Source organism: Mus caroli, unplaced genomic scaffold, assembly GCF_978045245.1.
Source record: "Mus caroli unplaced genomic scaffold, Mus_caroli_1 scaffold_9, whole genome shotgun sequence".
NCBI lineage: Eukaryota > Metazoa > Chordata > Mammalia > Rodentia > Muridae > Mus > Mus caroli.
This window is the reverse complement of record NW_028227264.1, coordinates 93,267,584-93,411,762: the sequence shown is the minus strand read 5'-3', so window position 1 is coordinate 93,411,762 and position 144,179 is coordinate 93,267,584. Positions and strand designations below refer to the sequence as shown.

Below are 144,179 nucleotides of genomic sequence, written 5' to 3'. Positions count from 1 at the left end.
AGAGTGTACAAAAACTAGTGTGACTAGAGTGAATCCGAAATGATTAGCAGTCTTGGGCCAGAAGTTTGGGAATCCTAAGTAAAGCCATGAATTCTGTCTTCAAGAACAATGAGCTATCAAAGAATTTTAACAAAAAAATTGAGGAAGTGACGTGATCAAATGGGTAGATATGGGATAAAGTCTACATGGGAGACTTATGAGGTCAGACCTGTTAAGTGATTCAGGAGAGAAGATGATAGCTTGGGCTGGGCTTTAGGGGAAGGAGACATGGGCACAGATCCATGACCTGCCTAGAGCAGTGATTCTCAGCCTTCCTAATGCTGTGACCCTTTAACACAGTCCCTCATGTTGCGGTGCCCCTACCCATAACATTATTCCGTTGCAACTTCATAGCATAGATATGTGTGTTTTCCGGTGGTCTTAGGTGTTCCCTGTGAAAGGGTCATTTGATCCCCACAAAGGGGTTGCAACCCACAGGATGAAAACCCCTGGTCTAGGTCCCAATGAGAAGAAGGCTCAGCAAATAAGCAAATAAAAGAGTTTGTTTTGCAAACCTGATTAAATGAGTTGGATCCCCAGAACCTGCATAAAGGTGGAAAGAGAAAACCATCATCACAAAGCTGCCCTCTGACCTCCACATGTGTGCCACAGCACATCTGTGCACCCCCCCATCATCCACCCACAAAATGCTAAATACAACTGTAAAGTACAGTAATAATAATAATACATACATACATACAAATATCAATATGTGGTCAATGCCCACATCATAACAGGTTTTCTCTCTGGTAAATGCTCAGAACTGCAGCAACCTCTGGATGGGGAGTTTGCAAAATGAAGCAACATTAAAGAATTCACAGGAAGGGCTAGAGAAATGGTCTCAGGTATTCTGTTAAGGAATAGAAAATACATAAAGATAGGTTTGTAAATAGACTTAAGTGTCTGAACTTGGAAAATAGTTACAAATAGTTGATAGATCTGAAGAGGAGGTGGCCAGTCCAGTTTGGATCAGCATAGGATACAGAGTTACAAGTGAGAATATAAAATAAAATCTGGACCAAGCTAGGTAATGGTGGGACATGTATTTGATCCCAGTACTCGGGAGGCAGAAGCAGGTGGATCTCTGAGTTTGAGGCCTGCTTGGTCTACAGAGTAAGTTTTAGGACAGCCAGGGCTATACAGAGAAACATTGTTTCCCAAAATAAACAAACAAACAAAAGCAGGATCCCGGGGGGAGAAGATAACCAATCCTTATACGTTTTCATCATGTACTTAAATGGCAAACCAATAGCTGCCTGCTGGTCCATCTTTTATGCATTCATACATCTTGAGGAAATGGTAAATTACTGATGAAAACAGAACTGAAGGTAAAAAGGCCCAAGGCAGAGAGACACAAAGTAACTAAGTTTCAAATGTTTCTTTTGTAGTTGGTTGGGTAAAGATAAAACTTAAGATTGCACAGGGTCTGGAGAAGTCTGGTCTATTTCTCCATGCTTGAATCCAGATGCCGCCATATGACTTGCGCTATTTAATCGCCAGCTTGAGAAGTACTCATGCAGTAGGGTTCTTCTTTGTTCTTGTTGCTTTGCAACCCAGCCTTCACATGAAGCAGCCTGAGCCGGCCTGCAAGATGCATGGCCAAGTTGCCTCAGGGTTCTGGCAAACAGCCAGATACTTAAGTCACACAGCCGCTGAGTCCAGACTCATAATCTCAGCATCGCCATTATGGTGACTCATTGTTACTCGTCCATGCTCAGCTCTCCCCTTTCCCTCTCTCAGACGATTAAAGGTTGGAAAGTGGGGAAAAGCACTGGGTTACAGGCTAAAAATGGTCAGGCGTGGATTTAGAAAAGACATTCATATTCCATGAGCCTTGATTCCCCTTTGCTGAGAATTATGCTTACATCATAGAGTTCCTGGGAAAAATGAAATAAAATCTAGAGTGCTTTTTCTACTCAAATTCTCTCTCTCTTGTTTTCTGCCTAGTGCCACAAACCCAGAAGCAGGGGCTGGAGAGAGATGGTTCAGCGGTTAAGAGCACTGACTGCTCGTCCCGAGGTCCTGAGTTCAATTCCCAGCAACCACATGGTGGCTCACAACCATCTGTAATGGGATCTGATGCCCTCTGCTGGTGTGTCTGAAGAGAATGACAAGTGTTCTCATATACATAAAAATAAATAAATCTCAAAACAAAAGAAAAACCAAAAAAACCAACCAAACAACCAAAAACAAAACCAAAAAAAATCCTGCCTCTGCCACCACCAAATCTCAAAAATAAAATAAAATAAAATAAATAAAAAAACAAAACAACAACAAAAAAGCACCAAGTGAAATACACTTTCCCTTTGTAGAAGCAATTATTGCTTCTCCATTCTGTCTACAGTGACCTGGAATAAGATGGTCAGTTAAGATGCCAGAACATTGCTCCATACTTCCTAATCTTCCCTTCCCAGCGTTTAAACTCGTCTCGCAGAGAGACGAAATGACCTTCGGAAAGTGCTTTCTCAGCCTTTGAAACGGCTCCAGCTCCTGTCATCTTTATTTCATGTCAACATCAAAGTTGGACAGGCCCCTCCTTCCACGCTTCGGGGCAAGCGTTCCGTGTGACTCAGGCGGCCACTTTGCCTGCTAATCCAGTTCCCTGAGTATTGATGTCTTCAGAACTGAGCTGTTAGTCTTTTATTTCTTGTGGCTTTTTGCTGACCTGTCTTGTCTTCGCTGGCGAGCTGCTGTCTGACATATTTCGACAGGTGCCTTGGCTCTCAGAAAACAGCCAGGGAGGGAAGCCGTGTGGAAGGGGGGCTAGACCAGAAGAGCAGTCAGTGAGCAGGAGGTGCTGAGTGCAGCCAAAGCACAAAGCTCGGGGGAACCCACATTCTCAGACTTGCTGAGGAGGAAAAGGGGTTCCTCCTCCTTACAAAGCTTGATTCTCAACTCCCACCATGCTTTCTAGTCTTTCCTTCCAAACGTTTTGTTTGTTTGTTTTTGTTTCATTTGTGTTTGAGACAGGGTTTCTCTGGGTAGCCCTGGATGTCCTGGAACTCACTCTGTAGACCAGGCAGGCCTCAAACTCAGAAATCCGCCTGCCTCTGCCTCCCGAGTGCTGGGATTTAAGGTGTGCACCACTACCACCACCACCACCACCACCACCCTGCATCCTTCCAAACTTATTAAGAGATGCACCTACCGTCATCTGGAAGCCAGGGAGAGTTCAAAATATAGGAGGTGGGAAGATGCTTGATTGGAGCTTATATAACACGTGGAGTCCGGCAAATGTGGAGCTCAAATCCATCCTCCAGGGTGCCTTGCTTCACCAGGAGGTGGCCTTATGGATCAACTATGATGTTGGCTTCTTCCTAAAACTCTAAGAGCCGGGAAACGTCTCCTAAATCCACACCCAAACTTGTCGTGTTGCTACATTTATTATGTGTGTACCGAACTTTGTTTCCCTGTTTCCATGTAAGGTGCTTTAACTGTGTCAACAACTGAACTCAAGCTGCGTGTGTGGGAAATGGGCAGGTGTGTGGGGAAAATAACACACGCAGAGAAACAAAGCAGCCACACAGAGCGCTGAGCGCTGCCTTCCTCCAGCTCAGAATGAGACCTTATCTGGAAAACACCAGGCCTTTGCAAATGTAATTAGTTAAGACTCTCAGGAGTGTTGCTGGCTCTTTTAGAATTTGTCTAAACCCTTACTCCCAACCCCTGCAAAAAAAAAAAAAAAAAAAAAAAAAACCTCCTGATGAAATCACACTGAGTTTAGTGTGGGTGCTAAAGCTAATGCTAATGTCCTTAGAAAAGGAGGAGAGGGCATAGAAAAAGAGAGAAACAGAAAAGGGGGGAAGTGGAAAACAGAGGCAAAGACTCAGCCAAGGAACCTGTGGGCTGCCACCAGACAGAAAGAACAAGAAACGTGTGTGGGACGGAGTCTCTCCTGGAGCCCGGTACTTTCTGTCTTCCAGCCCCTTCACGGGGAGAGAACACATTCATGTTGCTCTAGGACACCCAGCTCATGGTTACTTTCAAGATAACCTAGGAAATGAACATAGCCAGCATCCACAGGCGGTACCCTGGAGACCTGTAACTCCTGCTGCCTGCTCTTGGCTGATGGCCCTATTTGGACACTTCTCCTGACCCTCCAGCCTGCATCTTACCTTAGCCTGACCCTCATTGACATTTAATGCCGTTGCTTACACTGCTTCCTTTCTGAGCCGTGGAGGTCCAGTGCTGGGGAGGAATTGGGGTTGGGTGAGGCTAGGACACATGACATCATAGCACCAGGATACAGGTTCAAAACCAGGCACGGCAAGAATCAACTTGAGCAAACATCACTCAGTAATATATTTAGAAGCCAAACTCGAACAATCAAGAGAAAAGTTTTGTGACAGAGATGGCTAAAGATTTAGTCTAACTTGGTCTGTTACAAAAAACAGTGATCCCCAAACATGTCCATTTTCCAATCTCAAGAACACATGAGTAAATATGCCTTTACAAGGAAAGGGGACATTGCAGGTGTTGTTCTGGCTAAGGACCTCAAGATGAGGAGACTCTCTAGATGGTCCAACATCTTCACAAGGATACTTAATAAATGATGCAGAAGAGTCAGAATTAGATAAGGAGACACGGTGAGAGAAGTGGGAAGAGGGATTTGAGACCTTATCCTACTGGCTTTGAAAGTAATTGAAGGGGCTGCCCCCAGAAGCCGGGGAAGACAAGAGGACAGATTTCCCCAACAGCTTGCTAAAGAAATGTGACTTTGTCTGTGCCTGGATTTTATTCTAGTGAGACCTGTTTGGGACCTCTAATGCCTACAACTATAGGACTGATATCTCACTACATTTTTGGTAATCTGTCAATACCATCCTCTCCTCCTGGGCTGTTGGCATCTTCCCCACGGGAGAGGACTGCTCATTGTTTCCCAGACTTTATCTGCAGGAAGACTTGAGGAGTGACTCCCAAGAAGAAAAGACAGGTTTCTTGCTCAGCCCATCTAGCGCACCGGACCATCTCCAGATTGTTACAGACATCTTTATGCCTTGGCACCTTTCCTAGAACTGTAAAAAAACTTTTAACACCAGTTCTCATGCTCACTATGAGAGTTTCTCTCAGTCCTGTGACGACCTGTACACTGTCAGGTGTGCACATTCTCAGCCTCGGTGCTTACACTATACATGGGCATCCTCAAGTCTCCCTGTGCTACACAACCCTTGTTACTCAGAATCTGTTCTTTGCAGGCCTTTCAGAGTGCTACCCACCTACACACTCCGCTCCAAACTATCTGTCTGTCTGCTTTCTTTCTTTCTTTCTTTCTTTCTTTCTTTCTTTCTTTCTTTCTTTCTTTATTTCTTTTTCTGTCCTTCTTTCTTTCCTTTTTTCTGTCTACATACCTATCTGTCTATCATCTATCCATTTATCTATCTACCTACCTTTCTTTCTTTCTTTCCTTTCTTTCTTTCTTTCTTTCTTTCTTTCTTTCTTTCTTTCTTTCTTTCTTTCTTTCTCTTTCTGTCTACATACCTACCAATCTTTCTATCATCTATCCATTTACTCTATCTATCTATTCTATCTACCTACCATCTATCTACCTACCTGCCTACCTATCTTTCTATCATCTGTCTGTGTACCTATCAATCTATCTATCTAGTTTATATACCATCTACCTCTCAATTTTTTTTGAGTCAGTGTCTCCATGCATAGCTCAACCTGGCCTTGAACTTGGTGATGATCTCTTGGCTTAGTCTCCTGGAGGATTAAAGTCTGTCCCACCAAACCCAGCTTCTGTCTTTTCTTTCTTTCTTTCTTTTTCAATTGCTTTATTACAATATGACTGGCATTTTTTAAAGGTGCATAATTACTATGTGCAACTTTATGAGCTTAGAGAACACTTCACACCCACGGAACCATCTCCACAGGCTGGGCCCTAGACATACCACCTCCGTGAACTTTTGCTCTCTCCTATCCTCTCTCTGTGTCTGTGTCTGTGTCTGTGTCTGTGTCTGTCTGTGTCTGTGTCTGTGTCTGTGTCTGTGTCTGTGTCTGTGTCTGTGTCTGTGTCTGTGTCTGTGTCTGTCTGTCTCTCTCTCTCTCTCTGTCTCTCTGTCTGTCTCTCTCTCTCTCAAAACACTAAAAGCCTCCATTGTGATTTACCTTATTAAGTCTCAGAATCATATTATTGGGTTGATACAATAGACTGTAAAAACAATACTTAGGTTTTTCTGATTATAAAAATACTAAGGCAGGTCTAGTAAAACAGACCTGTCATTCTCACCTGCTCAGGAAGCTGAGGCAGGGGACTTACATAGTCAAGGTCTGTTTAAGCTACAGGCTGAGCTCAAGGTCAGATTGGGTGGTTTAGTAAGAACCTAACTCAGAAACAAAGAGGAAGAAGAGTGGAGCAAGCAGGAAGGCTCAGGGGTAAAGGGCCTTGCCACCTACACCTGGGAACTGAAATTTGATCCCCAGAACCCATGTAGAGGTGGGAGAGGAGAATAAACTCCACAGAGTGGACCCCCCACACGTGTACCATTGCACATATATACCAACAATGATAAAAATAAAATAAAGAGAGCTTTGAGGACATGGCTCAGCGTTAAGAGTGTTGGCCTAGCATGTTCAAGGTCCTGATTCAATTTCCCAGAAACACAAGGGTGAAAAAAATTCAGCGATGCCTGCAAACTCTTCTACCTGACTGAGAACACTGAGTGTAAAATGTGTCCTTCATTTCAACGCCCACATAAAGGAATGCATTTCATTTCTCTGTTTATACACATATTATCCCAGGAATCCTGTTGCCCACATTTCTGTCATGCTGAGTGGCCATGCTGTGCAGTACAGGGAATGTACTTCTGTGGGGGCTGGGGGGAGCACAAATCCTTAGCTTTTGAGATAGGAAGCCCACTTTACTGTCTACTTGAGAGGTTTGCATTACTGTTGTATAAATCACTTAGGAGGGCTGGCAAGATGGCTCAGCAGGTAAGAGCACTGACTGCTCTTCCAAAGATCCTGAGTTCAAGTCCCAGCAACCACATGGTGGCTCACAACCACCCATAATTAGATCTGATGCCCTCTTCTGGTGTGTCTGAAGACAGCTACAGTGTGCTTATGTATAATAATCAATCTTTGTGCCGGAGCAAGCAGGGAATGAGTGAACGGGGCCAAAATTCAATTCCCAACACGTACATGAATGATCACAACCATCTGTACAGCTACAGTGTACTCATATAAATAATAAATAAATAAATAAAATCACTTATGACCCAGGAGGTCAACAAATAAAACTATCTTCAAAGTTTGAGCTATGAAATAACAAGCTGTGTCAGGAGAAATTTCTCAACTCTAGGGGGATTTCACTGGAGGTGCCAGGGGTAGGGGAGAGAAGTGTGTGGGGCTGGATAGTCCAGAGACATCTGCAGGGAGAAATGCAGGAAGCATTCACTTATCTGAAGGCCTCTATGCTGGCTTCCTATTGCCTAGAATACTCTCTACATCAGTAGTTCTCAACCTTCCTAATGCCGCGATCCTTTAATACAATTCCTTACGTTGTGGCGACCCCCCAACCATAAAATTACTTTTGTTGCTACTTCATAACAGTAATCTTGTTAGTTATGAACCATAATGTGAATATAGAATATGCAGGATATCTGACGTGGGACCGGGAGGGGTCGAGACCTACAGGTTGAGAATCATTGCTCTAAAAGCACTGAAGCCAGCCAATGGCTTCCAGGCATTTACGCTCATACAGCCTCTAAGCAAAGAGACATCTCATATAAAACAGCAAGAGACTTCCATTCCACATCCCCTGGGATTCCGCTTACCCTGACTTACTTTTGTCTATACTTTATCTCCTGATATAACACATATTTCATGGTTTACTCCTCTCCCTCCCTAGAGTGTAGTTGATACACCCAGTTCCTGCACATACCCACACTAGTAGGTGCCCTGGGAAGACTTTTAATTAACACACACAAATACAGGTAACTTTTTCTTTCAAGAGTTCGACTACCTTTCCAGAGGCCTCATGTGCATTTTTATGTATGAAAATCAAGAAAAGGGAACGTTCCATCAGCTATAGGGAAGAAGGTATATTCTTTTATGTTTGGGTGAACTGTTCTGTAGCTGTGCATGATTTGGTTTACGGCATCACTGAGTTCCAGCACTTCTCTGTTTAGTTTTCTCTGGATGACCTGTCTATTGATGAGAGTGGGGCATTGAAGTCTTCCACTGATAGTGTGTGCGGGTCAGTATGTGATTTTTGCTGTCATGGTGTTTCTTTTATAACTTGGATGCCCTTGTGTTCGGTGCATAGATGGTAAGAATTGCGATGTTCTCTTGGTGGATTTTCCTTTGATGAGTGTATAAGTGTCCTTCTTTATCTTTTCAGATTAGTTTTGGTTACAAGTCTACTTTATCAGATATTTAAGTGGCTACACCAGCTTGGTTTGGGGGATCAATTTGATTAGAATATCTTTGATTTTGCTGAAAGGACCCAAATATAGCTGTCTCTTGTGAGACTATGCCGGGGCCTAGCAAAAGTGGATGCTCACAGTCAGCTATTGGATGGATCACAGGGCCCCCAATGGAGGAGCTAGAGAAAGTACCCAAGGAGCTAAAGGGATCTGCAACCCTATAGGTGGAACAACATGATGAACTAACCAGTACCCTGGAGCTCCTGTCTCTAGCTGTATATGTATCAAAAGATGGCCTAGTCGGCCATCACTGGAAAGAGAGGCCCATTGGACTTGCAAACTTTATATGCCCCAATAGGGGAATTCCAGGGCCAAAAGAATGGGAATGGGTGGGTAGGGAAGTGGGGTGGGGGGTATGGGGGACTTTTGGGATAGCATTGGAAATGTAATTGAGGAAAATACATAATAAAAAAAAAAAAAAAGAAGTGAGACAGGGGATATAGCTCAGTGTCCAAATCAGCAAACACAAGTCTTGTTTTCGCTACTGTCAGAAATAAAAAGTAATTATACAAAAAAAAAAAAAAAAAAAAAGAATATCTTTCTTCATCCTTTTACCCTGAGGTGATGTCTATCCTTGATGTTGAGGTGTGTTTCTTGGATGCTGCAGAAGGATGGATACTGTTTTCAGATCTAATCTGTTAGCCTTTGACAGTTTACTGAAGAACTGAGAGAGCTGGTGTTAAGATTTACCAGTGAGCAGGGATTGATGATTTCCATCAAATTGTTGTTATGGTGTGGGGATTTTTCCCCTCTTTTGATTTGCTGGTCTAAGATTTATTCCTTGTGGTTTTGTAGGTGTGTCTAACCTCCCCAGGTTTTGGCACCTTCCATTGAGCTGAATTTGTAGACAGATACTGCTTAAATTTGGTTTTATCATTGAATAATGCCTTTCTTTCCTCCATTTATTGTGACTGAAAGTTTTGCTGGGTATAGTAGTCTAACCTGGTATCTGTGGTCTCTTGGATTTTGTAGAACATCCATCCAGGCCCTTCTGACATTTATGGTCTCTATAAAGAAATCAGGTGTTATTCTAATAGGTATGTTTTTGTATGTTATTTTTTGGCTAGGTTTTTTTTTAAACATTCTTTCTTTGCTCTGCACAGCTGCTGTTTTTAATAATTATGTGTCATGGGGAATTTCTCTTCTGGCCCAGTATATTTGGTATTCTGTATGCTTTTTGTACCTTGATAGGTATGTTGGTTTGAATATGTTTGGCCCACAGGAAATGACACTTTTAGGAGGTGTGGCCTTATTGGAATAGGTGTAAACTCATTGGAGGAAGTGTGTCATTGGGGGATAAGCTGTGGAGGTCTCCTTTTATGTTCAGGCTACAACCAGTACAAGAGAACCAGTCCTGTTCTCTGCCTTTGGATCAAGATGCAGAACTCTCAGCTCCTTCACGAGCACCATGTCTGCCTGAACATTGCCATGCGTCCTGCCATGAAGCATGATAATGGACTGAACCTCTGCAAATGTAATCCATCCCCAATAAAATGTTTGCCCTTATAAGAGTTGCTTTATGGTGTCTCTTCACAGCAATGAGACCCTATTAAGACAATAGGCATCTCCTTCTTTAGGTTAGGAAATTATCATCTATGATTTTGATAGCTTCTCCTCAGTACCTCATGGAACGTTCTCCAAAATTAACAACAAAGCAACTGTTAGCAGATACGAGAAAGTTAAAATAACACCCTACATCTTAACTATATATGAAAGCTGGGGATCATCAACAGAAACTACAGGAAGCTTACAAACTCATGGAAACTGAACAGTTCACTACTGAATGCAAAAAATTGGTCAATACAGAAATGAAGAAAAGAAATTAAGCCGGGTGCTGGTGGCCCATGACTTTAACCCCAGAACTTAGTAGACAGGAGTGGGTGGATCTGTGAGTTTGAAGCCAGCTTGGTTTACAGAGTGAGTTCCAGGAGAGCCAGGGCTACACACAGAAACCCTACCTCCAAAACAAAACCAAAAAAACCTCAAATCCCAAAAGCAGACAACAACAACAAAAGAACAACAAAAAGAAAGAAAGACAGACAGACAGACAAAGAAATTAAAATGAAAACACAATATACCCAAACTTATGGAACACAATAAAGGCAGTTCTAAGAGGTAAGTTCATAGCACTGAATGCCTTCATAAAAAAAAAATTGAAGAGCTTTAATATTAGTAACTTATGGCACACCTGAGAAATAACTCCCTAAAGAGTAGATGGCAAGAAATAATCAAACTCAGGGCCGAAGTCAATAAAATAGAAATAATAACTTCAACAACAAAATAGAAACAATAAAACAAAGAGTTGGTTTCTCGAGAAAATCAGTAAGATTGACAAACCTTTACTCAAATTTCCTAAAAGGTGGAGAGAAAAATAAACCAAATTAAAATTAGAAACAAAAGGGGTAGGGGCATAGCAACAGACACTGTTGATCAATCCAGAGAATCATAGGAATGTACATTTGAAACCAATAACCTATTGGAAAATCTAAAAGAAATGGATACTTTTCTTGATAGATACCGTATTCCAAAGTAAATCAAGATTGGATAAGCAAATAAACAGACCCAAAGCCCCTAGAGAAAGAGAAGTAGCAAGCAAAGATCTCCCAACCCAAAAAAGCTAAGGGCCAGGTGGTTTTAGCACAGAATTCTACCAGGCTTTCAAGGAAGAATTAACACCATTATTCTTCAAATTATTCCTCAAAGTAGAAACAGAGGAACATTGCCCAATTGGTTTTACAAGGACACAGTTGCCCTGATAACTGAACTACATAAAGACCCAACAAAGAAAGAAAATTACAGACCTCATTCTTTTTATGAGCATAGATGCAAACATCCTCAATAAAATACTTGCAAACCAAATCCAAGAACACATCAAAAAGATCATCTCCCACAAGAAAGTAAGCTTCATCTCAGAGATGAAGGAAGAGTTCAACATACACAAGTCGATAAGTGTAATCCACCATATAAACAAACCGAAAGAAAAAAAAACCCACATGATCATCTTATTAGATGCAGAAAAGACCTTGCTAAAAAACACAACGTCCCTTTACAATAAAAGCACTAGAGAGACTAGAAATACAACCGATATCCGTGCTGGCTGGTTTTATGTCAACTTGACACAAGCCAGAGTCACTGGAGAGGAAAGAGCATTTTGAGAAAAATGCCTTAACAAGATCAGGCTAGGATCTTGCCAGGCAGTGGTGGCATGCCTTTAATCCCAACACTTGGGAGGCAGAGGCAGGTGGATTTCTGAGTTCGAGGCCAGCCTGGTCTACAGAGTGAGTTCCAGGACAGCCAAAGCTATACAGAGAAACCTTATCTCAAAAAAAAAAAAAAAAAAAAAAAAAATCAGGCTATAGGCAGGTTTGTAGAGCATTTTCTTTCTTTTTCTTAAGATTAGTTATTTATTTTTATGTATATGAGTACACTATAGCTGTACAGATGGTTGTGAGCCATCATGTGGTTGCTGGGAATTGAATTCAGAACCTCTGATCAATCTGGTCCTGCTCTCTCTGGCCCCGCTTGCTCCTATCCAAAGATTTATTTGTTATTATATGTAAGTACAGTGTAGCTGTCTTCAGACACACCAGAAGAGGAAGTCAGATCTCATTACAGATAGCTGTGAGCCACCATGTGGTTGCTGGGATTTGAACTCAGGACCTTTGGAAGAGCAGTCAGTGCTCTTATCCACTGAGCCATCTCTCCAGCCCCTGTAGGACATTTTCTTAATTGATGGTTAATGGGAGAGAGTCCAGCCCACTGTGGATGGTGCCGTCCCTGGGCTGGTGGTCCTGGGTTCTACAGGAAAGCAGGCTGAGCAAGCCATGATGAGCAAGTCAGCAAGTAGTGCCCCTCTAGGGCCTTCAGTCAGCTCCTGCTCCCAGGCTCCTGCCCTGTGTGAGTTCCTGTCCTGACTTCCTTTGATGACGAACTCTAATGTGGAAGCATAAGCCAAATAAGTCCTTTCCTTCCCAAGTGACAGCAACAGTAACCTGACAAGGACAACATACCTCAGGGTAATAAAGGCACTCTCTCCATACCTGTTCAGTGCAGTTCTGAAGTCTTAACTAGAGCAATAAGTTGAAGGAGATCAAGAGAGTACAAAGAGAAAAGGGAGAAGCCAAAGTCTCCTTATTTGCAGATGATGTGGTATTATACATAAGTGCCCCTAAAAATTCCAGCAGGGAACTCCTACAGATGATAAACACTGTCTGCAAAGTATCAGGGCACAAAATTAGTACACGAAAGTCAGTAGCCTGCCTATATACTAAAGACAAACTGAGGAAGAAATCAGGGAAGCAGCCCCTTTCACAATATCCTCAGGAAACATAAAATATCTTGGGGTACTCTAACCAAGCAACTGAAAGACTTATGTAATAAAAACCTTAAGACACCGAAGACAGAAACTGAAAAGCATATCAGAAGATGGAACTATCTCTCAGACTCCTAGATTGGTAGGATCATATAGTAACATCAGTAAAGGCCGGTGCTACTGAAAGCAACCTACAGATTCAATACAAACTCCATCAAAATCCCAATGCAGTTCTTCACAGAACTCGAAAGGGCAATTCTCAGCTTCGTGTGGGAAATACAAAAGACTCAAGATAGCTAAGACAATCCTGCATAATAAAGAACCGATGCAGGTATCACCATCTCCAGCTTTAAATTGTACTATAGACCTATGGTAATAAACACAGCATGGAACTGACATGAAAAGAGATCCATGGATCAATGGAATCAAGTCAAAGACCCAGACTCAAGTCCATTCACCTAATGCACACTTTTGATAGAGAAGCCAGAAAAACACACTAGACAAAAGAGAGTCTTCAACAAATGGTGCTGGTCAAACTGGATGTCTGCATGTAGAAGAATCCAAATAGATCCATGTTTGTCACCCTGCACAAATCTAAATGGATGAAAGACCTCCACCTAAGGCAGATACACTGAACCTGACAGAGGAAAAGCTGTGGAATGGCTCTGAACACGTTGGCAAGGAGACAGCTTCCTGAACACAACTAAGGCGCTAAAAGCAACAATCAATAAATGGGAACTTAGGAAACTGAAAGGTTCCTGTAAGGAAAAGGACACTGTCATTCAGACAAAGAGGCGGGCTACAGAATGAAAAATTATTTCTACCGGCTACACACCTGATGGGAGGGTGGCTAATGTGTAAAATATATAAATAATTCAAAGAACTGGACATCGAGAAAGCAAATAACCCAGCTTAGAAGAAGGTGCAGATCTAAGCACAGAATCCTCAAGAGAGGATGGATGAGAAACACCTAGAGACAAGCTCAGCATCCTTAGCAATCAGGAAAACGCAAAGCTATTACTTTGAGATTTCACCTGTCAGAGTGACAGCTCATGCTGGTGAGGGTGGGGAAGGGGAACTCTCATTGCTCATGGGAGTGCAAGCTTGTACATCCACTATGGAGATCAGTGTGGCTGTTCCTCGGGAAGCTGGGAACAGATCGACCTGAAGACACGGCTATACCACTTCTGGTCATATACCCGACAGACTACCACAGGGACACTTGCCCAACCACACTCTTTGCTGCTCTACTCATAAAAGCCAGAAATTGAAAACAAACAGATGTCTGTCAATGGATGAATGGGTAAAGAAAACATGGTACATTTACACAATGGCTTATTACTCCGCTGATTTTGTTCATGTATTCACTTTACAGCCTGATTGCAGCCCCCTTCTTCCTCTCCTCCCAGTCCCACCCTTACATCCCTCCCGTGCCCCTCCCCTACTTTTCAGAGAAAGAGGAGGCCTGCCCATGTAATCCACCCACCCCGGTATACATCAAGTCATAGTAGGACTATGAGATCATGAAATCCAAGGGTGAATGAATAGAACTAGAAAAAAATTATCCAGAGTGAGTATAACCCAGACCCCAAACACAGTGGTATGTGTTTACTTACGTGTGAATGTTAGCTGTTAAGCCTTCCATAAGCAGGCTAACGTGTACTGACACCACAGAGGGAAGTTAGAGAGCGAGGGACTGGGGAGGGTTGATTCACTCTAGGAAGGGAAAATAGAATTAATAGTTATGGATGGATTCAGATGGGGGAGAGTCTGGGATAGACAGATCAGATGGGGAATGGAATGGAAAGATGGGGTGAGGGAGGGAATACAGGAGGGACAAATAAAACCAAAGGTTTGTATGGGAACCTAACACAGTAGAAGCCTCATAAAATATATACGTACATGAAGGTGATATAAATAGAATTGTCAAATAACAGGAGAGATGGAGCCCCAACTGGAGGTCTCTTATCACCAACAAAGCTTCTGATTCCAGGAATGGATTACATCTAGTCGAGCTGTTGGCCAAAAAGTCACCATGAGGACACCCAAACAACCTAGGCTGTTGCCAAGGCAATCGGTTGCTCTCCACAAGCTGAAGGTAAGACTCTATTGCTGATAACAATGCCTATGTAATTCAATGAACATGAGGAAGGCAAGCTAAAGCCTACTTAGATCCTTCATACCTACTGGGTAGGGAGGTCAGGGGAAGAGAACCTAACCAAACTATATTGTGTAAAAAACAAACAAACAAACCTATTTTTAATAAAATCAAGAAAATCAAGAAAAGAAACAGCTCTAGGTATGTGCCATGAGAGTTTAATCCCAGCGTTCAGGAGGTAGAGTCAGGAGGATTTCTGTTCTAGACTAGCCTGGTCTACAGAGTGGCTTCCGGGACAGCTAGAACTAGGTAGAGAGACCCCTATCTCAAAGAAACGAAGAAAGAAGCAAAAGAAGAAACAAGAGATAAAGAAAGGAAAGGAAAAGAAAGGAAAGTGGAGGGGAGGGGAGGGGAGAAGGGGAAGGGAGGGAAAAGAAAAGAAAAGAAGAGAAGAGAAGAGAAGAGAAGAGAAGAGAAGAGAAGAGAAGAGAAGAGAAGAGAAGAGAAAAGAGAAAAGAAACAAGCAAGCAAACCCCTTATTTGACTCAAACTAAGAACTTTTAGAGACAGAAGAGAGAACAAGACTCCAAGATAGCAGCTGACAGAGCCAGAGGACAGACAGCCTAGAATGGGACCCCTAAGAACTCAGAGAGGTTGAGGGAGATGTGAGACTTTCTGCAGCTGGAGGATGGAGCTCTCACCGTGTTATCTAGTTCCTAAGGGGCAAGGAGGCCCAGATGATACAGGAATCACTTACAACCTCCTGCTTCAGTCTCCAGCCTGTTCCATCCTGAAACCTCACCTCATAGAGGCCCCTCTGGAGAGCCACAGCATCCCCACATGGTGACCCCCAACCATGAAATTATTTTTGTTGCTGTACTTCATAACTGTAATTTTGCTGTTACAAATTATAATGCAAATATCTGATATGCAGGATATTTGATATGCTACCTCTGTGAAAGGGTTGTTTGATCCCCAAAGGGGTTACTACTCATGGTTTTAAACAGGACCACTGTCTTAAACCAATCTGTGGATTCTATCAGGGAGTTTGATCAGACTGGTCCTAGTCGTGCCAGTGTCTCTGGATACTGAAGTGGCTGGGTATTACCTAGCACCACCCGATGACAATAGCGTTGTCCTGGCAAAGAGAAATGAGGTCGGGTCTCCCATCAACATCTATGGACAGATGCAGGCCAGGTGGGGCTGAGGACTAACAATAGGTCTGGGAATGATGTTGCAAAACTAGTCTGTATTAACCTCTACAAGATGGACTATGGTGATCTCTCCAAGCCTTTTCTCATTTTGAGTTTTTTAGGAATGGATTCCAAGTTCCTCTTCTCTTGAAGCCATGTTCCCTATTAGCCGAGTCTCTAGGTGGTTCCCTCTCCATCAGAAAGCAGACTTTCTGAACCCACACAAGTCCTTGGGTGCTCGGCAAAAAGATCAGAGGTTTTCTGAACAAGAAGGAAGGTTCAGAAATCAGGGGTTCGCTTCCACTGCTCGGGGCTCCTTTTCCTGGCAGGATGTGACAGGATGTGAACACTTGAGGGAAAGGAATTGAAGAAACACAAGGCTCTTTGCCCAATGTTTCCTGGACTGATTTTTCTGCTGGGTGGAAATCCCCAGCTGTCAGCATCAACTGCCAAGCAGTGCTTCCTCGCCCTCCTTTCCTCCCGGGAATGTCATGAGGATATTAGATTGGAGATGAGCCGTCTACCAGGGCATAATGGAACCTCTTTATCGCTGGGTTGCTCTCTTCCATAGATGACATTTGAACTAGCAGTTCCAGCACAAAAACCAGAGGTTCGGGGCAGAGGGCAGGGGGCAGGGTTGGCACCATGGTCTCCTCCTCTTCCTCCTGGTGGAGGTAATGGTGCAAAATCGGCTGTTTGTTGAATCCCTCTCTTTTTTATCTAGCTCCTCCTGCTTTTCAGTGCAAAAGGAAAGAACTCAAAATATATCTCTCTTCTTGGTCTTGTCTAGCTAATGACTGAGAGCTCCCTGGGCTCTCGTCCTGAGCATCTAAAATAATCCATCAAATTTAAATCAGAAGAACAGGATTTTGAAGTAGATTCAGCCCAGTCCTTAGGCAAGCCTTCCCTGAGTGCTTTCTATTTTTAGACAGTTACTAAGTAGCTCCTGTGGGTGGGCGCTGTGCCAGAGGCTGTAAGAAAAGGACCAGGCAACCAAATAGATCCTGACCTCACAGGGGCAGAGGAAACCAGGAGATGAGATTAAAGTCTCAGTCCTAATTCTTCCAAGTGACACTGAATTCGTGAGGCAAAACACTAACAGTCTCTATGCCTTATGGTCTTGATCTATAAAATGGGGCTAAAAAGATCTCACAGGAATGTAAGGATTTTCTTTTTAATGCACACACATGTGCATACACACACATACACACAGAGTTCAGGGTTTAGCTTGTTCTCCATAAACACTGGTTATGTTTATTGAAATTCAGTAAGGGACATGAAATTGTCATTGATCATGTGGTGACAAAGGAAAAGGGATGTGAATAGAAAACCAGCTGGTTTCTAGGTTTCAAACGAAGACAGGAAGGCAGGCTCTTAGAACACTGATCAATCTTGCACAAGCATTCACTAGGCACCTTCTAACAGGCAAAACCAACACTCTTATAAGGAAAGTACTGATCATCACCAGTCTAAAGACATTGCCTGTGATGGTTTGAGTAAGTCTGACCCCCATAGACTCATGTGTTTAAATGCTTGGCCTGTGGGGAGTGGCACTATTAGGAGGCATGGTCTTATTGGAGAAGGTGTGGTCTTGTTAGAGGAAGTTTGCCACTGTGGAGGTGGGGCTTTGAGATAATATCTATGCTCAAGCTCTGTCCAGTGTGAAACACAGTACTCTTCTCCTGGCTGCCTTTAGATCAAGATGTAGAACGCTTAACTCCTCTGGCACTAAGTCTGCCTGCACGCTGCCATACTTCACGATACGATGATAATGGACTGAACCTCTGAAACTGGAAACCAGTCCCAATTAAATGCTTGCCTTTCTAAGAGTCGCCTTGGCCACGGTGTCTCTTCACAGCAATAAAACCCCAACCAAGACTGTGCCCAAGTTACATAGCTACATGTAAAACCAGGGCTTAAGACTACACATTCAAGATCCACCAAATCAGCCAATGAGAACTGGCCTTCTCATTCAGCCCAGCTTTTTGCCCTCAACACATGCAAATACACTGCTGCATGAAGACCCACTTACGTCTGCATGCCCAAGTGTGTCAACTTAAGCTGCTTGACAACACAGCATTAAGAGAAGGCAGGAGGCAGGCGTGTGAGGATGCGCTCACACACTAGACAGACCTCTGTGGCTCTCTTGCAGATCACCATTCACACATGTTTGGACAAAATGAAGAGATGGAATTGGGCAGATCCCAGTACCTGAGAAGAATGGGAAGTACCCGAACTCTGGCTCAGAGCGGGAAGGCCTCTTGGGACGAATTAGCATGTTAAAGTGGGTCTATAGAGAGGCTAAGAACAAGAGAATCTCAGAGAAGCATGAAGAGAAACATGTCTAAAACTGTCCCTTCAGATCAGCACATCCGATCAGATAGCCTGGTGTTTTCATTGAGGTGCATTGAAATTTCCTAAAGTGAAGCAGGCGGATGTCAACAAGGCTCCTTGGGTGTTTGATTGAGAATCAGGTTCTGTGTGTGTGCATCAGGGGTGAGTGGGTACAGCATCAGTGAATGCACACACATTAATTGTGCAGTTAGAGACGGGCAGTGGTGGCGCACGCCTTTAATCCCAGCACTTGGGAGGCAGAGGCAGGCGGATTTCTGAGTTCGAGGCCAGCCTGGTCTACAGGGTGAGTTCCAGGATAGCCAGGGCTACAAGAAGAAACCCTGTCTAGAAAAACCTAGATAAATAAATAAATAAATATGCAGTTAGGGTTTGGAGTGTGTAAGAGCTATACTGAAAAGGAAAGTGTAAAAAGGATTTGGAGTGGGCTGTAGGGATGGCTCAGTGATTAAGAGCACTGGCTGCTCCTCCAGAGGACCCTGGTTTAATTCCCAGTACCCAGGTTGCTGCTAACAAAGCTCTCTAACTCCAGTTCCAGGTTATTTATCGCCCTCTTCTGGCCTCTGCAGGCACGGTATGCATGCAGTAACCTCTGGAAAGATGGTTCAGTGGTTAAGAGTTAAGTTGCTCTTCCAGAGGTCCTGAGTTCAATTCCCAGCAACCACATGGTGGCTCACAACCATCTGTAATGTAGACATACAGAAAGACAGAGAACTTATATACTTAAATAAAGCAATCAAACAAACCAAACCAAACCAATTTGTTTTAAAGGTCTAAGTAAATAATTGAAGATATGGAGTTGATCAACAAAAGGACGGGGTGGATAATAAATAGTCACGCCACCATTGAAGAAACCAGAGTCAGGCGCATGGGGGCCAGGTAATTGATTACCTGATGGCTAGAAAATAAAAATGCTGGATTACAACAATTGAGCACTCTCTGTCTCTCCTTTTTCTGTGTCTTCTCTTGCAATGCTATATTACAATTGCTCTCTCTTGCTCTCATTCTCTCTCTCTCTCCCTCCTCTCTTCCTTTTCTGTGTCTTCTCTAACAATACTGGATTACAATTGTTCTCTCTTCTCTCCCCCTCCCCCCTCTCCTCCCTCCCTCTCCCCCTCCCCCTGCCCGTCCCCCTCCCTCTCCTTCCCTCTCCCTCCCTCTCCCTCCCTCTCCCTTTTCTGGCTTTGAGAGCACAGGGGTCTGCCCCTTGAGGTACAGTCCCCTTCCACAGCACAGGAGATGCAGCTGAGCTTCAAGTCTGCAACTGCACAGCTCCATGATTCTCGGAGTCCCACCGACATCGGCTGAGGAGACAAACCACACAGGAAACAAAGAAAACAAAACCAACCAACCAAAACCCAAAAAAACGAGTGGGTAGACTTTCTGAACACTTTAAAAGGCGAGGCACTTAGAGACTGCCTCCCTAGAACATGTGCACACCCCTCCATTTATAAGCACAGAGGGCTGGCAGAATGGCAGCTTAACACACATTTAGAAACCCACCCAGAAACCTGACCCTAACTACCGTTTCCCGAGCCCAGACCCAGCACTTGCCTAGACGTGAGTCTACTTTTCTTTGATTTTCTACAAATGGACCTTTTGGGTTGTTCTAAAGGAAAGGAAAGCTCACCTCTAAAGTGTAAAGCCCCTTAATCCCTGGAAGAAAGCGTTCTTTCCCTCCTTGCTAACAGGGCCAAAAATTTAGATACAAAAGCTCCTGTGTAAAACTCTACAAGGTGGAAGGGACTTTTGTTTGGTATAAATGCCATGTTAGTCAAATGCTGAGTGGGTGGTAGCACTCAGCAAAGCTCCCAATTAGCTTTTGAAAGCATTGCTTTCTCTTCCAAAGCCCATTAAGGACTCATAGACACAGCATCGTTTTATGTAAAGACCAACAGCCCCTGTGTGAGCAAAGATGATGGTCTCTGCTGCTTTTCTCAAGGCATTGGCAGTGATGTTTGTCATCTCTAGTCTGAGGGACAGAGGTTAACTCCCCCGGCATCTCCCGCAGGTAAGAAGTACCTCTAAGTTCCCACGAAACCAGCCCCGGAATCTCGTAACAAGCTAAAGCCAGTCTAGGGTGGCGGTGGGCAGTCGCTGAAGGCACTGAGGATGGGTAACCCACCCAACGGACAGAGAGTCAGAGTACAGCAAGAACAGCTAATCAGTACAGTTGGTGGGGCCGGGAAGCCGACTCCATCGGCAAACAGCTGGGCGCCTGATTCCATCCGAAAAGGACTAGGGGGCGGGCTCCGTCAGCAAGGAGCTTGCTTTCCAAGCACAAGGGACCCGAGTTGGAGTTCCAGAGCTCATGTTTTTAAAAACTCAGATGCATGAATACACACTAGTAGTCCTGCCTCCAGGGAGGCAAAGGCAACAGATCCACGAGGCTTGCCAGCCAAATAGCCTAGCTTATTTGACAAGCTTTAGGCTAACGAGAGAGACGCTGTCACAAAATATTCAGGCAAACGGCACCTGAGGAATGACACTGTGGGCTGTGGTCGGGCCGCCATACACCTGAACACTCTCCACACATATATAGAGCTACATACACATATACATACACATGATAATGTTTGCATGTGGTTTATATCTATACATATGTATGGGAATGTCTATATACGTATATGAATGAGTATGTGGGAGCCAGAGTTTGACAGCACGTGTCTTCTTCAATTGAGTCAGAATCTCTCACGAGCCAGAAGCTGCTTCAGCGAGTCTGGCTGGCCAGGGAGCGCCAACATCTACATCCTCCATCTCTGTGTCATTTAGTCGAGTGATCTCACTTCCTGCTTTTCGAAGCTCAGTGACATAGACCCTTTAAGAGTCCTAATTTTACATGAGGAGATTAAGGCCTTGAGAAATTAAGTGCCTCCAGTCCCATGTCCGGGAGCTTAAGAGTCAGGCAAATGTCAGGGTCTAAAGTCTAAACTGTTACATTACAGTGACATTTGAATTCCTGGTCATGGAGTTGGGTTAGGGTTAAAAGCAAGACAGTGATAACCAGTCTAGTACTTGACCACCACACTCTAGAGGAAAATATGAGAGAAGCAGAAGCAAAAATGAGCAGAGAATTCAAGCTTCCCCACATACACACACAGCCAGAGCTGTCTGGTCCCCATGAGGACCCTGTTGGGAACTGCGTATGTTTTAGGACTTGCCTCAGAATCTGGTCTGTGATCAAATCCACAGAGTCCATCCCACCAGGGCCCAAGACTGGAGTTAGAAAAGATTCCTTTGTTGTCTCAGCTCTTCATAAAATTTCTATAGTGTTCTGTGTGAATATACAGTGTGGTAAGAGGTCCAAAGTTCCGGTTTGTCTAAAATTGCATTCCTTCTAGCGAGCATTCCTTTCCTCCGCGTGAATTCTCCAGTGTCAGTGAGCAGAGATGGTTCTGTAGCTGCACTTCTCACAGAACTCTCTTTGTAATACATATACTGTGTACAACTTCCTAAAACCACGGACTCTGTATCTGGCAGGTCCCTTGGTAACTAATTCAGTCGGCCTCAGCAATTCTCCTTGTTAAAGCCACTCTTCTTGACAAGACTCCATTGCGGAGTTTGTTGCTGGTCTCTCATTCCTATCCTGGCTGCTTTGAGCAGCCAGATTCTCCTCCTCTTCCTCTTCCTCTTCCTCTTCCTCTTCCTCTTCCTCTTCCTCTTCCTCTTCCTCTTCCTTTCTTGTGGTTCTACCTCCTCTTCTTTTTCTTGACAAGCCACCTCTGCCTCTTCTAAACCACTAGTTTCAAAAAACCTCTCCTCTGATGGCAGATGTTTGAAGTCTTTAATAAGCTTCGTGCTGTGCTTTAGTTCCCACAAGGCATGCCATTATCCCAATGGATAATCTGCTGTTACAAGCATTTCATCAGCATCTGCAGGAGATAATGCTATTGTTACACAACATGCAACAATCGGGTTCAGAGAGTCCAAATGACTGATGCTAGATCCCACAGCTAATCACTAACGAATGTACGACTTGTGTAAGATTTCTTACAATAGCCGCACCTGCTGTTGTACCCATTTTACAGATGAGAAAAGTGAGGCACAGGGGAAACAAGTGAATTTCTCAAGGTCATAAAAATGGGATTTATGCCCCATTGGTTAGGTACCTTGACTATGTCTCTCACATTTGCATAGTCTGGATAATGAAAGCACGTTGACTCTTGATTCTGTAAGGATGATACGAATGAAACTGAGATTTAAATCATCAAGGGATGCGAAGTGCATTTAATAAATGGTTCCAGGGAGACAGTGGGGTATTGTGGTTCAATGCACAGGTTTAGGGGATCAGACAGCCCTAAGCTAAGTTCACCCACTCCCTAAGACTCTATGGCATACAAATAGCAGGCAGCTTGGTGGGAGAGAGCTTTCCTAGTGTGGGGGAGGTATTGCATTCAATTCTCAGCACTATGGGAAAGCAAAGATCAAACAAAAGAAAACAAAACACCACCTCTCATGGAACTCTGCCAGTGTTTCACAGTGCCTTACACAAAGTGGGCATTTTTGTAAACTTTGTTATCATTGGCACTCAGGTATCCTTACCGTTGACAAGGAAGGAATAAAGCTATAATCTCACTAGTGATGTTACACCATATATACAAGAGAATAAAAATGGAGCTGGAGTGACGGCCAGTCAGTAAAGAGCTTGCTGTACAAGAATGAAGGTGCTACTTCCGCCCCTAGCACCCATCCAAAAGCTGGGCATGGCGGAGCACACCCAGGACCACAGCTGGAACCTCGGCACTGGGGGGTTGGGGGGAAGCATAGAGACAGAAGAAACCCTAGGGCTTGCCAGCCACCCAGTCCAGTAAAATTGATGAGCAGCAGGTCCCATGAGAGACCTTGTCTCAAAAAGAAGGCGGTGGGTCTGATGTGGTGGTACACGCCTTTGATTCCAGCCCTTTGGAGGCAGAGGCAGACAGAACTTGGTGAGTTTGAAGCCAACGTGATCTACAAAGAAAGTTCTGGGTTGGTCAGAGCCATGCGGTTGGTCAGGACCCTGTCTCAAAAATAATAATAGAATAAGGTGGAAAGCAATTTAGCAAGATACTATTCATTGACCTCTGACCCTCTCATTCACCTGCACATACATGTGTGCATACACTCACACATGAGAACGTGTATGCACACACAAAGAGAATAATGAGTGGAGTGGGTGTGTCCAAGAATGAAGATGGATTGCTCATAGACATGATGGAAGACTCTTAAAACACTGGTAACTGTACAGGAGTAAGTATAGTAGATAGCAAATTTGCCACAAATGCTATCTTAAATATGGGTAAAACACCAGAACCCAGGGGTGGGGAGGAACACACCGATAAGAAATACCTAGTACACAGCAGAAAAATGTAAAAGATAAGGAAGTGCTTTTTAAAAGTTAAAATTTCTCTAAATAGCAACATCATCAACAACAAGTTAAATTTCTCTAAGCTAGGCAGTAGTGGTACACACCTTTGGTCCAAGCAAAAGAGGCAGGCAGAACAGGTAGATCTCTGAGTTTGAGGCCAGTCTGATCTACAGAGCAAGTTCCAGGACAGCCAGAAAACCCCTGTCTCGAAAAAAGAAAAGAAAAAGAAAAGTAAAATGTCTCTAATTATCTAGGAGAACTAATTTTTGCCTATCTATTTAGCAAAGATTGAATAAGCATGATTTTATTTAGTGCTAAGACTAATGAGAGGTGGGACTTACACTGCTGTGGAGGGTTACTAAAAAATGTATTGCTTTCCGGAAAGCAATACATTTCTAGAACTTTAAAAATGTTTGTATCTTCTAATGAGTTCTGTTTCTAGCAGCCTTACTTCAAGAAGAATACACACACACACACACACACACACACACACACACACACACACACCCCTACGTTCAGGATGGTTGTAGAAACGTAACTGATTTTAAAACCTTCATGAGGTAATCATGCTTTGGAACCTGAGCAGCCAGTCATCATTTTGCTTCTGAAAAATGTAAAATCATGTGGGAAATCCTCACGGTCAAATGAAGAGGAAGAAAGTAAAGCAAGAACAGTTTGCTGTTTAAAAGACGTCTTTAGGGCTGGAGAAAGAGCTTAGGTGTTAAGGTGACTCACACCTGTCGGTACTCAAGTGCCAAAGATCCAATGCCCTCTTCTGCTCCACGGGATCCCTCGTGCAGGTAAAAAAATGTTAACTCACGGGGCTAGAGAGATGGCTCAGTGGTTAAGACCACCAACTGATCTTCCGAAGGTCCTGAGTTCAAATCCCAGCAACCACATGGTGGCTCACAACCATCCATAATGAGATCTGACGCCCTCTTCTGGTGTATCTGAAGATAGCTACAGTGTACTTAGATATAATAATAATCTTTAAAAAAATGTTAACTCACACTACCATACATATATACACGTAAAATATATTTTTATATTCTAAAAAGATATTGTATGCTGTTATTTGGTTGGTTGGTTGGTTTTTTGGGGTTTTCTTTTTCTTTTTTGGGGGGTTCTCATTCAAGTATTTTATTATATATTAAAATTTCAAAAAGGAACATTGGCTCTATAATGATTATTAGAAACAAATTCAGCACACATCTTGGCATTATAGTCCCATCCATCACAAATGTTCCAATTAGCTCACTTTTGAGATGTAATACAATATTTACATCCAAAGAGACTTTTCCTACAAGTGATACTGTTTCCTTAAAGCAGGGGGTTATTCTGTGACATCCCTTAAAATATACCATAATCATGTAAACTGGGTCCTACTACCAGGACACAAAGAACCAACCTATAATAGGAGGTAAGGCATCCCAATTAAAACATTTTTCATATTCAGCATTAATGTGATGTTTGAATTGATACAATGAAAGGGTCTTCATTTCACCTAGCAGTAACAATGAATGTGCCTACATCTTCCTCAAATCACCGGAGAGATGGCCTTTTTCTCTCCTTAAGTCTAATTTCTGTAGTTCTTGTATGTTGATCACATTTAACACTGGTTTTCATGTTCCTTATTATTATTATTTATTATTATTATTATTATATAGTTTCTTTATTTACATTTCAAATGTTATCACCAGTTTTTTGGTTTTTCAAGAGACAGGGTTTCTCTGTATAACCCTGGCTGGTCTGGAACTCACTCTGTAGACCAGGCCAGCCTAGAACTCAAAGATCCACCTCCTTCTACCTCCTGAGTCTTGGGATTCAGGTGTGTGCCAGCACTGCTCAGTTATATTTTATGTATTATAAGGATATACAAAATACATGTTACTTACAACATACATGTGGGGAACAGTGGATAGGGGACCTGTGTGCCTGCATATTTGGGGAAAAGGCTTGAGGAAATAAGCCAAAATGTAAAAACAGCATTATTTTGATTGAAAGAATAGGTTTTTAATTTCTGTCTTATACTTTTAACTTAAAACAAAACCAAACCAAACACTAAGTGTGTATTTCATCTGCAATCTACCCCAAGTCATTCTCATAACAGAGACCAGGCAAGGCACACACACAAAAGCAGTGGGAGTGGCCGGTCAGTGCGCCAGCTTTTATGTCTGGCTCTGATTAGTCATGACATAGACTGTGAACAGCTTGCCATGCTGTAGAGCAGTGGTCCTCAGCCCTCCTAACACTGTGACCCTTTAATACAGTTCCTCATGTTATGGTTGCCCCAACCATAACATTCTTGTCATTGCTACTTCATAACTGTAATTTTGCTACTGTTATGTAAGGATCTGTGTTTCCAGTGATCTTAGACAACCACTGTGAAAGGGTCATATGACCCCCCAATGGGGTCATGACCCACAAATTGAGAACTGCTGCTTTAGGGTATGTGAATTTTCTCATCATTAAGAGAGAGAGAGAATTATAAACCTCTCTCTTGGGGCTTCTGGGAGTAGCGTGGGTGGGGTATTCAAGCATGAGGCCTGCTTTCCAACACAGATGAAGAAAGAAAGTGTCCACCACACCTGCCTTGTCTCAGCCTCCTAATGGTCACATTTGTCCTCTATTGATTGTTAATGTCCTGAAGTGTTCCAATAGCGCTATTCTTACATTAAAAAAAAAAAAAAAAAACCATTAAATAATGTCCTTGGCTGCCTTTTATTTCCTTGACTTCCTCTTTTTCTCCCGTCTTTCTCTGCTCCACATTTTAGTGCACGATCCTGTGTTAGTCACCAGACAAGAGCTGATAAACTGACTTCCTCATCCTGAATTTCATAGGAGTTACCAGGAAGAGAAGAGATGTGGAAAACAGAGGAGTGGAGAAGCCGAGGCAAGGAGAGGGAAGGGGAGGGGAGGGGAGAGTAGCAGGCTGTGTGATTCAGTGACCAGGTGACCTATATAGAGTGCCACAGACCCGGCACCTTTTCTTGCTCACACAAGCACATTCCACTAAGGATGGAAAGAGGCTCCCTATGTTTGAAGTGCGGCTTCTTGCAGTCTCATCACAGCTGTGCTGAGGTCTCCCTTCCATTTCAGAATTTCCAATTTTAAGCAAGGAGCCCAACCTTTAAAAAGACAACTTACATATTAAATACAAAAGAGGTCGTTCGAAACATATAACCTACCAGTGTCGGCTGGGCAAACCCTATACCACAAGGCTACCAAAGTGTATTTGGAAAGGAAGCCACACCTCATTTGTGGTAAACTATGCATAACCGCCCCCTTAAAATAACCTCTCCTCAAGGGCATTTGCATGGAAATTGGATGAAAACTTCCACCCAGAGCTGTTCAATCCCTACAATATCCTGAATCTTTGCTGAATCCCTGTATTCTAAGCAGAGACAGTGTAGACCAGAGTCTTTCTAGCCCTTGTCCCCAGACTGAGGACACAGAGCAGAGTCCCATGAGCTGGAAATAAGGCTTGCACCAGAAGTCAACAGATGGGCTTCAGGGCTAGCGAACTTGTGGAATAAAGTCAACAGCCATGATCTTTGTTTCTCTCGTGTATAGAACAAGAGGTTCAAGCGCAATGATTTCTAAGACCGCTTGCAGTACTAATGTTCTCTAATAAAAATTTTATCCTTGTAGTGAAAAGCTGAGAAAGCCCATGGGCAGCTTTGGGGAATTTAGAGGAGGAATCTGTCATTTCCTTTTTTTGGGGGGGGGGGGTTGGATTTTCGAGACAAGGTTTCTCTGTATAGCCCTAGCTAGCCTCAAACTCAGAAATCCGCCTGCCTCTGCCTCCCGAGTACAGGGATTAAAGGCAAGCACCACCACGCCCGGCTTTCCATTTCCCTTTTTCATCCCAAACCCAACCACAGTTAGCCTCAGGTTCATCTTCATGGCATCATAACATCCCAGCCTCACCTTAGAGAGGAAGACTGAATGGGCTGTGCCCTGGTTTTCTGTAGGGCTGAATTATATGCTTGCCCATCCCATTCTCCAAACCCGGGAATAAGTCCTGTCCTTCACCAACCAAGGTCTGGCTCTTTCTCACATACCATAGAAGCAGCTGTCATTGGGTCACTGGCTTGTCGTTTGGGGGTGGGGAGCGTTTCCCTCATTGTCTATAAGTCTCCTCCAGTCATTGGAGCACTTTACTGACTTCCCAGGGTTTTTGAGTTCTTACATGCTTTTTTCCTGACTGGTTGCTTGTCCTATGTACTGTGCGTGTACACACCTCAACACCGGGCTCACACCCATGAACAGCCCTAACTTCTGATCCCTGAATGTATACTATTCCTGGATAGGAGGGGGAGCAGGGAGACACACCCTACACGTAAGTACTTCCCTCCCCAAGTCCAGATCTCTTAACATTCCTTTAGGTCATTAGGTTTAAGCTAAAAGGTCATAAGGTCCCACAAGGCCCCGGGAAATCAACTTACTTCCTGCACATTCTCTGACTGCACAGCCACCAGCTATATCATGCCTGAACACCAAGTCTGAGTCTCCTATGTCACCCGAGTTGTAAGCTTATTTGAGAATTTGCAGCATCCTTTCAGGTTCTGAGACCGTATTCTTTCCTTGGGAAGTTTCTCCTTTGCAACATTTAAGAACAAAACTTTGCCTTTGGGCACACAAACCTTTGTTGGTTCTGAGTAATTTGATTACAAGAGAAGGGTCCTGGGCCTCTCTTCCAAAAATATGAGTATTATCACCATAAAACCTGGCTCCTCGGAATCATGAGGTTTTCTAGGGTAAAAAAGTCAGAGGTCGCTAAATCAAAGGGGATTTGCCTTGGAACAGGTGAATGTCAGTGTCTCACTGTGATAAAGGACTCTATAAAAGGATAGCTCCCGGGGGGGCGGGGGGGATCCAGAACTTGGGAAAATGAAGTGACCCCACTCGGATTCCACATCAGAATTGACCCTGAGGAGTACGGGGTCTTAGCATTTTCAAAACAGATCTTCGATGTTAGTGAGACATGAATGACGGTGGGTATGCTGCTCTCCTGGGTGACCTGGGATCCTGGATATGACTGAGTAAAGCTGGAACGGGGGAAATGGAGAGATGTTAGGAGGAGGTGAGGAGAAGGAGAAGATAAAGAGCCTGCACTAGAACATCATCAACAGAAAACCAAATGACCGGTATTTGGCATTCTTACCCAGGATTTCAATAAACACCAATAATAGCCTGATATGGTAAGACACACCTTTAATCCCAGCAACTTGAGAGGCTGAGGCAGGCAGAACTCTGTGATTTCAAGGCCTGCCTCATCTATATAGTGAGACCCTGTTTCAAAAGTCCAAACAAATAAACCTCACTAACAATCCCTGAAATGCTCCCGCCATTTGCATTTCCAATGACTCAGCTTTCAGAGCTGGAAGTACTTCTACAGACTCCGATTCATTATGAGACTGTGAGATTATAGGTGGGCACCGTGCTTGGCTTCTTCTGGAGTCTCTAGCTCGAAAGGCTGTTACTTTCCATAAAAATTAAAGCTCTAACCTACGTGAAATGTTTTGCACACCCTCATCCCCCTGATACTCAGGACTGTCAAGTTCACTGTAGTCGAGACAAACTGACCACTGCAGAAGGGCTGGTCAGGTATCTTGTTGATGGGCAGGTTTCTTGGACATCCCTGGGTGGAGTCAGGGTCTCAGGCAAATTGAGTGCTAAGGCAGAATGAGACGTATATTAGAAACATATTCAGAGAAATGCTTGAGAGAACAAGAAGGTTGGGAAGTGGAGGAGGCTGGGGAGCCAGCTCTCAGTGGCATGAGTCCGATTCCCAGAGAACTAAGAGGGAGGAAAGAAAGTTGGTTAGGGCCTCTTATAGTGCAGTGCAGCCTAAGGGCATTCAACAAAACCACTGGCGAGACTCTAGAAGAGAGCTAACTGTGAGTGTCCCACTTCCACCAGGAATGAGCAATGAGGAGTTTCTGAGCCCTCAGGCTCATCAAACAATTACATTTCCTGAGGTAGAAGAGTGGAAAGGGACATTTTCATGGCAGCGTCCTTCCTTAAGGCTGTCATAACATGCCGGGCGTGGTGGCGCGCACGCCTTTAATCCCAGCACTCGGGAGGCAGAGGCAGGTGGATTTCTGAGTTCGAGGCCAGCCTGGTCTACAAAGTGAATTCCAGGACAGCCAGGGCTATACAGAGAAACCCTGTCTCGAAAAATAAAAACAAAAACAAAAAAACCAAAACAAAATAAAAAAGGCTGTCATAACTTTCTTTGAGGTCCCTACATGCTTTTCAATGAAAAAAAAAAGTTAAATAAATAATAAAAACAAAAAACATGATTTTCATCTTCCATAATGTCCCATACAAAAGAAAAGAGAAAAGGCCTAAGGAGGGGGAAAAGGCCAGGTGTGGTGGTACACACTTTTAATCACAGCAACTTGGAAGGCAGAGTCAGGTAAACTGCTGTGAGTTCAAGGCCAACCTGGTCTACAAAGTGAGTTCCAAGACAGACATGGCTATGTAAGAAAGCATACCTCAAAAAAAAAAGAGAAAAAGAAAAGAAAAAGAAAAAAGAAAGGAAGGAAGGAAGGAAAAAAGAAAGAAAGAAAGAAAGAAAGAAAGAAAGAAAGAAAGAAAGAAAGAAAGAAAGAAAGAAAGAAAGAAAACCAAAACCCAACAAAACACAAACTGTCCCTGTGTCCATCCATTTGTTCCCATTCATAGGGTGCTATTGTGTAACAGTTTTCTATAGATTGAAATATCCTGCAGGGAAGCTCCTTAATCGAGCAGGTAAACAACTCAAAGAAGGTTCAGGAAGTCCCTGAAACCAACCAGATTCTCTAGGTCCCTCTCTGCCAGAGGAAGCAATAAAAGCTGGGAGTCCATCTCAGAGAAACAGTTGCCAGGAAGACTCTGAGAGCAGACCACCTGCCTGGAAGGGGTTTAGACGAGAGTCACCTGGAAAGGTAACTCTCCAAGCTGCCGAGCTGCCTGCAGGCTATGCAGTGTGCTCTAGTTCCCAGCTTTGTGAGCTGTCACCCATGATGGGGTGCGCTTTGGTGATGCAGCTGTCTTTGGGAGGTTGTGGGGCATTGGGCTATGCAAAGACAGTCTGGTCTCCAGTTGAGCTGAGGTGGAACTCTGGGACCGGTGGTGATAATTCATCTATATAGGACGGAAAGGAGTTCTCCATGTCTCCTGGACCCTGGCTCCTGTTGAAGTTACCGCCCCCTCAGTCCTCACAGGAGAAGCATGGTTAGTAGTCACGTAGACAATATCCCAAGCTTCTGACGTTCAGGCTAGACTCCTCCCAGTTACCTAGCAACAGTAAAGATAACAGTACACCATAAGAGGGGCTGCTTGGCCCCACCTTGCTCTTACACCCCTTTACTCTCCTCTCTCCTCTCCTTTTACTCTCTAACTCTAGCCTTTCTTCTCTTCTCTCCTCTTGGCCATGGCTGGTCTCTCTCTCTCTTTTACCTTTTCTCTTTCCCCCTGCCTTTCTATAATAAAGCTCTAAAACCATAGACTGTCTCTGTTCATCAAGACCCACCGCTCTTACTCTCGCCTGCATGGGAACCTCTCACCTCAGCCCTCTCTCCCATAACTACGGGGCTATAGGGTGTCACTCCAGGGCCAAGTCGGGGGGCTGCCCCTTGTCCATCCCCTGTCGAGTGGAGTCAGTGGCTTAGATGCCCACCTGAGGCCAAGTGGAAAGCATCTGGCAGCCCTCCCACGTCCTCCTGCCCAGAGCATAGGAAGAACTCTGGCCGGACGTGGGCTATCCTCTCTTCCCCCAATATCCCTACACCCTGTTAGTTCCCACAGGGGTTGGCCTGTTAGTATGTATACAAATGCTAGAATAAATAATTCATTTACAACTGACCCAAAGCATTTAACAACCCAAGAAGAGATTCTTAAAAACAGAGCTCCTGAGATATCTGTGGTCATTCATGGCCAGCCATCAGCTGGTGTGCATTGATGGAGTGTCTGTTGTTTGTTTGCAGTACAGCAGTAGACACAGTTTTCTGGCTCGAAATGCCTCTGGAGGGAATTGCAAGGCATGCCTCCTGAACCTGACGTGCATCGGAATGACCTGGGAGGCCTGCTGGTCCCGGATCTGCGGAAAAACTCTGCTAATTAAGATTTACCATTGACTGCATAGACTTCTGGGGCTTGACCCAATATGGAGGACTCCTTCACGGGCATGGCTTCTCCTTCTCTGACCTTGTCTGGGGAATTCAAACCCCAACACACACACACACACACACACACACACACACACACACACACACGACACACACCTCTACCTGAAGAGTTACAGGTTCAAATTCCTTTCCCCCAGTAAGAACCTGTTCAGCCAGCACCTGTGAGTCCTGAAGTGCTTCCCCATGCTAAGGAAGCATTTTTCGGACCCTAAGCCTTTAGCTAATGATGACCTTTGCCCATCCTGGATGTTTCTACACCTCCCTGTCTCCCGAAATTATACATGCCTTGGATCAGTCCATGTAAAATCTATCTGCCTCCCTGCAGCTGGTCCCTGTGTGTCTTATGCACCAAAAGGGCTGGCAGGGCTTTAACACACCCGGTCTCTGCTCCCATTGGCCTCCGCTATTGGTCCACAAGGGCAGCGAGAGCCCTCTGCTTTCTGAATTCAGAGGACTGGAATTACACTGGGAAATTGGATGCTCTAATAAATATAATGAATGGGTGTTGGGGAGGGTTAATGTGAACAAAATGCAATGATCTACATGTATTGGAGTTACAGGTGGTTGTGGTCCATCCAACACGGGTGCTGGGAACCAAACTTGAGTCCTATGTAAAAGCAGCAAGCTCCATTAACCACAGAGCTACCTCTTTAGCCCCTGTATATGGGTTATTAAATGATAAGGATCTTGCTGAGCCCCGACGGTCACTGGATGCATGAAATGATTCTTGTGGATTTCTTGGTACTTCTCATGAAACCCTTGCTTTCTCACACGAGGGTTGCTGGATACCTTCTCCTGCCTCTTGCTGCTCCTGGGCTGCGATGTCACTCACTTGTAACCAACACTGCTTTGAAACGGAGTATGGCACAGCAGAGAACTGAACCAATACCAGAACTGTGCCCTCTGTGCTCCAAAAATGTGAACTAACTAATCCTCTTTTACTTATAAAAGTTAGTGATTCCGGACTGGTTAATACAGAAATGTTGGAAGGGTTGAGGGTGTGGCTTTTAAAATAACACTCAGCTGAGATGGTCAAGGTTCTGGACTAGACGCCCAACACGGGAAAACTACAGACGGATCAGAGTGATTTTATTTCCATCTTACAAATGAAGTGCAGTGTCTAAGGGTGAAAAGGTGAAATGCCTAGTCCATTATTTCATCCATCTCTCTGAGACTGATACATTCCATGGCTGTCAATCACAAGTCTTTAGGAAGTCCATTCATTCTATGCTCCAAGTGCAATGTAATGACTGGGGATAGAAAAGCAAGTAAACATACAACCAAAGGCCACTAAAGACCTAATACTCTCTTGAAAAGGAAGAAGATAATAAGGGATGCGATATGCACATCTCTGACCCCAGAACTTGAGAGGCAGAGGGCAGGCAGATATCTGTGGGTCAGAGGCCAGCCTGATCCACAGATATCATTTGCAATACAGAATGCAACCAAAAAATTAAGGTAGGAAGGGTGATATGAAATGCTAAAGTAGCAAGAGAATAGAAATCTAAATCAAAGCAAGCCTCACGTTGTGGATTTGGTTTATTGCTTATACTATGTTAATTAGGTTCCCAAATTACACGGGGAATTTGCACATCTGCACGTAAGAAATACTGGTATCCAGCATTGTGAAACAAACCCTCCCAAATGTAACATAAGAACAAAAACTGAAGAGCAATTCCAAATGTGTGTTACTCATCTGTCACCTTGGAGAACAAGAATTGGTCTTTCCGGGTTTCCTTTTTCCATTTTCTTATTTTAGGTCTTATTTGAAACAAAAGAAAAGTTTGTGATTATGATGTGGAGGAAGATGTTGGTTAAAGGTGAAAAAAATTTTAAAAGGGCTGGTGGGGGGTGGGGCGGTGTCACCAGATTGGTAAAGTGTGTCTCATGCAAACATGAAGAGCTGAGTTCAAATCTCAGAGACCATGTATGCACAGTGGCCTGCTCCAGTAATTCCAGAACTATGGAGGTTGGGACAGGAGGATCCTTGGGGCTCAGTCGCCAGCCAGTCTAGCCTACTGTCCCTGGCTCAAAAAGCCAGGTGGGGCTGGAGAGATGGCCCAGCGATGAAGAGCACTGACTGCTGTTCCAAAAGACCTGAGTTCAGTTCCTAGCACCCACATAGTGGCTCACAACCATCTTAACTTCAGTCTCTGTGAGAACCAGGCATATGTGTAACACATAGACACACATCCAGGTGAAACACCCATACCCATAAAATAAACAGTTTTTTAAAAGGTGGACAATGTTTGAGAATTGACACTTCTACCCACCCCTTCCCCTGAGTGCATGCATGTACATTCAAAACTGCATAATATTTGCACTCGTACACACATGAACACACACACACACACACACCACACACACACACACACACACACATTATACGTTGTTGGGGCTGGAGAGATGGCTCAATAGTTACAAGCACTGGCTGCTTTTCCAGAAGATCTAGGTTCAGTTCCCAGCTCCCACATGGCAACTTACAACTGTCAGTAACTCCAGTTCTAGGGCATCCCATACCCTCATATAAACATACGTGCAGGTGAAACATCAATGCACCAAAATTAAAAATAATATATAGAATAATATCATTATAAAATCATTAAAAAGTGAATTTAAAAAAAAATCCATACTTTGTTGAAATGGAGCAATGGTGTTACCTGATTGAAAAAAAATACCTGGGCCTGGAGAAAAAGGGTGTGGAGCCGATAAATCCCTCTATTCTGCCACGCATGAGACCTAAGAAGGGGACATTTGCAATCTGAAAAGGAGTTATCATGGTAATAATCCAAAGTGCCCGATGGTTTTAAAGTTCAGATGTCTTATTTTCAGTGACGTATAAACAGTTCTGGAGTGGAGGCCATTGTTCTTCTATCTCCATCTTCATTTCCTGGTAGGGCTCCAGATGTGCTGCTGATGCAACGGAGATAAAAGCCAAGCAGGGAGACAAAGCAACGCTCTAATGCCAATACAGTCGCTCAAAGATTCAACACTACCAACACCTTGGACCAAATCATTCTTTACAGCAAGGAGCTGACTTCTGCTCTATGGGATTTCCGGCCAGACTAGCACTGTGGCTCACGTCTCTGAGCTCAGCACTTGTGAGGCAGAGGTAGGCAAATCTCTAAGTTTCTGAGAAAGATTTGACAGAGTGAGTCAGAGATAGGATTCATCCAATTCTCGCAAGAACAGACAAGAAAGAGTTGTTATTATCATCGGTAAAAATTAAGAGACCTTTCTGAGCCTCACTGAAGACCACTGGGGCTGGAGAAATGATTCAGCCGTTAAGAGCTCCTGTTGCTCTTGCAGATGACTTGGGTCCAATTCCCAGCATCCATGGTAGCTCATGACCATTTGTAACTTAGTTCCAGGGGATCTGATGCCCTCTTCTGACCTCTGAGGGTACCAGGCATGCACATGGCATGAGATACCAAACCTACTTGGGACGGCCTCCATCAAACAAAACAAAACAAAACAAGCCTGAGAACTTGACCTACAGGAGAACCCAAGCTGTACCCACATACCATGAAGGACCTCACAGCTTGTCCTTGGCCAGAGTTACTCCCTAGCTACTTCCTAGCAACAGTTAATGATTAATCTGATTGTTTCAGATGTACTTTCGGACCATTTGAGATAGTATACAATTGCTTCTCGGCCTTTTGGCTAAGATCAAGTGTAGATAGTATACAGTCTTGCTTCAGAGCATCCACCTGTTGTCTTATAGTCATTCTATTAGATGCTTGCCAGGCTAGACATCCCCTCACTTGCTCCTAATTTCCTATAAAACCTTGTCCCACTGAGGGTTCGAGGCTGCTTCGCCTTCCCTTCCTGTCCTGCTGTGTCGGGGTTGGGTTGGAGGAGAGCCCTAGCCTGAGCTTGTAATAAAGAGACCCTAACATCCGAGATGGCTCTTTGGTGGTCTTTGAGGTTCATAAATGCTTCCTGGCACAACAGCACATATAAATGCACACATGCAAACACTCATGCACATAACATTGTAAGAAAATAAAAAGATAAACCCTTTATTAAAGAGGAATTTTTAGGGCAGGGCATGGTGGCTCATTAGTTTAATCCCAACATTCTAGAAACAGAGGCAGGTGACCCTCTATGTTTGAGGCCACCTCGGTCTAAATATTGAGTTCTGGGCCCACCAGGAATACATAGTGAGACCCTTAAGGAAGACAGAAGGAGAGGGAGGGGGAGGAGGGAGAGAGAGAGAGAGAAAAGAAGAGGGGAGGAGGGGAAGGGAAGCGAGAGGAGAGAAGAGAAATCTGTGTTAGATTGTGTAGAACACAAGAGGCAAACGTTAATTGGTACACCAGGAGGGACTTGGATATCCCAGGCAGGCAATTATGACAAGATGCTGCTACCAAGGATAATTTTTAAGAAGTATCAGAACAGAAGTTGTGATTGTTCATCATGTCAGTGATCCTAGCACTCAGGAGGGCAATGCTGAAGGGACTGTTCAAGGGTACCCTGAGCTACACAGCAGGCCCTGTGTCACCAGAGTGGATGAAATACCCTGTCTCAAAATCAAACAAACAAACAAACAACCCAAACAACAGTAAAAACAAAAACAAACAAACAAACAACAACAACAACAACAAAGAAAAGGTCAGGATAGAAACCAATGCTTTTTGGTGTTGAGAAGCTGATTGGAAGATAGCAAGATGACTCAGCAGCTTGTAACCGGGCCTGATGACCTGAGTTCCATCCCTGGGACCCACGTGGGAACTGACTCCTGAAAGTTCTCCTCTGACTTCTTCCACACATCACGCACTGGACACGCATGCACACACTCTACTACATATATGTAATAAAATGCTTTAATGAAAACTATGGAGCCAGGCAGGGTGGCGTACGCCTTTAATCCCAGCACTTGGGAGGCAGAGACAGGCGAATTTCTGAGTTCGAGGCCAGCCTGGTCTACAAAGTGAGTTCCAGGACAGCCAGGGCTATACAGAGAAACCCTGTCTCAGACAAAAAAAAAAAAAAAAAAAAAAAGAAGAAAGAAAGAAAACTATGATAGGTGAATTATATATATATACATATGTATATATATTTGGCCTATTATAGTTTTCATATCAAAGTGGCTATATATGTGTACATATATATGTATATATTTATTTATTTATTTTAAAGATTGTATTTATTATAAGAGTACACTGTAGCTGTCTTCAGACACGCCAGAGGAAGGCATCAAATCCCTTCCAGTACAGATGGTTGTGAGCCACTATGTGGTTGCTGGGATTATAAACTCAGAACCTCTGGAAGAACAGTCAGTGCTCTTAACCGCTAAGCCATCTCTCCAGCCCTGTGAATTATATTTTTAAGAGGAACTCAACCGGTTCCATCTTCAATCCTTGCCAGCCTAGAGATGCCAACAGCTGGAAGCCAAGTCATCGAAAATGTCTGCACACCTTTAAAAGTACTTATGGGGAAGCCAGAGAGGTGGTTCCATGGTTAGGAGTGAATACTGTTCTATTCAGAGGACTAGTTCCAAGCCCCCATATCATATCGTGAGGCTCACAATTGTCTGTAACTACAGCTGTATGCAATCTGATGTCCTCTGCTGGTGTCTAAAGGCACTGGTGCTCAAGTGCACAATGTGCAGGCTACATATAATTAAAAATAGGTCTTTGTAAAAGAAAATGCCTGTGTGCACTGAGGAGTGTGGCTCAGTGACAGAGCACTCTCTTGGCACTCACAGGGTAGGCGTGAAATGAATTCTCAACATTATACACACAGAGAGATAGATCAAGAGAGACAGAGACAGAGAGAGACCCCATAAATAAATAAAGTACCTACCTTCTGCCTCATCAGCTTCCAGTTCTGAGAGATCTATTGGTTCTGACTCAGAACACCTGTGTACCAGAGCTCAATTTAGAACTCTCAGCCCAGGACCTTTGTCTAGATCCTCTGTGGTCCCTTGGGATTTCGGGATGTAGACATTAACAAGCTCCTGGAACCTCAGGAAAAATAACAGCAGCAGGGGACTGGTGAGATGGCTCAGCAGGTAAGAGCGCTGACTGCTCTTCTGAAGGTCCTGAGTTCAAATCCCAGCAACCACATGGTGGCTCACAACCATCCGTAATGGGATCTGATGCCCTCTTGTGGTGTGGCTGAGGACAGCTACAGTGTACTTATCTACAATAATAAATAATTCTTTGGGCTGGAGCGAGTAGAGACTGAGTGAGGGGGGTTGACTAGAGTGAGCGGGATTGGCTTGAGTGGGGGTTGACCAGAGCGAGCAGAGGTCCTAAATTAAATTCCTAGCAACCACATGAGGGCTCACAACCATCTGTCCAGCCACAGTGTACTCATATACATAAAATAAATAAATAAAATCATTAAAAAGAAAAAAAATAACAGCAGCAAAGAAATGAAAACAGCAGTCTATGACACTCAGAATGGGAACAAAGGCTTTGGGGACTGTGAGCTATAAGGCTTTTTCCTATCCAGAAGTCAGAAAAGCATGCACTAGGGGTGTGTATGTGTGGAGTAGGGAGGGAGGTTGGGACATAGAATAGAAGAGACAAGGCCGAGTGTTGGGCAGAAATAACTGTTGTGGAAGAGAGACCTGATTCAACCTGTAAAATCTGCCAGGAGAACACAGGACCATCAGAGACTAAATCTGCCAGAGAGTAGAGTGTGGAGCCTAGAATGAGAGGGTTAAGTGAAAGTCTATATTAAGAACCTTAGCCTGGCAGTGGTGGTGCGCGCCTTTAATCCTAGCACTTTGGAAGCAGAGGCAGGAACATCTCTGTGAGTTCCAGGACAGCCAGGGCTATACAGAGAAACCATGTCTTGAAAAATCAAGCAGCCAACCAACCAACCAAACAAACAAACAAAAAAACCCAAAAGTAAGGTGTCTTATCTAGGTGTTTTACCATCTGCCAGGGGGAAAAAGCAAGTAAAACAGTAGAGATTTCTCAAAGAGAATCAATAATGGATCGAAGTGGAATTTTAGAAAGTTGGTTGGATGGTGTTTTGCTGGGTAAGCACATGAAGGAACATTTTGCTGAAGCAGACACAGGGGAGAGGATGTTCTGCTAAAGCAAAATCATGAAAGGACGTGTGATGAAGGATTATTTGCTAATGGCACACTTGTATTGGTCTGACTTACACTGCAGTGTTGAGCTGCATTTGTCGGGACTCCATAGAGAGAAACACACCAAAAAAAAAAAAAAAAAAAAAAAACAACAACAACAAAAAAAACCCTTCTGGTGGTGTGCTATGGCTTCTTGTTATTTCTCGGACTCGGGCTGATTGTCAGAAAGGGAGGTTAGAGATATTAAAAGATATTTAAGAATGATCATTAAAAGTAGGCTTTGATCAGGACAGCCAGTACTATACAGAGAAACCCTGTCTCAAAAAACAAAAACAAAAACAAAAACAAAAACAAAAAAGTAGGCTTTGAAAAAATAAAGCTACAAAAGAACCTTCTTTAAAGATGCTCATCGAATGATCTAGAAACATTTCTTTCTTTTTTTTTTTTTAAAAAAGATTTATTTATTTAATGCATAACACCACCGTTGCTCTCTTTAGACACACCAGAAGAGGACATCAGACCCCATTACAGATGGTTGTGAGCCACCATGTGGTTGCTGGGAATTGAACTCAGGACCTCTGGAAGAGCAGTCAGTGCTCCTAACCTCTGAGCTATCTCTCCAGCCCTAGAAACATTTCTAAAAACAGAAAGTTAAGCCCTGAGCACTGAGTGCTGCAGTGGTTCTCAGCCTTCTCAATGCAGCACCTCCTTTTGTAGTAACCCTAACCATAAAGTTATTTCTGTTGCTACTTAATTTTGCTAGTGTTAGGAATCATAATGTAAATACCTGTACTTCCGAAGGTCTTAGGCGACCCCAGGTTGAGAACCACTGTGTTAGAGTGTCGACCTGTTGAGAGAACTTACCTTCGTATTTAATGATGCAGAGATGCACTATATTGCACGTTTGCAGGTAGACTCTGGGATTCCTCAAGCTGGCGGCTGATGGAGTCATTAGATCAGGCTCTCAACTTCATTGCTTCTTTCTGTGCTGTGTTCTGCATATTTTATCTCAGACTAAGAAATCAGAAGATCTGAGCATGATAGTGCCTGTGAGAGCCGAGCATGATATAGTCCATGCCTGTGAGAGCCAGCGTGATATAGTCCATGCCTGTGAGAGCTGAGTATGATATAGTCCATGCCTGTGAGAGCCAGCATGATATAGTAGATGCCTGTGAGAGCCAGCATGATATAGTCCATGCCTGTGAGAGCCAGCATGATATAGTCCATGCCTGTGAGAGCCAGCATGATATAGTAAATACCTGTGAGAGCCAGCATGATATAGTCCATGCCTGTGAGAGCTGAGCATGATATAGTCCATGCTTGTGAGAGCCAACATGATGTAGAACATGCCTGTGAGAGATGAGCAATCCTGGGACTCAAGGCAGAGGCAGAGCAAAGATGTCTAGGCCAGCCTGGGCTACAAAGAAAAATCCTGCCTCATAGGAAATGAAAACTAACACTCACAGTCTCTTTTCCTCTCCCTCCCTCTGCCCTTCCCCTCCCCCTATCTCTGTAAGAGATAATACTTTGGCTATCATTTTTGGGGGGGGGGGTGGTTCGAGACAGGGTTTCTCTGTGTAGCCCTGGCTGTCCTGGAACTCACTTTGTAGATCAGGCTGGCCTCGAATTCAGAAATCCGCCTGCCTCTGCCTCCCGAGTGCTGGGATTAAAGGCATGCACCACCACGCCCGACTTTGGTTATCATTTTTTTTAAGGTTTAGAAAAACTTTCCAGAAGGTTTAAATAGTTTTCCTTCATTTCTTATTGAATAACATTGCCACACATGCCGTTGCCGTTGTCTAAGTGATTAAAATTGAGCATCAGCTCAGTCTGCAGTTTCCTTTTCGTAATGGAGAGGCTCACCTGGCTTGCAAAGAAATGTGGACATGCCAAGCACGGCAGGATACACCTGTAGACCCAGGACTCAGAAAGGTGAAACTAGAAGGGTTATGCTTAGACATGAAAAACGAAAAATGAATTCTGTATATGATCAACTTTCTTATCCACTGACATTGGAGCAAAATCTGCCCATTGACAGAGCTGTGTCCACAAACAGTACACAGCCAGTGTTCAGAAAGGGCCATCTGAAAGCAGGAAATAGCTACAAGAGCTTATAGGCTCTCATCGTGACTCTGAGGGGTAGCAGCACCCATGTAGTACACACACGTACCTACAGGCAAAGCACTGATACACATTAAATTAAGAAGGAAGGAAGGGAGGGAGGAAGAGAGGGAGGGAGGGAAGGAGGGAGAGAGGGAAGAAGGAAGGAAGGAAGGAAGGAAGGAAGGAAGGAAGGAAGGAAGGAAAAAAGCGAACCAGGTGTGTGCCTTTAATCCCAGCACTTAGGAGGCAGAGGCAGGCAGATCTCAGAATTTAGGCCAGCCTGGTCTACAGAGAGAAATCCTGTCTTGAGGGGAGGGGAACTGGGGGGCTGCAACATGGACGTGAAAGATCTGCCTAAGGGCTTCAACTTTCAACCACGAGGTAGAAACTGATTGTCTGCAAACCTCGGATACAGCGGCTAACTGGACAAAAGAAAGGAAATAACTGCTTTATACATTGGCCCAGAGGAGACAGCATTTTGATTCCCAGTAGAAAAACAAAACAAAACAAAAACAAATGAAATAAAATGCTTGGTCACCATGGCTGTTTGACTGAAAGGCATTTTTCCAGGAAAGGCCAAATCCAGTGAGGTGGCCTCACTGGGTCAGAGCTGGTATAAGGGAAAGAAAGTATTAGGCAGAGTATTTTATCCTGCTTTCTTCCATGAACTCTCTCTCTCTCTTTTTTTTAGATTTATTTATTTATTTTATGTATATGAGTACACTACAGCTGTCTTCAGACACACCAGAAGAGGGCGTCGAATCCCATTACAGAAGGTTGTGAGCCACCATGTGGTTGCTAAGAATTGAACTCAGGACCTCTGGAAGAGCAGTCAGTGCTCCTAACCACTGAGCCATCTCTCCTGCCCCTTCCATGAACTCTTGATACTGAGTCCTAGGTAGCTCTTAACTAATCCCTTAAACTCCTGTAAGGGCAATATTATTCCTGATAGTTTAGCCACAGGAAGAATTCTTAGGTATACTCATGCTTTCCCTAAAGTCCAGTTTCAACACATAGAAGGCTAGTTTGCTTTCCATTGCTGTGGTTAAAACATCATGACCCAAAACAGCTTGGGAAGGTAAGGGTTTGTTTGGCTCACAGGTCAGAGTCCATCATCAAAGGATGTCAAAGGCAAGCACTCAGAGGCAGGAGCTAAAGCAGAAACCCTGCAAGAGCATTGCTTATTGGCTTGCTGTTCGTGCCTTATGTCTTGTATGTCTTTACTGCTGTGAACAGACACCATGACCAAGGCAACTCTTATAAGGACAACATTTAACTGGGGCTGGCTTACAGGTTCAGAGGTTCAGTCCACTTTCATCAAGGAGGGAACATGGCAACAGTCAGGCAGGCATGGTGCGGAAGACCTGAGAGTTCTACATCTTTATCTGAAGGCTGCTAGCAGAATACAGGCAGATAGAATGAGGGCCTTAAAGCCCACGCCCATTCAAGGCCAGCCTGGTCTACAGAGTGAGTGCCAGGACAGCCAGGGCTACACAGAGAAACCCTGTCTTGAAAAAACCAAAAAAAAAAAAAAAAAAAAAAAAAGAAAAGAAAAGAAAAGAAAAGAAAGCCCACACTCACAGACATACCTACTCCAACAAGGCCACCCACACCTAATTGTGCCACTCCCTGGGCCAAGTGTACACAAACCATCACACCTTACCCAGCTTTCTTTCTTTCTTTTCTTTTTTTTTTTTCCCAGCTTGCTTTCTTATACCACCAACCAGAACCACCTGGTTAAGGGATAGCATTGCCTACAGTGGGCTGGGCACTTCCACATTAATCATTTAATCAAGACAATGTCCCTGTAGACTTCCCTACAGGCCAATCTGATGGATGCATGCTCTCAGTTAAGTTTCCTCTTCCTAGATGTCTCTAGCTCGTGTCTAGTTTGTAGTCTCTAGACTACAAACTATGAGACTATGAGGAAGGCAAAGAATTCCACTACTAAGTGTATGCTTTTACAGGAACAACTTTGTTACAAGATAAAAAGAAAGTCTATTAAGACAAAATCTGAGGGGACTATCCTGAGTTAGAAGAATTTTTTTTTTTTTTTTTGGTTTTTCGAGACAGGGTTTCTCTGTGTAGCCCTGGCCGTCCTGGCACTCACTTTGTAGACCAGGCTGGCCTCGAACTCAGAAATCCGCCTGCCTCTGCCTCCCGAGTGCTGGGATTAAAGGCGTGCGCCACCACGCCCGGCGAGTTAGAAGAATTTTACTACTCTTGCAGTTGCAAAGAGAAGCTAATAACACATTGTAAAATAAAAGCTAATTTGAGATGTCATTAGATATAGTAAAGATAAAGAAAATAGTTGTTGTTGGTGGTGCTTGCCTTTAATCCCAACACCTGGGAGGCAGAGGCAGGCAGATATTTGAGTTCTAGGACAGCCAGGGCTGTCTTGGAACAATCTGTCTTGAAACACTTCCACTGTCTCCTCCCACCCCAAAAAAGATAGGAAAAATATTATAGAGGGCAAGGAAAATATGTTTAATTTCAAGAAAAATCCTCTCCAGAACGCTAAGGAGAAGATTACAGTTCCTTAGTGGAATGGGTTTGAGATTCTTGATCCTCAAAGCATGGTAGTGCACTCCAGTTTCTTTTTAATATCTTTCGTTAGTATCTCCTAACAAAATTGTTCTATTAAAGCATCAGTGGCTTCCTAAGATCAGAAACCAACAGCATCTTTTGAGACTGGGCCGTCTCCCCTTTCTATAGTAGTTTTTTTTGTTTTTTTGTTTTTTTTTTTAAGATTTATTTATTTATTATATGTAAGTACAGTGTAGCTATTTTCAGACACACCAGAAGAGGGCATCAGATCTCATTATGGATGGTTGTAAGCTATGTGGTTGCTGGGATTTTTTTTTTTTTTTTTTTGGTTTTTCGAGACAGGGTTTTTCTGTGTAGCCCTGGCTGTCCTGGAACTCACTTTGTAGACCAGGCTGGCCTCGAACTCAGAAATCCGCCTGCCTCTGCCTCCCGAGTGCTGGGATTAAAGGCGTGCGCCACCACGCCCGGCTGGTTGCTGGGATTTGAACTCAGGACCTTCAGAAGAGCAGTCAGTGCTCCTTGACAGAATCTCCAATACCCACCCCCAAATCAAACCCCCAAACTTGCAAACACCAGTGTCCTCTTGGTTTTGTTTGTACTTTGGTCACTGAACTTTCAAGCCTTCTGCCACACTCAGGCCCAATGCTGCTAGCATCCCTATCTCTAGCAAACATTTCTCAGGATGACTGGGTATCTTTGTCTGCATGCCCTGCAGGTATCTCAAACTTTGGATGTAGGCAGTTTATCTTTGACTCCACCTCATCCACAGCCTCCTCTGCCTAGTTTATTCCTTATCTCTGCGAGTGGTACTCCTCTCCACCTGGAAACCCTGGGCCAGAAACCTGGGTGCCATTCTTACCTTCTCCCCCGCCTCCAAGATCAAGGACTGTTATATTCTCTTAATTATACTTCAGAAATATTTCTGTCTTCAAGCCTCTTGTCCCTGGTCCCCAGTTATAGCCTTTGCTTACAGTTTCATCGGTATTGATACCAGCAGTAGCTTACCACTTCTCTATGACCTCTAGCTTCTCCCATCTTCGTTCTACCTTTAGAACAGAGACCATCAGACCTAAAGATCCTTTTTTTTTCAGTAAAGGTGTGCACCACCACTAGGCTTTGCTTCTGTTTTTATAGTGCTGGGGATTAATGTAGGGTCTTTAGCATTAGAACAAGTGCTCAACCACTGAGCTACACACTCCCAGGCCCCATTTTATGTAGCTGTGGTCAGGCCTGTATAAAGTGAAACCGCTAACAAAGAGAACCTTCGAGCTATTCTGACATCAATGAAATTAAATTTGGCACCTAGTTTAAAACTAATGAAAACACCAGAACTCTCTAGCTGGGCAAAGATCCTTACTGATGAGAACTCCTTGGTTTATCCAGATAGCCACTCACCATCTACTTAGGCAATGGTCTAAATAAAAGGAAAATTGCAATCTGAATATGGGACTCTGATGAAGCACTAAGGGAAAAGACATGGGCAGAATTCAAGCATACTTTGTTGAAGCATCTAAAAGTCAAGAACTGACTGAAAACTAAGAAGAGTGTGTGTTTTGGCGTTATTGAGGAAGGCCTGTTCCCATTGGTCAGAACCTGTACTTGTCTCAAAATAAGAGACGCGTGAGAACGTCGTATCCTTTTATTTTGAGACGGGGTCTCTATATAATCCTGGAAACTCACTCTGTAGACCATATTGGCCTCGCATTTACAGAGATTCTCCCGCTTCTCTGACGAGTTCTGGGATTAAATGGATTAACCGCCTCCAAGAGATGATCCTATCTTGAACCATCGGAGGTTTGGAGTGCAGCATACGAAACGCGGAATTCCGGCTTCCAAAATTATCCCACGCTTCTCGACAGCTTCCCCGCGAGCTGTGACAGTGAATTTAACGCGGTCTTTGAGTCATCAAGAATGTGTGTGATAAATACATTATTTTAACCCTCTCTCATCACTGCCTGTAGGATTTTTTTTTTAAATAGGGAACACTAAATTCCTCCTGTTAGTGGCATCTCCTGCGCACTCTGGAGCGAACTCCCCCCCGCCCCCCCTTTTTCCCAGGCTGGGAAGATGCGCACAGGGGGTGCAGACGCTTAGGGTCAGAGTAAGCTCTGAGCCAGGCGAGGGGGCGGGCACTCAGACCGCGTGCTGCAGAGTCCTCCGCCGTCCCAGCATTCCCTGCGTCCGGACCATCGAGCGCGGCTTCCGGCGTCGCTGGTGGAGGTGGGTGAAGAAGGAGCGGGCCCTCGCCGCTCGTTCTCGCTCCCTCTCTCTCTCTCTCTCCCTCTCCCTCTCTTTTTCTCGGGCAACATGGCGGGCGTGGAGCAGGCAGCGTCCTTCGGGGGCCACCTGAATGGCGACCTGGATCCAGACGACAGGGAAGAGGGAACCTCCAGCACGGCCGAGGAAGCCGCCAAGAAGAAAAGACGGAAGAAGAAGAAGGGCAAAGGGGCTGTGTCAGGTAAAGAAGTCATGCTTTCGCCGTCCCTGCCCGGCATGGCCGAATGACTTGGCTCAAGCCCGCCAGGGGTGCCCGGGGGATGGGAACGGGGAGGGAGCCCTGGCCCTCGTTCAATCCCCAGGCCTGGCGGAGTGGCTGGCATGGCCAGCTTTCCGTGCCGCGGCTCCTCGGTAATGGTGGGAGGGTGTGGGGCATGAGAGCGCCTCCGCTTCCCGAATGGTAGCGCTAGCGAGGGTCTCCGGGGCGCGATCTCAACTCCCACGCAGACAGTTGCACACGGACCTGAAACATGCACAGGATTCAGCTCCACCATCTTCGGCGCGGATTTTGGACACCGCCTCGGAATCCCTTCCGACCCTAGTTGCGGCCTGGTTGCTGGACCTACCTATTTTGGTCCAGGGTTGGGGGTGGGGTATTGGAGCAGATTGCTGGGACCGTACGCCCTCCCCTTGTGTCATCCGCATGCATACTAGGGCTTTAGCTTTGGATTGCAGATTGGGGGGGGGGGTGCCTCTGAGTCTCTGTCCTTACAGACAGCTCCTGTCACTGACCATTGGATGGTGGTGCAAAAATCTCACAGCATGCTCAACCTTGAGGGTTTGCAGGCCTGAATTTTGATGCCACTTGGCATGCAGTGCAGCCAGAGTTGTCTGCGATTATGAATGGATTTTCCCCAACTAGTAATAACCTAGTTCCGTGGGTAAGGCGAGGACACAGCCGCATGTTTACAGTTGGACCACGTTAACCAGGAACGTGTCTTATCTTGAGACGTTTTTGTTTCACAGCCACCTGTTTTTTTTTTTTTTTTTAACTTTTTCATATTTAAGGGTCATCAGATAAAGGATGAGAGAAAAATGGAGTTGGAATTAAGAGAAAGTGGAGTGGACTTTTCTACCTACTTAAGAATTTTGGCGGTTAGATGGGAGTGAAAAGCAAGAGTTGGCATGTCTTTGTAGGCCTTCCCTAGAGCAGAATTTAATCTAGGGGCATTCTGTTGTGACTCGGTGGGCTTGCAGTCATTCTGAACTCTGCAGTTTGCCCTTGAAGGTGAGCAACAGATAGTTGGTTTATAGGTTTGTTTGTTTGTTTGTTTGTTTTTGAAACAGGGCTTCCTCTGTGTAGTGGTGGTTGGGACTCTCAGTAGACCATGCTAGCCTTATGAAATAACTCAGAGATTCTCCTGTCTCTGTCTCCAGAGTATGGAGTCAAAGTTGTGCAGCACTGTATCTGGCAGTTTTAGTTATTTGGAACAGGGTTTCACTATGCCTCCTTGGCTGTGGGGCCGGGGGGGGGGGGGGGGGGGGACTTCCAATTCACAGAGATCCACTGGCCTATTCTTAATATTTTTAAGTTGTCTCTCAGTGGGAATCTTCCTTTAGTAGCCAGCATGTGCTGGAGTATATTTAATATATTTATCTTTGTGGGCATACTGCTCCTACAGATGGATGTAGTCACTTCCAGGTGGTTTAGATATTTACAAAGTTGCATTTTAGTAATTAAGGATTATCTTTCCCTATCTAGATTTGTTGTTGTTGTTCAGCTGGTGTGTAATCTCTTCTTCCTATGGCCTTCAGCTTGTAGTATATGTATAGTAATCACAGTACATATTTTGTTGTCACTGGGCAGTGGTGGCGCACGCCTTTAATCCCAGCACTTGGGAGGCGGAGGCAGAGGCAGGGAGGCGGAGGCAGAGGCAGGTGAATTTCTGAGTTCAAGGCCAGCCTCAACTACAGAGTGAGTTCCAGGACAGCCAGGACTGCACAGAGAAACCCTGTTTTGAAAAACCAAAAATAAGTAAATAAGTAAATAAAATACTTGTTGTCATCTAATTCTTAAAACTTAGTTAAGGTTAAGTTGCTTAGGGCAGGGATCAACTTATATTTCTGTTTATCCTGTAGGGGCTTTCATATATAACGGAGAGTTCCCTAGAATGACCCGAGTAGACAGGGCTACTTGGGTCTGGAAGTTTCTCTCTGTGGTTTAACAAGTAATGATACTGCTTCTGTTTAGTTTCTCATGCTGCTTATTATGAAAAGATTCGTGAACTGTACAGGATCATTAGAAAATATTCAGGTGTGGGAATCATTTGATTTGTCCTGTTTTGTTTGAACAGCAGTGCAACAAGAACTTGATAAGGAATCCGGAGCCTTGGTGGATGAAGTAGCAAAACAGCTGGAGAGACAAGCTCTGGAGGAGAAGGAGAGAGATGACGACGATGAAGGTAAGCACTGGTTCCCACCCTTGTTACAGAAGACAGAAAGGCAACTTTTTTTTTTCAAGATTATTTTCTTTTAATGTGTCTGTGCAAGTGCTGGCATGTAGTGCACAGTGTTCATGCTAGAACCTTCAGAGACCACAGAAGGGTGTCGGATGCTTGGATCTGCAGTGACAGGCAGTTCAGAGCCGCCTGATGTGGGTGCTAAGAACCAAACCTGGGTCCCCTGTAGCAGGATCAAGTGCTCTTAGCCAGCTCTCCAGCCCTGAAAGGAAGACGTTAATTAAGGAAATGGTTTTGGTTTTTTTTTTTTTAATAGATTTATGAGGGCTTTGGATCCCATTACAGATGGTTGTGAGCCACCATGTGGTTGCTGGGAATTGAACTCAGGACCTCTGGAAGAGCAGTCAGTGCTCTTAACCGCTGAGCCATCTCTCCAGCCCTAAGGAAAATGTTTACTGTCCATCTTGTAATTACCTACCGTTTGACTGGTTGAAATTTAATTAATGTCACAGGTAAAAAGGAACAAGTATTTATTAGCAACCCCTTGGCTGTGTTGAATACTTGCTTAAATAGCAAGATTTCAACTTTTAGATACATACTTGGCAGAAGGCCAAGTGCTGGATGAGTATGATATGAATTAGAAGCTGTTTATTTTAATATTTACTAAGCTGCTACTGTGTGCTATCTGTCTATGGTACATTCATGTGACTTCTCTTTTTAATCTCACCAAACCAGATGAAGTTGATACTGTCATTGTGTATGTACGTGTCTGTGTATCATATAAGTTATTTTAATATACATTAGCTGCACCACTTTAGGCATAACCACTATATATATTACGTTTGTATCACACACAGACACACAGTGGTTATGGGATGTGCCTAAAGTGGTGTGGCTAATGTGTCTGAAGTGGTACCAGACTTTGAAAGCACCGGATCCAGCGTCTGCCGCGCCCCCCCAACCCCCCCAACCCCCCCCCCCCCCCCCCCCCCCGTATGTATCAGTTGGCTTCCTCGTGCCCAGCTGCACCCTTGAGCATTTTTAACCTAAGTGGATAAGTGGATCTGGGTATTATAGGAATGCCTTTACAGAAACTTAAAATTCTAGTACTCGGTGCTGTCAGGAAAGCAGTGGAGGGAGAGAAGATTAGGAAAACCTATGTTTTAGCGCAGGAGTAAGTGGGGCTTTCCTGTTCTTTGAGTTTGGGGTTGTCTGCTGCCAGCACTAGCTGTTCCTACCTTAAGGACACCAATGTGCAGGTTATGCTTTTCAGCTGCTACCTGGGTAAGGTTATTTGAATAGTTCTTTTTCTTTAGGAAGTGGGGCTCACTGCCTTCAAGGAGCCTTAAGCAGGCCTCAGTTTCTCTGTCTTGCTTCAGGTTATTGCTTTAAAAAGAAAGGGATTTTCAGATTGTAGGCAATCTGATAGGCTGCTGTGGGTCTCACTGTGTGGAACCTCACAGTGCATGCCTTGAAGTGTGCCTTGTTATAAACTTGCCTGAATCTCATTAACATTGAAAAGGAGACTTGTATGTTAGATTGATAGTTTACTCCCAGTTTGAGTTAAATACTTTGCTAATTCATTTTGACAACCAGAGTCAACATTATGTAAAGGTTTTTTTTTTTTTTAAATTCATTTATTTTATTTATTTATTTTTTTGTATGTATGCATGATTGCTGGTGATGCCTGTGTGGAGCTACAAGCACAGCTTGAGGGAGTTGTCTGTCTTCACCATGTGAAACCCTAGGTTCAAACTCAGGCTGTCAGGCTTGACAGTAAATGCCTTTACCCAGTGAGGATTAGGGGGACGCCTCCTGCCTCTGCTTTCCCAAGAGTTAGTAAAGCAGGCCCAGATGATCATGGCCTCTCTTTTGAATAAACCTGGGGGAGCCAGGGGTGGTGGTGAGAAAACAGACATTTTCTTTTAAAGAAAACTGGTTGGTGTGGTTGAGAGACAAAAAGGCACTCTTTTGGGGGAGGGGGGTTCAAGACTGTGTAGCCCTGGCTGTCCTGGAACTCTCTTTGTAAACTAGGCTGACCTCAAACTCAGAAATCTGCCTGCCTCTGCCAAGTGTAGGGGTTAAAGGCGTGCGCCACCACTGCCCGGCTGAAAAGGCATTCTTGGTGTGCTTTTTACCATTCAATGCAAATTAACTCTTCTTGGAAGCATTGGGGCTTAAATAAATCCAACATGGAGCTTGGCATTGCTGGTACATGGAAGGCAGAGGCAGGCAGATCTCTTGATGTCAGCCTAGTCTACATAGTGAGAACCTATCTGAAGAAGAGGAAAGAAAAGAAAACCAATCAAATAATTCCAATGGAAAAGACCATTGTTTGAGTAGGGATTATTCTGAGGAAGTTTTGAATCGTGCTGAATAGTGAAAGTGAGGATTCTTAGAGAGAGCCTGAGGAGAAACAGGAAAGGCAAGATTTTTTTTTTTTTTTTTTTTGAGGCCACTTAGCAATTGGCTCTGCATGTGGTAATGAATATTTAAACTGGCTGTTGTAGATAGGGATCTAAGGGAGGGTTTAATGGAGTAGTGATAGGGACTTTCAGTCTAAGAGATAATGAAGTCAGAGAGTTTAAAGACTGAGGAAGGATGACTGCAGACAGGAAGGTGTTGGATCTGACGTCAGATGCATTGAACTTGAAATTGTTGAGGACCAGTGTGAAAAGTTGGTCCTGTGGTCATGTGGCAGTGTCTTATATTTGAGGCAGATCTATTGTAGGCTAGGCTGGCTTTGACCTCAGGATCTTCCTGCCCCAGCCTTCTGTGTGTTAGTATAAAGGGTGTGCACTGTCACACCTGGCTTCCATTCTGTATTTATTTGCCTTTCATCCAGAGCATGTTTATTGGGAGGGCTCCCACTCCTCTTGAATTAAGAGCTTTCAATGCTGTTTCCATACGCAGGCTGACAAGGCAGCAGAGCACACAAGGCTACCATTTGTGCATGCATGACTAAAGACTATGGGTAATCACACCCATGAAGTAGGAATTGCGACTCTGCAGCCGTTCTTTCTCTTGTGTTCTCTCTTCTTCCCCTCTAGAAAGGAGAACTTTTTGAGAGACATGTTCTCATAGGGAGGTCATTACTGCCAAAACCATTAAACAAGTTGTTCAAAATAGTATTTACTTTTAAAGTATATAGATTGGTGGGTTTAGAAACTAATGTGCAGTTGTGTAACCTTACAACAGCACAGACTTAAGTATGGAGACAGAAGAGGCCAGTGCATGTCTTGCTCTCTCTGCCTCATTCATTCCCTTGAGTTAGGGACTCTCACTGAACCTTTAGCCCGGCTTGCTGGAGCACCCGTGATCTGCCTGTTGGTTCCACAGTGCTGAGGTATAGGCATATGTAGCTATGCCTGACTTTTACATGGGTGCTGGACATTTAAACTCCAGGCCTGTCTCAGGCTTATGTAGCAAGCTGTCTTACCTAATGGGATGGGACATAGCCTAGCACCTACTTCATAGTTTTGACAGTCATTTAGTTGTTACGTTCCTTTTTAGAAATTATTAATGCATTTCTTTTTACTGCTGAGTGGTATTCCAGATGCCTGTTTACTGGTTACAGCTGCTGTGGTTTTGATCATGGTGCATGCTAATGCAGTCAGTCATTTATATACACATCTTGGTGCAGAGTTTTCATTTCTCTGGGTAAATACCTAGGAGTAGAAAGGCCCTTTGATGCTCTGTCAGCCTTTACAAGCCATCCCTTTCTCACATACCATAGTGCTATGCCTCATAAAAAACTGTCAAGTCAGGAGTTGACACACACCTTTAATCCCAGCACTAAGCAGGCAGAGGCAGGCAGATTTTTGTGAGTTTCAAGGCAGTCTGCTTTCCATGCTGAATTCTAGGACAGTCAGAACAATGGAGAGAAAAACTGTCCTACCTAAGCATTCAGTCAGCAGAGTACTCTCCATCGTTAGTGCCCTCGTTAGACACTGATAATGTCAGCCGTGAGTGACAGCCTCTGTGGTGAGTGTGCAGTTTTAGTCCCTGTAGTTCAGTTGATGAGAGAGGAGCCTGTTCTGTCCTTACGGCTTCACCCAGTACTGAAGTAAGTGCCTGTGGTTCTCTTCTATTTGATTGATTGCCACTGAGCTGGGTTTTTTGGTTGTTGTTTTTTTTTTTTGGTATGTTCTAGATGTATGTTTTATACATATTTTCTCGTTTGTAATGGCTACTTTGCTGATAGCTTTGCTTGCAGTACAAAGTTTAATTTCTATGACATTTAATTTATATCCTAGTATAGGTGGCACTTTTTGTGTCCTCTCCATAAAATCAACCTGCCTTTAAGGTCTTTCTTTTTAAGAGGTCTTGTACATTTTTAGCTGCTATATCTAAGTATATTCCTTAATAATTTTTAAATAAAGTGAGGATTGAATTAATTTTTTATAGACAGCATCTCCTGTAGTCCAGGCTGGCCTCAGACTTGCTATGTAGCTAAGGATTACCTAGACCTTCTCATCCCGTGGGCACCTTCTTGGTGCTGACCAAGTGTACTCTGGTCACTGAGGCGCAGTCCCTCTCTAGGTCCTAGAGCTTTGTTTAACGTGGACTTCTGTAGTCAGTTCAGCAAATAACCACTGAGTTGGGTATAGTATTAATGATGGAATAGTCTTTGTTAGGGGTGTCTTGGGATGCTAAGGAGGACAAATGACATGCAAAAGTGTAAATTTTGGTCTATTAAAATGGTTAGAACCAGAAGCATATATCAATATTCAGATCCTGGCTCTGGTGGCTTCCTGTTACCAGCTAAAGAGTGGCTGTTACTTTGTAATGAGTCACACCTGGAGCATTGAGTTAAGGCACTTCCAAAGGATGCTAGAAGATCAAAGGAAGCTTTTTATTAGAGGATGGTTTAACTATCCCATTTAAAGTTAAAGAAGTCCCTCTAGAAAGAAGCTAATAACACTCAAGTTCATGCAGCATGGAAGATTTTTAGTTATCTGTAAAATGGCTTATATATCTTTTTTTTTTAAAGATTTATTTATTATACATAAGCACACTGTAGCTGACTTCAGACTCTCATTACGGGTGGTTGTGAGCCACCATGTGGTTGCTGGGAATTGAACTCAGAACCTTTGGAAGAGGAGTCAGTGCTCTTACCCACTGAGCCATCTCACAGCCGCATGGCTTATATATCTTGAAGTCTTTGCTTTAGCTTAATGTTTGAAGCTGTATACTAGATATTGAGTGATTACCTTGCTTTATTCTCCTGTGCCTATTGCTTGGTACCTAACAAACACCAGAGGCTATATGAATCCAGTTATATAATTATATGACATCAAAAGTTGTGTATTGTAAAATATTTTTATGTTGGACATTTTAACCAGTATTAGTGTTTTTATCATACTCTGCAGTGGACCTACAAATGTCCTGTAATTAAATGTAACAAACTAAAAACATCTCCTTCCAAACTGCTTCTTTTAAGTAAAGAAAGGAAAAGGATAAACTAAAAGAACATTTTTTAGTAGAGTGCAATTACTGCATACTTGTTACTGTGTGTAGTTTATTAACAACAGATGTCTAATTGGTCTTTTTAAGAAGCGCACAGATAAAAAGGCATCATTATAAACCAATGATAACAATTTTTGTGTGATTAATTAGAAGATTGAAGTGTTTGCTAAGAAAACCTTTTTAATAATGACTCTCTTATGAATCCAGGATTTAAAGGAGTATGCTTCAAAAAAGAAAACTGGTCGTTTGACTTTAAACGAAATGATTTCTGTTTACCATGTTTGCCTGGTGCCTGTGGAGTCTAGAAGAGGGCATCAGGCTACAGATGCTCTAGAACTAAAGTTACAGTTGTGAGTTGCCATGGGTGCTGGGAATTGAACCCAGTTCCTCAGAAACGGCAGCCAGTGAGTGTTCTTAACCACTGAGCTGTCCCTGGCCACTTGACATTGTTTCTTAGGTATAGATTGCTAAAATTACTGTTCAGGTCATATCACTGAGGGACATTTAATACATAACTTGCTGAGCATATGGTTAGATCATCAACTTGTACTTGTCCTGGAAGATAGCTTGTTTATATCTCTATTTCATAGCACCGGTTTGTGGACAGAGTTGGGTGTTTCGTAACAGTTCTTAAGTCTCATTTCTGAGCACTGTTGGTTTGTTTTGTTGTTTGTTTCTTTGAAGCACTAACCTAGCTTGAAATTCAGCCTTCCAAGTGCTGAGATTTCTGGCATGACCATATCTAGCCCTTTAGAGATTGATTGAAACCCGTGAACCTAGAGAATATGTATATGCATATTAATTTTTGCATACAATTTGACCCAGAACTCTTTTTCTCCAATAACTATAAAAACAAACAGTAAGCCAGCAGTGGTAGCACACGCCTTCAATCCCAGCATTTGGAAGACAGGTAGGTGATCTCTGAGACCAGGCCATCCTGCTCTACAGAGTGAGCTCCTGGACAGGTAGAGCTGCACAGAGGAGCCCTGTCTGGAAAAACAAACAAACAAAATGAAAAAGAAAAAAATTAAAATATGCATTTTACTCAGCACTTATTAGAGTAATTCAGAGTAAAAACTGCTAATGTTTTTAATGTCATACCTTAATCTTAACTCTAGAAACATTAAGAAGAAACCCTCCTCAGAGTGTTGAGTGAGCACCGTCAGTGCTGAAGGGAGGAGGCACTGTGAGTGTCTGTGGATGCACATACTTTGTCTAAATGAGTGTGTTTGAATTGTTTCCTCAGATGGAGATGGTGATGCTGATGGCACAACTGGGAAGAAGAAGAAAAAGAAGAAGAAGAAGAGAGGACGTTAGTGTCTTACGAGTCTTATTAGATTGACCGTGACTAGTAACCCCGGGTCTGAGGAAGACTCTAGAACTTGCTCTGGACCATAATCATGTCAGAGAAACAAACGAGCTGGAGTTAGCAGTCTGTGGGCATTGTCTTTAGCTGTTAGCCTCAGGATTGTTAGTATGATTGGTTGCCTTTGCATACTTGGTATTTCTACAGAGGACAGTAGAAGCAATTCTTCTATTAGAGCAGCAGGAAGAACATAATTTCTGACTGTCTACTAGCTCTGAAATGACTAGATTTTGGGTAAATCCTTAATGAGAGGTCCCATAATTTAAAGTGTGAATATGGTAAGGTTTTATTAATAACTTGTATATTGTACTGTTCAAATATGGTTGTTTTATTGTTTTTGTAGATAGTATAACTGAATATTTGTATCTCACAGCAAAAGTTCAAACAGACCCTCCCTCAGTTCCAATATGTGACCTGTATCCTAATGGTGTATTTCCCAAAGGACAAGAGTGTGAATACCCACCCACACAAGATGGGTAAGAATCATACCACAGCTTCCCGTTTGACTTTGACTACTGTAGCCCAGTGCTAAAGCCACTTTAACTTCTTGCAGAAATTTCAATTTTACTAAAAGTTTTCGACTTGTTGCAAAGAAAATACAGTAGAAGACTTCTTACCCAAAATAATTGGGACCAGTAGCAGGTTGGTTAATCAGAACAGTAGGTTAGGGTGGGTATTAAAAAAAAAAAAAAAAGGAAGTCTTACAAAGTTAGCTTGCTTGTTCATCTTAGTCTTTTAGCATGGATTTGCAGGAGATCACACTTGTTCTTCTTCATAAAGTGTTCATAATGCTTTTATCTGTTCATTTCATCTTGGGTTTTTGGGAAGATGAGCAAAGTGATGAGTGACCGTGTACTTGGTGTGACATTTCCCCTGAAAACATGTATAGTTGGTGAGCATGTGTGGGGGTGGGCTAGGTATCTGTCTGTCTCCCTGAACCTAGAGCTTGCTGTTTTGGTGGGTGACCAGTGATCCTCTGGGCCTGCCTGTCTGACAGCACCCTGCAGCACTGGGCTTCAGCGGCACACCACCACACACACCGCTTTCTTACTTGGGTGTTGGGGATCTGAACTTTCTTCTCACACCTGACTCAGCATTTTAGCTACTGCGCCATCTCCATAGCTCCCACTGTTATTCCTTTTTTAAATTAAAAACCTATGTGTTTGTGTGCATGTATGCACACGCCCCTATGGAGTCAGCCCCCTTCCACCTTTATGTGGAATTACCTTTGTTACTATCCTGCTTGCTTCCCACAGGTCTCCCCTGTACTTAATTTGATAAGAAAACATTATCTTTTCTAAGATATATTTATTTTATTATATGTGCATGAGTGTCTTGCTGCATGTATATGCACCACATGCATGCTGGTGTCCGTGGAAGTCACAAGAGCGCTTTGGGTCCCCTGAAGTGGGAATTACAAATGGTGGTGAGCCTCCTGTGGGTTCTGGGAACTGAACCTCCTCTGCAAACAGCAGCAGCAGTGCTCTACCTGCTGAGCCAGCTCTCCAGTCCCGCACAGAATGTTTTTAAGTGATTCATCTTGGATTGAAGCTTTCCACGGTAGTTGGTTGAGTTTTCACAGAAGCAGCTCCTTTATGTACCATAGTGAGTTGGCGAGCGACTAAGTAACACAGATGACTCAGCAGCTTTGGGAGCAGGCTCACCAGCACTAGAAGTGGTCTTTAAGGGTGTTTCAGATGGTCAGCAGATGATCATAGAGAATTCATTTTATGGTTGCTGGACATGGAACTGCATTTGAATCTCATGTCTAACACTTGAGTTGGCTTTGTGACACGGGCAGGTAACATCCCCATTCATAAAGTGGACCCTCCCTAGACTGCTGTGCAGCAGTGATAGGTGTAAAGCTCCTAGACCAGGAACAGATGTAAGCACTGGGTAAGTTAGTGCTGTCGCCAGAACAGGCGCCTGCTGGCTTTATAGAGAATACCATGGTGTGCCTTAAAGATGGAATCAGGAGCATTGCGTGGAGTACAGTGCGTGGAGTAATTGGTTAAGAAAGCTTCTACTGTAGCATGGTTTCATTGGCTTATAAACATTGAAATCAGTAAATGTTGTTAAAAATTCACCTCCCTCATCCCCAGATATGAGTATTGTTAGGAAATTTATAAAGTTCTAAAATTTTATGACATGGACATCTTTTCTTTGAATTCATCTATTATGGTCCCAGCCTTAAAATGTCTTAAGTACATGTAATTTACATTAATTACATAAACTCTCATAGTACATGTGATATGATCACATTTATTTTCAAATATAATCTTTTAATTGTTTTTTTTTTTATTTTGCTTGTTCCCTCTTCTTTCCCTTCCTTCCAGACCCATGTTAACCATCTAGCAGGTAGCCTTCCGTATTTTTCTATGCTCATATATGTGTACTTTTGTGTCTGTTTATATGAGGGGAGTGTTCGATCATTTATTTTATATTTTTATATAATTTTTATATCTAAAACATAAGCATTTTTCCACCTTTTCTAATATAGTACTACCTCTTGGAAGTCCCTCCAAGTTAGAAGAATAGCTCTTGTTATTCTTTTGAATGATTTTAGTATTCTGTGGTATAAGTGACTCAGTTCTTTTGAATGGCTTTAGGATTCTGTGATGTAAATAAGTGTATCAGATTTTTCCTCTCATTCTTCTAATTGATGAGCATTACTTTGTCTCCTATGTTTTTTGGTTTTGGTTTTTTTTTTGCCACTGTTATTTTTTATAATAAACATTTTAGATAAATAGGTAGTGTATTATGTATGGATAATTTTACTATGATGGAATAATTTTCCAGAAGTGGGATTGTAGAATTGAATAGCAGTTTACAATAATTACACTGTTAATGATTTTGAACATCTTTTAGTTGTTGGCTTTTTGTTTTGCATTTGTGTGGGGAGGGGAAAGGCAGCCACTTGTGTACTGGATGTGGGGGACAGAGGACAGTGTCTGAGAATTGGTTCTCTCCTTCCACTGTGTAGGTTCTGGTGATTGACCTCAGATCAGGAAGCATGGTGGCAAGCATGTCTACCCACTGAGCCACCTAGCTGGCCCTATTAGGGAGACAGTGTCTCACTGTAACTCTTGACTAGCTGAGTGTTCATTATGTAACCCCTGTGTTGGCCCACCTGCTTCTGCATCCTGTGTGCTGGGATTAGAGCACCCAGGCCTGCTAACTTCCTTAAGTCTACCACTGGCCTATCTTTGGGTTTGTTTTTTTTTAAAACTGGTTTTTGTTTTTTTACATGCATGAGTATTTTGCAAGTATGGAACTGGAGTTAAAAATTAGATAAGATTTTCTATGGTTTTGATTTCTGAAGTTTGATAAGCCTATTTCTAAATTTCATAAGTAGTCTTGAGTGGCAGCTATTAATTTTACAGGTGATATATATTGCTTAGGAAATGATAAAATGAAGAAAATACTTTTTTGATTTGTCAACAATTTAAAAACCATCCTGGATGTTTCTACACCTCCCTGTCTCCCGAAATTATACATGCCTTGGATCAGTCCATGTAAAATTGATCTGCCTCCCTGCAGCTGGTCCCTGTGTGTCTTATGCACCAAAAGGGCTGGCAGGGCTTTAACACACCCGGTCTCTGCTCCCATTGGCCTCCGCTATTGGTCCACAAGGGCAGCGAGAGCCCTCTGCTTTCTGAATTCAGAGGACTGGAATTACACTGGGAAATTGGATGCTCTAATAAATATAATGAATGGGTGTTGGGGAGGGTTAATGTGAACAAAATGCAATGATCTACATGTATTGGAGTTACAGGTGGTTGTGGTCCATCCAACACGGGTGCTGGGACACTGCACTTCATTTGTAAGATGGAAATAAAATCACTCTGATCCGTCTGTAGTTTTCCCGTGTTGGGCGTCTAGTCCAGAACCTTGACCATCTCAGCTGAGTGTTATTTTAAAAGCCACACCCTCAACCCTTCCAACATGTCTGTATTAACCAGTCCGGAATCACTAACTTTTATAAGTAAAAGAGGATTAGTTAGTTCACATTTTTGGAGCACAGAGGGCACAGTTCTGGTATTGGTTCAGTTCTCTGCTGTGCCATACTCCGTTTCAAAGCAGTGTTGGTTACAAGTGAGTGACATCGCAGCCCAGGAGCAGCAAGAGGCAGGAGAAGGTATCCAGCAACCCTCGTGTGAGAAAGCAAGGGTTTCATGAGAAGTACCAAGAAATCCACAAGAATCATTTCATGCATCCAGTGACCGTCGGGGCTCAGCAAGATTCTTATCATTTAATAACCCATATACAGGGGCTAAAGAGGTAGCTCTGTGGTTAATGGAGCTTGCTGCTTTTACATAGGACTCAAGTTTGGTTCCCAGCACCCGTGTTGGATGGACCACAACCACCTGTAACTCCAATACATGTAGATCATTGCATTTTGTTCACATTAACCCTCCCCAACACCCATTCATTATATTTATTAGAGCATCCAATTTCCCAGTGTAATTCCAGTCTGGTCTACAAAGTGAGTGCCAGGACAGCCAGGGCTACACAGAGAAACCCTGTCTCGAAAACCAAAAAAAAAAAAAAAAGTTTCCGTGTACTGGATTCAAAAATCCCACCACTTGGGAGGCAGAGGCAGGTGGATCTCTGAGTTTGAGGCCAGCCTGGTCTACAGAGCAAGTTTCAAAGGACAATAACAACAAAATATTGTTTGATATGTATATACTTTTGTTCATTTGGGTCTTACTGTGGAGCTCACTGTTCAGGTCGGCCTTAAACTCACAGAGATCCTCCTGCCTCTGCAGGGATTACAGGACTGTGCAGCTACTCCTGAGTTTGTTTGTTGTTGGGGTTGTTTTTTGTTTGATTTGATTTTTACTTTTATTTTCCTGCCCAGTATGTCCACTGTTAAGATGGCAAGACATTAAAAGGAATCTTAGGAATGTAGCCCAGTTGGTAGAATGCCTGGTTTACATGTGTAAATCCCTGGTCTTTTTCCCAGCATGCTTATAACTGCACATGGTGGTACACAGCTGTACTTGAGAGGTAAGAGATGAGGATAAGAATTGGAGGAAATATCAAAGATGAAGTTACCTACTATAATCATTTATAATAAGGTTTGAAAGGTATTTTTATGCTACTCTAATAAATTAAGCCTGACATTCGTGTACTGTTTTATTTGGTCATACCAGTAGCTAGATAGCATATATTTCCTAACAGAAAGATAAGCCTAAGAAGTTTCTGTTGAATGCCAGGATGAAGTGGGCCATTTCCTTTGGGCCTTTGCAGGAAGTTTGAGGTGCTCGGTGTGGATTTACAAGCAGCAGCAGCAGTCAGAAGTAAAAAGCTTGACAGTGAGTCAAGGCAGTTTGAGGTGTTTGCTGATTTAAAAGTCCAAGGTTTAGAGCAGTCATAACCTGTGATGGGTCATCCCGGATTCGGCCTTAGGTGTTAGCGTATTTGTATTATGAAAGACTCTGTGGCGGACTGGCAATGTTGCTCAGGAAGAGCTTTTTCCAAATACATGCAAGGCCTTTTGAGTCAGACCCACATAGCCATGGGGACCTGAGTGTGGATCCCTAGAACTATGTAAGAAGTCAGATGTGGCATATGCCTATAATTCCAGTGCGTGGGGCCAGCAGCAAGATCCCTGAGGCTAGTGGTTGTTCTCAGTTCCTAAGCTTCAGGTCTAGTGAGAGACCTAAGAGAGCCATAGACAGAGGATGTTGACCTCCGACCTCACATATGCACATACTCAAATACACAGATAAAACTATAGTCTACATGTAAACAAATACGCATAGCTATGTTGCAATACAATGTTATTTACAAAGCGGGCACCAGGGTGGATTTATCTGCAGACTATAGTCTGCTCAATCACTGGTTGTAGAGACAGAAACAAGTAAGTCCTTGAAGGAGTAACTTTTGTAACTTAAGTGAGCTAGTGCCACTAAATTGTACTCTGTTCTGCAGCAGTGTAAGAATGTCTAGAACTAGAAGGAAGCGATGGCTTGGTGCTCAAGAGCACTCTGGCTGTTCTTCCATGGGACCCAGGTTTAGTTCACAGCACCCACATGGCAGCTTACAGCTGTCTATAACTCCAGTTTCAGAGGATCTGACACCGTCTTTTGGCCTCTGGGCACCAGGCACACAGGGGGTACAGAAATGTACACGCTACCAAACACTGATGCACATAAAGTTAAAAAGAAAAGTAAGCTAGGCATGGTAGTAAATGGTTTAATCTCAGCGCTCGAGAGGCAAAGGGAGGTAAAAATCTGAGTTCAAGGCCAGCTCGGTCCACATAGTGAGTTTCAGAATAGCCAGGGCTAGCTACATAGTGATCTCCTGTCATAAAAAAAACAAAAGAATATGTAAAAATTATAACACATTTCTAAAGCTAATTCATTCTAAAAGAGTTATGTTTTTGAAAACATGCTGCTTGGTCGTCATTGGCTTTCATTACTAGATACTATGCTGCATGTTGGAGGTGGGGCATATAGATTGTTAGGTACTAGATACAAGAATCTGCCAGACTCGGTGTCCTTGTGAACCAGGGCTCAGCCTTGTATAGGGCATGCATACAAACCCATAGAGCACTGGGGGTGTGGGAGGGCCGGAGAAACAAGAGGTCAGTTGTCAGGGTGGATCGCAGGGGAGGAGAACCTTTGACTGGAGCCGCAAAGGCTCTGAAAAAGTGCCCCGACCCCAAAGATGAATCTCACCTAGAAGATGCAGACTTAGGCGAGGTTTTTTTGTGTGTTTAGGTGTGTGTGTGTGTGTGTGTGTGTGTGTGTGTGTGTGTGTGTGTGGTTTTGTTTTCATTTTTGTGGGGTTTTTTTGTTTGTTTTTGAGATGGAATCTTGCCATGTACCTCAGGCTAAGCCTGGGACTCACTGTGTATTCCTGGCTGGTCTCAGGTTCATGGCAATCTTCCTGCCTCAGCCTAAGGGCTGGGATTATAGGTATAAGTATGCGTCCTATACTTAACTTATGCAGACAAGTAAATATAAATAACTGTTTTTAAAGCAACACAACTTCAGACTGAGTTTTAAAGAGTCTGCGGAGGATTTGCACATGGACTCTGCATCCGTATAAAAGCATTTGATACCGGGGATTTGCAGTCTTGTTGTCTACAGCGTGGAGGGATTAGGGGATTTCTGGGACCCAGATGATATGGAAGGCACTGTGTCGCTATTAGCTGCTGTACGCCTTTGATGGCTTGTATAAGCAAGTATGACCTCACCTTCAAACAGTACCCGCTTCAGTTCTGAATTCTCATACTTCTGTTCTCTTGGCCATTTCCTGTGAGTAGAAAATGATTAGTCCTCCTGGTTATGATGAAGTCTGAACGTGAGGGATTTGTTTCCTGTAATACTCTTTTAGACGGGCTTCATGTAAGTTGGATTAATTGTAAGCATGTGGCTTTGAATATTAAACATTTTTTGTTTAATATATAAAAACTGAGACTATATTTGCAATGTTTTACATTGCTTGGTATATTTTTTAATCTCTCAGCTTTTAATATTCTTGTGCGGTTTTGTAAATGACTCATACTGTGCTGTGCCTATTCCAAAGGCGGACAGCTGCTTGGAGAACCACAAGTGAGGAAAAAAAGGCCCTAGACCAGGCCAGTGAGGAGATCTGGAACGACTTCCGAGAAGCTGCGGAGGCACATCGGCAAGTTAGGAAATATGTCATGAGCTGGATCAAGCCTGGGATGACGATGATAGAAATCTGGTAGGTGGAACATGGTTCTATAAAACATGGGCATGGTGGTTCACACCTTACTCCTATGGAAGGGGGTAGGTAGATTTCTGAGTGCCAGGTCATTCTGGTCCACATGGTGAATTCCAACCAGCTATTTAGTGAACCCTGTCTTTTTAAGGAGTCAGGGGAGGTGGTCATTTTAGTCCTGACTAGCTTCTTAGTTAAAATTGGCTGTTACTAGTCTTTTGTTAGTAACATTCTTTATCTTAGGTAGAGATTCTTTATCTTAGGTAGAGATTCTGTGTCTCCTCAGTCACTGTTCTTGTACAAGCAGAGAACTATGCAGCTTGCATACATTTGCACATCAGCATGTTCTTTTGTGTACAGTTTTATTTGGGTGTACTTGTATACAGTAGTGACTAATTTTCTCTCTGGAAATTGTTTATTTACTACCAGTAATCCATCTATCTATCTATCTTATCTATCTATCTATCTTTCTTTCTTTCTTTCTTTCTTTCTTTCTTTCTTTCTTTCTTTCACTATTTTATTTAGTACACCACTGCTCTCTTCAGACACACCAGAATGACTGCATCAGATCCCATTACAGATGGTTGTGAGCCACCATGTGGTTGCTGGGAAATTAAACTCAGGACCTCTGGAAGAGCAGTCAGTGCTCTTAACCACTGAGCCATATCTCCAGCTCAGAAATAGGAATTCTTACATTTCTATACACAAATGTAGTGAGGGAACTAGTAAAATTATTCTTCTTACCTTGTGAAATGATTAGCAGAGAAGAGAATTCTCTTACTTAAAATAATTTTTAAAATACACACTATGAGACTGGAGAGATGGTTCAGTGGTTGAGAGAACACTGGCTGCTCTTCAAGCTGTCCTGGGTGGAATTCCCAGCACCCACATGGCAGCGCAGTGGCAGCTCACAGTTGTTTGTAACTCCATGGAGGGCTTCTGCTGCTTTTTTTCTGGCCTCTTTCGGCACCAGGCATGCAGGTGGTACATACATGCAGGCAGAGCACCCAGGTACATAACATTAAACCGTATATGTGTGTGTACACATGTGCACATGACGTGCAGCTTGTAGCAGCAACTTAAATTTGGTGTAAGTTGAAACTTATAAATTGGCTGGTAACTGAAGTTCAGAGTAGAGTGTTCTCTTGAGTTTGGGATGGCAGAGATTTATTTCCGTGTCTCTTGTGATGAGCTCCACATTCAGAAAGTACTCATATCATTCCCAGAAAGTAACCAGGTTTTTAAGGTATGAAACTGAAAACAAATCCTTTGTCTTTCAGTGAGAAGTTGGAAGACTGTTCCCGAAAGCTAATAAAGGAAAATGGGTTAAATGCAGGCCTGGCGTTCCCCACTGGGTGTTCTCTCAACAACTGTGCTGCCCATTACACTCCCAATGCTGGTGACACGACAGTCTTGCAGTATGATGACATCTGTAAGATAGACTTTGGAACACATATAAGTGGTGAGTATGGGGTAATCCCGTCCCATCTTCCACTCAGCCATGCCTCCTGGGCTGGCAGGATGCCTTTTGTAAGCAGTAGATGGAGCTGTGAATACTAAACACCAAGCTTTGTTCTTGGCTCCCTTTCTCTAAAGCTGTACTGGGGCAGAGTTTTGTTTGCTTTAGGTTTAAAGCATCCTACTTAAACTGGAAATTATTTGAATATTGACATTCATTTTGTTTTCATATGATTGTACATTTTTTTCCCCATTCAGGTCATTGTTTTATATACAATATGCTCAAATACAAAATATTGGACCAGGGCTGGGTATATAGCTCAATAGTCTGACATTCAGCCCCCAATATCAGTTGGTGGTGGGAGCTGGAAACCAGGCATGGTGGCTTGGCCCCTTTAATTCCAGCACTTAAGAGGAAGAGGCAGGTGGATGTCTGTGAGCGCAAAGCATGTCTGAGTTCTAGAATTGCCACGGCCACACAGTGGAACCCCCACCACCACCACCACCAAATAATAAAGGGTACAGGTTTGGCGGTGTCCACTGTGAGGTCAAGGCCTGTCTGATCTCCATAGCAAAGTCAGCCAGAACTACATAGTAAAGCTGTCTTTTAAAAAAGAAAATGCGCATGAGTTCAGGGTCATCCTAGGCTACCTAGAGAGTTGATGGAATAAATGAGACTTTAAAGGACAAACACTTGTATTTGTAGAGCTTTGTGTGGTCAGTATATATGTTTACTTTTCCAATTTCCCTAAACTAATGTCTAAAGTCCTTGTGAATATTACTTAACAGGCAAGAAAGTGAATTTAGGTTGAGTATTTACTTGAGATTTTAAGCTTTTGCTAAAATGCGTAAGTGACACTGTTGAGGGCTTTGAGACGATGGGTTTTCTCTGCTCACACTGCTGGTTTTTTTTTTTTTTTTTTTTTGGTTTTTCGAGACAGGGTTTCTCTGTATAGCCCTGGCTGTCCTGGAACTCACTTTGTAGACCAGGCTGGTCTCGAACTCAGAAATCCGCCTGCGTCTGCCTCCCGAGTGCTGGGATTAAAGGCGTGCGCCACCACGCCCGGCTACACTGCTGGTTTTTATTTCTGTTTATTGGTTTGTCTGAGAGGGAGCAATGTATAGTAACTCAGTACAACTTTTATTGAGTCACTAAGGAGCTGCTGCTTTTGGCCTTTTTGATTCTAAATAATCTCTGGGGACTTGGAATACTGCCTTCCTGTGAGCCCACAGTTCTCTCTCTTTTTTTTTTTTTTTTTTTGGTTTTTCGAGACTGGGTTTCTCTGTGTAGCCCTGGCTGTCCTGGCACTCACTTTGTAGACCAGGCTGGTCTCGAACTCAGAAATCCGCCTGCCTCTGCCTCCCGAGTGCTGGGATTAAAGGCGTGCATCACCACGCCCGGCTCACAGTTCTCTTTTTAACTATGGTTAATAGAGGAAGTTCTGTAAGCAAATATATCATTTAACAGTTAAGTAAACTTAAAGGTGAATTTTTTTTCTCTTTCAGGTAGAATAATTGATTGTGCTTTTACTGTTACTTTTAATCCCAAATATGACATACTATTAAAAGCTGTAAAGGATGCCACTAATACTGGAATAAAGGTATGTGTGCTATAAGCACTATTATTTAACAACATAATTTAGAGTACTCATAGATTGTTTTAAGGTCTGTATAGGAGTTTAAGTGATTTATATTGCCTGTAAAATTGGCCGTTTTTATTGTTAATTGTTGTTGCTATTTTGTTTTAGACCGGTTTTATGTTTGTAGCAGAACTGAGCAGAAGATAGGGAAACCCCCTACAAACATGTTCACGGCTGGTGTTTCCGACAAAGTGCACTTTTCTTTCATTTGATCAGCATTGACGCATCACAGCATTAAAGGCCCCCGTTTGCATTAGGGTTCACTCTAGTTTATACATTTTGTGGGCTTGGCGAAATTTTCACTGCACCCCAAAGTGTCTGCAGTGCCCTGAAGCACTCACCTTTCCCTCACAGTTTGTCTTAGGGCACATACTCCATAGATGTGACCCTCTTGCATTGCATTGTGTATTCAGAGAGTGTATTCACACATTCACACTGGCTATCCTGCTCTACATTTCCACCAGCAGTGTGCAGGGCAGTTTTAGCACTTGCTCTGTCTTTACCACTCACTCATTTTCTAATGTCTGTATTTTCTTTGGTTTGTAGTCATCCTAGTAGATGTGAGGTAGTGTCTCTGTAATTGTGACTTGCAGTCCCCTGTTGTGAGGACTATCTTTTCATGTCCTAATTCATTGAGGGTTTGCCCTATTACCTATTCAGTACCTTTGGTTTTGTTGGTTTTATTGTTATTTTAAGTTGCAAATAAAAGTCTTTACACGGGCTGGTGAGATGGCTCAGTGGGTAAGAGCATCCGACTGCTCTTCTGAAGGTCCAGAGTTCAAATCCCAGCAACCACATGGTGGCTCACAACCATCCGTAATGAGATCTGGTGCCCTCTTCTGGAGTGTCTGAAGACAGCTGCAGTGTACTTACATATAATAAATAAATCTTAATAAAAAAAAAGTCATTACACTATAATTAAGCAGACCCAAGACTGTGCAGTTTAAGTTCTGTCCAGTTTGACTACGCAGAAAGGATGCCATGGGGCTTCTCATTGAAGCTTATCCTTTAGCTACTTTTGAGCATTTATCCACCACCAAAAATGAAAAAGCCACCATGAGTTAGAAAATTTGTGTGTAAAGATAATTTTTGGATGCTTACTGCCTCTGTCTGCTAACCTAGGCCTAGTCCTGGAAGCTTCTAGCCTCTGTACAATCTAATCTAGGCTTGGAATTGTTTTCAGTCTCTGAGACTTAGTGCTAAGTAAGCTTACGTCTTCTAACTCTTTCTGAACTCCGGCTGGCTGGTTCAACTCAGCTGTTCTGGTCCAAATTTCTTTCCAAGCTGAGTGATTCAGTCTGGCTTCTTTCACCTTCTCTGAATTGCTCTGCTTGGCCTCACACTAACTTGATCTTCTAACTTCTCATTACCTGGCTCATTGTGTCTTCATCTGTGACTAGCTTAGTCTCTCTTCAACTTTGTACAACTGTCCCAGTGAAACTACCACATACAAACACATCCCCTTTAAGTAGCTTCCCTTTCCTCTCATGAGTTGGGCATATCTTATTCTGCTAATCTTTACTTCAACACTTTGCCACTAAATTGGATATCACTTTGAAGCATGGGTGCTTCCTTTTACAAACAAACTTTACCTTCATTGTTTGGGAATAAGGGAATGTCTGCATTCCAGCTGGACCACATAGACCTAGGTCTTTGGATGTGATCCCTTGCCAGAGCAGCCATGTTTCTACATTAAAATTCCTATACAGCAGTTGCGCGTGTGTGTTCTCTCTGAAAGGACAGTAACCTGCTCATTGGTTGTATTCCGTTTCAGTCTTTTCCTTTCTTATCCCCTAGTATGCAGCTTTTGTTCTCTTTTCTGTGTTACAGTTTACCCATGTACATTTGTTTACATGTATCTATCAACTCCTTTGTTGTTTTATTGCTGAGTTTCCAGCGTTCTCTGTCTATAATGAGGTCTCAGTCCTATATCGAGCACATGAGTTGCCAGTGTTTTTAATCTAAAGTTGCCTTTTTCTTGTGATGATATTGTTCTTTTGTTGCCTGTGCCTTTGATATATAAGTAATCACTGTCAGGTCCAGTTTCACGAGGCTTTTGCCTGTAGCTGTGAGAGTTTTATAGTTGTGGGTCTCACTTTAGGTTTGGGGTTGGGGTATGGGTGGGTATTTTGCCCGAATGTATGTCTGTGTCTCGTGTATGTACAGTGCCCTCAGAGGCCAACAAGAGGTTGGATCCCGTGGAACTGGAGTAACATGGTTATAAGCTGCCGATGAGTGCTGGGAGCCAAACCTGTGCTTAGCTCAGGGTTCTGAACTGCTGGGTGTCATTGTAGCCCAGTGGGTCTGAGCCTGTGACTTTCAACACCTCTGTGGGTTAAATGACACTTTGACAGGGTCACATATGAGATTTATGTTATGCTTCATAACAGCAGAATTAAAAATCATGTTAGGCTGGGGATCCGCGCACTGAGGTGGAGTCAAGTGTCTCAGCATTGGGAAGGCTGAGAGCCACTGCTCCAACACCCCTGTTGTGTCATCTTCAGAGATCACCGGCAACTGTCACCTGATTGAGAGGGGGGTTTTCTTACTTCTCAGTCTGTTTGCAATTTGTTTTCTGTTTTCTTGCTTAATTGTTCTGGATAGAACATTCAGTCATGTGTTGAGCAAAACTGGCAATCCTCTTTTACTTTGTTTCTGACCTTAGAAGAAATGTTTCAACAGTTGTATTTGGTGTAGGCTTTTTCTTTGACTTTTCTTTTGAGGGTAGTTTTTCTATTCCTATTTTATTAATCTTTATATTAAAAATTCTATTCTAAATGTATATCCAATTGAAATTATATGTGCCTTTCCCTCATAATGTATGTTTATATTGATGTTATATTTGCTGAACTGCCTTTGTATTCCAGGAATAAATCATTGTGTGTGTGTGTGTGTGTGTGTGTGTGTGTGTGTGTGTCTTTGAGAGTGTGAGCTTATGCTGCCTTGGCTGCCTCTGACTTGGGCTCGGGCTTCCTGTCTCCCTCCATCTGTGGCATATACAGAACTCCACGCATATTATACCACTCTGTCTGCCTTATATTTTTTTTATCCCTCTGGTGATTGTGCACTGCGACTGAGAATCATCCTAATCATTACATAAGGTTAGGATTGATTTCCCTAGAGGTTTTAAGATGGCATACTCCAAGATTCCCAGTTCTACTAGTGCATTTTTGTCTAGGTAGCGATTCCTGGCATTGCTGATGTTTTTTCCTGCATTAAGTACACCCGAGGTGCCCGGTGCCCTTGGAAGCCAGATGAGGGTATCAAATCCCCTGGAACTGGAGTTAAGAGTTATTAGCTGTCATGTGGGTTCTGCTTATAAAACAAGGTTTCCTCTGCAATAGGAGAAAGTATTCTTAGCCTGCTGAGCCATCTTTCCAGCCATCTCTATCCCATTATCATTTATTGTATTCCTTACATTCTTTAAAATACACCACATTGATGACTTCTTACAGGCAAAGGAAATTTGAGTCTAATCTTGTTATGTGCTTAACACCCTTTGCATGGCATTTTATTTTTAGTATGTACAAACTAGCTGTTCTGATTGTCCTTTATTGAAAAATATTAAACCATTATAAAAGTTTGCACCTTAAAAAACATTTTTTTTTTTTAGTGTGCTGGGATTGATGTTCGTCTCTGCGATGTTGGTGAGGCCATTCAAGAAGTTATGGAATCCTATGAAGTAGAAATAGATGGGAAGACATATCAAGGTATTTAACTAGGACTTTAACTAGGACTCTGGGTCAGCTGCAGAGTGTATGGAGACAGCACTGTGGAAGCTGTCTGGGAACCTTGTGTCAGCTGCAGAGTGTATGGAGACAGCACTGTGGAAGCTGTCTGGGAACCTTGTCTGAGGTACTTAGGAGCTAAGAAGACATCTGGGAAATGTATCCTGTGGCATCTAAAGTTGAACTGAGCTCTGTGGGACATTAAGGATGAGAGAGAGGCCAGAGTCTCATTTATTGGTGATTCTCCTACTTGTTTCTTTTGAATCAAGTTGAGAATCTGGAGGCCAGTAATTTCCTAGTCTGCCCTTTAGTCTCTTTGAGCTGCTGCTTTAGGGTTTCCCTAGGGTCACTTGTGCCTTCCGGTGCTCGGCATTCATGCTGCCGGTGTAGTCCTCAGTCCCAGGTCTTTCTGACCGTCTGCTGGCCACAGTCCTCCTTTCTCTAATGCTGTTCTAAACATGGTGAAGTCGGGGGAAGACTGAGGGTAAACTGAAAAGGATAGTGTATGCATAGCAGGACGGAGAAGTCAACTGAACCTTCTCAAGTCCAAGGAAATAAAATGGCTACAAAGAACCTTTCATGTTTGAGAGACTGGGTCTCACTTTCCCACGGTGGCCTTGAAACCTAATGCTGAGGGTGACTTCAGTTGACGCGCCTGCCTCCACCTCCTGAGTGCTTGCGTGTTTGCCCCTAGCCTGCTGCGTGTGGTACTGAGGTCAAGCCTGGGGCTTGCACTCCATCTACCACCTAACCCACCTACCTAGACAGAGGCAAAAACAGTTTTCAGTTGGCTTTGGGGATACTTGGCTAAGACTTAGAGTAATGCTGTATAAACTTTAAAATGCGTTTAGCTGATTATAAGTAGTTTTATTTTTAAAATTTAATTTTTTTCTTAGGTTATTCCACTAAACTCGTAATGTCATTATTTCATTGTTAATTTTTTGGCTTTTCAAAATCTTTTTTTAAAGATTTATTATTATATCTAAGTACACTGTAGCTGTCTTCAGACATACCAGAAGAGGGCGTCAGATCTCATTATGGATGGTTGTGAGCCACTATGCGGTTGCTGGGATTTGAACTCGGGACCTTCGGAACAGCAGTCAGTGCTCTTTCCCACCAAGCCATCTCTCCAGCCTGCTTTTCAAAATCCTGATATGGAATTCTGTTCTTGAAAGGTGGCTTCTTATTAATACTCTGTAGTATCAAATACTATGGAGCTCGATCTTCTAAAGCCTTTTAATATCGTGGAACGAGAGAGGTCTTGGGAGCTTCCCAGCCCTGGTGCTATTGTGGTGCTTTTTTACGCTCCATGATGGCTTCTGTCAGTGAGAACCACTGTTGTACCTCCCAACTCCTGCTCCCTTCCAGTCACAGCAGCGATCTCTAGTGCGCCAGAGTCACGAGCACTCAAGTGTTGGCATTTGCTTCTCTGTCCTTACTGATGACATATTCCTAAGGAGCAGTTATGTGCTGCGTTTGAGACACACACAAAGCTTGAAGCCTGTAGTATGTGTGTCTCTAAGTCTTAATCCTTCAGTACTGCTTACTCCACTTGTTAAATTATTTCTTGCTTTCTGTTTCAAATTTTGAGTAATATTCTATTGTCTAACTTTATTCATTGGTTGTAGGAGATTGAGTTTAGATTTTGTTTTTTGTAGCATTTGAACTTAAGATTCCTTTTTTTTTTTTTTTTTTCGTTTTATTGAGACAGGGTTTCTCTGTAGCCCTCGCTGTCCTGGAACTCTGTAGACCAGGCTGGCCTCGAACTCAGAAATCCGCCTTTCTCTGCCTCCCAAGTGCTGAGATTAAAGGTGTGCACCACCACCACCCGGCTTAAGATTCATTTGACAGTGCCCTTAACCTTTACATTATCTTTAATTTTATATCTATTCTTATATTTATCTTTTGTTTTATAGGCATATTTTTGTCCTTAAGGTTCTTATTTCTATATTGCATCCATCACTTATAATTTATTTTTCCTTTCATTCCTCAACACTCTCTTGGGTAATTGTAAGATGCTGTGTGTGGCTGTACGTGTGTACAGATGAGCACAGGAGCACATGGAGGCTAGCAGGGCTGGTTGTGAGCCACCTGTGTGCGTGCTGCTCTCCCACAGTTGGCTTCTCGCCAGCCTTATTTCACACTTAATGAAGCAAACTTCTCTTTACTTTGTCTCTTTCTTTCTCTTGCTATGGAGAGCCTTGTCTTCTTTTTCTCTTTCTTTCTCTTTCCCCTCCCTCCACTCTATTCCCCCTTTCTTTCTAGAATAGGGACTCACGGTGTAGCCATGGCTAGCCTAGAACTCACTAAGTTTAGACTAGGCTATCTTTGAACTCAGATATTCACCTGCCTCTGCCTCCCAAGTACTGGGGATTTAAAAGTGTGTGCCACCACTCTGACTTTGTATCTTCTTTTGGTATAATCACTTAAAAGTCTGTACCTTCTGAGATTCTGAACAATAATTACATCTTTATTATGACAGTGAAACCCATACGTAACTTAAATGGACATTCAATTGGGCCATATAGAATTCACGCTGGAAAAACAGTGCCCATTGTGAAAGGAGGGGAAGCTACAAGAATGGAGGTATGTGAGTAGCCCTTGCTAACAGGGCATTGTGCATGCTAGGAAGGTGCACTATTGCTGTCAGCCTCAGCCCCAGCCCATCTCTTAGACTTCTGTGAAAAGCCATGACACTTGGTTCTAAACTAACTCTGATCTAAATAAATACTGAACAAAATAAGCTTACAATTCATATTTTGCTGCGCTTATAAAATCTGGGGCTGTCAGTGTACAATTTACCAAGCATAAATATTTATTAAAATAAATATAAATATAATAATAATAATATTTATTTAGTGCTGGTGTCTTTAGGAAGCATTGGGATACAGCAATGAACTAATCTCCTCCTATGTGAAACCTGTATTTTGATAAGGGCTGTCCAGTAGTCAGAGGTGCCGAGGAGACAGGCGCCAGACTGAGGGACTGTGGGAAGGAAGGAAGGAGGTTTCTTTCGTGTTACTGCTTTATTTCATGGAGGTTGGTTAGTTCTCGGTTGATTTTCCCCTTTGTGTTTTTGAAGGAAGGAGAGGTGTATGCCATTGAGACCTTTGGGAGCACAGGGAAGGGCGTGGTTCATGACGACATGGAATGTTCACACTACATGAAAAATTTTGATGTGGGGCATGTGCCAATAAGGTGAGACTTGATAACTCGTGAGCATTTCTTCTGAGGCAAGACTATAGCAAGCCTATCAGGTGGCGCATTTGTAAATGTCAGGGTCTTCAGTCTTACCAGTGAGTTATTTGGTTTCTGTAGTGCAAAAAAAAAAAAAAAAAAAATTATTACCCTGTTAACTTTACCCTGTCTTGAAAATGATGGAGAGATAGGTGTTCAAATCCAGTTTTCTAACGATGATGTAATTATTTCCTGGCATTCCTAGGTTTGAGATTATAATGCTTTTCCTGTTGTTAATAAAGGTCCTATCCCAGTTGACGTGTTTTACTCATTACAGAGGTAGATTATAGGTAGGATTCATGATTTTGCAGGTTGTCACCTGTGAACTTGTATGAAAAGGGACTTCTGTGACACTCGGTCTAGGAACTTAGCACCTATAAGGTGGTCTTCAGCACGTATCATAGTCAGCCATGTCTTTGGACCATTACATCTCTCTCACTATTAGTGAAAGGACAATAAATGTTCTTAAACTCAGACTCCAGGTGCAGACACAGCTTAGATTTGACTTTTTTTTTTTTTGTTTTTTCTCGAGACAGGGTTTCTCTGTGTAGCCCAGGCTGGCCACGAACTCAGAAATCTGCCTGCCTCTGCCTCCCAAGTGCTGGGATTAAAGGCATGCACCACCTCTGCCCGGCTAGATTTGACTTTTATAATGGGTAAATTGGTTAGTTAACTCTTTTGCCAATTGTCTTCACTTTTCTCCCCTTAGGCTTCCAAGAACAAAACACTTGTTAAATGTCATCAACGAAAACTTCGGTACCCTTGCCTTCTGCCGAAGGTGGCTGGATCGCTTGGGAGAAAGTAAATACTTAATGGCTCTGAAGAATCTGTGTGACTTGGGCATTGTAGATCCATACCCACCACTGTGTGACATTAAAGGGTCATACACAGCACAGTTTGAACACACTATACTGTTGCGTCCAACCTGTAAAGAAGTTGTCAGCAGAGGAGATGACTATTAAACTTAGTCCAAAGCCAACTCAACGTCTTTATTTTCTAAGCTTTGTTGGAACACATTATACCACAAGTAATTTGCAACATGTTGTCTGTTTTAGCAGTGGACCTGTGTAATACCGTTATCCATGTTTAAAGGAGTTTGATCAAAGGCAAACTGTCTACATGTAATTAACCAAGGAAAAGGCTTTCAGGACTTTAATGTTAACTGTTTCTCCGTCTAGGAAATGCTGTACTGCTCACTAGTTAGGAATTACTCACACGTTTTGTTTTGAAGACCTAAGAGATGCTTTTTGGATATTTATATTGCCATATTCTTACTTGGATGCTTTGAATGACTTCATTCAGTTCTGCACCTATGCCCTCTGGTATTGCTTTTTAACCTCCCTGGAATCCATTTTCTAAAAAATAAAGACATTTTCAGATCTGAGAGATACATTTTAATGTCTATGGTTGTAATTCTAAGCAGAACGAGGCAAAAGTATGGATGATGTTCTTTTATGGACTGTAGATACGACGGATACTGCAGATTCTCTTCAGGCATGGTGGCTACAAGCTCTTCATGTGTGTGAAGCAGGCAGAAAGGAGTATAGTTGAGGAAGGTTTTTTGTTTTGTTTTTAGAAGCATATTTAAAATGATTTAAGCATCATGGAAAAACCTTGTGCCAACTGGAAAAACCTTACTGTAGTAAATGTCCCTCAAGGGTTCATATTTACAGGATATGTGTTCCACATTAGAAAACCAAATCAACATTAAAGCCAAAAGCAAAAGAAGTTTCAATCTTGTCCTTATCTTTGGATTGGGCTTTTCCTTCCTGAGCCAAGTACTGAACATCACGGCCTCCAGTAAGTTAGAGATCCCAGCATCAGGTTACTCAAGGAGATGAGGTTCGAGGCCTTTCATAAATTGTGTGTTAATTTGAACGTAAAGACACATTCAACTTTAGACTGGGCCCAATAATTATTTAGCTGCTTAAAATCTTTGTATGATTTGCTAGAAATGTTCCATCATAGTTCCAAATTTGTCACTTGCCCAGGTAAAGCCTTAATTTGTGTGTACCTTGACACAATAATGCTGTATTGCTTCTGGAATGCTAAATCAAATTTTATTTTGCTTGACATTGTCTCTGAAGAAAAGGTAGACTTAGGGCCCTGGACCACATGCTGCTTGAGAAGTTTTCCGGGAAAGCTACTTTTGACTGTGTGAGCTGTGTCTTCCTGGTGCTGAGGGGCTCCACTTGAACACACACACTCACAGGCTCTCCAGCTGGCTCCTGGGGTTCAGCATTCATGGTCGTGGCTTTTGAGCAGCTTGACATCTAAGCCCAGGATATTGAAAACTGACCCCTAAATAAACTTGAAGGTTTTCTAAGACCTTTCCTGCAGTCTCCCTCTTTGTAAGGTCCAAACTTCTCTCAGAGTACTGTTAGGAGCAGACATCCTTGTGTCCTGAGTGGCCGGAAGGAGTATGGCCCTATAAAGGAAAGCCAAAACACAAAGCCAAAACCAACACTTGTTGTTTGCTTACTAGTTATGTATCTCTTAAGTCATTGTTACATTTAGTGATGTGTCTTCCTGTGATGGTTAACAATAGTGCCTTTAGTAAATTATTTTACAGCCTAAACTGTTGGTTTTTGTAGGAACGACTTAAGAGTGCGGGTGTGCACTTGCAGATCTGAGGCATTTAATAGGAAACTGAAGTTTCTTTGCATCACTTGGGTTTTGTTCTTGTTTTTGTTTTCAGTATAATCTTAGATTCACAACAAAATCTAGTGGGAAGTACAACAGCCTGCTGTGTGCTAGTTTAATGTTTTGTTTCTCTTAAATACTAGTAAAAAAAAAAAGGTGCTACAATGTGTTGATTCAAAAAAAAAAGGTTCTTGAAATTAAAGGCTCAATTCGGTAACTTTGTCACATGAATCTTTAATGAGGTATATTTAACAGCTGATGCAACAATTTATAGACGCTTTGGGTAAGTGAGCATTTCCAGAGCTAATATTACTCCAACTATTACTCCAGCTGTATTTTTGGCACATATGATTCTGTCTTCGGTTGATATGTTTTTGTTGCAGCTGCCCCAGGTGACACTCCTTTCAGAAGTCTGTGCTAAAGATAACTCTTCCTGGTTTAGATGTCAGCTGTAAATTAAGTCACTTTCTTTAGGAAGAAGGGGGGGAAAAAAAAAAACCCTCTCCCAGTGCCTGACAGGTTCCTTGGGATCTGTAGGTTGGTGGAGGCCCATTTCTGAGCAGGTTGGGTGGCGGTGGCCATGGCTATGGCAGCAGCAGAGCTCCAATCATAAGACCTGGAAAGCTATCTTTAGAACACAGCGAAAGGAATCTCTCTTGCTTTTAGTTAATTCAAGTTTAGATCACTTCTAGTGTTTTTAAAGAGGGGCCAGGGCCCTGAGAGATTCCCAGTGGTCACATAATCCTAGCAAGAGTCAGGCTTAGGGTACTTCAAGAAAAACAAGATCTTAGATGTAATAGCCCAGGTGCCATGCTCGAACTGCTGTGTTCTCTCTGCCTTATATATACATACATCTGCCCCTATGCATCTGTCTTACTCCTTTGAACTAAAAATAAAAAATAAATCTCAAGTACTTAAGACATCTAAAATTAAACGTAAAAACTCATTCTCAAGATAAACTACATTTGTGTATCATAATATATTATTGGTTTGCTAAATTCAAAAATTTGTGACTGCCTTATTAGAACTATTTTTTCATTGCCCATAGTTCCAAAGTTCATTGAAGTATACCATGTGTAAATCTGCTATTTTCATTTTGAATTTGTGCTCAATAAAGGACAGTTATGGAAGCAATAAATTTTGTAGTGAAAGACCAGTATCTGCATTAAATCTATTCCGAGCCCTGTAGAAGCATGAAGCCTCAGGAATAACTGGAGCTAAGTGATACTTCAGTATTTCACTTCCACTCTGTTTACCTCCAAGGGGGCAGGAGCTGGAGTCAGTAAGACAATCTGTGACGAGCGTCTCCTTCCCCGTGGAGTTAGAATCTGTATAGAAAACAGCTACAGCTATATAAATATATATTTATATGTATATAATGATGCCACCTGAATTTCTTTAGTAGATTGCACAAATTCATGATCTGAGGCAATTAAGACATCAGAATATAAGAGTCTGAGGTTAAACACTAAACGTTTAAAACTCAAAATATTTGAAGAAAGTTTAGTTGGCCTATAGTTGATATACATATATTTATAGTTTGTCTCTGTAAAAAAAGAAAAGAAAAACTTCGTAGTTAAATACACAATGTCTAAACATAGCAGGCACTGATCATAATTCCAGAATAAAAACAATGAAGCACAGCAGCGTACGTCAGCCCATTTAAAAAGGATATATACAGATAACGAGAGCCCACTGTCTGGATCAGCTAAGGACTTCATTAGAAGAGGCATCAGTCTCCTTACTGGGGTGCTGGCTATTGGACAGGAGCTCGGGAGGCAAGAGTTTCGAATGTCCATTCTCAGTCACTCGCTGAGTATAAAATAAGATATAAGCTTGGGCCTTGCGTACTTCTTCCATCGTGCACATGCTCAGCTTGGAATCGTTGCAGTGGACCCAGAACCCTAAGAGCGAAGCACAGAGAGCAGGAGTTGGAAAAGAATCTCAAGTTTCCACTACAAAAGCCTCCTTGACTGCAAATGGAGGGTTTCCTGCAGGAAAGCAACGGCAGGCTGTTTCTTTGCAGTGGAAGTGTTCCTCTAGGAAAACGTATCTGTTCTTAGTAGTTTGCAGTTACGGAATCTGACACATGTACTTGTCACCCTCCATTCCCAAAGGGAGAGAATTGTGGCTCCAGCTACCTACTATGAAGCACAGTACAGTCCTGGTAGGTTTTCAGAGTCTTTTTCAGAATAGCAAGGCTTTTTGCTGAGGAAAGCAGAAAGGTGACTGTAGAAGGGACAAGGAGGACACAATGAGGGTGATTCTGTATGTTAAATCTGAACAAGTATCTGCCATCTCCGGGTCATTAAATACCCTGTTCTCTAACAAACCAGTGACCACAGTGTGACTTTAAGAAAATCTGGCCAGTGCTGGGGCCTGGTGGCACATTTGGGAGGCAGAGGCTGATTCTTGGTCATGATGTTTGTGCAGGAATAGAAACCCTAAGACAGTATTTAGTATTTTAGTATTGTAAACTTGTATTTTCTGTACCCTCAACCCACCAAAAATCCAGCAGAAGGCCCTTTTTCTAGAAAGAAGGCGGGTGGCTGATCAGGTGACTTAGTAGCCAACTTAGAAATTGCTAAAAGTCTTAAGCAGGGCTGGTGAGATGGCTCAATGGGTAAGAGCACCCGACTGCTCTTCTGAAGGTCCAGAGTTCAGTTCCCAGCAACCACATGGTGGCTCACAACCATCTGTAACGAGATCTGGCGCCCTCTTCTGGAGTGTCTGAAGACAGCTACAGTGTACTTACATATAATAAATAAATAAATCTTAAATAAAATAAAATAAAATAAAAGTTTAAAAAAAAAAGTCTTAAGCAGACGCTTGCAAATCTAACCCAAGATAAACTTGGTTTTCTCAGCTCTACCTCCTTCAGAATTGTAGCAGTAGGCAGTATAGTGTCCTGAGCCAAATCCTTTTCCATGGTGAATTACGACAGCAGATAAATTATAGATAAAGCACTCTGGTCTGAGAGCGTTCAGGGTCTCCCCGCAGCAATAAGGCTCCATGTTTAAGGTTTCCTCAAAGACAACATGAACACCAATCTTCTCTCGGTTATTACGTCCTGACCATCTAGGAACAAAAGCAAGCGACACTTCAGAATCAAGGGAAGAAAGCTCGCCATATACTAAGTCTAGGTTGTTTTAATAGTCAATTCTGGAGAGAGCAAAATCTAAAGAAGCGTTTATATGGAACAGGTGTTCTCAGGGCCAAGTTGGCTGTGGAGGGATGTGTGTTTCTTTGGTAACAAGGCCCAGTGAAGTCTGCTTTCTTAGTTTAACAATGCATGAATGTATAGTTGGGAGCATTAGACTTGGTAGGCAGGCATTTCACCACTGTACTATATAGTTGAAGCTCTTCTGTCATTTTTGACACTTGTTAACACCCTTCCTCAAATCCCACGGCACTAACATAGTTCTTTACCAAATAACTTCTGTGTATGCATACCTGTATTCTTGTAGAAGGAGCCCAGTATCTCTCAAAAAGCATTCATGTGGCTGCTGAAAGCATCTAACAGCTACGAGTCAGTCAAAGGCCAAGGTTAACAGTGCATATTGGGGAAGGGACATTTTTACTTCTGTAATGCTGTGCTTGAACTTAAGAAATTACTCTTGTTGGCACGGTGGTCTGTACCTTTAATCTCAGGCAGAGGCAGGAGGATCTCAAGTCTGGTCTACATAAGAGTTCAGGGTATCCAGGGGGGTACATGGACCCTGTTTCAAGAAATTAGTAAATAAGAAAACTGCTTTAGGAGCTGGCAAAACAAGATGGCTTAAGTAGGTAAGGGTGGCTGCCACCAATCCTGACAGACTGACCTCAGTCCGTGGCAGAATGAGAGAACCAACTCCAAGAAGCTGTCCTCTGACCACTACATGTGCTTTGTGGTATTCCTGCGGGTGAATGCACATGCATGTATACAAATAAATAGACAATTGCACTTAAATGCTTTTGATTGAACTCTTGGGATGTTTGCTTCTGAGGCTCGTCTCTCTGTGTAGCCCTGGCTATCTTGGAACTCACTATGTAAACGAGTCTTGTCTTGAACTCAGAGATCCACCTGTGTCTGCCCAGTCCTGAGTGCTGGGGTTAAAGGTGTGTGGCACAACGGCTGGCTTTCTTATGGTTTTATGTTACATTTTATCTTGTGTGTCCCATTCTGGAAGATGTTCATGCTACAGCGTCAGTGAGGGTCAGAAGCCAAGGCGTGGACTGAACTCGGTGGTAGGAGCTTTAACTCCTCACTAGTCCCCAAACTGCTATGTCTTTGATCAATATATTCTAAGCACAAAGCAACTGGGTAAAATATATACACATTACAAAATTACATCTTTAAAAAAGTATACCTGAATATTAAACAATAAATATAATTAAATCCACATGGAGCAGGTCAGAGTCGCTGCTGGGATAAGTGGTATGCTCTGGAATCTTGGTACTGAGGAAGCCAAGGCAGGAGGATTCTCAATTTGACACCAGGCTAGGGTACCTGACACAGCAAGTTCTAGGCTAGCCTGGCTCGGGCTCAGAAAAACAGTTATCAAAACAACTCAGTTACTGAATATAGATGTCTGCCATTCAAAGCAAAGATAATAACTGCTACACTTTTTAAAAAGAATAGCATACATTAGCCAAGTATTCGGTGTTCAAATGGAATCCACTGTATGTCTACTCTAAGTCTTGAAGCATCCTAACCAGAAGAAGTGACCCAGTTACCGCTACCCCCCCGCCCCCCTGTAAGTGGTAGACAGCTGGAACACTACTGACCTGAACCGTTTGAGGTGCAGTCTGAGAACCTGAGGTAGATGGCATATCATAAGCTGCTTCTGGGCTTCTGTGAATACAACTGATTTTGACGAAAACTTTCTACGCTTTGCTAAAATACAATAAAATGAAATAAAAACAGTTTCAAAGATTACAAGGAAAAACGCTGGAGTAAACTCTTTCATGTTCTCATCCACACTGGCACCAGGTCTAGCACTATGTTGCAGGTGAGCCCAGGCTTTGACCTCGGGAAGTGGAGAGCACTTTGTAAAATGAGAAATGGAGGCGGAGTCAGGGTAGACATGGGATTTAATAACAATCCTTCAAGGGGCTGGACACGAGGCTCAGCAGTTAAGAGCGAGTGCTGCCTGGCAGGGAATCCAGATATCCAGATTCAGTTCCCAGGACCCACATGGAGGCTCACAACTGTCTGCGACTTACAGGTCCAGGGAGTGCCACACCCTCTTCTGGCTTCAGCAGGCACAACACATGCAGTGTGTTTTTATACATGCAGGCAAAACACTCACGCAAGAATAAGACAGAACGCCGCTATATATTTAAGAGTAGGTTTGCCTAGGCCAGCTAAGCAGGAGAAAGTTAACAGTTTCTTCCATGCATACTTTAATAACACACTTCCTGGACTCTTAAAAAACGATGGTCAATTCATTTAGCCTTCGCCAAACTGGCCCCAGGCATGTGAGTGTGTACAGCACACAGCATCCTGCATCCTTAGCTTTACCTGGTGAGGCTTCCCAGGTCTCCTCACTCTACCAATGCCATGCTCTTTTAACAAGGAGAACTCGGGGTTCTTGTCTCCCCGCTTCTCTCGTGTCCACCTAGGGACTGTGCTCTGTAGTCTCTGCTGGACCATCCACTCCCAGAGCTTGCTGGTTAGCAGCTGCCTCTCATGCCAGCTTGGGGTGACTTCCACTGGCTGCTAGAAGCTTTTCCTCCAGGAACCCATAGGCTGCTAAATGCCCTTTTCCTGCTTTTGGACTCTATGTGTATGGCTACCCAGTGTGCGGGGCCTCTGGCTTCTATCTGCAAATCTTGCCCTTTCTGTATTAAAGCAGCTCTTCCAGGCCTGGATTTGTTGGCCTCATTGCATATTCAAATCACTATAAGACTGTTTTCTACATGTATAATATTATCCCAAAATTTTGGTGATGAAGATATTTGAGACACTTTAAATTCATCCTAACAAATCTGACAAAGGCCCATTGCTCTCTCAAGTCCTGTAGACAGATCTTAGGCTACGTCATAACCTAATAACATGAAAATAAGGCAGCACTCAGAACAAAATGTGACTTTAAGTGGTTCTAGAAAATAATCAATATGACATCTCTTCAGCTGCCTAGCATGCAGGAAATATGCCATAACACTGTTTTATAAAAAAGAGTATCTCAAGCCCTCGCATCATTTTTTTTTCTGAGACATGGAAAATTTTCAAATAAATTATTATTGAGCCAGGCATTCGCCTTTAATCCCAGCACTCGGGAGGCAGAGGCAGGCAGATCTCTCTGAGTTTGAGGCCAGCATGGTCTATAGAGTTAGTTACATGATAGTTACAAAGAGAAACCCTGTCTGGGAAAACCTAAATCAATCACTCAGTCAATCACTTAGAAGTATACAGTAAATGTTTTGCCTTCCTGTATGTCTGTATACCACACATGTGCGCGCCTAAGATGGCAAGAAGCCATCAGACTCCTTGAGACTCGAGTTAAAGACAGATTTGAGCTGCCACGTGGGTGCTGGGAATGGAACCCTGGCTCTCTATCAGAACTGCCAGTGCCCCTAACTACTGAGCCATCTCTCCAGCACTACAAGAAGAAATTTAATATCACCAATGATGATTATCAAGTAGAAATGTCTGATTTCTTTTGCAGAACTAAAAAAAAAAAAGAGAGAGAGAGAAAAAGTCATTTTCATAGCTACTACTGAAGCACGCACACACTTTCTTCCAGGTTCCCTGGTCTCCACCTAATATTAATCTTACAAAAGCACAGAGAGCTGGACCACACTCACAGTTACAGTGGTCACACGCGTAGATTTTCCCTTCTAAAGCTTCTGTTTCTGTAAATTTGTCCAACATCTCAGTCACCAGGCACGGCTGGGAGGCAGCATCTTTCCCACTGCACTGGTATCTCTCTGGAAACTCCAGGGACAAGTCCCAGAAGGATTCTATGGTGTCTGATTTGTTGTCACAAGCAAGACATGTAACCTGCAAGGGAACGTGTTACTCCGCGTTACAATCTTTCTGCCAAAGCATTCCCCTTCGCTGGAGCTCACGGCGGCCCAAGGAGCGTCTTGTTTTCTGTGAAATGAACTATTAGCACGCTGACAAGCGGGTTTTACAATCTGTCAGGACAGTCGAGTGGAACTTTTTTAAGAAGCTACTAGGCGGGGCTGGTGAGATGACTCCAGAGGAAGGCACTGGCTGCTAAGCCTCATGATGGTCCAACTGAGGAGGATTCCTTGGCCCCAAAAGGGAGAGAGAGAGAGAGAACCCAGTTCTAGAGATGTCCTCTAACACCCAAACCCACATGAGTGCACACACCACAAAACAAAGGAGTTCTAATAACTAGAAACAATTTAGTGATTGGGTTATTTAATGCCACCAACCCAGCCCAGAACCAGTTGGAGACATTATAAGCTGAATCTAAACACAACATGCAAAACAGAGCTAGAGAGGTGACCTGGCTCTCGAGTGCCAGCCAGCTGCTCTGTTCTTCCAGAGGTCCTGAGTTCAATTCCCAGCACCTACATGGTGGCTCACAATCGTCTAGAATAGGATTTGATGCCGTCTTCTGGTGTGCAGGCATACAGGGAACAAAACAAGGCAAAGTCAATGCAGACTTTGGTGTAACAAGCCAACAGGAAGAACCCCGCTAGAGATAAGTCTAGGAATTCAACATGGAAGTCGGGCTTTGAGAAGTTTCCTGGAGTGCCCCAGAAGCCTATCACATGACTTGTAGGGAGAAAGACTCTAGGAAAGAGAGATGAGGTGTAATGGCTCAACGGGAGGATGCAAGGCCCCAAGGAGAAGCAAAATGTTTATAGAACAAATTGTATTCATTTCAGGGCTGGAGAGATGGCTCAGGGGTTAAGAGCATTGACTGCTCTTCCAGAGGTCTTGGGTTCAATTCCCAGCAACCACATGGTGGCTCACAACCATCTGTAATGAGATTTGATGCCCTCTTCTGGTGTGTCTGAAGACAGCTACAGTACACTTATATACATAAAATAAACAGTACACTTATATACATAAAATAAATTTTTTTTTACTCATTTCAAGATTCATTTATTTATAAAGTGAAAAAAAAATGACAGCCATTCTCACACTATAAAAATCTAAAATGAGAAAATAACTTTTTTGAATATTAAGTTATCATTACCCAAACTACTCTGTTTTTTAGAAAAGTCTATGTACTTCTGTGTGGGCGTGTGCGTGTGTGGGGATGGCGCGCTCTTGGAGGCCAAAGGCACGGGCGCCTCCGGGAGCACGAGTTACAGACATTGTGAGCAGCCTGCCACGGTGCTAGGAACTGAACCTGGGTCCTCTGCAAGAACAGTAGCTGCTCTGAACCACTGAGCCACCTGCCCAGCTCCCAAGCTACTCCATTTGGATAAAGGATTTCTAAGACTGTGTCACAGGGAAAACTACTAATTTATCATGATATAACGCAACACTGGAAATAGTCCCAAATCTACAACAGAGATATGATTAAATACATTATGGTAGAAATAAAACAGGTACAGAAATGTTTGGAAAAGAAGGATTAAAAACATTTTTTTAAAGATTTATTTTTTTTTTAAGTGTGTGCATTTGTGTGGTGGATGGAGCATGTTAAGTGCAAGCGCCTGTAAAGGGCAGTGGTGTCAGATACCCCTGTGGCTGGAGTAGAGGCAGTAGTGAGCCACCGGTGTGGGTGCTGGGACCCAAACTCCAGTCCTCTGCAAGAGCAGTAACCACTTAACCATCTCTCTAGCCCAGTGGAGCTCAACGTTTGGGTCAAGGCCCTTTGAGGGTCGAACAGCTCTTCTTTCACGGGGTCCCCTAAGACCACGGGAAAACACAGATATTTACACTAAGACTCATAACAGTAGCAAAATTAATGGTACGAAGTAAGCCCTTCTGCCGCAGCTAAAATACAAAGGAAAGCTGTGTGTTAAGGGAAAATGGGCTTTCGACGGTAGGCAGTTTACCAAGTCCACTGGTCAGAGGACCACTGTGTAGATGGAATCTGGCTTGCAGCCTGTTCTTCCACAACTAGGAAAACTTACAGAAGTGACCGAAACAAAGGAAAACCATTTAGGATGGTTAATCTAAAAACAAAACAAAACAAAAAAACACATTTCTTTACCCTACTTGTTCAAGATTTTTAATAAACTGCTCATGTACCGTAACAATTCTCTCAGTATAGCAACAATGTCCTCCAGGTAACACACACACACACACACACACACACACACACACACACGTGTTATTTTAAATGAGAGTATGGAGTTTTTCTCTTAACCTAGCTATCTCCCAAATAATTGAAACTGGACTATTATACTTATTTAACAGCTTTAAGGGCACAGCAATAGGGCAGTATTAACTCTCTCTTAATCCTCTAAACTAATCTGGCTACTTCCCAACTAAAGGCTCCCTCTGCTCCAGGTCATGGTACCCCCCCCCCCCAGCAAACTGCCCCCACCCAGCAAATCCCTACCTCCTCTCTCACTCTCTCCCCAGCCCTCCTGTCTCCCCTTTTCAGTCATTGATCAGCGAGCTTTATTGACCAATCAAGGAATAATTGGGGAGCAATGCTTACACAACACTGAGATTCTTAAAATAAGGATTTCAACCAGATATGGGGGCACAGAAATCAGCATTTGAATAATTTAAGGATACTCTTTATGCAGGACACAGTGACATTATGACTACCCTCAGAGAATGGCTGTACTCTAACCTAGAAGATGCAGTTCTCCTTACTCTCTCCCCCCATAAAGTCTCTGCTTCCACAAATACACAGCTATTTCCAATGATTCAGAGATCCGAGACTTCTTCACACACTCGTGAAAGAAAGAAATCTATTCTGACCTAAAAATGCCACCAACTTTCCCACGCTCGATCCATACAGAATACCGCGTTGTAGGCCGCCCTGTAGGAATTGCCGAAGATGATAAAATGTGGCAAGACATCCATACCTGACTAAGAAGTTGTCCGTGAAAAATGTTATTCACCACATTCAGAACTTGCTCTATAAGCCTCCTTTGGGAAGTGGGGATGAGGGCTGGTAACTTGGTTCCGGTTGTCTCTAGTTCACGTTGTATCTTATCCAGAAGTTCACAAAGAAATTCCTGAGCATCCTGCTGGGCGTAACCGCGGAAAGCAGGGATCAGCTTCCACACGGAGTGAAGCATGGCAAACGGCGAGACCAAGGCCCACTCTCCAGACCACATGACTTGGAACAGGATATGCAATTCATGGCAGAGAGAACTGTACGGGGAACTGGGCTCCCTTGGCTGAATAAGCTCCATGTTCCGACCTTTTGAGGCCCCTCCGCTCAGGCCTGAGGATAAACCCGAATGTCTGGAGCATGCGAAGCCTTTCTCTTTCTCTTGCCCTTCGTTCATTTGCTGTGCCGCCGCCTCCGTGACGGCTGAGTGCTTATAGGATCGGGCCTTATCGCTGGCAGCCACAGCCAGCCACTGGTTCAGGTCAAGCTTTAAAAAACACTGTCGAAAAATGAGTAAATGACTCAACACTTGAAGAACAGAATTCATATAGCAAGTATTTCCTAAATTTCTCAGTCCGGTTACACCAGGAGTTACCACGGGCCTTCGTTTGATTAAGGAGTCACTTACTTTTTTAAAAGTCCTGTCTTCCGAAGTAGGCAGCGCGGCTTTGTCCTTTGCTGGGGATGCGGGAGGTGGGGGCGGCGCCTGCACTGGCACGATTTCGATTGTGGCCGCCTCCTCCGAGGAGCCTTGTAAGCGTAAACTCTTCCGCGGAGGTGTGCTTTCCAGCTCGGCTTTCATCTGCTGCTCCAACTCCTGCTGCTGCCTTCTCTTCGCCTCTCGTTTTGCTACCATTCTCTCCTGAGTTGGCTCTTGCCCTTTCCTTCCAATTGCTGACTGTTCGAACCAAATTCGAAAGGTTTTCCCCATGAGCGCCCGTCTCCTGTGCCAGAGGGCGGCGCACATTGGATCCTCGTTTCCAGGCAGAGATTGGGTGCCGTCGAGTAAGGAGTAAACATGGTCCTGTGCATCCACAGAATGTAAAACCGAGTCACTCTGAACCACACAGGGGTCCTTTTTACTTTTGATTGCACTTAGTGTACTCCGTAGTGACTTCAGGTCTCCGGCTGCGTTATCGTTTAGGACATAATCATTACAAAGATAACAAAAAGCGTACATGTCGTTCACCTCGAAGGCAACGGGATGGCTGCTTTCTTGAAAGTGCTTCAGTGCGTGCTCTTGGATGTATTTCCCACAGGCAACGTGGGAACAGCTGAGGCAAGCCCAAATGGACTCGGTTGTGCTGCAGACCATACAGTACCATTTCTGAGGGTCCAGGATGGAATGGCCTTGAGCAAGCTGCAACTGCTCAACGTGCTTGCACCTATCCATTGTTAGCAGGTAGCTAGTCTGTCTGGGAGACACATAATCCAGACGGGCCTCTCTTCACAACCCCGGGAGCATCTGAAAACTAAGCCGAACAAGATCAAGTTCTTCCTAAGATCTAAGCGAAGATTCCTGGTTTATCATTTCCCAAGGTATTAATTATAATATTACTTACAAATTTACTGCCTCTCAATCTTATTTCACTGTTCTCCCTGTCCTTGCTTTGATCTCTCTCTCTCTCTCTCTCCATACACACACACACTTCTCTTTACTGTCTCCATTGGGTCCACTTTAAAACCTTTGTTTTTGATTTTCTGTCACCATCTAGTGAAAAATTAGTGACCAGTTTCGAGTCCATTAGAATAATATGTATCCAACACTTATAGCTGTTTCCAAAAGCATATCACACACTCACACACACACATTTATACGTGTGTATGCTAGCAGTATGAGCGGTTTAAACAAACTAGAGTAACACTGGGAGTATTCAGAGGCCTGTAACGACATAGGCTTATATATAGGCATATATATGCTCACATATATATACACACACATATATGTATGTATAAATATATGTATATGTACATATATTTTTAACATAGGCTTATAAATAGGTATAGCCTATTATATACAGTTGCTAGTAAGACACTGATTATCAATATATGCCAATGCCCTACATCTTTTTATGTGTTGATGGGAAACTCTTATTTTTTTGTTTTTGTTTTTTGTTTTTTTTTTGAGACAGGGTTTCTCTATATGGCTGTCCTGGAACTCACTTTGTGGACCAGGCTGGCCTCGAACTCAGAAATCCGCCTGCCTCTGCCTCCCGAGTGCTGGGATTAAAGGTGTACGCCACCACGCCCGGCTGATGGGAAACTCTAAAGATCACTTGATCTCCATTCGGTGTATATGGGTGCTTTGCCTGGACACATGGAGATGTACCATGGGCATGCCTGGTGCCCTTGGAGGTCAAAGAGGGTATTAGATTCCCCTGGAACTAGAGCTGTAAGCTGTCATTCACGTGGACACCATGAACAGAAGCCAGACCCTCTCTCTGCAAGCTTCTGCTCTTCCCTCAGCCATCTCTCCAGCCCTTGGGGTCGCTCCAGATCAGAGAGGGATCGCTCAGAGGAAACGGTTGGCTTTATTTCCCTAATACCTCTAGAGTCCAGCTACCCATTGCCTGTTGTTCTCCCACCAGCATTGATCCAAACCACGGTGACATCTCACCTGGATCATTACAATGAGGCTTCTAAATGGCTTCCCTATTTCTACACTCATTGCTATCAAAAGTTCACTTCACACACAGGGGCTGAGCGGGTGGCACAACTGTTAAGAGCACTGGCTCCTCTTCTACAAGACGTGGGTTCAGTTCCCAGCACTGACATGGCAGCTGACAACCTGTCACTTGAGTTCCAGGGGATTCAACACCCACTTCTGGTCTCCACGGACACTGCACACAAATGGTGCACAGACATTTACCCATACACATAACACATAAGTATCATACATATAAAATTAAATCTTTTTTAAAAATTCAAAGTTTACTTCACACAGCAGTATTTTGCCTCTAGACTCAAATAACCAGAGCGTAGACCCGACACCAGATCTTTATTCTGCCCCTTCTCCTTTCCGGGTTGAATCAGCAGAGATGTATAAACACACACACACACACACACACCACCCGTTACCTGGGTCTTGGAGGATTTTCGGTCTGCATCACTCCTCAACTTGTCTATGGGCAATATAAAGTCAGCAAAGAATTCTGTGGGGGAGAATGGAGGAGAATCAGTTCTGTAGGTGACAGAGCAAACTGATGGCAAAGAGGCTGGAGAATTCGGAAAGTGCGGCTGCCACAGTGGAGCAGGTTTGAAGAAGGGAGCAGAGACAGAGCTACCCACTTACAGGAGACAAAAGCCTGCTACCCACTCCTGGGAGTTGTCCCTGACCTCCACACGCACACGGAAGCAGATACAAACAAAAAAATGTAACTGTAAAAAAAAAAAAAAAATGCGGACATGCACACTGGCTGCTCTTCCAGAAGACCCGAGTTGGATTCCCTACACCAACACAGTGTCTCACAGTTACCTGGATCCGGGGATCCAACGCCCTCTTCTGGTCTCCAAGGGCACCAGGCACGCACATGGTACACACTTATACATGCAGGCAAAGCATACAAGTCATAACATTTTAAACATTAAATGTAGTGAAGGGCTGGCAAGGTGGCTCAGTGGGTAAAGGTGCTTGCCGCCAAGTCTGAAGAAGTTCCATCTGGAGGGACCCACACGGTGGAAGGACAGACTCCACTCTCACACACTGGCCTCTTGATCTCTCCATGAGAACCAGAGCACACCCATGTCTACACACTAAAGAAATGTAAATTTAAAATGCAGAGAAAACAGCTACAAATTAGCTCTCTGGGAAATCAAATCAGAACCAGAATTAGATAACTATTCATTTAAATCCTTGAAGGACAGAGAGAGAGAGTTCGATAATCAAGAAAATTTACTTCAGCTTTAGAATTCTCTTGTCTTTTGATTTTCTGAGACAGGACCTCATTATTAAGCTCAGGTTGGCCTTGAACTCTCAATTCTTCGGACTCCACGGCCTTCTAAGAGACGGGGTTGCAGGTGCATCCCAGGGCCACAACTATGAGCTCATTGTGGAAAACAACAACAAACTGTTTAGAGGCGGGGCTTCGTGCCTCCCAGGGTGAGCCCAGTTTCACTATCCTCCCCAAGTGACCTTCAGTTTCCGATTCTCCTGCCTCCACCTTCTGAGCGCTGGGCTTACAGGTGTGTGCACCACACCAGGTTTTTGATGTGCTGCGGATGACCGTGGGGCTTTGTGGGCAAAAGGCAAGCATTCTAACAGCTGGACTACATCCCTAGGCCCATTGTTTAAAAAAAAAATAAGGCCGGGCGTGGTGGCACACGCCTTTGATCCCAGCACTCGGAAGGCAGAGGCAGACTGATTTCTGAGTTCGAGGCCAGCCTGGTCTACAAAGTGAGTTCCAGGACAGCCATGGCTATACAGAGAAACCCTGTCTTGAAAAACAGAAAACAAAAAAAAAACGTTTAGAGCGTTAGGACAAGTTAATACCAGTAAGACTAACCACTACAGTCGCTACATTTTCTTACTCCAAAAATTAGTATTTCAGGGGTCTGGGGAGATGGCTCAGCAGTTAGGACAACTGCAGCTATTCCAGAGGACCTGGGTTTAGTCCTCAGCACCCACGTCTGGTGGCTCACAACTGCCTGTAGCTCCAGTTCCTGAGAATCCAATGCTTCTGGTTTCCATGTGCATTTGCTCTCACATGCACATATACAGACATGTAATTAAAAATTTTAATTACAAGTAGTGGTGGTGGCACACACCTTTCTTTAATCCCAGCGCTTGGGAGGCAGAGGTAGGCTGATCTCTGAGTTCGAGGCCAGTCTGGACTACAGAGTGAGTTCCAGGACAGCTAGGGATACACAGAGAAACCATGTCTCAAAAAATAAACAACACCACAAACCCTAATATTTCACTGGGGCTAGAATGATGACTCAGCAAGTTAAGAGCACTTCCTGCTCTTTGTATAAGACCCAGGTTTGGTTTCCAGCAAATCCACAACTCAGAACCAGCTGTAACCCCAGGTCCCCAGGATCCAATGTTCTCTTCTGGCCTCTGTGGGTACCAGATACAGACAGGCAACACACAAATAAAAATGCATCCTTTAAACAAAATAAGAACTCGATTTCATTTTAAATTCTAGTTTTCTGGGGGCTGGGGTTAAGAGCGCCCTTAATTACTTTTGCAGAGGACCAGGTAAAATTGCCTACACCCCACATGGCCCTCATCACCATTCACAACTGTAGTCACAGGGAATACCGTCACTCTGACGTCCAAGGGCAGCAGGCATACACATGTCGCATGCATACGTGCAGGCAATCCACTCATTCACAAAAATAAAATCAATCAGTCTAAAAACAATGTTACTATTCTAGTTATCTTCAACAGGACCTTTTTAGCTGACCACTCCTTATATTAATTTTTTTTTATGACACTTGGGTGTGATCACAAACTTGGGAAGCGTCTACCAGGGCAGAGAATAAATAAAGGTCAATACTATGAATAATACAACCTGAATCTTCTAATCAGTGCAACTATTGGCCCAAATGAAAGTCAGGAAAGCCAGAACACAAAATAGGCAACTAAATTACAAGTCAATAAAGTAGCAGAATGAGGGAAACGGCTAGTGTATATTTCTAAAAAGAATTAACCTATCGGAATTAAAATGTCAATAGTCCCTAAATTACACTGCATTAATTCCTCCTTAGCTCAAATAACTACATAGAACTTATGTTTTATATAATTATGTTATAGGCACCATTTTTATAATTACAAAAATTAAAGTCTTGGAAGGCCAAAAAAATACATTTAAAAGTCCTTTACAAGATATATTATTCAAATTACAACACAGCGTTTACTTTTCTACTCTCATAGATCTAGATATTCCCCATATATCTTTTGCTAAAATGTTTTATAGATAAACCGTCTGTAAGTCTTTATAACCGGAATGTGAACTAGTGTCTTAAAAGAAGCAGGCACACAAGCTTTATATGAACATACACTTCTTTAACAAGAAGAAGAAGACGAAGAAGACGACGACACAAAGGGATATACCATAGAAGTAAAGTGCTTGCCTAGGACACAGAAGACTCTGGCTTCAAATCCCACTACTAGAATAAGAAAACCATACAACCACTGAAAAACCTTCAGGTACTGTACATTTAACAGATTAAAATTCTGTTCTGGTAATCCTGGAAGTCAGGCATAGAGCATAGTGATCCAAACCTACGTCTTCCCAGCACCCACTGAGGCAGAAATCAGAAAACAGCCTGGGGGCTGGTGAGATGGCTCAGTGGGTAAGAGCACCCGACTGCTCTTCCAAAGGTCCAGAGATCAAATCCCAGCAACCACATGGTGGCTCACAACCATCCGTAACGAGATCTGACTCCCTCTTCTGGTGTGTCTGAAGACAGCTACAGTGTACTTACATATAATCAATAAATAAATCTTTAAAAAAAAAAAAAAAAAAAAAAACAGCCTGGGCTGCCTGAGAGACCCTGACTCAAGAAAAAGGAACGTGTGGAGACCTCCCTCAGGCAGATATGGTAAAGCAGACAAGTGCTGAATCTCTCTTTGATAAAGATAATTTTAATTTTCATTCGGGTTTTTTTTTTGGAGGGTGCAGGGGGGAGCTTGTAAGACAGTTCCCTGTGTATCCCTGGCTGGCCTCGACCTCAAGAGATCTGTCTGCCTCTGCCTCCTGAGTGCTGGGAATAAAGGCCTGCGCCACCACCACCTGACTACAAAAGTATTTTTATATAAGTAAATTTACACTATTGTAAAAATTTTGTGTGTGTGTTCACATGCACACGTGTGAACACACACATCACAGCACATGTGAACATGCTTAACATGGCACACGCCAGAGTCCATGTGAAGGTCAGAAGTCTTCCCACTCCCACTTGGTCAGTCTATCCTTCCATCCTGTGAATGACACTGAACTCCTATCCTGGTTGGCTATGCGGTGCTGTGGGGCTGCGGGCCTGTGATTCTTTTTACTAAGTAACAACTTAAACAGATCTTTTAAAGATGGTTACAAGTGGGAAGGCTTCCCATTTTTGTGCTGCGCCTCCCCCCCTTACCCCCCCCATACAAACTAGGAGGAATTGGCCATTTCTGCAGCTGGGTAGGCTTTAGGAATTATGAACCGTCATAGTTATTCTTATTCTCTCATAGCATTTGCATACGGATGAAAATAACATCATCCACAGTTTATAGTTAGTTAGGAAAACTGTACCTACTTGTAAATAGTTTTCTGTTTTCTATTTACTTCATGCAACTACTGCAGAAGCCTGTCTTCTTAAGAGATCTTTGTAGAATGGGGTCAAAGCATAGTGCTTGGTGGACAGAAGAGGGCTCAATATTTTTGAAGGGACAAATTATTGACTGAAATGAACACAATAGCCTCCCTGAGGCTCCCTGGCCCCCCCTATTATTCCTATTATGTGCTTCGACACCTCTCTATGCCAATCATGATGTAGCTCCTTCCCTTCCCTCCAAAAGGCCCTGGTTATTCTTTCTTCCCATAGAAATCTAGAATCCATAATTACCCTGACACTCCTCATTAAGCAATAAAGAATTAACCTTTCCCTGGCCTTCCTTATAACTAGCTGCAGGGTTTTTGTTGTTGTTGTTGTTTTGTGTTTTAGATAAAGCTTGAGCAAAGCAAATTCTGCTCCTTGGTTACTTGAATCCTTTACTCCCATTCTCACTTATAAGTAATTAATTTGGGGCAATGTTATCAGTGTCACACAAATACATTTATACACCAACTTCCTAAGGCAAACTTCATTCACAATAGTGAAAACGTTGAGAAAAAACCCTGGCATTCAACCATGGGTCTAATGAATTGAGATGAAATCCTTTTTACAAACACCAGTATTCTAGTCTTTTTAGTACCTTCATGATGTGATCTAACAGATACAACCTTAGAATAACAACAAAAAAATTCAATCTTTTGATTGACAAAAATCACATTAAGAATGAATTCTTGCCGGGCGTGGTGGCGCACGCCTTTAATCCCAGCACTCGGGAGGCAGAGGCAGGCGGATTTCTGAGTTCGAGGCCAGCCTGGGCTACAGAGTGAGTTCCAGGACAGCCACGACTACACAGAGAAACCCTGTCTCGAAAAACCAAAAAAAAAGAATGAATTCTTACATTTTTATAGTGAAAGTGCTGTCAAGTGTTGCGCTTTTAAATGGCTGTTTAAGCCAGTATTTTTATACAATCGTCCTATTTTCTGGTTTATTAGTCACTAATTTAGTTTGGCTTCATGGCAAGACTGATCCTTATCACTCAGAACAAATTGGACACGTGATTCATTTCCTATCTTGATTAGTCTGAGCCCATACAGTAGCATCTTCTCCCATCTTCCTCACATACACATTAGAATCTGGCACCCATATTTGTTCTGCCTAAACTTAAGAACGTGAGAGAAACCTCAAACCACTTTTCTGCTACCAAGAAGGCAAAAGAGTGCCCTCCCCCTTGCCTCTGTCACTTAAAAACTAAGTTCAGCAATTGGAAATAGGGGCTCCCCCCCCCCAAGTTAGTAGGTAACCTGGACTGTGATAGAAGTACAAAATGGATGGATGGATGGATGGATGGATGGATGGATGGATAGATGATAGTTAGATTGATTCTGCCCTCAAATGACCCAATCAACAAGTATCATGTATAATCAAAACACCATCATATTCTGTGAGACTGAAGTGTGTGGAGGAAAAATCTGTTAGCGTATACAGAACTGACTTTCAGGTAAAAAAGAAAAGCCTATCAAGGGGAAGAGGCAGTTTTACGTGTGGATATTTAGATCCTCCCTGGTTTGTTTTCTTTTTTGAGACAAGGTTCCTCCGTAGCCCTGGCTGTCCTGGAATTCACTATGTAGACCAGGCTGGCCTCAAATCCATAGAGAACCAATTGCCTCTGACTCTCAAGTGCTGGGACTAAAGGTATGTTCCTTCAGGAGCCTACAATTTTTTTTTAAGATTTATTTTATTTATATGTAAGTACACTGTAGCTGTCTTCAGACACCCCAGAAGTAGGCATCAGATCCCATTACAGATGGCTGTGAGCCACCATGTGGTTGCTGGGAATTGAACTCAGGATCTCTGGAAGAGCAGATAGTACTTTTAACTGCTGAGCCATCTCCCCAGACCCCTAATTTTTTTTTTTTAAAGACAGAATTTCACCTGTAGCTCAGATACAATTTTTTTTTCAAGACAGAATTTCACTGGTGGCTCAGGTGACTTTTAAAGTCATGATGTGCCTGCCTCATTATGCTGATGCTAGAATTACAAGCATGCCCAGAAAAGCCACACTAGATCCCCGCCCTTGATTTAAGAGATTCTCTAAAACATGGATTATTGTATATTATTGTATGTTAATGCTGATTCATGATCTCTTTAAATGTTTTTTTTAAAAGTACACTATTGCTGTCTTCAGACACACCAGAAGAGGGCATCAGATCTCATTATGGGTGGTTGTGAGCCACCATGTGGTTGCTGGGATTTGAACTCAGCACCTTCAGAAGAACAGTTAGTGCTCTTACCCGCTGAGCCATCTCACCAGCCCTCTCTAAACTTTTTTATTTAGAAAAAAAGCCAAACAACCAAACAATAGCAAAAAAGCAAACAGACTAGATTTTTTTTTTAAAGAAACCAAGACTGTGTCCACCTTGCCTTTACTCCCAGCACTAAGGAGGCAGAAGTAGGTGGATCTCTGAGTTTGAGACCAGCCTGGTGGAGATTCAAGATAGCTAGGGCTACGCAGAGAAACCCTTTCACAAAAACGGAGGGGCGGGGGAAGGGGTTTATAATAAAAGAAAGAAAGAAAAAAATCAGGAGTCATACACAAAGTAACCAAAACATTCCAACTTTCTGTACTGTACCCACTGAACTATTTGTTCAATATCAGAATATCTCAAATTTAGTTTGGGATAGTAATAAGCACTAGACTGAAAAATCTAACACACTGTATATGTATGTATATGCATATATCACTCACACACACACACACACACACACACACACACACACACACACACACACGGCTGGGAGTGCCAAGAAATCTCTGAGTTCCAGGCCAACCAAGGCTACTACATCAAAATAACAAGCAAAACTCCGGGCATGGTGGCGCATGTCTTTAATCCCAGCATTTAGGAGGCAGAGGCAGGCGGATTTCTGAGTTCGAGGCTAGCCTGGTCCACAGAGTTCTAGGACAGCCAGGACTACACAGAGAAACATTGTCTCGAAAAAAAACAAAAAACCACCACCAACAACAAAACAATTTACGGGAATCTGAATCAGGAATAGAAACCCCAAATGTACCAAATGTTTAAAATCTCTTTCAAATTATCCGAGATGATAAATTAAAGACAAAACATTATGCATTCCAAAAAATCCAGTTTCATCTCTTTTAGGGCAAATAGGTATGGAATCTCATTGAGATTATGAAATCAAAGATGAAGTTAACTCCTGTTTGGACATGAATTACAAACACACAGTCTATTTTTCTTTTGTTTACACCAAACACTGGTTTTCAAGAAATCTTCCACTGAAATTGTCGGCTCAAAGCGTTATCCATCCCTACTCTGGTCCCACAAGCACCTCCCAACAGATTCTAGAAAAAAGAAATCAAGCGTATGGAAGATCGTATTTCCATGCTAATTTCACAGCTCCGTGGTTTGCTAAGTGTTATAAATTAAGGTTTAAAAGGGTGGAGAAACGAGGAAGTGAACTTTCCAAGTTACTAATGTTATCCTGAAGGAAATTATCCAGCTACCGGTAGAATTTACAACAGCTTAATATTCCACTTGAAACAATAACTATCTTTCGCTTTTTTCTTAAGGCGACGGAGAGACGAGTCCTAACTTTGAGCAGCCGTTTCCGAAACCTCTTCACAGTGACCTACTCTTTCCAATCACCCCCACAACGTTCCTTCTCAAAGACAGCGCGGATGATTTTAGAAAGCTGGTTTTCCAAACTCAATACAACAATACAATACAACCGGGATCGGCGGGTGGCAGCAGGTGCCGGGCAGCACTGCGACCCGACCGCCGTAGGGAAGGCAAGTGCCACCTCCCGGCGATCAGAGAGCCAGCGGCGGGATGTTCTGGGATGTCCCCGGCGCTCGCATCCTCAGCGCCCCGCCCGCATCCGCCCCGCGCCCTCCTCCGGCCGCACTCCGGTCCACCTGAAGCATCTCCGGGACCCGGGAGGTGGCCAGCGGACTCCGGGCTGCAGGACCGCAAGACGCACCGAGACTTTCCAGAGGCGCCAATTCCAAGTTCGCCGGCGCCTCTCCACCGCGCGCCCCTTGGCTCGCTCCCTCCGTCCGTCCACAGCCCCCTCTCCTCTCGCAGGACCCCCCGGCTGCCTGCGGGCGGGAAAACTCCGTCAGGTGCCTCCCGCCCCCCGGCTCCCGTCGGACGTCCGCTCCTACAGGGGAGCCTCGCTCAGTCAACCGCCGCAGCCGCGCGCCCCTCTCCACTCACCGGCACGAGCCCGAGCAGCCATCTTAGCGCTCACAGCGCGCCCCGGGCCCCCTAGTTCGGCCGCATCTGGGCGCCAGGGTCCCGAGCTACGTCAGCGGAGAAGCCAGACCACGCCCTAGCCACGCCCGCGCGAGAGGCCACGCCCCTTGGTTGTCCAGCGTGAGCGGAGCTGGGATGAAGGAGCGAGCGCGGGCCATCCGGCGTCCCGCTCGGGCACACGGCTCTGCTTGGACCACAAAAACTTCCTCTCAGGGCGGGCTTTCCACTTGCCGCAGCCTTCGAGGCCGGGAAGAATAAGGCCACTATTAACCACAGGCTAGCGAGATGCTAAATATTCCACGGGTGTGTATTCACGCAGAGCTCCCAGATTCCCCGCTACTCACACATCTTCGAATCATCGTCAGGCAACGACCGGGCCAATTTTTTATGTTAAAAAAAATCTGCTCAAATTCTCAACTGTAGAAGCTTCCCTCACAGGCATAGCTGCAACGGGGAATGATTTAACACGAAAATATTCCTCCGTTTGGCACAAGGTACCTCAAAATGATCAGTGTAAGACCGTGAAGTTTATGTGTGAAAGAAAAGGAGAAAAGAGATGAGAGGAATCTGCATTAGAAAGTCGGGCCTATGGGTACAAAATAATAATAATAATCTTGTCAATCATCTGGAGCTATAACTGGTAAAGAACATAGGTTGCTCTTCTAGAGAACCCAGGTTCGATTCCCAGCACCCACAAGGCTGCATACTTACAACGCTCTTTTAATTTGAGTTCCAGGGGATCTGACGCCCTTGGAACGCTTTACCTTGGGAACAGGCGCACATACATACGTTCAAGCAAAACATCCTTACACCTAAAATAATAGTAAAGCACTTTAAAACAAAATAAAAACCAGAAAACCAATGTTTGCTGAGCTCCTAAAGCCATTTCTGTCCCAGCTAATCCGTAGAACACTAAAAACGAAGACACCCTTTCCAAAGCAGCCAGATAAACTTATGAAGTTAATATCAGTGGGATGCTAAATCTGGCACCACTAAGGTCAAACTAAAATTGTTCGTTTTTTAAACCAACAAGTATACTCTAGGGAGTTTCACTAGTGGGGGGTGGGGGGTTGGGGAAATGAACACACAAATATTTGAATGGATAAAATGTCTAACCAAAGGGAAATGGCAAATTAACATCTAGCAGAAATGTTAACTTACTAACCCCTTGGGAGTTCTTATGTTGGTAACAAAATAACGACAGAAATTCATATGATTCCTATTTGTATACATGATAATTACAAACACGGGAAATATAGCTATGTAAATAAAAATGAAAGACTTCAAGGAATAAATCTGCAAAGCAAAACAGTAATTCAATCCCCCCCCCCCCCCACACACACACAGCATTTTCCCTCACACACAATGGTAATATTTATTTTGTGTGAGTCTGGGAGGGGGCACCCCAGTGCTGCAGTATGGGTTTATTATCTCTGTCAGGCATTTTCTCTGCGCCCTCACACTCTCCCACTATGTGGGTACCACGGATGGAATTCAGGTCAACACGCTTGGTGGGGCAAGTGTCTTCATCCAACGTGTCACTGATACCCATCTTGGGGGAACTAGAGCTCTGAGGGAGAGCCCTGGGTTTGATCTCCAGTACTGCTGAACACAACAAAATCTGTCTCAAAGGCAAAGTGAAATAGAACGAAGCAATACAGCAATACAGAATTCCAGTCAGAAAACAAGGTCAAATGGACTCACAGGAGAGTTTAGAAACAAGAGTTTTCTGAGATCATAATGGCTTCCAAAAAAGGAAAAAAGTCCCACATAGCCTGTTGCGAACCAAAACCGTGTGAATAAATGAGGAAGAAAGTGAAACACAAAGCAACTGCAAGCTCTGTTAGGCAGAGGTGTGAGGGTCTGGAGTAGGATGCTCTTAATCAAATATCTGAGTACACGTTTGCATGCTGCCAAGTGAGAAGGGAAGCCAGAGAAAGGCGTTAGAAGTGCTAATTACAGAGAATGTTTGTATCACTTTTATATTTATTGTTACAAATTCCCTCAGCTACCGTCTGTTTCTGCTCCTCCCACCGATTGCAGCAGGCTCGCGCTTGCTTCCTGAGCTCAGGACCTCTCTAGTGCACTCCTGTTTGCACGTTTTCAGGATCATCTCTTAATTTCTCTTTTGCTTTTAACCACTCTCATCAGATCTAAGCTTTTCATTATCGTATTTGCAAAGATGCCTCCTTCCCACCCTCATCAGCGGATTCCCCCACACTTACCAATTATGTCCTTAAAATCAGTCCCCGAATTGGCCTTTAGACTAATAGGTCGGTCCTTTTATCGTCTAGGACGATACGGTCTGCTAGGCTTTCGGTGCTTCCGGCCTTCGAATCCAGGGCAAATGATGTTTATTTCCTAAGTAGAAACTCCTCCGGTAGCAACTCTTCTAGACCGTTACAATCAAGCTCTTTCAGGGCTGGCCTAAACTCTCACCTCCTGAAAACCACTTTCCTAGGAAAAGGGGGTGGGGTGGGGGTTCCCGGGTTCCCATCCCCCATCCCAGCAGCACATTATTATGCAGTCCTTGCTTTTGTTCAGCTTTCTGAGCCCAGTTCTTTCCATTTGCATTGCAACCTCTTTGGGGGCAAGTACTTTGCCCTGTTTATTTACCCCTCCACATTCCATAATGTAGTGCCAACCCCAAATACCCTTAAAATTCCTATCCAGAGGGGATGGGGGACCCAAAAGCTGCCACGCAAAAGATGGGGTTTTGAGAGTGATGTGGAGGGAGTTTCCTTTGCTCTTAACAGCCCATCTTGGGAGAAATGATGAAGACAATTTACCCTTTTCCCAAAGTAAGCCGTTTCTTAAGAAATCATTTTAAGCATCCTGACTCCTAATTAGTATGTAACGAGTCATTCCTGAAGTACAATACTAACTGATTTTGTCTCTAGTACCCTACATCAGAGTATGAACAAATATGGGGTAAACACAGGGGTTAACTTAATAACCCCTTGGGAGTTCTTATGTTGGTAACAAAATAACAACAGAAATTCATATGATTCCTATTTGTATACATGACTATTACAAACACGGGAAACATAGCTATGTAAATAAAAATGAAACTTTAGAGCTTGCTTTTTATGCTTTGTTTTGGTTTTTCTTTTAACCTAGTCTTTGGAGACTAAGAAAATTGCCTTTGTAATAAATTTTCAAATGAAGAAGAATTAATGAGTTTCTTAAATTTTTGGACGTAAGTCCCAGCCTTTCACAATGTTCTCCTCCGCTAATATTAAGATTTACAGAGCTGTGTGCCAGGCCTTATGCCAGGAATTGAAATAGCAGCAGCCTTCCTTCATCTCGATAAAAGGATTGGATGGAGGGAAGTAGATTAAGAAAGACTACAGTGGGGGGCTGGGCATGTAACTCTGTGGTTGAGAGCTCACCCGGGGTTCAATCCCCCAGCCCTGCCGCAAAACAAAGCACCCCAAAGAACTGAGCTGAACAGTTGGATTGAAGTGGTAGTTTCACACTATAGTTGAGTTTAAAGGACTGGGACCCAAGGGTCCTTAAACTTTAAGAAAAAAAAAAAAAAAGGCTTTAGAATTTTCTTAAGTCTAAGGAATAACAAGTGTTAGCTGCTGGTAGAGGTGATGCAAGCCAAATAAAGTGAACTTGTTAAAAAAGGACATTTTTCCCTTTCTCTTTTATTTTTGGTGCCTTGGGTTGAGGGCATCTAGGACCTTGGGGCACATCAAGCCCTTTGTTGAGCAATGCCCCAAACCGCTGAAGAACTTTTCTGGTGTGTGTGTTTTGTGGTCTGTGAGGGAAGTTTGCATTCTTTGGGGGCAAGTTTTCAATATATGCATACCAGAAACTGAAACCAAACCCTGGTTTAGGTATGAATGGATGCAAAATCGCTAGCCTGTTCAGCTCCTCCTAACATCCACCCACCCCTAGTGTCCCATCTCCACCCCTCCAGTCTTTCAGGATCCTTCAACCTCTTGCCTCCAGGCTTGTACTGTTGTCTAGGTTTTTCTCATGCCTTTCTCTTCCAGATTTTCCCACTTTGTTGTGGGACAGGTGCCCCAACCTTCTATTTTTGAAGATGTTCTATTCTCATGCAATAGATTTACCTACTTTGTAAATCGCATTCCTTTCTTTCTTTCTTTCTTTCTTTCTTTCTTTCTTTCTTTCTTTCTTTCTTTCTTTCTTTCTTTTTCTTTCTTTATTATTTATTTATTGCATTCTCTAGGTATGGGGCTGAAGAGAGAGCTCAGTGGTTTAGAGCACTCACCACTCTTGCAGAGGACCTAGGTTCGATTCCCAGTACCCACCGGTTGGCTCAAAAACCATCTGTAACTCCAGTTTCAGAGGATCCAATGCCTTCTTCTGTCCTTTACTGGAACCAGGCACACATGTGGTGCACACATGTATCAGGCCAGCTAAACATACATATAAAATAAAATAAACATGGGGCTGGAGAGATGGCTCAGCGGTTAAGAGCACTGACTGCTCTTCCAGAGATTCTGAGTTCAATTCCCAGCAACCACATGGTGACTCACAAGCCATCTGTAAAGAGGAAATCTGATGTCCTCTTCTGGTGTGTCTGAAAACAGCTACAGTGTACTCATATAAATAAACTAAATAAATCTTTAAAAAAAAAAAAGAAATCTTCATTAAAGAAAGCTCTCAGTAGAGCCAGTAGACACCTGCAGAATGACATTTCTTTCCTTTTTCTTTTTCTTTCTTTCCTTCTCTCTTTTTCAGTCTGTCTGTCTGTCTGTCTGTCTGTCTGTCTTTCTTTCTTTGCTTGTTTTATTTTGTTTGAGACAGAGTTTCTCTGTGTAGCCCTGGCTGTCCTGGAACTCACTCTGTAGACCAGGCTGGCCTCGAACTCAGAGAACTACCTGCCTCTGGAGAATGGCATTTCTAAAATGAAATTTTAAATCTTGTCTTATGTCTGTACTAGAATACAAATAAAATTTTGGGATAAATAGTATAAAGGTTAAATTAACAATAGAACAATGATAGCCACCAACAGCAAAGTCTCAGCATCTCTTTCTCTTTCTTTTTTCTTTTTCTTTCTTTTTTTTTTTTTTTTTTTTTTTTTTTTGGTTTTTCGAGACAGAGTTTTTCTGTATAGCCCTGGCTATCCTGGAACTCACTTTGTAGACCACGCTGGCCTCGAACTCAGAAATCCACCTGCCTCTGCCTCCTGAGTGCTGGGATTAAAGGTGTGCACCACCATGCCTGCCCAGCATCTCTTTCTTATACAAGGCCAAGACTTCAAGCAAAAGGAAAGACAGGAAGTGGTCCTAGGGATTAAGATGTTAACCCCTTCTGTATGAGGGGTTTGAGTCTTGGCTATTCAAGGCTTAAGATTACATGTACATGTATGTATACGAACATGATTTAAACTCACTTTTTTTAAAAAATGAAAAGGAGGAGCCAGAGACTCGGCTTGGTGGTTAAGAGCATTTGGTTCGGCTCTTTTAGAAGACTTGGTTGGGTTCAAATCTCAGCACCCACACGGTGGCTCACAGCCATCTGTAACTTCAGATCCACAGGATCTGATGCCCTCTTTTAGCTTCTGAGGACAAAGCACAGACATGCATGCAAGCAAAATACCCCACACATAAAATCATAAAATAATTTAAAGTGAATAGGAGAATAAAGAAAATGTAGGTTTCTTTTTAATTATTATATTTTGAGACCAAAATTTTATTGAGTAGCCTGGTAAAGTTAATGCATAATTGTGAGACAATCTCTTGGAAACCAAATTAGTATTAAAGAATAACTTAAATATTTACTTTTTTTTTTTTTTTTTTTTTTTTTTTGCTTATTCCCATAACATTTCATTGAATTAAGACAAAGTCTGGTCTTAATATTATCATTAGTCTGTCATCCTACCGTAGTAGCTTCCTGAGTGCTAAGATCCCACAAGATTGGGCTTATTCCAGGAGATATAGATAGTCATAAGCCAGAAAGCTGAAACTATAGGTGTGCTGAACTCGTCATGGCTACTGTAGAATTAAATTTGCCAATTTTAGCCGGGCCTGGTGGTGCACGCCTTTAATCCCAGCACTTGGGAGGCAGAGGCAGGTGAATTTCTGAGTTCGAGGCCAGCCTGGTCTACCTAGTGAGTTCCAGGACAGCCAGGACTACACAGAGAAACCGTGTCTCAAAAAAAAAAAAAAAAAAAAAAAAAAAAAGCCAATTTTGCACAAACATTTGAAATTGCTATCTTGGCAGTATTGCTAATGGTTATTTTTTTTAAAAAAAAGCTGTAAAGTCATCAATCAATAATAATAGAAGTAATAATAGAAGGCTGCTCCATCATCTAAAGGAAGTCATAAATTGAATAACGTGTTCAGTTCACATGCAGGCATGAAAAAGAGGTCTAATGGCTTTTCCATGTATAAAGGCTGTGGTGGTCACTCTGGCTTTCTCTGTCATCTTATGTTTCCTTCCGTTCTGGTCAAGGCCCTCTCAGGAGCAATCAGTAGTCAATCACTAATTCTACAGTTGCAAAGCCGTGTTTGGGACTGGCATGTGGCTCAGATTATAGTGCACTTACCTGCTAAGCGCCAGGTCCTGTGGAGGTACTATGTTCAATCCTGTTTAAAACTGGATACAGCAGCGCATGCCCTTGATCCTAGCACTTAAGAAGTGAAGGCCGAAAATCAGAAATCCAGTCAGCCCTTTCCACTCTCACCTACTACATATTGACTTCAGGACTAGCCTGGTGTGTGTGTGTGGCTTTGTCTCACAACAAAACAATCTAAACACAAAACAAAATAACTATGTCCACAGGGAAAGAAGGTATGTTTGTTAGATATTCACTGTTTAGTATTAAGCTCATTTTATCTTTGGTTCTGAAACTAGTGTTCACACAATAAGCAGGACCTCCAGATGTGAATATCCAGATCAGTGGATGGAGCCGATGCACAGTGTGCACTTCAACAAAACAATGAATATATATATATTTTGAGTCAGGGTCTCTGTGTGAAGCTCAGGCTGTCCTTCAAGTGGTATTCTGCAGCACCAGCCTCCTGAAAGCTATGATTACAAGTGTGTACCACCATATCTGATTTTACTGTTTTATCTGCAAACCTCTTTTTGGAGGGGGAGGGTGTACAGACACAGATGACCTACTTAGATTGAAAGATAGTGACAACAGTTTGTATACCAACATCCTATGAGTCACACTGTACTACTCCTTAGCAATTATCTTAGTCTAGCTGTGTAACAAAGAAGGCTGGCGAGAGTTCTCTGCTAAAGGAAGTGTCTTCTCCTCCTCCTCCTCCTCTTCCCCCTCTTCCTCCTCCTCCTCCTCTTCCTCCTCCTCCTCCTCTTCCACCTCTTCTTCTCCCTCCCCTTTCCTCCTCTTTTCTCTTCTTTTATTTATTTTATTCCTTTGAGACAGGGTTTCTCTGTGTAACCCTGGCTGAACTCAGAGATCCTCCTGCCTCTGCATCCCAGTGCTGCCATTAAAGGTGTGTGCTACCACCTCTGGACTTTCCTCATCAATATTTCATAAATTATTACTGCTATGAAAAGTAGCTGTCTCTTTTTGTAGTTGTCTGAGGCAGGGTCTTACTATGGTAGCCCTGGCTGGCCTGGCACTCACTATATAGCTCGGATAGCTTCAGGTTGTGACCGTTTTCCTAACTTGGCTTCCTGGGTTCTGGGGTTCTAGGCATGTCCCATTTAGCTTGTCTTGTGTGAACACTAATTCACTTAAAATGTTCTCAAGCCTATGCTTAGATTGATGTGACCAGTTTCCCTCCCTTTCTAAGAGTACGAGGATAACTTGGCACGTTGCTAACCTATATTTCTCAGAATTGGAATGATTCGGCAGCCATTCATCTAGCTAAGTGTGTGGATGTGCTACAGTCTGAGGGGCAGGTCTCTGTGCGTTTACATTTACTTGTGTGAATACCCTGACTCATCAAAGCATCTTTCTGCATCTGTCTCCTCTTTCAGAAGCACTAGTTCAAGCTGGGAAGATTAGAAGTGACCTTTGAAGGAACTGTTGAAGGGAGGGGAAAGGCTGAGAGGCCATTTCAGAAGACTGGGTTTGCAGAATGGCTCCTGTACAGTCTCTTCAATATGTTTACATACCTTTACACCTCTCGGTTACTTCAACCCAAAAAGAGGTTGATAATATTGAGCCAGCAGATTCACAGTGTTGCTCTGGGGATTCTCTGCAATTTTTTGTTTTGTTGTTTTGTTTTGTTTTGTTTTGTTTTTGAGACAGGACCTGCCTGGCCGCTCAGGCTGGCTTCCAACTCCTGAGCCTCTTGACACAACCTTCCTAATGCTGGCATTAAGTGTATACCACCATACTGGCTTCTGTGAAAGTTCTTGAAAGCTACAATATATATAAGTCATTTTATATGTAGCCAAAACACTACTAGTGCAACATTGTTTTCTTTCTTTCTTGCGACCTAAAACCGTAGCAAGAAGACATCCTGGACAGGGGTGGCATCACATGCCCCTAAGTCCCAATGCTTGGGAGGCAGAAGCAAATGAATCTCTGAGTTCCAGGCCAGCCTGGTGTACAGAGAAAGTTCCAGGACAGCCAGGGCTACACAGAGGAACCCTGTATGGAAACGAACTTCTCCTAACATTCCCCAACACACACACACACACACACACACACACACACACACACACACACTCTTTGAAGAAGCTATCTACAATGTTCTCTGAGTTTTAAAACCATGCCTGTATGGTAGAGATTCTGTGTCTAGGATAGTGGTGACCTATGGAAAACCTCTGTCTTCTAACTCTGTCTCTCTGTTTCCTTAACAGTTTTGTTGGTGGTGGTGCTGGTGTTTTGTTTTGTTTTGTTTTTTGGCTACCTGATTGATGCTAGGCTTCTCACCTTATGTCTTTGAAAGTATTTTCTTGAAACAAGGTCACAAACCCTGAGTTCCTTTCTTGACAAGCTCCAAAGCCACAGACTGTTTGCTAGTTGATCCCCTATCCTTCTCAAAACACTTAGCATTTGTCTTTCAATTTATATTGACACCAGTTGAATTCCAGAGAATTGAGTGATAATGTTACCATATATGAAGACAGCTACATAGTATTTTAATCGTAGTAGGCAGTGATACTATGCTACATGCAGGGCTACTGAACCCCACCCTCACACACACTGGGGAGTTCTGGCTGTCCTGGAACTCCATCTATACATCAGATGGGCCTTTGACCAGAATTCTGCTTGCCTTTGCTTCCCAAATGCTGGGATTAAAGGTGTGCTCCACTGCTGTTGGCTGGTACTACTACTGAACTTTGTCCTGTCCCCAGTACAAAATTTATTTAGTTGCTTAAGCTATTACCAGTTCTTTTTTTTTTTTTCCCCCCACTTAGGACCAGGCATCACAGTTGCTGCACTATGACAGAATTTGATCATCTTGTTCATATTTGCATAGCAGAGCAGACTCTTGCTTTTGGGAGGTTTATCTTAGCAAGGGAGAAGGACACATTTCCCTACCCACATCACAAGCTCTGCCTCTCTCTCTTGCCCCCCAACCCCCTTGTCTTTCTCTGTTTAAATTATGTAGTTACTTAGTTTATCTGTAATCTGACAGATCTGTAATTTTGTTCATTTGGGATGACATTCACAGTTGGCGGATTGGCTATCCACATTCAGTTTCTCTGGTTGCCTTTAACTCGGTTAACCCCACCCCCACAACCCTCAAGTCATTTGGCTCCCACAGGAATGGGAACACAACCCCGGGTTCATTTACGCAGTGCTATAGACCACATAGAAGAAATCAAAAAAGTATAGTTACCAGAACTTAGCAGGTGACGGCATCGGTTTAAAATTGAGCTGAGTGGATCATGTTGAAGCCACTGTCGTGTATGTAGATAATAGTAAGATTTAGTTACATACACATTTCATTTTATGAGGGAAGTACGTAACAACAACGAAGTATTTCTACAAAAGGTTTCCTTCAGGCTTTTGTTGGCACATCAGAGTTAACAAGTGGGATTGGGAGTTTTAGATTTCATGTGAAATCAGGGCAACAAATACAATAATACATGGGCGTACTGGTTGTCGACTTAGATTAGCGTAACACTAGCCCCAAGGTATATAGATCATTACTTTGTCTCTTAACGGGCAACCTGAAGATAATGAAGACATAGGAGCTGTCTTAGAATCATCAATAATTAGCCCTTGTTTTGTTTTTTTTTTTTTTGTTTTAATGTTCTCATACTGCTTTTCACGAGCATTTGGTCTTGTTCCTTTAGCAGAGTTTTATCCCTAAATCTTTTACCTAACTATCAAAAAGTCTTCAGTCATTTCATTGGTAAATCTGATGAAGAGAGAAGAACTATGCACTATCCCAAGGACATAGAAAAGACACTGTTTCAGTATTAAGTACAAGGATATAAAAAATTGTGTTTGTAATAATGCCTTTAACTTAGAGAAAGCACCCAAGGAGTTGAAGGGGTCTGCAACCCTATAGGAGGAACAACAATATGAACTAACCAGTATCCCTAGAGCTCGTATCTCTAGCTGCATATGTATCAGAAGATGGCTTAGTCGGCCATCACTGGGAAGAGAGGCCCCTTGGTATTGCAAACTTTATATGCCCCAGTACAGGGGAATGCCAGGGCCAAGAAGCGGGAGTGGGTGGGTAGGGGAGCAGGGCGGAAGGAGGGTATAAGGAACTTTCGGGATAGCATTTGAAATGTATATAAAGAAAATATCTAATAAAAATAATGCCTTTAACTACAGAATAGTTTATACATCTAAGGAGTTTTCATATGTATTTCCTATTTTATATTAATATTATATATATATATATATATATATATATATATGGAACTAGAAACCAGATGACTTAGCATTATTTTTTACAGTACACCTTACAAATAACATAGAAATTATTTTTGTTTTTTTTTGTAACAATAGTTACAAAACAAACAAACAAACAAAAACCCTTCCTTTTATAGGCTGAGAGTGTGCCCTGTCCCTATAGTGTTTGCCTAGCATATTTGTAAGATTCTGGCTCAATCCCCAGCAATATGAAATAGACAACCACCCACCCGAGTCTGTCTAATCATACAAATGTGTATAGAAACCAGACTGCCTGTATCAAAAAAAATAATAATAATAATGTGCTGGAATTACTAAGTAGAACTTGTGTGGTGGTTTGAATGAGAATGCCCCCTTAAGCTCATAGATTTGGACAGTTTTTACCTGAACCATTTAGGAAGGATGAGGAGGTGTGGCCTTGTTGGAGAAGGTGTGTCACTGGGGTGGACTCTGACGTTTCAAAAGTCACCCCCCCCCACCTCTCTTACTCCCTCTTTCCTTCCCTCCCTTCTCTCCTTCCCTCCTTCCCTTCCTTTCCGCCTTCTGCCTATAGGTTTGATGTGAGTTTTCAGCTAATTTAAAATAAAAGAGAGTGCTGGGTGGTGGTGGCACACGCCTTTAATCCCAGCACTTGAGAGGCAGAGGCAGGCGGATTTCTGAGTTCGAGGCCAGCCTGGTCTACAAAGTGAGTTTCAGGACAGCCAGAGCTACAGAGAAACCCAGCCTCGAAAAACCAAAATAAATGAATAAAAATAAATAAATAAATAGATAGATAGATAGATAAATAAATAAATAAACAAATACATAAATAAATAAAAAGAGAGCATGCGCTGAGGATGCAGCTTGGTTGGAGAGCACTGGCCTAGCATGGATGAACGTTGTGGATAGCCTGGGGCTAATTATATTTGACGTTAATTCTGTTCTCCTGTGAGGAGCTGTGAACAAGGAATGAGTCAGCACGCAGGTGATTTCCTATAAACCTGCTTCCCACCATAATTTGTAAAATAAAGGAGAGCTGATGATTGGGCAGATAAAGGGAGGGTGGAGCTGAAGGTGGAGAGAGAAGGGGAAAATGGAAAAGGGAGATGAGGAGGAGGAGGAGGAGGAGGAGGAGGAAGAGGAAGAAGAAGAAGAAGAAGAAGAAGAAGAAGAAGAAGAAGAAGAAGAAGAAGAAGAAGAAGAAGAAGAAGAAGAAGAAGAAGAAGAAGAAGAAGAAAAGTGGAGCAGAAGCACATGGCCTGGAGAATTCACAAGTTCTAAGGGGTCTCATAGATGTGGAAGGAAGTTGGTAGTGTAGCAGTAGATCTGCCCAATGTAGGCGCACAGCATGCCTTCATATTAACTGAATCATGTTTTCATTTGGGTTGAAGATTTACTGCAACAGATGAAGCCCTGACTTCAGTCCCTAGCACCACATACACTGGGCCTGGTGATATGGCTGTCATGCCAACCCCTCGAGGTGCTGGAGTTTGAAGCTTAGCCTTCATTTGTATTAGGCAAGCTCAGTTGAGCTGCATCTCCCTGCTTCCTTATTTCCCTTGCACCCTTTCCAAGTCAGTTGGCTCCCAAGGTTTCTTACAAAAAGTAATATACTCCTAACAGAAAACCAGTCACAGTCAGCTTTTTTTCCTCCCTGCTTCTCTCCCCCCCCCACCCCCCCACTGGATTTTCCCTGGCTAGCCTGAAACCCATAACCCTCCCTGTCTGCGAACCTTCCTCCTTGAGAGAAGCACATGCTACTTACTATACTTGTCAAAAAACTCACAACTAGGCATGGAGCCATGGATGGTAGGAGAATTACGTGGCCAAATAATACCAAAACAAAATATGAACCTAGGAATCACCAAGCCTGTGTCCTTTTCTATATAGAAAGTAAGTTCTTAGAGACCAAGGAAGATAAAGAATGCTGTGTTTGTTAGGGTTTTTTTTTTTTTTGTTGTTGTTGTTTGTTTTTTGTAGCTGACTTCAGATGCACCAGAAGAGGGTGGCAGATCTCATTACAGGTGGTTGTGAGCCACCATGTGGTTGCTGGGATTTGAACTCAGGACCTTTGGAAGAGCAGTCAGTGCTCTTAACCACTGAGTTATCTCTCCAGCCCCTCTTCCTTCCTTTTTCTTTCTCTTTCTTTCTTTCTTTCTTTCTTTCTTTCTTTCTTTCTTTCTTTCTTTCTTTCTTTCTTTCTTTCTTTCTCTTCCTCTCCCCCTTCCTTCCTTCCTTTCTTTTTTCTTTCTCTTTCTCTCTCTCTCTTTCTTTCTTTCTTATTTACATGCCATGTACTGGATCCTATCAGCTTGAAAATACCAGCTGAGTTCTCTTTCCTTTCTGAAGGCCTCGAAGTCCGTGGTGCCTTCTGCTCTTTCAGAGACAGAGTCTTGCTGCACACCCAGGATGATCTCGGAACTTGCCCAGGCTAGCCCCAAAGGAAATCCTGCCTTGGTCTCCTAAATCCTGTGATTACAAGTGAGCATCACTCATCCTTTGACTTAAAAACCCGTCAGTTACTTCCGTGATCATGTGGATGGTAAACTTCTCGATAGGCTGGATGATGCTGCCAGCTCCCTTAAAATACTTTCTCTGTAAGAATTCCAGGTTGCTTTTTGGGTGGTTTAAAACAGTGTTCATTCATGCGTGTCTGCCTCTTGTGTGCAGGATATTTGGGGGAGTGGAGAGAGTGGGTTAGATCTTTTGGAGCAGGAAGTGTAAGCTGCCCAATGTGGGTGCAATGAAATGCAGTAAACTCAGTTGCTGAACCCTCTCTCCAGCCCCTCCAGTTTGCTTTTTCAAACTCAGTGTAAAATGGAATTCTTCCCTCATGCCGGCCGATTGCAACTGAACCTAAGGTGAGAGGATGTAGCCATTGCCCGTCTTGTACACAAACACCAAGCACCTTGTTCATGTGGATGGGACTCTCGGTATGGTTTTTGTTTGTTTGTTTGTTTTCATTTTTGTTGTTGTTTTGTTTTTGTTTTCGAGACAGGCTTTCTCTGTGTAGCTCTGACTGTCCTGGAACTCACTCTGTAGACCAGGGTGGCCTAGACCTCAAAAATTCGCTTGCCTCTGCCTCCCAAGTGCTGGGATTAAAGGCGTGCACCTCCACTGCCCGGCTCGCTATGTATTTTTAAATGAGTTATTTTTGATGGATTCAGGAAAGACCAGGAATTACTGTATGCCAGACACAAAGGCCCTTGTTTTCTTTTTAAAAATATCTTAAATTTCAAACTTAAAAAAAAAAAAAAAAGACCGAAGTGCATATTGAGACCTAACTCTTCCATCCTGACCGGCACAGAAACAGACTCTCTTTTCTTCCCGGCTTACCTGTCCTCATACCAGCCTTTCTGAGTCCTCAGACTTCTCACCAGGGCAGGCTCCCTTCATCCAAAGCTTTCCATTTTCGTCTGTTAGAGGCCCTATGAAGCTGCGGTCACCAGGAGGGTGAGTATTGTGAGCTCACACAGAGCTGTGGGGGAGGGGAAGGGATACTCCCCTCTTCAGGGTCTGCTCACCCAACTGGAAACATCTGCATCACAGGGGTTTCCACCCCCTTTCCTCTTGTTAGTCCCGCATTGGTCCGACAGTGCGCGCGGGGTTTCGGGCCAACCTCCTTTGCCTTCCTTCTGTTTTTGGCCTGCGTTCTACCTTGACTACTGACAATTATCATTTATTTGGTTCCGTTTAGCTTGGTAGTGAACGCTGGGGCTTTGGTAGCTTTCAGTCTTGCCATTCAGTTCTCTCTGAAAACAGGGGCTTATTCTTAGCCACCAGTTCTTGGCTTGGCCTCCAGCTGACTGAGATGCACCCCTCAGTGAAGGGTTTGGAGGCACTTCTGCATCAGATTTCTTCAGGAGTTTGTCTTTGATGTCAGGAAAAAGTTAAAACAAACAAACAAACAAAAAATTCCTCCAATAGTTCGGAATCTCTCCTCATCTCTTAAACACCCTTGGTCTTTCTGTCTTAGCACAAACCAAAAATACTTTTAGAAGCTCATAGATCCTCCAATATCCATTAGGATCTGTAAATTAGGGACACCATCAGTTCTGTCATCCTGGAATCCAGTGCTTTCTGGTCCAGGATACACGAGATTTTGTTTGTTTGTTTGGTTTTGGTTTTTCGAGACAGAGTTTCTCTGTATAGCCCTGGCTGTCCTGGAACTCACTCTGTAGACCAGGGTGGCCTGGATCTCAGAAATCTGCCTGCCTCTGCCTCCCAAGTGCTGGGGTTAAAGGCGTGCGCCACCACTGACTGGTTTGAATTCTTTTCTCACGCCTGCCAAGTCCAACTGAACCTGAAGTGAGAGGGTGTAGCCATTGCTTCCTGTGTTCTGTACACAAATACCTAACACCTTCATGGCATTAGTAATGAGTGTGGTTTCCCAAAAGGAAATAAACTGATTTCCTGTCAGTTGCCCATAATTTTCTCAAGCGCTGCTGACTATATTGGAAGTTCCAAGAGCCCTGTGTTGTGGTATCCAGAAGATGGACCCGCCCTCCAATTTGCTGTCACCTTGAGAGTCTTTCCAGAGGTACTGGAGCTACAAAATTCTATTGCACACGAGAGTACAGTGACCTCTACTGGACCTTCCTGGTAGTGTCTAGAAGGTTCTGGGAGAAGAAGCTGTCACCACTGTTGGGAAGATAGTCCACTGGAATTAGATAATGGCACTCAAAGCTCCAGGTCTAGTCCCCAGACAAACCAATGTAAGGAAATGTAGAGATAATCTCCAGTGCATGTATAAAAGCATTTGCCTGTTAATAAAAAAGCCTCTGGCCAACGAGCCAAGGCAGGATTAGAGGGTGAGACATCTGGTAGAGAGAAAGAGGATTCTGGGAGATGCTCAGGCACACAAGATCTAGCACACACTCAGAAGAAGATGTTTGCAGGAAATTGAAGACCAAGTAACTAGGCACGTGGCATGACTTAGAATAAAATAAATGGGTAATTACGTTATGAGCAAGTTGGGGAACAGATTGGTTATTTTTGGGAACAAGGTGGAAAATCACAGAGTTACAGATGGAGTTAACTATAGGGATGGGGGGTGGTGGTCAATGGAGTGAGGAAAAAAGAGAAAAGAGAACAAATAGATAAAGAGACGAACGTTTAGTCACCTGGGGTATGGGGTTCATTTGGAAATACCGTCAGCTTCAAAGCTAAGGCAGGGACAGAGGAGGGAGAGATGTCGGATGAAGCAAAGTTCAATACCACTAAAGTGATTCCAAGAAACTGGAGACCCAGGCCAGTCAGATAGGTCAGCAAGTAAGCCTGAGTTCAAGCCCCAGAACCTACGTAAAGGTCACATCTCTGCAGGCTGTGTCAGTTGCTCCTAACCACTCCGTGTCTGACCTGACTGACATTCATTTAAATACTGTCGATTTCTTTTCTGCTGCCTTTTCTGGTGACAATAAATTCCAGGGCTAGCTGTGTATCCCCTGCATAGGGTTATAAAAGTTACCAGGGGAAATTGTTTGCAAAGTTATTTGGGCCCCTATGTCTTGCTTTTAGTTTTCCTGATTTTTTAGCAGCTGTCCTGAGATTCTTGAGTTTGATAAAATTTAAAACCCCTGCCCTGTAAGCATCCTCCTCCACTGCTAACTGGCTGAGCCAATCCAAAGGTCCCTCCCTCCCTTCAGCTCTGTCTGTGGCGGCTGCTTAATGATCCCCTTACAGGATTTGTAAAGATGCCTCCCTTGGTTTTCCCCAAAGTTACCTCCAAAACTCCACTCCTTGAAGGCACCTTGGTGTTTACAGATGGCTCCTCAACAGGCAAAGGTGCCTATGTTATACAAGATTAGGTTACTTCAGTGCAGTCCCCATATTCCTCTGCCCAGTTGGTGGAATTGTTTGCAGTTCTTCAGGTTTTTAAAATGTTACCAATGACCCCGTTTAATTTGTGTACCGACAGTGCTTATGTGGCTCATTCTATTCCTGCTTTAGAGATAGTCCCATATACTAAGCCTGCTTCCACTGCTTCTGAATTATTTGTGAGATTCAATCCCTAATTATTAAAAAGACGGTGCCATTTTTTGCGGGACATTTGAGAGCCCATTCTAGCTTGGGTGGTTCTCTGTCACATGGAAATGCTCTAGCTGATGGGGCCACTTGAGCAGCATTCCCCACCTTATTTGATTCCATAGACTTGGCTAAACGGGCTCATGCTTTGTGTCACTTAAATGCCAAATGTTCAAGATTTCTAGAGATCAAGCAAGAGAAATTGTTAAGTCCTGTGGTGGACGCGCCACTCTGCTGCCGGTTCCTCACCTGGGAGTCACCCCACCCCCAGGGCACTCATCCCTAATGAACAATGGCAGATGGATGTTACCCATTTCCCCTCCTTTGGAAGGTTAAAATATGTGCATGTTATAGTTGATACCTATAGTGGATTTATACATACATCTCCCCTTTCTGGAGAGGCATCATGTGATGTGATCACACATACTTTACAGTGCATGGCCGCCATGGGAAAACTACAGATTATTAAAATGGACAATGGCCCCAGTTAGACAGGAACCAAGTTCCAAGAGTTTTGTTCCCAGTTTGATATTAAACATGTCACTGGTGTCCCCTGTAATCCTCAGGGCCAGGGCATCGTCGAACGAGCCCATCAGACTCTGTGCCTGTAGCATCCTAAGTCACAAGATTCTCACACATTAGTGTGATGGAAAGATCCCTTTGAATGGTCCTATCAGAGAGAAATGATGTTGTTTGGGCCACTTCTAAGACCTCCACCAATTTGATTTATTCTTTTTACATCAGGGAGGACTGTGTGCAGCTCTTAGGGAAGAGTGTTGCTTTTATATAAATAAGACAGGGGTGGTCAAAGAATAAAAAAGTCAGAGAAGGCCTAAAGAAGAGAGAGAGAGAGAGAGAGAGAGAGAGAGAGAGAGAGAGAGAGAGAGAGAGAGCGAGAGAGAGAGCGAGAGAGAGAGCAAGCAGAGAGCTGATATAAAAATTGGTTTCAACCTCTCTGTGGTTGTCAACCCTGCTTCCTTCCATTTGGGGACCATTAGTTGGATTGTTTTTGCTTATTTCTGTTGTTGTTGTTTTGTTTTGTTTTGTTTTTTCGAGACAGGGTTTCTCTGTATAGCCCTGGCTGTCCTGGAACTCACTTTGTAGACCAGGCTGGCCTCGAACCCAGAAATCCGCCTGCCTCTGCCTCCCAAGTGCTGGGGTTAAAGGCTTGCGTTACCACCGCCCAGTGTTTTTGCTTATTTCTTTTGGTCCCTGGGCCCTTAATAGACCCACCAACTTTCTGACATGTCAGATTGATGATTTGGCAGCAAAACCTAGCCAGGTGCATTATCATAAGTTAGCTATGGAGGACCAAGAGACTGGAGACGAGGTTGTTATTCCCTCCAGGGTGTCCCCAAAGGCCATCTCCACCCAACCTAAGAAAGGGGACTCCTGCCCCAGGAACAAGTAGAGAGGGGCCACCCAGAACCCCCTCTGACTGGCAGATTAAGTTCTTGCTTGGGCTGTGAGGCAAAGCACTACAAGGGAATATAAAGCAAAAACTAAAAATATCTTTCTGGGTTCCCTGAGGGACAAGCCTGACTGTATAGGGGTTGATGTCCAAAAGCTATTCCCTCTCCAGGAAAAAGACATCAGGATGGGTATGGCCTCCATGCCTCACTGGACAACACCAGGAGGACCGGAGCCATTACAAGGTCCCCTTTAGTCACTGGAGGTCAGGCCTCTATCCCCATCTTAGCAAAGAATAAAATCGCCATGGTCCTTCTATACTAAAAGGAAGGGGGAGATGTTGGGAGCGACCCTGTTTGAATGCTAACTGCCTTGTCAGCCATAAGTGCTTATTTACAAAGTCTTGGCCTTAGTGGAAAAGTACTAGCTTAGTTGAGATTTCTGTGGGAAAAAGTTGAGGCCTCTGTAAGAAAGTACTACCCCCAGTTAAGAACACATAGCTATAGATCTTGTGGACAGGTACCTAGCAACCCACTCTGTTCTGTTCCTCCTGCTGAACTTTTTACCTAGCCAATATCCTGCTTTTGGGAAAGGTGCATTCCCCCCAGAAACAAAGCGATTCTGCGTCATCCCCTTCCTCATATTCTGCTTCTGTGGGCATAAAACCTGCCTAGAAGAAATAAAATTTGACAGCTTGATCAATCAGACTTGCCGCCCATCCTTTGTGTTTCTCGCCCCCCTTCTCTCCACAGGTGGTTCCTCAGACCCTGTTTGACTGTCCCTCGGGCCAAGACACACTAGGAGACCTCAAAGCCTGCCTACACAGTGACACATTTCCTCCAACAAGGCCACACTCCTAATAGTGCCGCTTCCCATGGGTCAAGGGTATTCAAACCACCACAGAGTGGATTGCTTTTCTGAGCTTTGGAGCATTGTGGAGAACATTTCATAGCGTTGCCAGTACCTCAAGCCTCAAAACACATATCCAGAGTTGAATATTCCTTGTCTCTCCTTCCTTCTGTTCCATTCTTGCATTATTCTCTCTCTCTCTCTCTCTCTCTCTCTCTCTCTCTCTCTGTATATGTGTGTTTCTGTGTCTGCATGCGCTTGTGCCATGGTGTGAATCTGGCAGTTATGTGCAGGAGTCAGTTCTCCTTTTAGTATGTGGGTGCTGGTGATCAAACTCAGGTGATCAGATCTGAGAGCAAGTGCCTTTCCCTGCTGAGCCATCTTGCTAGTCCACCTGGGCCTCCTCTAAACTAGTACTTCAGATCTTCTCTCCTCTTACAAGCTGGGGTTGTAGGCATGCTCTAGGCATGGATTGAAAGTTATCTGGAAACAAGCAAGCACAGTGATAGCTACAATCTTGGCCACACACAAGATAAGAGGACCATTTTATCTCAGAAAGTTGGAGATATTAGCCTGGGCGATATTGGGAGACCTTGCCTTTTACAGTGGGGCATGGTGGTATATACCTGCAGTTCCAGGACCAGGAAGACCAAAGTGGGGCGGGAGTTGTGAGTTTGAGACCAGTCTGGACTATGTATGCACAAGACCTTCCCTCTAAAACAACAACAAACAAACAAACAAACAAACACCCTCAAAACAAAAACCTCCAAACAAAATATACAAGAAGAAGAAGAAGAAGAAGAAGAAGAAGAAGAAGAAGAAGAAGAAGAAGAAGAAGAAGAAGAAGAAGAAGAAGAAGAAACAGCAAAAGAATCAAAGATATCGGTCCTAAGTATATATGAGACCATAGGTTCAGCACTACTAAAAATGAAGTACAGAAAACAAAAGCCAGGGGGCGTGAGACAGTCATCTGTGGTCTTGAGTGAGAACTATTAGTTCTTGTCTTTCCAGCTGTACCAAAAATGCCCCTCGAGAATTGAGTCCACAGCTGCGGCTTTGACAGTCAAGAACCCGGGGTCTTGTTTAGCCGATAAGGGCTTACTGTTGCTCGTGAATAACAGCTCATATGGCGTTCATAATAGAACTGGCTGGGAGGCTGGCATTCAGGAGCAGTTCAGGGGTTAGCGGGCACGAATGGCTTAATGAAAGATGACACTTCACAAAATACTTCAAGGCCAGCTGCTGGTGGAAGAAATCCATCTGGGAATTAGCCTCTTAGGAGTATAAAAGCTGGATTAGTTTAGATTGCCATAACCGAATGACTCCAAAGTGGAGGGCTGCGTGATCGTCTAGTACGAAAGACGTTAATTATTGCAGTTGTAGGTAAACGTACTTGAAGATGAACTGAGCCTGTTGTCTTGAATGTCAAGGTGATTTCTAACTACTCATCAAAAAGGCGGAGAAAACAGGTGGAGGAGATGACTCAGTAGGTAAAGACATTTGCCTCCAAACCTGATGATCCAAGTCACACACACACACACACACACACACACACACACACGGTCTATCTTATACTGAAACACTGGCTTTTTCATTTTGTGTTCTGAGATAGTGTCTCATGGAACCCAAGCTGGCCTGGAGTTTTATGTATCTGACAAAGAACTTAAACTCTTGATCCTATTTGAATGCTGGGATTTCATGAACTGGGTTTTTCCCTTGGAACTTTTCTGTGGAATTTCTTATTGTTAGAGCATTTGGCCACAAGGGGGCGACCAGGATCCATTCAGCGGCAAATCTGCCAGCTCACTGAGAAAGGGCAAGCGTTTAGAGTTGTTAATTTCAGTTTGCCTTGAAAACTGCTCAAAACGTTCCTTGTTAGATTCTGACTCCGAGTGAATAGACAAACGTTGAAAGGGGTTTGATGTGGGTTCCTGTTTCTTTTTTTTTTCCCCCTCTGAGTTTAGAGTCACAATAGACTGTAGTTGCACCAGAGTTCTGTTGAGTCCTGTGCACAAAGCCATCTTTAAAGGATTGATGTTTGCTCTTTTAGAGCCTTACTGTCACTCCGCCTTTGTTTGTTTTTGTTTTTGTTTTTGTTTTGTTTTGAGACACGGTTTCTCTGTGTAGCCCTGGCTGTCCTGGAACTCACTTTGTAGACCAGGCTGGCCTCGAACTCAGAAATCCTCCTGCCTCTGCCTCCCGAGTGCTGAGATTAAAGGCGTGCACCACCATGCCCGGCATCACTCCGCCTTTGTAATAATGATGTTGTGACTCATAGTTGAAAATTCCTTCCTATAATGTTCTGTCAGGATTTCAGTAGTTCACTCTTGGTATAAGGGTGTGAGAACCCAGAATTCTATAGTTTTACTGTCACCTTTGCCCCCCACCCCTTTTCTTTTGATATGGGGGTCACGTGAAGCTTAGGGTGGCCTCGCGCTCACTCAGGGTGTGGTGGAGGTTGGTCTTGATCTCCCTTCCTTTATTTCCGAAGTGCTGGTATTACAGTTGTGTGCCAACATGCCCAACCTTATCACCACCACCACCACCACCATCATCATCATCATCATCAATTTTTTGTTTCCTAATGCCAAGTTAGAATGTAGGGATTCACACATGTTAAATAAATACTCTTTGACTGAGCTACATTCCCCAGTAACTTTTGGTCAACTCCTAGGTTTTATTCTTACCTGTGTAAGGGCAGGGGATGCGCAGACCAAAGGGATATTCAGTTTTGTTTGAATGGAGAAACAGAGGCAATCACAGTGGCTGCTCCAAGCGTACAATATCGAGAAGGAACTAGTCACAGCCATCACAGGCCACTTAGAGAGATGACCACAGTTTGAGGGACAGCCAGAGATCTCACTGTTTTGGTCAAAGGTCCTACCATAGCATGTTTGAAGGTGTTGGCTGACAGATGGCCTTGGAATATAGCAGAGGCATAGAGACATGTTTATATTTATTGATGAAGCAGGAATTCTCTATCTACCCATGTCCTTGAATAGAGCTAGATAAGACATTTCCCTTCCCTTCCCTTCCCTTCCCTTGCTTTCTCCTACCTGTTTCTCCCCCACCCTCCCCGACCCTCCTTGCTCCCTTTTTCCCCGCTTTTTTCAAGACAGGGTTTCTCTGTGTAGCCCTGGGTGTCCTGAAACTCACTTTGTAGACCAGGCCGGCCTCTAAATTAGAGATCCACCTGCCCCTTCCGCCTCCAGAGCTCTGGGATTGAAGGCATGCATCACTCCCTCACCCTCACCCCCGCATCTGGGATTAGAGGCCAGCGTCACGGCATATGTGAGGCATCTTCAGTCATTCTGTTTCAAATCTCTCTCTCCAAATGAAAAGTGAAGATTTACATAGAACCATAAGTCTTGGGCTAGAGAGATGGCTCAGCAGTTGGTTAAGAGCACTGACTGTTCTTCTGAAGGTCCTGAGTTCAAGTTCCAGCAGCCACATGGTGGCTCACAACCATCTGTAATGGAATCTAATGCCTTCTTCTGGTGTGTCTGAGGACAGCTACAGTACATTTACATATAATAATAAATAAATATTAAAAAAAAAGAACCACAAGTCTCAGTTTCCTCCCATTTATTCCTTTCTCTTGTTTTATTTAAACAGAGCCTCAGTCTGCAGCCCTAGCCTGGTCTGGAACCCACCATCAGACCAAAATGACCTCCCGACTTCACTTTCTCTCTTGCCTCTGCCTCCCAAGCGAGCGCTGGGATTCTAGGTGTGGACCAGTGTCGTTTCCTGCATGAGGCTCTGGGTTCAATATGAAGCATCAGAGTAAACAAAAACAAACATGGCTGACCCCATTAAGTCCCGCACTGTAGATCTGGTTGTATATATTTATTTACTTATTTATTCCTGTGTTCAACAATCAAACTTACACCCATTCAGTGGACTAGCCACTGAGCTGCAATTCCCACCATCTCTTTATGTTTTTGTTCTAAAGGTAGTTCAGGGAAAAAAAAGAGATCAATAAAGAAAATTATATACGATTCCTCCCTGCCTTCCTTATCTTTGAGATTTAAAATGATATTTTCTTGGTTTTTTTTTCACTCATGGAAAAAATACAATATTTCTTGGGTTATGGAGTGCAATATTGGAAGCCATAACAAGTTATCAAATGGAAAAGAAACACAAGAGAAAGAAACTGCTTTCAAGGTTTGCTTCTGTGCAATTCCCCCCCCCCAAACCCCCTCGCCTTTGATTTCTCTTCTAAAACACAGCACACATGACCTACGTTGTCTGGTACTCGGCTCATCTGTTCGGTGGTTTGCCCCAGCACCAGAGTTGTAGCGGCTAGACTGACTTCTGACTTGCGTGCACATTTTTTTTTCCCTTCATTAATCCAGGGCACAGAACAGATGGCCTGGGTGCTGTTTTAGGCTAGAAGAATGTCCAAAATATGTGGGTGTGAATTTTGCCAAAGGGTTAGTTGAACTTGGAGCACAGATACCAGCCTGGAAGCAGGTCACATTTTAATGCAAAAATGCACATTCATCATGTCCTCGTGTTTTTCAAAGAGGCGATTGCCAGCTATGGGGAACACAAGGGAGAGGCAGGCATTCTGGTGGGATTACCTTGAACCAGGGCTCTTGGGTACCCTGGCGGCTGGTGGGCAGGACCCACACGTACTACTGGGGAAGTGGAGAAAGGAGGTATAATTTATGTTTGGGGATCACTAGCTTTAACTCTTTAAAGAGAAAAAAATACCCTTTAGGAATTCAATTTAAATAGACTTCCAAATTATAAATGTGGGAATATCAGAAAAAAATTTCTCAATTTTTCCCATATAGACACAAAGAGCTGTAAACAAGTTATGTCATAGAACTTTTCTTATTCTACTTGAGAAAACAAAGCAGGGGTTGGGAATTTAGCTCAGTAGTAGAGCACTTCCTTAGCAAATGCAAGGCCCTGGGTTTAGTCCTCAGCTCCAGAAAAAAAGAAAAACAAAACAAAAACCAAACCCAAATCATTTCCAAGAAAACAAAGCAACCATTTCTCCCTTTGCACTTCTTGAGTAAACTTGGTTGTAAATGCCACTATTCCTTCTCAAGAATGTGTCTGTTTGTTAATGTCTTTGGGGTCATCTGCAAATAACAAGCAACACAAAGGAAGTTAGTTCCCTTTGGCAAGTTACAAGCTATTGTATGATTGGTTGGTTTGTGTTCTGAGACAAGGTCTCACTATGCAGCCCTGACTGTCCTGAAATTCACTTTTGTAGACCAGGCTGGCCTTGAACTCTGAGATCTGCCTATCTCTGCCTACCAAGTGCTGGGATTAAAGGTGTGCGCCACCTCGCTCAGCATATGTTCTCATTTTTAAAAGGAATTGTTTATTTATTTTATGCATAAGAGTACACTGTAGAGTCAGGCGGTAGTGACGCACACCTTTAATCTCAGCACTTGGGAGGCAGAGGCAGGCAGATTTCTGAGTTCGAGGCCAGCCTGGTCTACAAAGTAGTTCCAGGACAGCCAGCAGGGCTTAAACAGAGAAACCCTGTCTCGAAAAACTAAAAAAAAAAAAAAAAAAAAAAAAAAGTACACTGTAGCTTCAGACACACTAGAAGAGGGCATCAGATCCCATTACAAATGGTTGTCAGCCACCATGTGGTTGCTGAGAATTGAACTCAGGACTATCTGGGTGAACAGTCAGTGCTCTTAACCACTGAGCCATCTCTCCAGCCTGCTACAGGTCCTTCAAGAAGGCGACACGAACAACACGGACACCAAGTCGGGTTCACGCAACAGCTTCTTTACTTGTTCTCCTTGCAGCTTTTCTTACAACAACTCCCCTTACAACAGTTTCCTCTTACTACAACTAGCTTCTACTTAGGGCAAGGGCTAAACAACAAAAAAACTTCCTACTATCCTTGCGCCAACTGACCTCATCTAGCTCCACCCGCCTCATCCAATCAGAATTCACACACACTCCAGACACGAGCTCAGGTCAGTCACCGATAGGCTGACAGGTCCGGATCACAAGGAACAGTCCAGTCTGGCAGGCAGCCATGAATGCAACCTCACCGCACATGTTCGGGCAAGGCAGTAAACATCTTGGCCCATGCGGCTGCACCCGCTTCCCGCACCATCCCCTATTTTCTCATTCTCTATAGGCTAGAAATAATTGAATCAAGGTCCAGAGGATTCCTATACTTGTATTAAGGAAAAGAAAAAAAAATAGCTGAAGCATTTGTTCTTTATTCAATAAATGAAGCCAGAAAAAATGTTATATTCTCTAGGGGAAACAATTGAACCTGAATGAACCTCGTGGGGAAACCCCCCACTCAATTCCCGATTCTGCATGCACCCAAGAATCACGAATAGACGACCATCTTGATGTAAAAACATGAGGTAGTTTAATGACGGAGCTCCGGGCTGACACGTATCTCCCGCAGGAGACAGAGGTGTCGACCGTTTAATGGCAGAGCTCTGGGTCGAAATGCATCTCACGCAGGAGACAGTGGATTCGACCCCGAGGCTTGGAAGCTAGGGGTTTTTATAGAAAAGGGGTGGGGCTGGGGGAGGAATTGTCGAGGTTTCACATGATTGGTTCATTTAAACATCAGCAGGGATGAATTGGTGCAGTTTCACATGATTGGTCCATTTAAACATTAGCAGCCTGTTAACATTTAACTTAGGTCAGAAGGGTGGGAGATAGGGAGGGGCCGGGCCAGTCCAGCATATCATTCTCTTTATCTTTATGGCTAAACAGCCTCAGGAATGTCTTAACGACAGGCCTGCCCGGGCATGTCCTGGCCTGTTCTGCTATGTTCTCAGCCCCAGGTTTCAAAGCTCACAAACAACTCTTTGGGCTATTTGACATACATTACATGCATCACAGGTCTCAAGTTTTATTTCCTTTCAAACCCAAACCCATACCCCAGACAAAGATCAGTTAAAGAAGATTGATTAACTCAAAACTGCCAAAGCTGGAAATGGTAAGTGTTTTACACTCCCATGGGACAATACCTCAACGGTAAGCAATGATTCATAAAACAAGACACAGAAATCTTGGGGCATAAAAGGGAAAATGACCGTAGACTTACATAGCGGGGCTCTATAGGCAAAGGTCTTTTCCATGCTTGCCACAGTGGTTCCTGATGAGAGAGACAGTCCTTGGTTCCAAACTGTTTATTGATCGTTCATAGTGGAAAATGGGTGCATACCGCCTCCTCAAGGTGGACCCGAGATTAAATAACTTTTGCAGGGAGGAATGTCCAGGAAGGGAAGCTTATTGGCTAAATCCTCAGGGTCCATTCAGATACCTCATTAGCATGGGAGAACTCTGTTCTCATCTATGAGAACATAGGTCACGTTCCTATGTAGAGAGTGTAGTCACATGACAGGAACCTGGTTGGAAGCAGGTGAAGCTCCTACAAATAAGATCCAGACTATGGTTATTTTATTTGGTTTTGATAATTACTGGGGGCGGGGTCACCCCTAATCTATTCTAACTGCAGGCCTGACTACCTCCCCAGCAATGCACCCCAGAGAGTTACTGTTTCTCCTGGCCACGTGCTCATGGCTTCTCTCCCCCTCAGGGCAGCTTCCTTCTCTCTCTCTGATCTTCCTGCTTCTCCTCTGGGGGGGCCTCTCTCCCCCAACCAGGTCACTCCAAACCCACCCACCTCTAATCCCTTCAGTCCTTGGCTGTAGCCAATTTCCTTTAACCAAAGTTTTAAATCAAGGAACACTACTTGGAAAAAGAGGAGAGATGTCTGAGATGTGGCTTGTAGACATGAGAAGTCACTCTCGCAGGGCTAGACCTTCGGGTATAGAATTTAGCATTACACTACTTAGCCACAGACCAAACCTCCACAAAGCAGTGAGCATCAGATTCATTAAGGGATCCCACCTCTTAGTAAGGGTGGAGGACCGGTCCAAAGACCCAACCAAGCAAGGCACAAAGAATAGCAAAACCATCCCAAGACACATATGCACTCGCAGACATTAAATAGTGGAAGATAGGAAATACAAAGGCCTGTGGAATGAACCGTTGGCACGACTGTGCTAAGCTGAAAGCTGAAGCTCTTAGATACCTCTGGCCAAAGTACAAGTTTTAAGACTACCTATCTGGTACAGTTAGAAAGGATGTGTTATTAAGCAGAAGTATAAGAATAGACTTCCGGAAGCTACAGGCTGGCTTAACCAAAACTAAACTGCACCTGGCCAACTAATTTTAAAGAGACTAGAACTTCTGTTGGATTTGAAGCATACTGTTTTTTTCTAAGATTAAAAAAAAAAAATCTCATGAGCCCAAGCTGGCCTTAAACTCACAATGCTGTCAGCTTCCTGAGTGTTTATAGGCACGTACCACCATGTCTGGTTCTTAAATAGTTATCCACAAGATTGGACTATCTCATGTAATAAAAATAGTAGTAAAAATTACTAACAAGGTAAGTGATTTACTAGGTGAAGTGTGGAATTGTACTGGCAGCTAACAGAATAATTTAATTTAAAGTTTTTTTTATAGTTTATATAATTTTATTTTATGTACATTAGTGTTTTGACTGCATGTGTGTCTGTATAGGGGTGTTGGATCCTCTGGAACAAGAGTTACAGACAGTTGTGAGCTGCCATATGGATGTAGGGAATTGAACCTGGGTCCTCTTAGAAGAGCAGCCAGTAATTTTAACTGCTGAGTCATCTCTCCAGTCCCACAGAAAAATTTTAAATAAGTTGAAGTCTATTCCAATAGTTGAACATCCAAAATTTATTTGGGGATGATAATGACTAGACCACCTCAAGGCTGCAGAGAGAAAATTGTTCCTTTACTGGTTCAGGTGTGGGCTCTTGTTGTACAAGCTGACAACACACACACACACACACACACACACACACACACACACACACACACCTTGAATTGTATTAGCTTTTGTCTTATAATCTGAATTATATTATCTGTTTTATAATCTGAATTATACTAGCTTTTGTTAGGGTTTCTTTTTTTTTTTAAAGATTTATTTATTTATTTATTTATCTATTTATTTATTATATGTAAGTACACTGTAGCTGTCTTCAGACACTCCAGAAGAGGGAGTCAGATCTTGTTACGGATGGTTGTGAGCTACCATGTGGTTGCTGAGATTTGAACTCCAGACCTTTGGAAGAGCAGTCGGGTGCTCTTACCCACTGAGCCATCTCACCAGCCCTTGTTAGGGTTTCTATTGCTGTGATAAAACACCATAACCAAAATCAAATTGTGCAGGAAAGGGTTTATTTAGCTTACATAAGTTTCACATCCCAATCTGTCACTGAAGAAAGTCAGGGCTGGCAGTCACACAGGGCAGGGACCTGGGAGGTAGGAGCTGATGAGAGGCCTTGGAGGGTGGCTTGTCCTTCACGGCTAGCTCAGTTGGCCCATCCTACAGTACTCAGGACCACCAGATGAGGGGTGGCACCACCTACAATAGGTGGTACCTCCCATATCCATCATTAATCAAAAAAATATACTACAGACTTGCTTATCCACCAGGTTTTTTTTGGGGGGGGGATATTTTCTCAGTTGAGTTTATTTCTCCTCAAATGTCTCTAGCGTGTGTCAAGTTGATATAAAACCAGCCAACGTGGCTTCTTTTCTGAGTAGTCAAGAGAAGTCTACAACAGATGTCAGAATGGTCCTTGAATACCATTGCCTCCCCTCCTAATCTCTCTCTTAATTGAGACAGAATCTTGCTACCTTCTAAGTCAGGCTAGCCTCAGTTGTACAAAGGCCAGGATTATAGGCACACACCACCTGAAAAGATACATCTGTTTCTCCATGTATCTCTGTTTTAGAGAAGTGAGATGAACTTACCACAGCTAATAAAGACATATCTTTGTTTTAAATCAGTTCATTTCTACTTTTTTGTGTATGCATGTGTGTTTAGGGTTTGTGTCTATGTGTGCATGGGTGGAGGCCCAAGGTCAATGTTAGTTGTCTTTGTCTTTATCCACCTTAGATTTTTGGCTTTATTGATTAAGGTTTATTTATTTATTTTATGTACACGAGTGCTCTATCTGCATGTACACCTGCATGAGACAGAAGAGGGCATTCGATCACATTATAGATGTTTGTGAGCCACCATGTGGTTGCTGGGAATTGAACTCATGACTTATAGAAGAGCAGCCAGTGCTCTTAACTGCTGAGCCATCACTCTAACCCCCTTGCCTGAGTTTTTGAGACAAGATCTCTTGGTCACTAATTACCTAGAGTGGCTGGCCATTGAACTCTGGGGCTCTCTCTCTTTTCTTCTCTCTCAGATCTCCCCAGAGCTAGGATGACAGATGTGTAACACAAGGCCTGGCCTTTCTCATGGTTGTGGGACATCTGGACTCTGGTACTCACACTTGCATGAAAAGAGCTTTACTGACTGAGTCACGAATTAGGTCCTAGAAGTCTTAATTTGCATTTTTCTGTTGTCACTGGGTGTGGTGGTGCACAACTTTAATCCCAGCACTCAGAAGGTAGAGGCAGGTGAATTTTGGTGAGCTTGAGGCTAGCCTGGTCTATACTATGAGTTCCAGGTTACTCAGTTAGAGCCTACTTCAAAAGCACAAACAATGGAAAAACAAACAAAATTTCTGTTGTCTAGTTTCCGAAAAATCTCTTAGGTGTGTGTGTGTGTGTGTGTGTGTGTCTGCCTGCCTGCCTGCCTGTCTGTCAGATTGTTCAAGAGTGTGTTTTTTGTTGTTGTTGTCTGTTTGTTTGTTTTTTTGTTTTTTTCGAGACAGGGTTTCTCTGTAGCTCTGGCTGTCCTGGAACTCACTCTGTAGACCAGGCTGGCCTCAAACTCAGAAATCCTCCTGCCTCCGCCTCCGAAGTGCTGGGATTAAAAGCGTGCACCACTACCACCCAGCAAGAGTGTGTTTTTGTTTTTTTTTTTTTTTTTAACTTTATTATTAGTATTATTATTTGTTTTTTGAGACAGGGTTTCTCTGTATAGCTCTGGCGGTCCTGGAACTCACTGCGCCACCACTGCCTGGCTGAGTGTGTGTTTTTTTGTTTGTTTGTTTAATCAGATAAACTGGGCGTGGTGACACACGCCTTTAATCCTAGCATTTGGGAGGCAGAGGCAGGCAGATTCGAGGAGTTTGAGGCCAGCCTGGTCTACAAAGTGAGTTCCAGGACAGCCAGGGATTCAGAGAAACCCTGTCTTGAAAAACCAAAAAAGAAGAATCAGATAAGTTAAAAGTATATTACAAAAGGAAGGGTTATATTATGGCACAAAGATACAGTAACATCGTATTCGGTTGTTACACTGAATGAGCCGCCATTCTTCACCTTTGACCACCCATAGTTTCATAGGAATCCTCTGTGATTAATCAACAGAGAAAGGAGCAGCTGGGTTTCCTTGACAGATGCTTTTACATAATGGATGCATAGGCATCTTCCAAACATGGGCAGTTCAGCGCGGTAGCCTCTTGCTAGCATAGCCCTAAAGGGCAGCAATGGTGGGACATCTTCCCAGTGGATAGGATGTCAAACCGGACATCGGATTGTTGTTTTTGCTTAGCCTGAGAAATATACATTTGTTTGCATGTTAACTCATGGGCTGTGGCCGGTGCTTTTCCTGGGTAGTCAGGGAAGGAGCACAGTTGGAGGAATAATTGTGACATGGAGGTCTGGGAAAAGGCATCTGTGGACAAAACATCACGGAATGCAGGAAGAGTGTGAAGGTGCTTGTCACACCCGAGTGCTACGAGTGGGCTTGGCAGAAGAGGATTTTAATAATTCCCTGGACAGGACGGTCGGGCACCAGTTAGCCAGTCCCGTTCTTCAACTACTTATGTCATGTGTTTTGAGAACATGGAGGCCAAGGCAGCATAGGCGGTTATGGCCAGGCTCAGTAGTGGGACTTCTGTTCACCAGGGCAGACCGGCTGCAGACACTGCTGAGCGCTCAGTCTGCGAGCAGCGTACACCGAGCCCTCAATAAGACGGATTCAGGGTGACCGATTCAGCCATGCATATGGTGGCTGGTTGATTACGTTGGACTTCTCCCATGTGAAACGTCATTTGCTTTTATTGGAATAGACACTCTGATTATGGATTTCCCTTCTTTGCGTGCAATGCTTTGACCTAAATGACCATCCAAATGCCTTTTATACCATGGTGTTTTATACAGCTGTTGTTCATGACCAAGAAACTAACAGCAAGCAAAGTCTTGCAATGGGCCTATATGGAACTCCCCCCCCCCCCCCGCCCCAATGGTTTTATTAGTTATTTGGGAATTTCATACAACGCAACTTAATCACACTTGATGTGATGCCCGTTCCCCTCAGGTCACCCCTCCTACTCTTTCACCTCCCTGCTCAAAAAACCCCACCAAGTCCGATTTGTGTTGTCCGTAGACCCATTGGAGCGTGGTCAAACTCACAGAGTCCTTCCCCACCCTCCACCAGAAGCCATCAACTGTGAAAAACTACTCCTAACAAGTTCTCCACCATTGTAAGATTGCTTGATAAAGACATTTGGGTGGGGACTGGAAAGATGTTTCAGTGGTTAAGAGCAGTACTCCTCTTGTAGATGGCTCAAGTTCAGTGCCTAGCATCATCTCAGACAGCTAATGATGTCCTGTCACTCCAGCTCCAAGGGATCTGACAGTCTCTTCTGACTCCTGCGGGGACCAAGCATAGGTGAAACACTCATAACGTGTAAAATAATTATATATTATAGTTATTGTATATATATATATATATATATACACAATATATATATATCAGTATACACACACATACACACATCACACACACGTACATGCACACAGACAGTCATGAGCTGCCATATGGGTGCTGAGAATTGACCCCAGGTCCCACATGCTCTTTACTGAGCCATCTCTCCAGCCCATAAAATAATTTTTAAAAAAAGAAGAAATGGAGTCATAGGCAAGTGTCTCAGCAGAGAGACCATCATTTTTTGTTTTGTTTTGGTTTTTTTTTTTTTTTTTTGAGACAGGGTTTCTCTGTGTAGCCCTGGCTGTCCTGAAACTCACTTTGTAGACCAGGCTGGCCTCGAACTCAGAAATCTGCCTGCCTCTGCCTCCTGAGTGCTGGAATTAAAGGCTCGTGCCACCATGCCCGGTGAGACCATCATTTTTTACTTTTATTACTTACTTACTTAATTAGTTAATTTATTCTGTGTAATATCCTTGCCACTACACCAGGCAGAAACCACTTTTTAAAAAGTACTTATTCTATGGTTTTCTTCCCATTAATCTACAGACAGATATACAGGTTAAGATTAGGAACAATGGCTGGGCAGTGGTGGCACATGCCGTTAATCCCAGCACTTGGGAGGCAGAGGCAGGTGGATTTCTGAGTTCAAGGCTAGCCTGGTCTACAGAGTGAGTTCCAGGACAGCCAGGGCTACACAGAGAAACCCTGTCTCAACACCCCACCCCCACCCCTGCGCTCCAAAAGAAAAAAAAAAAAAGACTAGGAACAATGTAACTTGTTTGAGAGTCGATGTCTTATAATTAAATGTAGTGACAAATTATTAATGATGCAATATATTTGGTGTGAGTAACAATGGCCTAGGAGAAGTGGTAACCCGTGCCTGTAAATCCTGCACCTGGAAGCTAAATAGGAAGATCAGAGCTTCCTCCGAATTCAAGGCTATTGTGGGCTGCACAGAGGAACTCTGTCTCAGAAAACAAAATAGAACGATGTACTGAGTTCATCACTGACCTGGTACTGGTGGTGAGCTTGTAATTCTAGGGCTGTTGTACCTCAGTTTCCCTGGGAAGCAAACAGACCCTGAGGCAGAGCTTAGCCACAGGATGTTTATTATGGAGTGCCTCGGGATCAAAAATCTGTAGAAAAATGGGGAAGGAAGCTGAGGGATCCATCTAGCTGTGATGCACATCAGCTACAGTCTCTGTGAAGCCCACAAGGTGTTCTCACAGTACAAGGGCTCATCATGCTGTCCCCAGTTGGCCTTTGCTGACTTCAATTTCCACAATATGGCCATTCCATCCTGGGATAGGCGTCACCCTGGAAGAGTGTGACCTTGGGCAAGGCTGCTGACTAGTTCTGAAGTCATCCTGAAAGGGGTGGTGTGACGGCTAAGGCTGACTGAGCACAACCGAGGGCAGCTCTCTGAACAGCTGGGGAAGGAAGTCCTTCACTGAGGAGGAATCTGGGTGGTGCTGACTTGCCCTCCTCATCCTTAGGGTTGGTCTCTTGGGTTTTAAAATCACTTATGTGTGTTTAGTCCCTTTCCGGTAGTTATAAACTGTGTACAAGTGTGAGTATTACAAACAATTTTCAGGATGACATTAGTGTGTATGTGAGTATGTGACGGTAGTGCACGGGTGTGCGTGACAGCCAAGTTGCACATTTGGAAGTCATAGGGCAAATTTATGAGTCAATTCTCTCCTCCCATCTTTAGGTGGTTTCCAGGTACTAAGCACATATCCTCAGGCTTGGTCCTCTGAGCCAGCTGGTCAGCCCCACGCATGAGACTTTGATGAGAAGAAGACAGTGAGCGCTTATTAAGCGATGTCTGTAATCATTATAAAACTATTATGTAATAATTACTATTATTATCCTTGTTAGTAGCTGTATTGAAAATGTATGGTATTAGTCAGGTGGTGGCACTGTGTGCCTTCAATCCCAGCAATCCAGAGGCAGAGGCAGTGGAGTTCTGTGAGTTCAAGGCCAACCTGATCTACGTCATAAGTTCCAGGACAGCCAGGGCTACACAGAGAAACCCTATCTTAAAAAAACCAAAGGAAAAAAAAAAGAAAAAAAAGCATTGTATTTGATATTTGATTTCATTAAGGATAGTTAAGACATGGTCTAAGTGGAAAGAAACATTATTTGTATTTGTATTTCACCCAGATCCCATCAAGCTGGCTTTGAAAAGTTGGGATTTTAGGGGCTGGAGAGATGGCTCAGTGGTTAAGAGCACTGACTGCTCTTCCAGAGGTCCTGAGTTCAATTCCCAGCAACCACATGGTGGTTCACAACCATCTGTAATGGGATCCAATGCATTCTTCGGGTATGTGTCTTAAGACAGCTACAGTGTACTCATATAAATAAAAATTAAACAAACAAACAAAAAAGAAAAGTTGGGATTTTGAGGTTGTGTTTTTACAATGTAGGTATTTGTTTTTGGTTTTTTTCCTTTTGGTTTTTCTTCTTGCGCGCGTCTGACTCGACCAGCAAGAACGACGCTGCAACAGGATCCTTCTGCACACATTTATTGGGAGAGCTTGATTGTAGAGGCGAATAGACCCCGAGCCCAGCACTGGTGCTGCTTTATATAGGCCTAGGAGAGGCGTGTCTCACACCCGGATTGGTTGTGCTTGGTTGATGCTTACCACCTCATTTGCATGCCTACATCTGATTGGTTAATTTCTCTCTCACCTGATTGGTTAACTTCTCTCTCATCTGATTGGTCAACTTCTCTCTCATCTGATTGGCTAATTTTGGTTAATTCTCAAAACCTCATCTTGGCAAAAAAACTTTACTGCCTATGTATGCGTGGTGGCCAGCAGAAGCCTGTGCCACTCTGCAACGGCACATGTGGCTTCCCACATCTCCCCCTTTTTGTTTTAATAAAATGAGGCTGGACTAGGCCTGTGCAATTATGTCCATCTGCTGTGGCTCCTGTTTTAGGTCGTTCCTCTAATGTCACAGTCTTTCCCGTCGTAGGGTAACCCTATCGCCACCGGGCCCCGTGTCTTAGGTTGGCCTGTGCATGAGGAAAGTTGCCCGTCTCTGGATACCCCAGTGCTGTGTGACAGTAACTGCTAAATGACCTAGGGCGAACTCTGCAAAAGAGGCCAGCCAAAAAATGAATTAGTGGGGAAATCATGATCACCCTGTTGTGTGCAGCAATGTGCAAGGGCTGATCAATGATTGTTGAGTCTCTCTCATGCGCAAGAGCAGAGAACTCAGATGCCGACTAATTCTTGAGCATAGATAACCAAACTTCAGGGGAGGCGCCGTTTTCAATAGCTAAAAGTGCCTGAGTTATAATCACCTTGTCACGTTTTTGTTGGGTTCTAAATTTGCATACCAACCAGAGCATGAACGCCAGTCCACAGCATATGGCAGCACCAAACAAAATCACTCCCACCCATTCCTTAAAGTAAGAGAAAGCAGAGGAAAGCCAAGAGGTAAAGTCTCCAAAGGTCACAGGTTCCACTCTGGTTCCATTAAGGTTCAGGATCTGTATCTGCAGCCTCTTCTGCAGCCTGTCCATCTCCTGCGACCAGTTCCCCTTCAGATAATTCGATAGGTCTGTACTTTTAATAAAAGAATTATTAATATACCTATTGGGAGTAATGCATACATGCGGAGTGGATGCCATACAACTCATTTGAATGACATCCATCATCTGTTCCATGTTATGCTGTAAAATATCCACTCTCTGATTCACTAACATTAATCCTGAGGTGATATGAGAATTCACCCTTTGCAGAGTGAGCAATGCCTCAGACGTTTTTTCTGCTATCTGACTTATGGTATCAGCACTATTAACTTGATTGGCCATAGCAATTCCTGCGGTAACCGCTGATGCTGCAGACACCACAATGGCAGTGACAATGGCAGCTGTGATTCCAAAATCTCTCTTCTGTCTAACTAGACTCATTATTGGGAACTTCTCTGGATCTGCCTCAACAGGTACAGGGACCAAGATTGGTAGCTGTACCACTAAGGCTAAGAATTTGGTTCCATTCCAGCATTGCGTCAAAAAACAAGTGATATTTGTACAATCTAACCATTCTGTATCATTTTGAAATTCAGCCAATATAAAAAAAAATGGAGGACTAACACAAACTTCTACTGGAGAGGTAGTCATATTTCTGATAACTCTATTAGTTGTCACATTATCTAAATGAGCAGAGGTATTGGAAAGTGTGGCAGAAACATTCAGTATCTCATGAAAGGTGCCAGTCAGCAGTGCAAAGGCTGACAGACTGGTACTAGCACCTGCCTCATTACTTAAAATCCATTGGTAATATGGCCAAATATCTTCTTTTCCTGTAGCATCTCCTTTATCATTCATTACAGTAAAATCTAATGGAGGTGACAAAACAAAACCCTTTGCTGTTTCTTTTTGAGGAAAAATTTTTGATTGACAAGGTGAAAAAACTATAGGAAATGTGAGGTCCGGATAACACCAGGGCATGCTGCGTTTAGCAGTGGCATTGCCAACAGGCCATCGTGATCTTTTGGGAATAGTCACCTTTCCCTTTATCATAATAGTGGTGATGTTTATAGGTGAAGTTACATTATTTCCAACATCACCTGAGCCTAATTGCACTCCTTGGACGACTTGCATTAAAGCATTAAGTAACATTCCAGAGCTCACTTTATTTTGGATAATGGGGTCTGCCCAATTAGAGATAATCTTTTTCTTTAAAAATATACAGGGTGTAAAAGGTTTATCCACATTATGCACAAAGCATAGTGTATAATTTAAATGAAAACTCGTACTATTATACACCCGTGGCTCTTGAGGAGTTTGTCGTGCACAAGGCGCATCTAGAAAACATTCTGTTGCATAAAACAAAGGCAAGGTAGAAGAATTGGAATGTACTGGTAAAGGTACTGGCCATGATCTTACTATGGCCCACAAAGGTATACTCATCCCGGTCTCAATCATCAGGAGCAGGAATAGCAGGATCATCTTGGGATTCATCTTGCTCTTTCACGGTCCTTGTCAGTCGCGTCGGGACCCAAAGTGGATTTTCTTCACCCTGTGGAAAAACACAAATAGCTCCCCGGGATCTGATTAAGATAGGATCCGGGCCATACCATTTATTATCAAGGACATTTTTCCATTTGACCATTTCATTGGGCGATTGAGGCCATTGTCCGTGCCTTTCGGTTGGTGATCTTCCAGCATCATCCAATTTTTAAAAATTAAGAGTAAATATTGTAAGGGATAGAGCCATCTTTGGCGTCATAGCCTCTATTCCCCCTTTCTGTTTTTGCAAATATTGTTTCAAAGTACGATGGGCTCTTTCAATGATGCCTTGGCCCTGTGGATTATAGGGCAGTCCAGTAATATGTTTCACTTGCATTTGTTTGCAAAATTGGCTAAATTTAGAAGAAGTATATGCAGGACCATTATCTGTCTTTAGCACTAGGGGCTTACCCCATGCAGCCCAAGCCTCTAAGCAGTGAGATATGACATGAACTGCTTTTTCCCCTGACAAGGGAGAGGCATGTAGGACACCAGAACTGGTATCGATGGACACATGTACATATTGTAATTTCCCAAAAGCTGGGATATGCGTGATGTCCATTTGCCAAACATCTAGGGGTTGCAATCTGCGAGGATTAACGCCCACGGAAGGTGCATTAATAAATTCTACACACCTACCACACTGTAGGACAATATCTCGAGCTTCTGTTCGTGTGAGCTTAAACTTTTGTCGTAATGTAGAAGCAGGGACATGATAAAGTTGATGAAAATTTTTTGCACTTTCTATAGAATTTTGTGATAGGAAAACCATATCTCTGGTGGCTGAATCAGCAATGGCATTTCCCTTAACCATAGGTCCAGGTAATGATGTATGTGCTCTAATATGTTGAATATAAAAGGGATGCTCATGCATCAAAATACAATTTTGTATTTTCATCAAAATTTTAGATACTGGACTAGACTGCTTAAAATTTCCAGCAGTCTCTAATGTTAGTACGGCATTAACCACATAAACAGAATCAGAGATAATATTTATGGGCATAAGAAATCTTTTAAAGACTTCTAAAACCACCAAACATTCTACCAATTGAGGGGCTCCTGGTGTAAATTGCAACCTTACAGCCTTTTCATTAATCACATAACTTCCAATTCCTGTTTTGGATCCATCTGTATAAATATCAATGGCTCCCTTTATAGGAGTGTTAGCCGTTACCTTTGGAAATATCACTGGATGTAATAACAGAAAATGTAATAAAGGATGTTTAGGATAATGATTATCAATTAAACCAGAATAACTGCATCTAAGAATAGCCCATTCATCTATAGTCGCACACAATGTTTGCATTTGTGCAGCAGTATAGGGAACAATTATGCTATCCGGCATTTTTACGAAGTGAGTAATTGAACTTTTTATGCCTTTATGGGCCATATTTGCCACCATGGTGGGATAATGCTCTATAGTCTTATTAGGGGATATATATGGATGTATCCATACTAGAGGACCATCTTGCCATAATACAGCAGTTGGCAAATTTATGGTTCATAATATGCATAGGCAAAAAGGTTTTTGCTCATTTATACGATTTAGCTGTGCTGTTTGGATCGCTTCTTCTACCTTCCTAAGAACATCAGAAGCCTCAGGTGTTAATTGTCTCAATGAGGTAATATGTGATTCTCCTTCTAGAATTTGAAATAAAGGTTTTAATTCCGAAGTAGAGATCCTTAAATAAGGTCGAATCCAATTTATATCTCCTAATAATTTTTGAAAATCATTCAATGTCTTTAGATGATCTTTTCTTATACTAATTTTTTGTGGGGTAACACACTGTAAAGTAATAGTGGCTCCTAAAAATTGACTAACATTAGACTGCTGTACCTTTTCGGGTGCAATAATCAAGCCATTATTTTTTAAAGTTTCATTAAGAAAGCCATAAGCTCGCTGTATACTTTCTTCTTCAGGTCCACAAATCACAATATCGTCCATATAATGACAAATTTTTAAGGAGGGGAAACCATCTCTAACTGGTTGTAAAGCTTTTCCTACATATAATTGACATATGGTAGGGCTATTTGCCATTCCTTGGGGTAACACTCGCCATTGATACCTTTTATCAGGCTCCATATGATTAACAGAAGGTAGGGTAAATGCAAATCTAGGTTTATCTTTCTTGTTTAATGGAATGGAAAAGAAACAGTCCTTAATATCTACTACTATAATTTTCCAATCCTTAGGTAGAGCTGAAAGTAGGGGGAGTCCTCTTTGTACAGGACCCATAACTTGCATTTGTGCATTAATGGCTCTTAGGTCATGTAACAATCTCCATTTACCTGACTTTTTCTTTACAACAAAAATAGGGGTGTTCCAGGGTGATTGTGTGGGTTCCACATGCCCCAGGTCTAATTGTTCTTGTACTAATTCTTTAGCTGCTTTTAACTTCTCAGAGGATAAAGCTGCTTTTAACTTCTCAGAGGCACCCACAACGCGTCCTCCGTATGCCACAGAATGGGCAAAGGCTCCTCAACGGCCCCTAGAAAAAACCCATCCCTTTCTTATCTGCTTTTACTGTGGCTTTAACTGGTGAAATTCTACCTTGTAAATTTTTTCCTAGACCTAGTCCAGGTATATATCCCATTCCTTTCATTATCTCCTTGCTTTTCTGGGAATAATCTTTAGTCAGTATAAAGTTCATGGCTGACATCACATCTCTTCCCCATAAGTTTACAGGTAAAGGGAGTACATAAGGTTGAAAAAGCCCTGTCCTTCCTTCTTTATCTTTCCATTGTAAGGATTTTGCACTTATAGTTGGGGTAGCCTCATATCCTAATCCTTGTAAGCTATGTGACGATTGATTAACAGGCCAAGAAGCAGACCATCAATTACTGGATATAATGCTTTTATCTGCTCCTGTATCCATTATACCTTGAAAGGTTTTTCCTTTTATTTGTAAAGATATGTACTTTCTTTTCAAACCTACTCTTTCTACCCTTTGTACACTGCTTTTGCATATGACCTGTTTTCTTGGGTTCGTTCATGTTGTTTAGAATGACTCCAACCTTGAGTTTCCAATTTTAAGCTAACTTTCTGTTACAAGTAAAAGGCTGCCTGCCCCTTTAAAAGCTCCATTTGCAATCAGCCCTCAACAGGGCTTTTTCAGCTGTACTTGACTCCCAGCCACCGTGCAGCTAACTTGTCAATTTTTGCTGTGCAGACTGAGACTGCTTTTTATATTTTTCAACATGAAACACAGAACAACAATCATTCAATCATCCAAACATGAATTGACAAACATATAGACAATTTGGTGCACCAAAAACAGACAATAGACAGCTCAAAGGGACACAGATATCCTAACCAGAGCTAAGAATATCTCCATAGGAATCAGAGAGGAAGCAGGACGTCTCCCGTTTTCCTTCTGTCCCTAGGAGGGCTCTGAAATAGCTTATTTTCATTTTTTCTCTTTCTTCTGGGAATTCTGCACAGTGGCTGCTTCTAATAGTTACTCCTCTTTCCCTGAGAGCTATCGTTAAGCCTTTGATGAAGGCTGCCTCTTTAGTCAAAGTCCTTGAGAGGAGGGTAAATTGACTTAATTTTTTGTTCTTCATTTTTTATATTATCCTTTATATCTTTATATTATCCTTTATATTTTATATTATCCTTTGTATCTTTATTTTTAGCTTCTTTTCTTTTTCTCTTTTTTTTTTAAAATTATTTTTCTTAAGTTACTTATTTTTCTGCACACGTCTTCTTTTTCCTTTCTTTCTGTTTCTGATATGCCTTCCTGGTACTCCTACAAAATCGCTGCCCTTCCTTAACAGCTGGTCCCACACAAACCCAGCAACAACTACCAAACCTACTGCGTAAGAAAGCATACCTCTCAGAGACTTACCTTAATTTCTTTATACTTACCGGTACCACCGTTCCTCAGCTGAAGAGTTCTGAATCCACGCAGTTGAATCCTTCTCAGCAGTCTGTTTTGCAGGAACACTTTATTAACACTGCTCCCCAGCTGAAGAGTTCTGAATCCACGCCGGATCCTTCTCAGCAGCCTGTTTTACAGGAACCTTTATTAACCGCTCCTTCCCCGCGATGCAGTTCTGAATCCTCCCTGTAGCAGGGGGTCTTCGCTTGTGCCTGAAGATGTCTCGTCCCGGGTTTTCGGCACCACTTCTTGCGCGTCCGACTTGACCAGCAAGAACGAAGCTGCAACAGGATCCTTCTGCACACGTTTATTGGGAGAGCTTGATTGTAGAGGCGAATAGACCCCTAGCCCAGCACTGGTGCTGCTTTATATAGGCCTTGGAGAGGCGTGTCTCACACCCGGATTGGTTGTGCTTGGTTGATGCTTACCACCTCATTTGCATGCCTACATCTGATTGGTTAATTTCTCTCTCACCTGATTGGTTAACTTCTCTCTCTTTTGATTGGTTAACTTCTCTCTCATCTGATTGGTCAACTTCTCTCTCATCTGATTGGTTAATTTTGGTTAATTCTCAAAACCTCATCTTGGCAAAAAAACTTTACTGCCTATGTATGCGTGGTGGCCAGCAGAAGCCTGTGCCACTCTGCAACGGCACATGTGGCTTCCCACATTTTCTTTTTCCAGACAGGGTTTCTCTGTGTAGCTCTGGCTGTCCTAGAACTCACTCTGTATGTAGACCAGGCTGGCCTCAAACTCAGAAATCCACCTGCTTCTGCCTCCCAAGTGATGGGATTAAAGGTGTACTCCACCACTGCCCGGCTTAATTTTAGTTTTTAAACATTTTTGTGTTTTTGTTTCTGTTCTTCTAGTTGCTATTCTTATTCTCCTCTGCCTTGTCTATAAGATTCTTAGGTTACCTTATATAGCCAAGAATTGGAAGTGATCTTTCTTTTAGCAATAGGGTCATTATTTTTTCTAGTTTTGCTTATTTTCTGTTTTTCCCCCTTTTTCCTCTATATTTCAAAGTCAGAATAGAATCCACCCTGCTCCATTGTAGCAGGTAATTAATGTGGTATGCGTTATTCCTTCTCTGTGGTCAACAGGACATCTCTCTGTTACTCCCTGTCTCTGTCTGTCTATGTCTTTCTCTGTCTCCATTTTTCCCTCTAATCTGGTGGCCTTGGGACCTACTTTAACCAATAGAAAGCAGAAGAAGTGATAGTGTTTTGGTTCCAGGCCTTATGAAGACCTACTAGCACCATAGGGGAAAGCAGCTGCGATGTAATATGTCTATCCTTTGATTGCCAAGCTGTGAACAGTTGTCCTCCACATGGCCTCTCCACAAGCCCAGCCTAGCCACATGTAGAGGCCATGTGTAAAACTAAATCCTTGGCTAATGGCCCCAGCTGATCTTCCAGCTGACACTAGCCCCAACTTGCCTGGATGGGTAAGACCATTTTGGAAAGAAAAACCACAAGCCAGAACTGCATCATCCCAGCTGCTGCCACGTAGAGGGGTGTCAAAGCCATTCTTGCCAAGCTCTGCCCAAATTACAGAATTGGGAGCGAATCACTTATGTAAGCCAGTACATTTTGGAGTCATCTGTTAACTAGCAAAAGGCATAATTGCTACATCCTCTCTGGGACTCACCCCCAAAACCCAACCCCATCTGCATTTGTAAAGGGTATTAGACAAGATTGTTTCCACAAAATAGAAACTATATTGCTAAGAGTGGGGTCTGCTTTGTTCTGTTGCTGTTAAGCATCTTCCTGTAGTGAGGTTTAGCATCTTCTTCCCTTCAGCATCTTCCTGTAGCCTTACATTAGTTAAACTCATTTCCAGAGCTAGTTCAACTGCTTTGGCTCAAATTGCTTTCCTTTTTTTTTTTTTTTTTTTATCCTCTTCTTCATCCTTAGCTCTGTAACTCCACGGCTTCTCCTAAATCCTGGTGTGTGTCTCCCTGTTTGCCCACACTGCTCTCAGCTGGGTGATGTGGCTACTCTCTAGCTCCATCTACTCCAGCATTCCCGTCAGCACCCTCACAGCTGCATCCCCACAGCTGTCCTGGCCTTCAGGAAATCCTATTGGCATAGTTTCCGAGACCCAGAATCCTGAAGCTCGACTTTCCCACCACAATGCTGTTTCTGTCTCCAGCATATTCCTAAATGGGACCTTTCCTAAGACACAGCATGCCTATTCCTGTGAGTTTCCTGTGAATAACATGAGCTATTAGGAAGCTAATAAAAAAATACTTTATTGGTGGAGTCTTGGCTCAGGCTATTTCTGAGATAATAATCATCCTCAATTAATTATGCCTCAAGAATTCTGTGAGAGGCATGTAGAACGAGTAATTCTGTTTTCGTGTGGCTTTAGATTCCCGAGAGCACATCTGTTCTCCTTGAGTTTAATCCGTTCCAGAAGGAACGGGCTTCTTAATGCACATTGCTTAGTCATTTCTGAAGGATCCTCAAGTATAGAGAATATTAAAGGAATTTATCCTCAACATTTTTCAAACTACTTTCAATTTTAGCCACTGCTGGCCATCTGTTTATTCACTTCAGAGAGAGTTCCAAACATAACTGAGAGTCACCATGAGTAATTCTAACAGGCTTACTGGAGCATACCCTGCAACCTCGGTCTTCCCAGGATTTTCAATGTGATTTAGAAAGAGCTTCTTGCCATATTAGGGACCAACCATCCTGTCTTACAGAAGATGTAGTCGGAATGCCTCTCAGCCAAGCATGCTATCTGAGGTAACAACAAAAATAGAAGAGTTGACCTCTGGGACAGGCAAGCTGCAAGACTCCCTAAAACACAAATTCCCATGATGCAAGGTCACGGGTTCCAGGGTGAAACGTCACTGTTTCCCCTTCCCTCCTCGGTCCTCTCAAACTGGAAAAGTACTAATTGTCACAGGCTCCTTAAATGCATGCCTAAACACTTTTGAGGGTGCTGTGAAAGACCTGCTTGTGCACCTTACTATCACAGGGAGCACTCTGTTGTCTTTGCTGACACCCCCTTTTTAAAGGAAGCATGGCTCTTCTACTCCTAAGTCTCATGGCTCCAATTCCCAGGCACCAATTACTCCATAACAGTAACAGTCTATGAACCAGGCTTGGATAGACATGGGATTTCCTTGTTTAGATACAAGACTGGTTCAAGTGTGGTCCATTGGTACCAACAGGATCCGTCAAAGACTAACCTGATACATTGTGATTGTGTAGGATTTCTTCTGCAGAAGTTGTCACATTCAGGCACCATATGGAAAAACAGTTGCTATTCTTCCCCAGCTACAAAAATATCCATCATTTTTTTTAAAGCTACTCTTTAAAAATTTTTTTTAATTAGATTTAGTTATTTTATCTTATGAATGTTTTGCCTACATACATGAATATGCACCACACGCCTGGAACAGGGTGAGAAGGGAATATTTGATCCCCTGGAACTGAAGTTACAGACGGTTGGGAGCTGCCATCTGCGCGCGGGTTGTGACTTGAACCTCCCAGGTCCTCTGCAAGAACTGGAAGTGCTTGAAACCACTAAGCTGTCTCTCCAGACCTGCCCCCCTTTCAAAAAGGTATTTTATTGTGTATGTGAGTGCAGTGCCATAGGAGACCAAAAGAGAGCTGGAGTTATGCCGGGGCCTAGCAAACACAGGAGTGGATGTTCACAGTCAGCTATTGGATGTATCACAGGGCTCCCAATGGAGAAGCTAGAGAAAGTACCCAAGGAGCTAAAGGGATCTGCAACCCTATTGTTGGAACAACATAATGTACTAACCAGAACCCTGGAGCTCTTGTCTCTAGCTGCAAATGTATCGAAAGATGGCCTAGTCGGCCATCAATGGAAAGAGAGGCCCATTGGACTTGCAAACTTTATATGCCCCAATATAGGGGAATGCCAGGGCCAAAAGAATGGGAATGGGTGGGTAGGGAAGTGGGGGGCGCTATGGGGGACTTTTGGGATAGTATTGGAAATGTAATTGAGGAAAATATGTAATAAAAAAAGTAAATAAATAAATATATTTTAAAAAAAAAAAAAAAAAAAAAGAGAGCTGGAGTTAGAGTGAATTGTGAGTCTCCTGATTTGGGTGCTGGGAACCGAAGTCATCTGCAAGAGCAACACCTGTTCTTAACCAGGGAGTCAAGCCATCTCTCCTCCTGAGTCCATTTTGTTTTAAGAAAAAAGCCTAACACATGGAAACAGTGGAGACACAGAGAAAATGAAAAGTTCTAATAGCAATCTGTCGCCTGAACTAGAACTCCAGACAACAAGGGATTTGCTCTTTCGATTAAGCTCACTTAAATTGTATTTATATAAATCATGATTTAAGTCATATTGGAATAATGATCTTCCTTTTTCCCTTTTTGAGAAAGGGTCTCATGTGTCTCAACATCCCATCTTGGCATCGAGCTTCCCAAAGATGACCTTTGACTTCTGTTTCTCCTGTCTTTTCCTCTCAGGTGCCTGGATTGTCAGACCCTGCTCCTAGGCACAGTTTCTGTGGTGCTGGGGATTTGTGCATTCTACACAAGCACTCAACCAACTGAGCTACATCCCTCGCCCTAAAACAACTTCAACAACTTGTTCTTGTTCTTGTTCTTGTTCTTGTTCTTGTTCTTGTTCTTGTTCTTGTTCTTGTTCTTGTTCTTGTTCTTGTTCTTGTTCTTGTTCTTGTTCTTGTTCTTGTTCTTGTTCTTGTGACCACGTCTCTGACCCAGAGACCCCAGAGCTGACTCTCCCGAGGTACCCAGCAGTCTGTGGTGCCCGAGAGTTAGAGCTGAGACTGTGCCTTCCCCAACCCCCAGAGAGGGGTCCAGTGGGTTAACACAGCCCAATGCCCATTCCCCGGCGGTTCTGTGGGATCCTGCAGCAGTCTCCTGCTCTGGTGAGTCTCAGGACTCTCCCAACCCCTTCATTTCCCCATGCCTGGCGCCTCGCACATACCAAGTACCAGGAATGAGTTTCTTGGTTTTTCTTCCTTAAGGAACCAGATGCAGGAAATAGACTTGTTTTCCCGTCCAGGTAGAAGTAAGAGGAGCACATTAGATCCTCCGGAAGGAGTTGTGGGTGGTTGTGAGCCACTATATGGGTGCTAGGAATTGAAGTTGGGTCCTCTGCAAAACCTACAAGTGTTTTTAAACTGTTGAGCCATCTCAAGATGTTAGTATGTAGTTCCTCATGGCCTGAACTTCCTATGTGGACCAAGCTGGCCCTAAGCTCACAGAAAACTGCCTACCTCTGTTACCTCAGTGCTGGTATTAAAGGTGTGCACCACCATATCTGCCCCGCCCCTCTCTTTCTCTCTCATACGCGCACACACACAGCGTATGCCATAATTATTTATTTAAGCATGCACATACTCCTTCAGAATAAAAGCCATACATCGAGTCAATTGGCTGTATTTTTTCAGCTTTATATTCTCAGCCCTGAATACTGCCTCTGGCACAGTGGATACTAATAAGAGTAAATCTAGATGCGATTCAGGAAGCACACAACTCCAACTGACTTTAAAAGGAAGACTTGTGTGTTAATGCACATAAGAACTGTAGTGATGGATGACCTCCGATGTTGGATTCCCTGGGTTCATTGTCACTGAAGACAGCACTGTGTACCCCTCAAATTGGCTCATCCCATGGCTGCAGGATGCACAGAGTGGTTAGGCTGTGTACTAGCGTGGCACGAGACGAGAAGAGAAGGCCGTTTAGAAGATGGCCCTTCTCCCATCAGTAAAGTTTTCTTTTGCACAATAGGATTATATTAATACACCCCAAATTTCAGTCAATCCTGGACCATTGAAGACGTTTGCCCAACAGTAGCAAATAATAAGTCACGATTGAATTTCTTATGATGCATTACAGTGGTTTTACAGTTTGTATGGTTTTCTGTTCTTGGAAAAACAATAAAATGAAGATAGGGTGGTTTGGGTTTTTGTTGTTGTTGTTGTTTTCTTTTCTTTTCTTTCTGTTTCTTTTTCTTTTTCTTTTTCTTTTTCTTTTTCTTTTTCTTTTTCTTTTTCTTTTTCTTTTTCTTTTTCTTTTTCTTTTTTCTGAGACAAGGTTTTTCTGTGTAGCCCTGACTGTCCTGGAACTCACTCCATAGACCAGGCTGGCCTGGAACTCAGAAATCTGCCTGCCTCTGCCTCCCAAGTGCTGGGATTAAAGGTGTGCACCACCTCTGCCGGGCCTTGTTTTGTTTTTTAAGATTTCTTTATATTATGGCTGTAAGTACACTGTCGCTGTCTTCAGTCCCACAGGAAGAGGGTACTAGATCTCCTAATAGATGGCTGTGAGCCACCACGTGGTTGCTGGGAATCAAACTAAGGACCTCTGGAAGAGCAGTCAGTGCTTTTAACCACTGAGCTATCTCTCTGGTCCCAAGATTTGGTGTTTTTATACCATCAGTCCTCATCATGTAAGTATCAAATCAGTGTAAACTGGATCCTATTGTGTTCGAATGTTTGAATTTTAAAAGTTGCTGTTC

General features: G+C 43.2%; 2 protein-coding genes across 8 annotated transcripts; one reads left to right on the top strand and one right to left on the bottom strand.

Moving 5' to 3' along the window:
* The first annotated feature begins 45,832 nt into the window (after nucleotides 1-45,832).
* Nucleotides 45,833-76,061, top strand: Metap2 (methionyl aminopeptidase 2). 2 transcript variants are annotated; one of them, XM_021173586.2, is made up of 11 exons: nucleotides 45,833-46,103; nucleotides 48,220-48,324; nucleotides 55,037-55,102; nucleotides 55,530-55,632; nucleotides 62,696-62,857; nucleotides 64,135-64,316; nucleotides 65,819-65,913; nucleotides 69,566-69,662; nucleotides 72,163-72,266; nucleotides 72,763-72,878; nucleotides 73,627-76,061. In XM_021173586.2, exons 1-11 carry the CDS (start codon nucleotides 45,953-45,955, stop codon nucleotides 73,877-73,879), a joined length of 1,434 nt encoding a protein of 477 aa, XP_021029245.1. In that variant the 5' UTR covers nucleotides 45,833-45,952; the 3' UTR covers nucleotides 73,880-76,061. The 2 variants fall into 2 exon arrangements, with proteins under 2 accessions (XP_021029245.1, XP_021029244.1); XM_021173585.3 differs by having other exon boundaries at nucleotides 48,217-48,324.
* Nucleotides 76,062-77,109: 1,048 nt separating this feature from the next.
* On the bottom strand, nucleotides 77,110-111,257 carry Usp44 (ubiquitin specific peptidase 44). 6 transcript variants are annotated; one of them, XM_085843102.1, is made up of 10 exons: nucleotides 111,182-111,257; nucleotides 106,836-106,896; nucleotides 103,610-103,693; nucleotides 88,628-88,701; nucleotides 86,178-87,021; nucleotides 85,518-86,048; nucleotides 82,350-82,545; nucleotides 80,328-80,436; nucleotides 78,433-78,638; nucleotides 77,110-77,464 (listed from the first exon to the last, which is right to left on the bottom strand). In XM_085843102.1, exons 5-10 carry the CDS (start codon nucleotides 86,940-86,942, stop codon nucleotides 77,265-77,267), a joined length of 2,007 nt encoding a protein of 668 aa, XP_085699228.1. In that variant the 5' UTR covers nucleotides 86,943-87,021; nucleotides 88,628-88,701; nucleotides 103,610-103,693; nucleotides 106,836-106,896; nucleotides 111,182-111,257; the 3' UTR covers nucleotides 77,110-77,264. The 6 variants fall into 6 exon arrangements, with proteins under 6 accessions (XP_085699228.1, XP_021029238.1, XP_021029239.1 ...); XM_021173579.3 differs by having other exon boundaries at nucleotides 85,518-87,021; XM_021173580.3 differs by lacking the exon at nucleotides 106,836-106,896 and having other exon boundaries at nucleotides 85,518-87,021.
* Nucleotides 111,258-144,179: the final 32,922 nt, after the last annotated feature.

Coding starts and splice junctions, on each gene's coding strand:
- Metap2 (XM_021173585.3), top strand. CDS start 45,953: ATGGCGGGCGTGGAGCAGGCAGCGTCCTTCGGGGGCCACCTGAATGGC. Junction 64,317..65,818: donor CTTTGGAACACATATAAGTG/GTGAGTATGGGG, acceptor TTTCTCTTTCAG/GTAGAATAATTGATTGTGCT. Junction 72,879..73,626: donor GTGGGGCATGTGCCAATAAG/GTGAGACTTGAT, acceptor TTCTCCCCTTAG/GCTTCCAAGAACAAAACACT.
- Usp44 (XM_021173579.3), bottom strand. CDS start 86,942: ATGGATAGGTGCAAGCACGTTGAGCAGTTGCAGCTTGCTCAAGGCCAT. Junction 80,437..82,349: donor CGCGTGTGACCACTGTAACT/GTGAGTGTGGTC, acceptor ATTGTATTTTAG/CAAAGCGTAGAAAGTTTTCG. Junction 77,465..78,432: donor CTGCTACAATTCTGAAGGAG/GTAGAGCTGAGA, acceptor CTTCGCTCTTAG/GGTTCTGGGTCCACTGCAAC.